The sequence below is a fragment of the Lissotriton vulgaris genome, chromosome 6 (assembly GCF_964263255.1).
Source record: "Lissotriton vulgaris chromosome 6, aLisVul1.2, whole genome shotgun sequence".
NCBI classification, from domain to species: Eukaryota; Metazoa; Chordata; class Amphibia; order Caudata; family Salamandridae; genus Lissotriton; species Lissotriton vulgaris.
The window spans coordinates 1449847716-1449991894 of NC_141694.1; positions in this window are offsets into that span (position 1 = coordinate 1449847716).

Consider the following 144179-nt stretch of genomic DNA (forward strand, 5'->3'; position numbering starts at 1 on the left):
TCCCCTCCGCTGACTACATCCTCCTGGGAGACCTCAACTTCCATCTGGAGAACAACAACGACCGCAACACCAGCACCCTGCTCGACAACCTCGCCAACCTGGGACTCAAGCAACTGGTGTCCACCCCCACCCACCTCGCCAGACACACACTCAACGCAGTCTTCTCTTCCAGCACAGACATCGACTTCAGCCACGCCACAGAGCTTCAATGGACGGACCACAGCTGCGTCCACTTCACCTTCAAGAGAACGACGACCCACCAACACCAGCAACAGGCCGCCCGCAGAAGCTGGAACAAGATCACAGCAGACCAGCTCGCCACCTCCCTGAGCCAGCACCCTCCTGCCAGCTCAGCGAACCCCAGCCAGGCCGCCGACAACCTCACGAAGTGGATCAGCAACTGCGCGGACGAACTCGCCCCACTGAGGACCCCGCCTGGCAGACCCGGCAGCAAGAAGGCCCCATGGTTCACCGACGAACTCAAGAGCTCCAAGAAGAACTGCCGAGCCCTCGAGAAAGTCTGGAGAAGGGAACCGACACCGGACAACAGGACCTCCTTCAAACTTGCCACCCGGAAACACCACCAGCTGATCCGCGCCGCCAAGAAAACAGCATTCAAGGACCGGTTGGACAACAACGCACACAACTGCAAGGAACTCTTCAACATCGTGAAAGAGCTTTCCAACCCCAGCGCAGGAAACAACGACATCACCCCATCGCAAGACCTCTGCAACTCCCTCGCTTCATACTTCCCCAACAAGATCGCGGACATACACAGCAGCTTCAACAACCAACCAACGCACACCATGACCGAACAACCACCCCCCACCACCACCCTCCACGCCTGGACCCCGATCAGCACCGAAGACACCATCCGCACGATGAATCCATCCACTCCGGATCACCAACCGACCCCTGCCCTCACCACGTCTTCAACAAGGCCGACGCTGTCATCGCACCCCACCTGCGAGACATCATCAACACATCCTTCGACACCACCATCTTCCCTGAGAGCTGGAAACACGCCGAACTCAGCGCTCTACTCAAGAAACCAACAGCGGACCCCACCGACCTCAAGAATTACCGCCCCATCTCGCTCCTCCCGTTTCCAGCCAAAGTCATCGAGAAGACCGTCAACAAGCAGATGGCCGCCTTCCTCGAGATGAACGGATCCCTCGACCCCTCACAGTCCGGCTTCCGAGCCAACCACAGCACCGAGACCGCCCTCATCGCCGCCACCGATGACATCCGAGCCCTGATGGACAATGGAGAAACAGCGGCCCTCATCCTCCTAGACCTCTCCGCGGCATTCGACATGGTCTGCCACCGCACCCTAGTACGGCGCCTCAGCAACATCGGAATCCAGGACAAGGCGCTGGAATGGATCATCTCCTTCCTCGACGGAAGAACACAGAGAGTCCGCCTACCACCGTACAAGTCAGAGGCCTCCGAAGTCATCTGCGGCGTCCCCCAAGGATCATCTCTGAGCCCCACCCTCTTCAACGTCTACATGAGCCCCCTCGCGGCCATCGTACGCAAACACAACCTCAGCATAATCTCCTACGCCGACGACACCCAGCTGATCCTCTCCCTGACCAACGACCCCGCCGCCGCCAGAGCCAACCTGCACGAAGGGATGAAAGAGGTAGCCGAGTGGATGACGACCAGCCGCCTGAAACTGAACTCGGACAAGACAGAGGTCCTCATCCTGGGCTCCTCACCCTCCGCCTGGGACGACTCCTGGTGGCCTCCCGCACTGGGCACCGCACCCAAACCGACAGACCATGCTCGCAACCTGGACTCCTCCCTCTCCATGACCAGGCAAGTCAACAACGTCTCCTCGGCGTGCTTCAACATCCTACCATGCTACGGAAGATCTTCTGGTGGATCCCCACCGAGACCAGGAAGACCATCACCCAGGCCCACGTCACCAGCCGACTGGACTACGGCAACGCCCTCTACGCCGGCACCACCGCCAAGCTCCAGAAGAGACTCCAGCGGATCCAGAACGCCTCAGCCAGACTCATCCTCGACATCCCACGAACCAGCCACATCTCCGGACATCTGAGAGACCTTCACTGGCTCCCCGTCAACAAAAGAATCACCTTCTGTCTCCTCACCCACGCACACAAAGCCCTACACGACCAAGGCCCGAGCTACCTCAACAGCCGAGTCAACTTCTACGCTCCCAAACGCCACCTCCGATCAGCCAACCACGCCCTCGCCGCCGTCCCCCGCATCCGAAAAGCGACTACAGGAGGAAGGTCCTTCTCCTACCTGGCCGCCAAGACCTGGAACTCCCTCCCGACCGACCTGCGCCTGACCCAAGACCACCTCTCCTTCAGGAAGAAGCTGAAGACCTGGCTGTTCGAGCAGTAGCGGCCCCCCCCAGCGCCTTGAGACCCTACGGGTATGTAGCACGCTTTATAAGTGTCACTGATTGATTGATTGACTAGTAATAGTTCCTAGCCCTGGTTGTAGCCCGCAGAGACGTTGCACTACACTAGAAATCCCCAAAAGGCCCACCGTGGAATCAGTGGAAGGCAGATATGAGGAGTTAGGTCCTGCAAGGTGAGCAGTGCTACACCTGGAAGAATATAGAGGTCTCTGTTATAAGCCCTTGGCAGAGCAGCCGATAGAGCTGGGAGCTTGTTTTACTGACTTGGAGTAACAGTAGCCCGGCAAGTTGACCCACTGACCCCAAGGCAGACCATGAAGCAGAGGTCAGACCCGGGACCAGGGTTCAATTCCCGACTCGGCAGGGTCTTGAGCCCAAAAATGTCCACGGACTCGATAATTCTCGCTTCGGTGCCTGCTCGAATCACGGGTTCACGCTCTGCAACTCCGGGCAATAGCTCGCTTAATCTCCACTATGGCCCCCCCGCGGCGGGAGGCCTGACTTTCACCTTGGGGGTGCCCAGTACGGGTTATCTCACAGGGAAAAACCAGGACGGGTTCCCAAAGCAAGCGCTTAGAGACTGTTGGTGATAATGCGCTATATAAATATAAATTACATTTACATTTACATGGTATGGACTCTCTTCCCCCCTTCTCTGTTGAAGACCCTTGGACTTGGGACAAACCTGTTTACTCGCAGCAATTTAGTAGCCAGAACATATGGGACAGAGTTGACGTCTCCCTGGCTCCAGGACAGCCACACAGACGACACTGGGAACATTTTCACGTTTGTGCACGACTAGTTATTTTCAGATTAACATGTTTCTTAGTTGTGCCACTGAGCACCTGTATTCTATACTATGCCTAAATGTAACACCCTGAAAAAAACTGCTACTGTAATGTTTTGGAGAGATGTATTCTTACACTAACTTGTTACATTTACTCAGTCTGACACCTCCTGAACTTGAACTGGCCATGTTTCTTTTTGTAAAACAACAAAAATTAAATAAAGAAAGTTTTTGAAAAACTCACTTGCCTCTTAATTCACTAATGACATTGCTTTCATGCTGGGGTATTGGAGGGACATAACCAGTGTTTATTTCATGTTTAAAAACGGCCTCTTTCAATAAAGGATCCTCTTCATGCACTGATATAATATGATGCACTAAGTTGAAACATTTTGCTACAGGTTTGTATTTTATTTTGAGTTTTTTACTATAATTGTGTATGGTGTTTGTTCCACAGCTTAAGATCCAAACATGTTCAGGGCTCGGCTCGGGCACGGGCTCTTAGGGCCAGCCAGACCCTCTGCCCTGCTCTGGCTCGGCTGTCCCTGTTAATTTGTTAGTTCGCCCACCTCTACTCGTTAGTAACATTTCCCATCCGAGTTGTGGCGTGAACAAAAAGAAAATTAAAGAATGCTATATGCCACTTGTATTTTGAATTATTTACCGTTTTTTTGTCTTTTTTACAGTACATAGCAGATAACACATGTCTGGACTGTCAGACTGTGCCATTCAAACCAGTAGATACACAATCCCGCATGAGCCTCCAGTTAAATATAAGGATGTCAAAGTAACGATAAAAACCCGCTGACTAAAAATGAAATAGTCCCTACTCTGTGCACCACTTTTATCACTAGATCCCAGAAGACTGCTTCTCAGCGGTAAAACTGTCGTTAACCAGTGAACATAGGGAAGGGAAACGACGGAGCGCGGGAAGGTTAACATTTGAATTTCACTTGAACTGCCGCGAACAAAAAAGGAAGTTAAAAACAGTCCCCTGTAACTCGCTAAAAAGAACAGCGGTGCCCGCGCCATTGTCAGCCGCAGCACTTTTAAGTTTGTCCTTAAGAGCGCTCAGTGGTGAGTGTCAATATTGCGCGCCATGGTAATCATATGGTTTGCCGGCACGGACGTGGGGTGGCTTTGTGATGTGAAATATCGTGTGTTGCCCTGCGAGCGCTGGAGCCAGTGGACGCAGGAGCCCATGTTGAGAGTGACAGCTACATTGTGCCACTGAATGGTGAAAGGGCAGAATCGAAGACTGGACTGGACCCAGACAGAAAGTCCTGACCCCGAAGCAAAAGGCCGATTTGATATGGTATTAGCCTCTCCCTTCATCTCCCACCACAATCCATTACACCTTTCTGGAGAGAAGTTTCTCATAGTCGAAGCCAGCTCGGGCTCGCCGTTCCCATAGCTGTGTCCCGTGCCGATCATTAACTCAGATGTACTGGGAAGATGGCTCCCTCCTAACCGGGAAGCCCCTCGGAGATCCTTTAAAGTGGTAGGCTCCATTCAATCGCGTGATTGATATCATACTCGGTGTCCTGGCAAAAAGGCGCCATCAAACTGTAACCATGTGAGCAACGTAGACCACTTTAGGCCATTGTCGATATGACATTTGCGCGCAAGTCGTGGACAGTGCACCTTAGAAAAAAAAAACACTTTGTCAGTCAAGGAAACCAAATTGATATTGACGCCACACTTGACTGAATATAAAGTAGTATTACCAGCTAATTTTAAATCTTAAATATTCATATAAACATCTCGTTTTCAAATAGCAAAATACTGTCTTTAAAATTGATCCTGTATGTTCTCTACATTTAGATCACCCACGTATAGATGCACCTAGCCTCAATGCTTACTACAGAGTGCTTTAAATGGGCCTGTACTGTCTAGTACTGAGTACCAGCACTTTTTTTTATCTTGAGAGGGAGAGTACCGGCACTTCTCAGGAGAAATGTAATACTTTTAATTGGAGAGTACCACCACTTCCCAAAAACAGTCAGGTACTCTGGTACAGAATACCTGCACCTCTATTTTTCCATTTGAAGCACTGATCAGACAGATACAGAAAGGCGAAGTCGATGACATCAAGACTGGAACTAAGAAGTGTGCAGATGATCCTGAGTAGTAGTAAACTGCTACCACCTTTTACATATCTATAAATGCTGCATGCGTTAATGTTCTCCGGAGACACCGGTTCTCATACAGTCCTGTTCCGGAAGGTTTATAATTCAGAGTAAAAAGGCTGTATCATTCATGAATGACCTTCCGGAACAGGACCAGATGGGAACACCTTTGAGGGAAAACTCGGTTTCCTTCTGCGGTAGCCACTTTCTAGTTATAGTTAGGATTCCCAGGTATAGGAATGCCTCAGAATTGCCTCAATGCTTACTACAGAGTGCTTTGAATTGGCCTATACTGTCTAGTACTGAGTACCAACACTTTTTTATTTTGAGAGGGAGACTACCGGCACTTCTCAGGAGAAATGTAATACTTTTAATTGGAAAGTACCGCCACTTCCCAAAAACAATCAGGTACTCTGGTACAGAATACCTGGTCCTCTATTTTTCCATTTCAAGCACTGATCAGACAGATACGGAAAGGGGAAGTCGATGACATCAAGACTGGAACCAAGAAGTGTGCAGATGATCCTTAGTAGAAGTAAACTGCTACCACCTTTTACATATCTATAAATGCTGCATGCGTTAACGTTCCCTGGAGACACCGGTTCTCATACAGTCCTGTTCTGGAAGGTTTATAATTCTGAGTAAAAAGGCTGTATCATTCATGAATGACCTTCCGGAACAGGACCGGATGGGAACACCTTTGAGGGAAAACTCAGTTTCCTTCTGCTGTAGCCACTTTCTAGTTATAGTTAGGATTCCCAGGTATAGGAATGTCTCAGAATTGTCTTCGTGAATAACTTTATAGATATATTTTTTCATTGGTGGAGGTGATTGGTCAAGGGGGTGCAAATGTGCGGTCCCAAAATCCATTTTTTCACCAATACATTTTCCATAGACTTTAGTATCACACATTGTTCAAAAACAGCACAACGGATTCCCATGAAATTTGTCATGATTATACATTATAGTGCACAGATAATCATTTTGGTTACTACAGGTAAGTAGAGTATTTATTTTTGAAGTTAAAAGGCATTCTAACATAGTAAATATTTGTTGTTGCAGTAGTTTCATTAAAGTTTGTGGTATATCACTGTATTTTGCAAAAATATTGCAGTACATAGTGATGACAATACATGATGTGACTGGCTAATGACTGCCTTTACAAAACTTAAAGGAAGCCATATTGTTTTCAGTACAGTTTGGCTGTGTTCTGCGCTATGCCCTTAGATATAGGTAAATATTAGGGTTGATGCTGTTTCCCTACATTTTACCTCTTTATTAAAGTGATAATAGGTAGGGAAAATTATTTATGTTTCTATACATTTAAAAAACATGTATTGAGTATTGCAATACATCCTAGGAAGTACTGCAGTACGTAAAATGCATTTTAAAAAGCATAAAATGTAAAAAAAAAAAATCAATATATCAAACTATATCTTACAAATATATTGTACTACAATGTATTTTCATTTTATGACATAATTCATTCTTTAAAAAAAGTCTACAGATTATCATGGCAATTTCCAAAATGTGCTGTGCTATTTATTTTCTTTTTTTTCTTCCTAAAGCGCAGTTCTCCATAAAGTGCTGTAAAATATATAGAAAAATATAAAACATTTTCCTACCTTTTACCACTTTCACTTTATGCCACTCCACTGTAAGCTACATCAGTGTACACCACTGCACTGTACCCTGTTCCTCTGTATTCCACTCTACTCTACGCCATTCCACTCTACGCCACTCCTCTACACGCCGCTCCACTATATGGCACTCCACTCTATATCACTACACTTTATGCCATTTCACTCAATGTTATTCCACTCTACACCACTTCAATGTTTGCTCTTCCAGTGTATGCCATTCCACTCTACGCAACTCCAGTCTACATCACTACCCTCTACGCTATTCACTCCATGCCACTCCAGTCTACGCCACTCCACTGTATGCTATTGCACTGTATTCCACTACAGTCTACCGCACTACTCTCCATCAATATCTTAGGCCCAACCCAGAATGCAGCAATAAGCAGAACACAGCAGAACTGTTCTGAAAACAACATGGCTGCCTTTTAAGTTTGGTAAACACAGCCATTAGCCAAGCACATGCTGCCTTCTACTCAACATGTACTGCGGTATATATAACCCGTATTTACTGAGGTATGCTGTGGCAAAATATATAATATATAATATTTTAACACTTATAATTTTAACACTACTTACACTATTTACACATACTTCCAACAGTTACCATTTTCACCTCATGATCAATATTCCTTTCACATTGCATCTACATTAGTTCACCCACTTTCACACTGTCTGTTTAAAATGCCACAGTCCACTCTTCACCACTCCACTTTATGCCACTCTACACTACGCCACTCCACTCTATGCTATGACAGTCTACGCCACTCCACTTTGTCACTCAACTATACACCACTCCCCTGTACACTAATCCACTGTGCGCCACTCCACTCCACTCAACTCCATTCTATGCAACTTCATTTTACACCACTCCACCGTATTCTATTACACTGAACGCTACTCAATTCTATGACACTTCAGTCTACGCCACTATACTGTACGCCCCACCCCTATACACCACTGCACCCTATGCAATTGCACTGTACGTCAATTCCAATCTAAAACTCTACATTCTATGCTCTTTCACTTTATGCCACTCCACTGTAAGCTTTTTCAGTGTACACCACTGTACTCTACTAATGCATTCTACTCTATGGCACTCCTCTACACACCGCTCCACTACATGGCACTCCACTCTATGTCACTACACTTTATGCCATTGCACTCAATGTTATTCCACTCTACACCCCTTCAATTTACTCTCTTCCACTGTATGCCACTCCACTTTACACAACTCCAATCTACACCACTACACTCTATGCTATTCCACTCTATACCACTCCAATCTACGCCACTCCACTGTATGCTATTACACTGTATGCCACTACCGTCTACCACACTACTCTCCATCCCACTGCACTCTCCCTCACTCAACTGTGCTCTATTAAACTCTATGCCTATCCACTCTGCCCCACTCCACTCTATGTCACTCCACTGTATGCCATGACACTCAATGTTATTCTAGTCTACACCACTCCAATGTACGCTCTTCCACTGCATGCCACTCCACTCTACCCAACTCCAGTCTACACCACTACACTCTACCCTATTCCACTCTATGCCACTCCATTGTACGCTGTTACACTGTATGCCACTACAGTCTACAGCACTACTCTCCATCCCCCTGCACTCTCCTCCACTCAACTGTTCACTCTTCAACTCTATGCCTATCCACTCTACCCCACTTCACTATACGTCACTCCACTACATGCTATTCCACTATACGCTACTCCACTATACCCATTCCACTCTACTGCATGTCAATGTATGCCACTCCACTCTACACCACTTCACTCCACACTATTGCAGTCTACACCACTCCACTCTATGCCACTCCAGTGTACGCCATTCCACTCTACTCTACTCCACTCTTTGCTATGTCAGCGTATGTTACTCTACTGTACACTATTCCACTGTATGCCACTCCACTTCACTCTACACCACGCCCCAATATGCCAATCCACTGTACGCTATTCCACTGTACAGCACTCCACTCTACCCACTTCAGTCTATTCCACTTCACTCTATTGCATTCTACTCTATGCCACTACCCTATCCAGCACTCCACTCTACGCTATTCCACTGTACACCGCTCCACAGTACCCACCCAACTCTAGGCCACTACAGCCTACAGCACTCCACTGCACACTATTCCACGGCACGGCACGCCACTCCACTCTACGTCACTCTAGTCAACGCCACTCCACTGTACACTACACCACTCTATGCCATTTTACTCTACGCTATTCCACTGTATGTGACTCCATTAGATCCCACTTGATCCAATTCCACTGTGTACCTCTCCACTCTGTGCCACTCCACTGTACACTATTGCACTGTATGCCATGCCACTTTACACCTCCCCACTGTACACTTATCCACTATATGAAATTCTATTCTATGTCACTCAACTTTACCCCACTACACTCAATGTTATTCCAGTCTACACCACTCCAATGTACGCTACTCCACTGTATGTCACTACACTCTAGACCACTCCACTCTACGCTATTCTGCTGCACACCACTCCAATCTACGCCACTCCTCTCTAATCTATTCCAGTCTATACCACTCTACGCCACTCCAGTGTATGCCACTTCACTCTACGGTACTCCACTCTACACAGCTTTACTGTACGCTATTCCACTCTGTGCTATTCAACTCTATGCCATTTTACTGTACGCCACTTAACTATACGTCACTAAATTCTATATCACTCTACTCTACCCCACTCCACGCCATTCCACTCTATGCATTTCCACTGTATGCTATTACACTGTACTCCACTACAGTCTGTCCCACGACTCTCTACCCAACGCCATTCCAGTCTACATCACTCCACTGTATGCTATTCCACTGTACACCACTACACTCTACGTCACTCCAGTCAGTTCCACTCCACTATACATCACACCCCTCTACGCCACCCTATTCCATGCTATTCCACCGTATGTAACTCCACTCTTTGCTATTCCATTTTATGCAAATACCCTGTATGCTTTTCCACTGTATACAACTTCAATGTACACCACTCCACTCTGTGCTATTCCACTCTGTTTCAGAACTGAAATTGAATGAGGCTTGAGCGCACTGCTTCCTTTTTAAATAAAATGTTCTTACTTTTGTTTGTGACTTTTATCTGTTTTTGCGTGCAGTCAAGGCGGCGACTCTTGCCTATGGGCGCCCAGTGAATAATCCAAACAGTCGTGCTTACCACTAACAAAGTAGAAGCATCCCCTGACGCACAGCTGCGAAATCCTACTGGGAATGACCCAGAGTTCCTCTAAAGTTCAACAGTACAAATTTTTAATGTTCATGTGTTTCTTTATTTCTCAAAGAAATATCGTTTTGATTAAGTTCATCAAATTTGTCATTTCGAATGCATTTTAATTGTACTCAAGTCCAATGCATTTCGGTCAATAAGACCTTCATCTGGGACCACATGAGCTGAAACAAGGTATAACAAATGCAGTGTCAAAAACATAATAATATTAAGGATGAATTAGTGCATGCTATTCATTTATGTAATGCTAATAGTAGTGACTTTCTGTGCAATACACCCAAGTGCACGACCAACTTCTGTGTTAACGTGACATAATATCGTAAAAACGCCCAAACGGGCACTCACATTTGTTGTGCTTGATAACGTCTGCGCGTTATACTATTGCTATATTGACGAAACTGTCAAGGTAAACGTGGGAATACATTTAGTATGGAGTCTCTTTTCGCAACTATTATCAGATGAAGGTCTTATTGACCGAAATGCATTGGACTTGAGTACAATTAAAATGCATTCGAAATGACAAATTTGATGAACTTAATCAAAACGATATTTCTTTGAGAAATAAAGAAACACATGAACATTAAAAATTTGTACTGTTGAACTTTAGAGGAACTCTGGGTCATCCCCAGTAGGATTTCGCAGCTGTGCGTCAGGGGATGCTTCTACTTTGTTAGTGGGAAGCACGACTGTTTGGATTATTCACTGGGCGCCCATAGGCAAGAGTCGCCGCCTTGACTGCACGCAAAAACAGATAAAAGTCACAAACAAAAGTAAGAACATTTTATTTAAAAAGGAAGCAGTGCGCTCAAGCCTCATTCAATTTCAGTTCTGAAACATTTCTTGCCACGTAGGCGAGCAGCACGCAAAGCAACCAATAATCAAGTATCTTTCAAAATGCAATATGAAGAGATTACAAAGAGTACAGAAGCAAGGGCAGACACTTTTGCGTTTCAAGAGGGGGAAGCCTCTAGAATTTATTCCTTAATTCAGGAAGAGATGACTCAAACACCTTCCAGTAGGACAAAGGCACAAAATTTAAAACAACTTATCTACATCTCCAAGCGCCATATCAACCAAAAAATGCATGCTAGCACACTTATCCGTTATCATAAAGCTCTACGCATACCCAGAGGTCTACGAATTGCCCTCAAGCCGTCCCTCTGTAAAAACTCTAAGACTTTCCAAGACAAATGGTATGCCATTTTGAACCGGTGTTCGTTGGATCTCATTCTACTAATCATAGAGGAGCTTTCACTTATCCTGATAGATTTGACAAAAGAAATGGAGGAACTTACAGAAGATCTGTCAAAAATGATGACCACGGAAGAACTAGACGCAGCCTTAAAGGATGCAAAAGAACAAATAGATCGTCACACTCAAGAAGTGAACGAGAGAAAAATCAGAAAATTCAAACGGGACACGCTTGATTACAAGCTAGGGGAGGTATACACATGGGCAGATGTGTATGCCCAAAGAAGAAGAAATCGCCCATATACCCCATATACTGATACTTCATCATCAGGAAGCGACAGCACTAACAAACCACCACCAAACAGAAACTATCCTCCTAAGAAAGTACCACAAAATGTACAATCCAACATAGAAACGACCACCAAAAAGGGAACGACAGGAACTGAAAAACCAACGACTTCAGCAGCGAGTGGTACCACTGATGAGCATTTTTTAGTCGAAGGCCCAGACCCACAAGGAGATCCTGGAGGAGAAAACGAACCTCCAAACACAAGGAGCGTGACGACAAAAATAAAGGAGAAAGAGAAAAAGAAGATAACGCCAAAACCCACTTAGTGATCAACATATCCAACTATAAGTTGACAGACCAAGAACTTGCAGTATTGGAAAAAGGTACTTCCTTTGTTCCTACCACCTTGACTAACTCACTGGAATTGGTGATCAGTTTTTTAAAACTCATGCGTAAACTAAGGTTGCGTTACTTCTTCGATCATGTAGTGGATAAACCCTTGGTAACAGAACAGGATCAGCTAAAAGGATTACGAGCCAGAAGTACTTTTATGGCACCTTCAAGTCACAAAACACTCGACTTATTTGAGACCATGGTCAAACAAGATTTGAACAAAATAAAGTTTGAAAAAAAACCACGCAGAAACCTGACCAATAAAGACTTAGATACTTTGAAAAAACTTGCTGGCAACAAAGAGATAGTATGCACCAAAGCAGATAAAGGCGGAGGCCTTGTCATAATGAATGCCACTATGTATCAACAAAAGATCAAAGAACATCTAGCTGATTCTAACACCTATGCGAAATTGAATTCAAATCCTACTAAAGAATACACCAAAAAGTTGACTGAACTAATTAATAGAGCGAGGGAAAATGGCACCATCAACGATAAAACCAAGAGATTCTTGCTGAAAGAAAATCCGAGTAGCCCGACGTTCTACATGATGCCGAAGGTTCATAAGAACTTATGGGACCCTCCATTACTTCCCATTGTATCCACGAAAAATAGCATACACGAAGCCACAGGTCAATTCATTGATAAATATATGCAACCTTCAGTACAAAACATGATGACATACATTAGAGACTCCACCGATTTTCTAACAAGGCTAAATCATTTGGAGATTGAAGATAATGAGGGACTGATACTGTGCACAGCTGATGTGAAGTCCTTATATACTTCGATACCCCATGGAACTGGCATCGAAGCAATGGAACAAGCCATTCTATCAACTGATTATGATAAATCTATGCAGATCTTTCTCATGGAACTGACAATTTTCACGCTATATCATAGCTACTTTAAGGCCAACGACGAATGGTACCAACAATTGGTTGGAACATCAATGGGCAATTGCGCAGCCCCTGTATATGCTAATCTATACATGAAGGCATATGAGGAGGAACACATACTGAACAACCCCACATGGACTGACAATTTGAAAATAATAGTACGGTATATAGATGACATATTCCTAATATGGAAGAACACGGAAGACACGTTACAGCAAGCACTAATGGAATTGAACCTGAAAAACAATAGAATTCAACTGACTTGGGAAACCTCCAAGTCCACGATAACGTTTTTGGATGTTCGGGTCAATCTACAGGAAGGAAAAATACAAACAGAAATGCACAGGAAATCGACCGACAGGAATTACACTGTTCATTTTCAAAGTTTTCATCAAGACTCACTGAAAAAGAATCTACCTGTATCACAGATGATGAGAGCGAAGAGAATTACCTCGGAGACAAGCAAAGTTGATCACACCTTGAGAGCCATGGGTGACAGATTTCTAAAGAGAGGTTATCCAAATATTCTTGTTGATCAATCCATTGAGAAGGTAAAGAATATACCTAGGACAGAACTGTTGAAGACACGTAGTAAGAACAAACAAGAAAGAATGACAGTTGTATCAAAATACTCAACCATGAGTCATAAGTTCAAAAGAATTATACGGACCCATTGGAGTATCCTACGAGCAGAAGTTGACTTCAAACCCAGCTTTGAACAACAACCTATCTTTGCCTTCACCCGGGGCAAAAATCTAGGAGAACTACTGAAACAAAAAAGATCGAAAGATGACATTTACCGAGGAACAAGACCTTGCTACAGTGTGGTCACTGTAATAACATCATAAGAGGAAATACGATCACACACCCCATGAAGGGGAATAACATAAAGCTACATGTCAATGCAACCTGTGATACGGCCAACGCCATCTACATGCTAAAATGTCCATGCGGAAAGGCGTATGTAGGAAAGACAATCAGAAAAATAAAAACACGACTAAACGAACATAAATCTAATATAAGAACGGCTAATGTGAAGTCCACAATAGCGTTGCATTTCAATGAAGCCCAGCATAATGTCTCACAACTTCAATTCACGATCCTGGAAGTAATCGAAAAAATAGAAGGTCGGGATAATAACAGGTTTCTCCTTCAGAGGGAGAACAGTTGGATGTATCTGTTGAATACTCATAAGCCCTTTGGACTCAATGACCGGGTAGAATTTATGTGCTATTTATGAACATGCATGATTGACAGAGAGAAGCACAGTTTGTGCTTTGCCTTACTCACTCTGGTGGATGTAGCAGTCATCTATCTGTATAATATTCTTATGTTGATTATGATGATTGTTTTTCAATTATTTCTATTTTCAATTATCTCTATTTTTATGTTTTATTTTACAATGTCACCCATGATAACAGCATCGAGCGATAGAATGCATCATTCATTGTTTTATCGTGTTTACGTTAGAAAGCCTTAAAACATCTATTCGTATTAGATACGCTCATGATTGGTAGATATCCCGATCACATGACCGGGGATCGTCCAATCAGAATGACTATGAGAACAACGTTTACCGCACTTAGAGCTATATGATGAATGATTGGACCGGCTTCTTGTGGATGCCGGGAGATTGCTGACCGCGTTTTCTAACCAAGAGCAGGAGAGAGGAGACGCTGTTTAATGCGTCGAGAAAGTGAGTTAATATCATGATAACGATGCACTGAAATTAGGTTTTCTTAATGATTATAGTTGCGAAAAGAGACTCCATACTAAATGTATTCCCACGTTTACCTTGACAGTTTCGTCAATATAGCAATAGTATAACGCGCAGACGTTATCAAGCACAACAAATGTGAGTGCCCGTTTGGGCGTTTTTACGATATTATGTCACGTTAACACAGAAGTTGGTCGTGCACTTGGGTGTATTGCACAGAAAGTCACTACTATTAGCATTACATAAATGAATAGCATGCACTAATTCATCCTTATTATTATTATGTTTTTGACACGGCATTTGTTATACCTTGTTTCAGCTCATGTGGTCCCAGATGAAGGTCTTATTGACCGAAATGCATTGGACTTGAGTACAATTAAAATGCATTCGAAATGACAAATTTGATGAACTTAATCAAAATGATATTTCTTTGAGAAATAAAGAAACACATGAACATTAAAAATTTGTACTGTTGAACTTTAGAGGAACTCTGGGTCATTCCCAGTAGGATTTCGCAGCTGTGCGTCAGGGGATGCTTCTACTTTGTTAGTGGGAAGCACGACTGTTTGGACTATTCCACTCTGTGCCATTCCATTGTACTCCACATTACAATAGGCTATCCCACTGTACACTACACTAAACATCTCTCCACTCTACACCACTCTACTCTACACCACTCCTCTCTACGTCCCTCCTCTCTAATCTATTCCAGTCTATACCACTCTACACCACTCCATTGTATGCCACTTCACTCTACGCTACTCCACTCTACACTGCTTTACTGTACGCTATTCCACTCTGCGCTATTCAACTCTATGCCATTTTACTGTATGCCACTTCTCTATACGTCACTAAACTCTACATCACTCTACTCTACCCCACTCCACTTGTCCCCACTCCACTGTATGCGACTCCACTTTACTCCATTCCAGCCTACATCACTCCATGCAACGCCACTCCAGTGTACGTCATTCCACTGTACGCTACTAAACTCAACACTGCTCTACTGTACGCTGTTCCACTCTACGGTATTCAACTCTGTCACTCCACTGTATGCCACTCTACTCTATGCTACTCCATTCTATCCTATTCCTCTGGATGCCACTACACTGTACCTCATTCCAATATATGCTGCTCCATTCTACGACACTCCCCTGTACGCTACTCCACTGTACTCTATTGCAGTCTACCATATGGGAGACATCCTTTACATCGCATGCGATACATCGCATGCCCTTACAATGCGGTCGTCACAACAACCGCGTTGTTACGTTGCAAACCATTACAACGCAAGTCGTTACAACGACTTGCTGTAGGGGGCCGAAAGTGTTGGATTTAAAATACAACTCCTCCCCTACTGTAGCACAGACTGGGGTTGGAATAGTAAATGATGCTATTCCAACATCCAGCGCCCCCTACAGCAAGTCATTGTAAAGACTTGCATTGTAATGGTATGCGATCTAAGAATGCGGTCATTGTAACGACCACGTTGTAATTGCATGCAGTGTATCGCATGTCTTGTAACATTGCATATTCCTACCATACTCCACTCTATGCCACTCTGCTGCACACTATTCTACTGTACGCCACTTCATTCTACAACACTCCACTGTATGCTATACCACCCTACGCCACACCACGCTACACCACTCTAGTATACCCCAATCCTCTATGCATCACTCCACTATATGCTATGCTATTCTACTGTACGCAACTACACTCTACCCCACTCAACTCTATACTATATGACTCTAAACCAGTCCACTCTCCCCCATTCCACTGTATGTCACTCCACTGTACGCTGTTCAAGTATATGCTACGAGAGCCAGCAAATTACTGCTCCCTGTCGACTCCATGGGAGCAGGGAGTGTATCCATGGTGTCTGTCCTACTCCCCAGTGACAGGGAAGGGGAAGGTACAACATAATGTGGGGAAGCACAGCAGTACTGACTGAGAAAAAGAGGGAGGTCCCAAAACATGTTCTCCATATGCAGTTTTCCATAGCAATAAAGCAAAACTGCTGCTGAATGGGGTTAGACCAAATTTGGCAAAAAGCTACAGCTTGGTCCAGAAAGCGTGCTTTTTGTGATTTGGTAGAAATCTGTTCAGTAATGTTTGAGAAATTAAGGATCAAGGTTTAGTTATAAACAGTGGGGCTGTTCAGTGGTAGTTCGGCAGAGTTGGGTGGGACTACAAATTCAAAACAAGCAATCTGACCGCAAACTTGGAGGCAAAGTTGAGGTCTCCATCATATGATGCAGGGACTCAGTCCCCATGTCATAGAAAAAATTCAAAATAAGGAGGCAGTGCGGGGTACCCTGTCCATCTTGCCCTTGTTGTTGGGGGAGTCTCAGAGGTATACGCCCTTGGGGTCAAATTGAATGAAAGTATTTGGGGGTGCTGTGGTACTACCAAGAGGTTCAGTCCAACCCAGTGTAACTTTGCAGTAGTGCAACAGTACAGCAGCACTGCAAAAAAGCATTAATGAGATCTTGCCCACACGTGGGAGGGTTGTGCACAGGTGTTGGCTGCAGGCCAGACACAGCAACCAACCACATGCTGTACACAGACAACGGCGGAGGGTTGGATTCCTCTGGTGGGTTGGGAAAGGCCAGGCCCAGCAGCATACCCAATGGTGTGGATGGCTGAAGGCTATGGGTGGCAGGGTTGGCTAGCAGCAGGAGGTGGGTGGGCTCGACTGCACCATGGCCAGGCATTGCATACTACCTCACAGATCATATCACTCACAACATGGTCTATGGCATCATTGATAACCTCAATTCTACATCTGAAATGACATAATTGATGACAACACCATGCGTGACAAGGGCACAATCTATAGTTACTACAATTAATTATAACTGGTGAATTTTCTTATTTTTTAGTTTAAAATGTAACATCTCAAACCACATTTTTGCCTAACTACAAACATCATTTTAAGCTTTGTTTTTTCAGTAAATATATAGATAGATAGATAGATAGATAGATAGATAGATAGATAGATAGATAGATAGATAGATCAATATATATATATATATATATATATATATATATATATATATATATATATATATATATATATATACAACCTACAGGCCAGTAGGTAGTTATAGTTAGGACCTAGTTACCATAGGAAAATCGCAAAATTCTAGTCCCAATAACTTTGCCGCCGATTGACGAAACTTCGTGAAATTTTCAAAACTTATGGCCCGTTTTGGTGCGCTCCTATCTTGAAAGTTATTCGGCAAGCGGGGGCTGAGAAAAAAGGGGGGTCCCAAAACGTATTATCTCCATGCAATTTTCCATAGAAAACTTTAGACACAGCTACTGCCCGAACTGCTGAACGGAATTACACCAAATTTGCCAAAAAGGCAGCCCTTGGTTCAGAAAGAGCCCTTTTTGTTAATGGAAAAAGAAATATATATATCTGGGCGGAGCCTAACCACACATCTCATCGTGAGATCTGATTGGCTGTCAGCACTTCATCCAAGAAGTGTTGGCAGCCATCTAGGGACCAATATACATGATAGCACCTCATTAAAAAGCATTGCAGTTAATAGAAGGTTTAAAGACTTTAGTTACATTATAAATCATTTGTTGATGGTACTGTTAACCTGGCACCATTGGCGTGGGTCTCCCTTCCATTTTTGCTGTTGCCTCATGTATTTTCTGCTGGTGTTAGATGCTTTGGGCACTGTGCCACTGCTGTCCAGTGCCACAGTGCGAGTGCTCCCTGTTGTAAATTGATGTATGGATTAGTGGTTCCATGTTTGGCTATTTGGTTTACTTGTCAGACCCTAGTCTAGTGTGCCCAGGGCTTGTAATCCAAATGCTGCTGGTGGGCTTGCAAACAAAACAGGTGATGGACAGAATGTGGATCAATGTCACACATTCACCCCAGTCCAAAGATCTGGGCCCAAATCCATCGTTTTTTTTTGTTTTTGTTTTTTTTTGCACTCCACACCACCCTGGGTTAGACAATGGCGATATGCAAATCAGCTCTGACCCTGTGCCCCATGGGAACAGTCCAGTCCGAACTACAAAAGACATGTCCTTCCCAGAACGGAATCAAGCATCCGAGGACCGGACCGGTTTCGAGGTAACACCTCTCATCAGCCCGGCTAGCTTGACTCCAGTGGTGTGGAGTGCCTGGGACCCACGTCTGAGCATCCCCAGCGCACTTATGGCGGCAATTGCAAACAAAACAGGTGATGGACAGAATGTGGATCAATGTCACACATTCACCCCAGTCCGAAGATCTGGGCCCAAATCCATCGTTTTTTTGCACTCCACCCCACCCTGGGTTAGACAATGGCGATATGCAAATCAGCTCTGACCCTGTGCCCCATGGGAACAGTCCAGTCCGAACTACAAAAGACATGTCCTTCCCAGAACGGAATCAAGCATCCGAGGACCGGACCGGTTTCGAGGTAACACCTCTCATCAGCCCGGCTAGCTTGACTCCAGTGGTGTGGAGTGCCTGGGACCCACGTCTACGCATCCCCAGCGCACTTATGGTGGCAACTGCAAACTGTGGGCTTGCAGCACTGGTTGTGCCACCCACAGAAGCAGCCTTGTAACATGTGTCTAAGGTCTGCCATTGCAGAGCCTGTGTGCAGTCTGGAACTGTCATGCTTACTGGGCAAGTGCACCCACTTGCCAGTCCCTAAACCTTCCCTTTTCTTCATATCAGTCACCCCTATGGTAGGCCAAAGGGCAGGGTGCATTGTAAGTATGTGGTAGGACAAGCCCTGATGTGTGTGGCATGTCCTAATAGTGAAGTACAGCCATTTTCGTTTTTCACTATTGCAAGGCTACCTGTTCTCCATAGGCCAGAATGGGCTGTTAGATTATTACATATTTATAATCCTAGCAGCCTTGCGTACTCCAAGATAAGTGGACCGGACCATTTGAGGTTGTGGAGCGCAAGAGTCCAGTCACCTACTTGGTGGACTTGCGGTCTCCTAGGAACCCCTTGAGGGTCCTGTATGTCAACCAGCTTAAGCCCCACTTGGAGAGGTCTGAAGTGGGCATGCTCTTGGCAACAGATGCTGGAATGGAGGAGGAGACTGAGCCTCTTCCTGACCTCCTGTCTGCAACAGAGCAAGATGGGTCAGTGGATGTTGTTAACCTCTGTTCCACCCTGACCCATGAGCAACAGAATGACTGCCACCCATTGCTGGTGGAAGTTTTCTGATCTGTTCTCACTGGTTCCTGGTGTCACAGAGTTGTGCGTCCATGATGTAGACACAGGAGACAGCTTACCTGTAAAGCACAAGTCTTACAGGGTAACTGAGAGGGTGAGGGCTTGCATCAAAGCGGAGGTCTCAAAGATGCTTGGGGTGTTTGAGTCCTCTAGCAGTCCTTGGGCCAGCCCAGTGGTGTGGGTCCCAAAGGCTGCAGCGCCGGGTGCCACACCCGAACGCGGGTTCTGTGTGGATTACAAAGGGCTCAATTCAGTCATGAAGACTGACGTGCACCCCATCCTCAGAGGTGATGAGCTCATTGATTGGCTAGGGGCTTCACGGTACCTCAGCATGTTCGATTTAACGTCTGGGTACTGGCAGATCGCCTTGACTGATGGGGCAAAGGAGAGGTCAGCATTCTCCACACCAGATGGGCATTTCCCATTCCGTGTTATGCCCTCTGGGATGAAGAATGCCCCTGCCACCTTTCAGAGGTTGGTCAACCAGGTGTTGGTTGGACTGGTGGAGTTCAGTGCCGCCTACCTGGATGACATCGCAGTGTTCAGTGCCAGTTGGGAGGAACATCTGCGCCACCTCTGGGAAGTGTTGATGGCGCTGCGGAAGGCAGACCTCACGATCAAGGCGAGTAAGTGCCAGATCGGGCAGGGTTCCATGCTGTACTTGGTTCACCAAGTTTGGAGCAGCCAGGTGGCGCCCCTACAACCCAAGATTGAAATCATCCTGGCTAGGGAACCGCCCAAAACCCAGACAGTTGTGAGAGCCTTCTTAGGTCTCACAGGGTATTATAGGAGGTTTGTCAAGGGGTATGGCAACATTGTTGCACCCTTGACAGAGCTGACTTCCAGGACGCAGCCCGTGATCTGGACTGACACCTGTCAGAAAGCTTTTGAGGCCTTGACAGCTGCCATATGCAAGGCGCCCATGCTCCGGGCACCCGACTTTTCAAGTGAGTTTATCGCTCAGACAGACGCTTCCGAGCATGGTGTGGGGGCTGTTCTGTCACAGGTGAATGAGGAAGGCCTAGATCAACCCGTAGCCTTTATCAGTAGAAGGTTACTTCCACGGGAACAGAGGTGGAGTGCTATTGAGCGTGATGCATTTGCTGTGGTCTGGGCACTGAAGAAGCTGAGACCATACCTGTTTGGGACTCACTTCCGAATTCAGACAGACCACAGGCCCCTCAGATGGTTGATGCAAATGAGGGGTGAGAATCCTAAGCTGTTGAGGTGGTCCATTTCCCTACAGGGTTTGGACTTTATGGTGGAACACTGCCCTGGTACAGAACACGCCATGCTGATGGTCTGTCCAGATTTTTCCACCTTAGTGATGAGAACTCCCAGGAGTTAGGGTAGTTCTCCCCACATTTCAGCTGGAGGGGACAGGTATTAGACCTGGCACCATTGGCGTGGGTCTCCCTTCCATTTTTGCTGTTGCTTCATGTATTTTTGCTGGTGTTAGATGCTTTGGGCACTGTGCCACTGCTGTCCAGTGCCACAGTGCGAATGCTCCCTGTTGTAAATTGATGTATGGATTAGTGGTTCCATGTTTGGCTATTGGTTTACTTGTCAGACCCTAGTCTAGTGTGCCCAAGGCTTGTATTCCAAATGCTGCTGGTGGGCTTGCAGCACTGGTTGTGCCACCCACAGAAGCAGCCTTGTAAAATATGTCTAAGGTCTGACATTTCAGAGCCTTCGTGCAGTCTGGTACTGTCATGCTGACTGGGCAAGTGCACCTACTTGCCAGTCCCTAAACCTTCCCTTTTCTTCATATCGGTCACCCCTATGGTATGCCCAAGGGCAGGGTGCATTGTAATTATACGGTAGTACAAGCCATGATGTGTGTGGCATGTCCTAATAGTAAATTACAGCCATTTTAGTTTTTCACTATTGAAAGGCTACCTTTTCTCCATAGGCCAGAATGGGCTGTTAGATTATTACATATTTATAATCCTAACAGACTCAGCGAACATGGTAGAAATTCGAGTTTAGTGTACCCGAACTCAGAATGATAAAATACATCTTTTAGTGAAGTTGGTTTTAACATTTTGTGTTTGCAAATACCACTTTTAGAAAGTAGGTATTTGCTTGTCTAACCTTTCAAGCCTGCCTCTGCTAGGTTGTGTATTCCTTTGTCTGGTTTTGTGAGTGACAGGGCTGGGGGATTCCAAGAGACAGGACGAGTCAGCCCAGTGGTGAATAGAGAGATCTGCATCTAGATGGGAGGGAGGAGTTCCACCTGAACCTTGAATAGGGCTGTGCCTGCCTTCCACAATGCTGGCTCCACCCCCTGGAGTGCATTTGATGTCTCTGCCCTGCACACTGAAAGAAGAGAAGGAGTCCTGTAATAAAAGTGCTCCAGGACTGTACTTGCCTTCCACAATGCTGGCTCCACCTCCTGTGGGGTGTCTGATGTTTCTGTCCTGCACTGTGAAAGGAAAGGAGAAGTCTGGTAAACAGAGTGCTTCAGAACTGGTTTGGACTGGGCAATGGCCCCTCTCCCCTGAGAGAACAAAGGATTTTGGAATATAAATATTTGGACCCTGATCCCATGAAATTAGATCACTTTTGGACTACAAAAAGAAACCTTTACTGAGGAGAGGAACCTGAAGAAACTGAGGAAAGACTATTCCCAAGCTGAAGTTCTGCTTGGGAGATTGGACTGCAGTGGCTCTCTTACTGCCAAAGGAAGGAGAAAGGAGGTTTGTGTACTTTGCTTTCAACTTGTGAAGGATCTCCAAGGGCTTGGAAAAAAGCTTGCCTCCTGCTGAAGTCTCAGGGACAACAGACTTCAACCCCCAGCTCCCCAGAGTTCTTTGAAAGTGCTTGCTGCTGTTTTGGGCCTTCTGAGGGACTCCGTGTCACAAGGAGCTGGAGGCGCGATTCATCGAACAAGACGCGTGTCGCAAGGAGCTGTGCCTGCCATCGCAACTCCGAAGGAGGGTGTCACCGCTGGAACTGTCGCACTGCACCCCATTGAGTGAAGCGTGCCGCAACGAAGAGGAAGCGTGTCACCGTCACTGCCATTGCAACTCCGAAGGAGGGTGTCGCCTCTGTGGCTGTCGCAATGCACCGTATCGAGAGAAGAGTATCGCAACGAGGTCGGAGCGTGTCGCCATCGCTGTGCCTGACGTCGTAACTACGAAGGAATGTGTCGCCGCTGGAACTGTCGCACTGCACCACATCAAAGAAAATCACCTTGCATCCCCGAGAAGCGCGCTGCCGTTGGAGCTGCTGCTGTCGCATCGTAGATGTCGCCGCTGTAGTTGTCGCATCGTGCGGAAGCTTCACGCATCGTGGGAGCAGAGTACCGCCGCTGGAGCTGCTGCCGTCGCATCGCGGAACAAGGGTGTCCTTGCAGCAGTCCACGCATCAAACCGAGAACTTCTCGCATCCCCGAGAAGCATGCCCCATCTGGAAGATCTTCAAGTCTTTATTTCTTTGCACCTGAACTTTGCCGCATGTCTCTAGCAGTGACATTGCATGTCGTGGAAGCGTCACCCAACCTAAGGTACATTGACGCAAAGTGTTGCATCTTAAGAACTGAACTGAACTAAGCAAAATCTACCATCTTAAAGTAACAGTTTTGTGTATTTTTGTTGTTTATGGTCTTGTGGTAAATCTATATAACGTCTACTTATTTTTTATATAAAACCTTGTGTGGTGTCCATCTATAGTGTTGTCATTGAGTTACTGTATGTGGTCACAAATGCTTAACACACTGCCTCTTAGATAAGCCTGTCTGCTCGTGCCAAGCTACCAAGGGGGAGAGCATGGGATATTTTAGAAGTGTAATCCCCCTATCCTGACTAGAGGCACGGGTCCATATCTGTCACAAGTACCTACCTGTGCCAACTAGAGACCCCCAAATCTTACAGGTACCATACTCATTTTAGGAATTGTGCTATGTTCTAAGGTGATTTTACCATGTGAAAAAGCCTTCTGCTGGGATATCATGAATCATGTTAGAGAGAAAACTAGTTTCTCATGCTTTTCCCACAGAGGTTTGGAAGGTGATCTATAAGCTAAACTGAGAGCACATTTTCTGTAATTTTACATTATATTTCTCTGTCATGTGAGAATGAAGTCTGACATTCTCAGTAAAACATCTGCATCCAACAAGGGCAGAGACAGTCAGTTGATTCCTTTGTGTTCTACTGCAGCTTCCCAGAGTGTTCTAAAGAACAATTAGAGCGCTAACAGTCCTACTTATGACAAACGTATCGCACTTCTGAAGCCATCTTGATTGGAATAAAGTGGTAACTCTTAAAACATTTAATTTAAAAAGGAACACAAGGAGGGGGGGTTTATTTTGCCATAGAAAGTATGATTAGTGCTGCAGAAAGAACAATTAGGGCACATTTTGAGTGACTTCTCAAATCCTCTTCTATTTCGTTAAAAGAATCTGACATGCAGACTGAAACATGCACTTTCAATACATAATGTAAATGTACAGGAATTTATATAGCGCAAATCACCAACCGGTTTCTAAGCGCTTGCTTAGGGAACCCGTCCTGGTATTCCCCTGTGAGATAACCCCAGCAGGGTATCCGCAAGGTGAAAGCCAGGCATCCCGCCGCGAGAGGCCGTTGTGGAGATTAAGCAAGCTATTGCCCAGAGTCGCAGAGTGTGAACCCGTGAATCGAGTAGGCACCGGAGCGAGAATTGTCGAGTCCATGGACATTTTAGGACTCAAGACCCCGCCGAGCCGGGAATTGAACCCTGGTCCCGGGCTGACCTCTGCTTCCAGGTCTGCCTCCTCTAACCAGTGAGCCACACTTCTCCAGCCACAGAATACCAGCAGCAGACTACCCTGATGAGCAGTAGCTTTACTACAGTGATCTAATAGGCAACTAGAGTGCTAACATTCAGAATTTATGGCAAATGAGTGACATATCTGAATGCCTTCTTGATGGAATCAATGTAAAAAACAAAGTATTTCCTACTGAGGAGACTGTAGTAAATGAAGAAATTAGGAAACTTCATAACCAATAAGTCTCCTAAGATGGCCACCAGAGACAAAAGAGCCCAAGTGTAGCAAACATATCACCCAGATGTAGCCAAGTATAGCCCAATGACAGAATGTCCCAGAGTGTTCTAAAGAACAACTAGAGCGCTAACAGTCTTACTTATGACAAAAGTATGGCACTCCTGAAGACATCTTGATTGGAATAAAGTAGTAACACTTAAAAGATCTAATTTAAAAAGGAACAACACAAGGGGGTTCATTTTGCCATAGAAATTGTGATTAGTGCTGAAGAAAGAAAAATTAAGGCACATTTTGAGTGATTTCTCAAATCCTCTTCTAGTTCATTAAAAAATTAATTCTGACATGCAGACAGAAACATGCACTTTCAATACAAGCTTGATAAAGAGGGGGGTTTTACCCAAGAAAATCCACATTGGACCTGGGTGCTATATAGTATACAGAATAAGGGTCCCTGTGAATTGTGTAAATATTATTTACATTTATTTAAAGCAATAATAACAAAACAATGGACACACTGTAAATTAATCACAATGAGCAAAAGCTACAATTTATAAGTTGTAATAACAGTGCCCCAAAGGAAAGAAAGTGAGGTAGCGTGATGCTGTTAGAAGAGAAGGAATAGATAAAGAATGATAGTAATCATGACAAATAAATATGTCAAATACTTGAAATTTATACACAATAAATCGGCTTCAGGTCCCTGAGCCAAAAGCAGGATTCTTGAAATATCCCATTATTTCTCAAGAAATGTCTCTATTGACACTGGTATATAAGATATCCAAGGACTGCGGGCGGTGTCAACTGAGGAAGAAAGGAGGTAGCCGCCGACGTTTCGACCCCACGCTACAACAGTAGGCGTACTTGTGGCCTTACAACGGGGTCTTCATCAGGACAAGAGTGTAAACGGGGTGCACTATCAATTCATGGTACGTAGAGGTATTTTCATACGATAAGTTGAGGAAATACACTTGTTAATTCATTAGATTCTGAAGGTAGATCACAAAAGGCGTAGCGTATTTATGAAGAATGAGAAAGCCCAGACCTAATCAGGGCGGATGGATGTATCGGAATTAAGTCAGTTCGCTCGCATCAAGGTTCCTAATGTCTGCGTTTGGTATTCCCAAAGTGCTCTCTGTGATGGGAGGAGTGAACTCTACTCAATACAAGCAGCAGACTTCCCTGGTGAGCAGTAGCTTTACTACAGTGATCTAATGAGCAACTAAAGTGCTAACATTCAGAATTTATGGCAAATGTGTGACATATCTGAATACGTTCTTGATGGAATCAAAGTAAAAAACGGAAAGCATTTCCTACTAAGGAGACTGCAGTAAATGAGGAAATTAAGAAACTTCATAACAAATAAATTTCCCAAGATGGACACCAGAGACAAAAGAGCCCAAATGTAGCACAAATATCACCCAGATGTAGCCCACATGTAGCCCATTGACAGAAGTGTGCAAAACACTTTTTATTTTTTGTGTTTTTTGCTGTTTTTATAGTGCAGACTATTCAGGTATTGGAGTGCTTTACATGAGCATTGGTTACATCTACACAAGAACAAATTCATTTTGGTTTTAGACATGGGGCGATTAAGTGATTTGACCAGAATCACAGAATGTCGAGCTGAAGCAGAAACTCCAACCTGGATCCCCAGTTGCAAAGTCTGCAGCTCTGGAAGCAACGCCACATCATCTCCCCTAAGTGCAACATTTAATCAAGTGGTCAACTGGATGAAAAAACATAAAGAGAACAAATCATTTAAAAGTGCTTTGTCGCTATTTGAAAACTCAGAAAATATGTCCTCATTTTAGTTTTTTAGAGCACTAACCATCATTTTGATGCAAATACTACCCTCTCATATATGTAATTTCTTAAGGAAAGGCTCTAGGTATTACAGTTTTGATTACATCAAGATGATGTCAGGCGTTCCACACTTTTGTAAAAAAAAAATAGAATGTTAGCAATCTAGTTGTTCTTAAGGATACTGTTGAGAGGCAGAGGCCAGGGGCATGGATTCTGAAAATTGTAGGCAGACGCAGGAGGGTGCAGAGGCAAACATTTGACCATACTGGGCAGGCAGGAAGGGCAGTGGAAGCACAACAGACTATGGAGGGCAATGGAAAGGGGGCAGGGGCAACAAACCAACAATACAGGACTGGCAAGAGAGGCTGTGGCAATATAATAGAACATTGTGGGCAGAAGGAAGAGGCAGTGGTAGTACAACCATAAATGCCAACAGACCCGATTAAGCCAGGAAACGTCCAATGTTTTTAAGCCCAAATGGGCTTTATTTGCCCTGTCTCCTGTCTACAATCTCCTCTTTTTCAATGTAAGTCAAAGGGGAAAATCAATACCCCAGTTATTTTTCAAAATCTCCCTCTTACCAAGTTCAAAATGTTAGCAAGTATGGAACATTGGATCATGTAAGGCAGGAGGAATTGGGGTAGGGACATGGACTCGGATAACAGAGGACAGGAGGGACATGGAGAGGTGCACCAAACTGATCCTACAGGTCAGGCATCAGGGTTTGCAGCAGCACAATACACCACACAGAGCATGCAGAACAGGAGTGCAGCACAACAATCCATAGATAGCAATAGGGAGGGGACAGGACCATGTACATGGACAAGAGAGAACAGAGGGGAAAGAGGCAATGGTAGCTAGCTGACCTTAATGGACAGACAAGAGAGAAAGTTGCAGCATAACGGACCATAAAGGGCAGGACGGACGGATCAGGGGCATTACAATGGAACAGACAATCTAGGAGGGAGGAAATAGGGGTCTGCACATGGAAACAGAGGGCTGGGGGGAAAGGGGTAGGGCAGGAGCAGCAAGATGACCATGGAGGTCAGGCAGGATGGGTACTAGAGGCAAGGCACACCATGGAGAGCAACAGTGAGACAAAAATGGCATAGACAGAGACCATGGAGGAAAGGTGTGAGGGGGTCAGGGGCATCTAGCTGACCACACCGGGAAGGTGGGAGGGGCCCTGGCAGCACAGAAGACCATGCATGGCAAGCGAGAGGGTTAGTGGCAGCACAATGACAACGATGGGAAAGAAGGAGGGTGCAGGGGCATGCATAAAGGACCATGGGGGATAGAAGGGAGGGTCAGGACCTGGGCACAGACAAGAGAGTTTACATGAAGGGGCCTCACAACAGACCATGCGGGGCAGGCAGGAGGAGCAGTTGCAGCACAACAGACCAGGGAGGGCAGAAGGGTGTGGCAGTAAAATGGACCATGGGGGCAGGAGGAAGGAGATAGGGGCATGGAATGTGGACAGGCAGGGTGGAGGTGGCAGGGACAGGTTACAGTCATCTGACAATGCTAGGCAGGTGGGAGGGGAGTGGCAGCTCAACAGAACACTCAGAGTAGATAGGAGTGGCGGGTCCATGGAACATGGTGGGCAAAAAGGATGGAGCAGGGGCATGCACACAGACATCGGAAGGCAGGGGGAAGGAGAATAGGGTCAGCAAACTAAGCATAGAGGCTAAGCAGGAGGTCAATGATGGGGCATAGAACTGGGTAATGGAGGACAGGAGGAGTGGACTGGTACATCATGCTAAGTGGAGGGCAGTGGCAGCAAATCAGACCATGCATGGCAGGAGGAAGGAGGCTAGTCCATGGATTCAGACAACAGATGATAGGATGGAGGTGGATGGGGCAGCAAGCTAACTGTTCAGAGAAGGCAAGAAGGCCAGTGGCAGAACAACGGCCACACAGGGCTGTGATAAGGGAGCAGGGACATGGACTTGGACAATGGATGGCTAGGAGGAGGGAAGGCAGGAACAGTACGCTTGGGTGGGGGCAGCACAATGCCAGACCCTGCTTCTAACGCCCCACCATCCAGCTGGGCAAGTGAGAACTTGAAGTCGTTCAAAACTATAAATATCTTAGGATAATTTTTGACCAGAACGGGTCATATGACCAACAAAAAGAGGTGATTCAGAGAAGAGGAACCCTCCTAGCGATCACTTTGAAAAACCTTAAAAGCAAAATAGCAGGACCAAACCTGCTTCCGCTGCTTGAAGTGTTCCACGCAAAGCTAATTCTAACGCTCACATACAGCAGTGAGGCCATGCGAGGGATGGATGAAGAAACCCTAAACAAAACGGTAGCTAAAGCTTTAAGAATAATTTTCAAGCTTCCCAAATACACCTCCCAAGCCCAATTAAGACTCGAATTTGGAGTAGCAAATCAGAAAAAAAGCAGGAAGGCGGCGTACGTAAAAATCTGGTACAAAATAAAGTGCGCAGAGGTGGGCTCACTTAACTCATCCCTATGGAAGGAATTAACAAGGAATATTACCTCTCCGGCCAAAGCCTACCTTGAATCAGGGATCGGCATGTTAGCCCTGGAGAACATTTGGGAGATCGGACTTCCATTCAACAACGTCAAAGACCTGGTAAATAAGTCAACAAGGCTTGTATCTATTGAAAACGGCACAGAATGTCTAAATAAGAGGGCACACAGCTGGTTTGTGATACAAAGCTACCTAAAATGCTCACCACAATCGTATCTCGGCACAAGTTTTTCAGGATCGTTAAAAGAAGGATTTTTGGCACTGCGGATGGGGATTTTATCCGCCAAACCTCACATGCCCCCGTGGAAGCGCACATTTGCATCTACACTATGCAGACTATGCGGCGAAACTAAAGAAGACATGCTGCATCTCCTATGCATATGCAAGTTCCTAGAGCGGGAGAGGCGAGAGCTGCTAAAACCACATATAAACGAAATGCATATAAGGTATTGTCGACAGGCAGTAAAGGCCTGTTTCAGCGGGACCAACGTTAAATTAATCTGCAGCTTCGTCCGCTTCATGAAAACTGCCGAAATAAAGCTTTCCGCCGCAGTCTAAACCTAACTGCCACCGTCCAAGCCACCTTGTCCGGTAACTCTCCTCGACCCCCTTCATGCCCTGACCCTAACTTCAGTTGTTAAGACTATATAATAGACTGTCAGAACTATGGACACTGGGGCTGCCACCAGATTGGGCGCTATCCCTATTTACTCCTATCGTAAATAAACTGTATGTATTTCACTTAGTAATCATTCGATTTTAAAACATGTGCACCACGCTTTTAAGGAAATATGAAATCAAGGCATACATGTATTTTATTTATAAATTTTATATTGATGTGTGGACTGCCAAGATTTTAATTAATCGATGCAATACACTAAACTTTCAAACTTTCCATTGCGATATGCATCTTACTTAACAATAAAAAAAAATTGAAATTTGCTGAAAAAAACAAAGATTACAGGGACGGTATAGTTATACTCAGATTTCACTCATGCACAACCAGTGAAATTCAGCAGTTATAGTTACCTGAGCTAACTATAACTTATGCCCCGCAATGTACTGCTAATGACCTCAGACATTACATCATTCATGACATGGTCAGTTACATCACTCATGACATCTCAAATGAGCTGTGAATGGAATGGAACTATAATCGCTAGAACTGTATTTCGGGATAGTAATTGTATATTAACACCCCTTTTTTTTCTTTTCTTTCGTGTAAGAACCATTATAATACACAACGTGCCCAGATTAATATGGCCGATAGGCTTTCACTTTATAGTAATGTGTAGTCCATTGTTTATGTTGATGTTTGCAATTCTAAGTATGTTTATTATGAATAAGTCACGTTGACGAACATACAGATATGGCGGACACGATATGCTGAAATGACATTGTGTGCATATTAACACTTGTTTTCTTTTCTTTATTGTATCAATTCCTGAATTTTCACATCGTGACCAGGCCAATATGGCTGCCAGATGTTTGGATTTAAAGTAATATGTAGTCCTTTGTTAATGTTGCCAACTTTAGGCATTTGTATATCTAAATAAGGATGCTACAATGACGTCTTGTATCGTTTTCAAGGTTCGGACGAGCCTAAACGCATGGATTACATCCTTTGCAGATTAGATACTTCCAAACTACAACCTGAGTGCTGATTCCTTCCTTGTAAGAGTGAGAGGAGATTAAATATATATATATATATATAACATTCACTGAAAAAAACACAAGTTTCAGGGACATTATAGTTAGAAATTAGCATTTAAAAAACCTCAGAAATTCACTGAAAAAAACAGGTTTCATGGACGTCATAGTTAGTTGGACATTTCACTCGTACAAAACAAGAGAAATTCGGCTGTTATAGTTAGTTGTGCTAACTATAACTCGTGCCCCCTCAATGCACCGCTGATGATGTCACATATTACATCACTCATGACATGGTCAGTGACATCACTGATGACATCTCAAATGACATCACTGATGACATCATCCACGTGATCATCTGATGCACCTCCTCACACCCCAAAATACAGACTACCATTCTCGAAACCATAGACACACCAATACTAGTACAGTTACAATATTCTGGTGCACCATGCATGCAGACCTCTAACCAGCTACATACTATTGATACGTTCTTCTAAATACCCAGTTAGTACCTATGCAGTCTAGGAATCCTTCTGTCTATCCCTTCATTGCACTTCGCCATTCACCCATCCAGCACTATCTACGTATCCTATCACTCCACCAATACCTAGGCACTTATAAATTCAGCACGCACTTTCTTTGCAACACTGAAATCACTCCAGTTATTAGTCGTATACTTAAGGAATGGCGTAGTCACTAATACAAGTGCAGGTACAATATTTTGTACACTATGCATGCACACCTCTAACCAGCTACAAACTATTGATACGCTCTTCTAAATACCCAGTTAGTACCTATGCAGTGTAGGAATCCTCCTGTCTGTCCCATGCATTTCTCCAACCACCCATCCAGAACTATCTACTTATCCTATTACTCCACCAATACCTATCCACTTATAAATTCACTATAGACTCTGTTTGTCTGTGTCTGGCGCAGGCCAGCCCAATTTGGCGAACTTTCCTCCCATTGAGCCTCAAACCTCACTGGAGCTCTTATCTAAAATGAGATCTGGCTCCCCACTTGATCCCTGTCCCGCCAAGTTTCTAGCTAAAATGGCAGATGTCATCAACCCCATTATCAACCCGATTTTAAATTGTTCATTGGAGACAGGGGTAGTGCCACTAGCATGGAAACAGGCGCTGGTCCTTCCTCTTCTAAAAAAGCCGCCTCTGGACCCTAGTATCCACGCCAATTATCAGCCTATCTCATTGCTCCCGGTCCTGGCTAAAGTGGCTGAAAAGCATGTGCAGGGCGTTTTGTCGGACTTCGCAGAGTCACAAGGGGTTCTGCATTACACCCAGTCCGGCTTTCGGGCAAACAGAAGTACGAAATCGGAACTTCTGGAGGTGTCAGAGGCCATCAAGGAAGTCCAGGACAATGGAGGGAAAGCGCTGTTGGTGTTATTAGATCTTTCGGCGGCGTTTGACACCGTTCCCCATGATCGCCTTCTGGCAAGACTCTTGGAGATTGGCGTCCGGGGAACGGTGTTCAAATGGTTTGAGTCGTTTCTTTCCAACCGACAACAAACAGTCTGGGCCCCTCCGTACTCTGCCGTGCTGCCGCCTTTGGAGGTGGGGGTCCTGCAAGGGTCGATTTTAAGCCCCACTCTTTTTAACATCTATATGGCCCTTCTGGCGGCACGGGCAGAGTCATTTGGCGCCCAGATTGTCTCTCACGCCGTGACACCCAGCTCCTCTTCGCCTGCGGCGGGAACTCGGTTTTTGATGGGGAGAGCATCAAGAGCTGTCTGGGTGAGGTTTTTGCCTGGATCCAACTGAACCAGCTGAAATGCAACTCAGACAAATCTGAGGCCCTCTTCTTTGGCTGCCCTCCGGATCCCAGTTGGAAGGCATGGTGGCCAGCGGGGATGTATCCACCATCTGCTGATACCACAGCGGCTATGAACCTCAGAGTCAAGATGTACAACTGTCTCTCCCTTAAACAACAGATTCTGGGCCTGGCTGGACAGTGCTTTGGGATTCTTAAAATGCTCAGGAAATTCCTTCCCCTCCCCTCCTATCTATTGCCCATAGGAGAACCACGGTGCAGGCTTTGGTTGGGTCAAGGTTGGACTATGCCAACGTGCTCTACCTTGGCCTGCCGAAGTACCTTTTGTCGCGCCTGCAGGTAGTGCAGAACGCGGCTGCACAGGCAATCTTTGGCCTTGGCTGTGGCTCCCATGCCGCTGGACTTTTGAAATCTCTTCATTGGCTACCAATTCGGAAGCGCATCATGTTTAAGGCACTCCATGGTACCGGTGCAATCTATCTGAGGAAGAGAATTGGTTTTCACCATCCGGCCAGATCCTTACGCTCGACATCACTGTCTCTGGCATCGGTCCCAAAAATTAGGCGTGCCCGGATCCGGGGTCGCTCTTTTAAATATCTTGCGCCTCGGGCATGGAATGTCCTGCCGCTGTTCTTAAGAAAGAGTGGTCATTTAGTGTCTTTTAGGAAAGAGCTCAAAACGTGGCTATTCTGTCAATAATTCTCCCTTACAGCCAGGGTTGTGTTGTTTTAGGTCTGATAGCGCCGGGACACTCTGCCTGAGTAGCTGAGCGCTCAATAAAACTACAGATAACATAACATAACATAACATTTGTAATACTGTAATTATTCTAGATACTAGGCATGAACTTATGGAATGGCCTACCTACTAACACAAGTACAGCTATAATATTTTGTGCACCATCCAAGCAGACCTCTAACTTGCTACATACTATTTATACACTCTTCTAAATACCCAGTTAGTACTCATGCAGTGTAGGAATCTTCCAGTCTGTCCCATGCACTTCTTTAATCACGTATCTACCACTATCTACTTATCCTATCACTCCACCAATACGTAAGCACTTATAAATTAAGTGTTTACTCTGTTTGCAGCACTGTCATCATTCCAGTTACTAGTGGCATACTTATAAAATGACCTAGGCACCAACACAAGTACACATAAAATATGCTGTGCATAATCCCTACAAATCTCTAAGCAGATACATACTATTGGTCCACTCCATTAAATACTGAAGTAGTACCCATGAGCATAGGATACCTCCTGTCAGTCTCATGCAATTCTTCAATCACCCATCCAGCACTATGTTCTTATTGTATCAGTCTGCCAATACCTAAGCACTTATAGGGCAGATTTACAAGCACCCTGCGCCACCAGTACATCACTTTTTGTAACGTAGTGATGGCGCCAGTCACTCCTTAATATTTACAAGGAGAGGGTTTTTCCTCTCCTTGTAAATACGACCCCTTCATGCACAGAACTTTGCGTTGAAGGGGCATTCCATAGGTGGTGCTGTGGGTGTTCCCACGCAACACCCATAGAACAAGACACATCTCCAGATTTATGAGAAATCGTAAATCTGGAGCTGTGTGTGAATGCTGCGCCATCCTAGAGTTGGTGTAGCAAGGCGCAACGAGGAGAATTGTTTTCATTTCTACTAATTTTTTCTTCTTTAAATGCATGCTACATTCCACAGCATACATTGAAAGAGGAAAATGCCTTTACTGATTGTTTTTGTGCAGGAAGGAGTCCCTTCCTGCACAAAAAAAATCTCTGCACGACACAGACATCCTTGCACCATGGTGCAAGGGTGCCTGTGTTACCACATGGCTGCAGTTTCTGAAGCAGTGCAGAGGGAAGCACAGAGTTGCAACATATTCATGTACATATGTCACATCCCTGTGCTTTGAAGTGCCGCAGTGCAGCCAAAGAGCTTGCAGTGTCACGCTGCAGTACTTCATCATAAATCTACACCTATAAATTCACCATACACTACTAATGCATTCTTTCAGTCAATCATGCTGTATACATATATTCAACCAAACTTTCAAACATTACCCTACAATTATAGTTCTTTTTCTTTAACCAGATAAGGTAGTTCTGATAAGAACTTTTTTTTCTTCTTTTTTTGTATTTTTTAACTTTTTTAAAACAAATGTAGTATTTTTTGGTGTTTTTTTAATAAAATGAACAAAAAAAAGAACGTATAAAACAGGAAACTTATCATTTCAAAAACAAACAAAAAAAATTAACAACGATGGTTGCGTTGCGCAGCACAATCTACAACCACCGACAGCTCACCGAAGCATATAACTTTCTTACACTTCATGCAGTGCTGCTTGAGAATGGCGAATTCTGGCCTAATGTCCATTGCAGGTGTTCCTGAGGACGCTCCAGACGTACTTGCCACCGCAGGTGAGGGGTTCAAAGCAGCTCGCCTCATTTCCTCCCGAGCAAGATTGCGAGGATGTGTGTTCCCGAGATGCTTGTACACAGAAGCAGTGCCAGAAGAGTATTTTTTTCACTGCCTATTGACAGGACGCAGTCCCAAATTTTGCACGACACTTTTCTCGCAATTACTTTTTTCTCCACAGGTGGAAAAGTGAAGAACTTCTAATCGACGGATTCCGGCCTCTGTGGACGTGGTGCCTCCTGCTAGAATTCTTCTTCAGAAGATACTTCCTCCTGCTGCTGCTATGCAGATGCCATTTTATTTGCTATTTTTTGGAAAAAACACAAAAAAACAAGCAAAAAGGGTTCTTGTAGGAAAAGAGATGTCCTCTAAAGAGGCTCCAACAAGAATCTTTTAAAAGGGTGGGTTCCTTCAATAGTTACAGTGGGAAATGTTATGAACCAATAAAATCTTTTTTTGAGGTCACATGGGATCCGGGCAACCTGCGCTCACGAAGCACACACCAGACGCAACTTCACGAAAATATATTTAAAAATAAGATGTTTATTATAAGTACAAATATATTATTTTCATGAATATCTTTGATAATCTCTTGCCCTAATATGTATATTAAAGACACATACATATCATTTTAGAACAACTGAAAAACATGCAGCTGTCGCACACCGTACACGGATCCTTCACGACTTTTCCAAAATGGGGGCTAGAATCCGCACACCCACCGTGATGTGTATGCATTGGGTGCGCGACTCACCAAAAAAATTGGGAAAATAATATAAGTATATTAAAATAATTTTTTTTTTTAAAAAGTAACAATATTTCAGTTTGAATTTTGAAAAAAAAAATGGTCAGTTTTCAGAAAAATATATAATGTTATTTAATTAATAAAATAATTATAAATAAACAGTAAAAAAACTGTAGAAAATCAGTACAAAAAATAGGTATAACTACTATTACACTTAAAAATTAGCATTTAAATAACCTTTGAAATTCACTGTAAAACCCATAGGTTTCAGAGACGTTATAGTTAGAAATTAGCACTTAAAAAAGCTATGAAATTTACTGAAAAAACATAGGTTTCTGTGACATTATAGTTAGAAATTAGCATTTAAAAAAACCTTAGAAATTCACAGAAAAAAACATAGGTTTCAGGGGTGTTATAGTTAGCTGGACATTTCACCCGCAATGCAATACTGATGATGTCACATATTACATCACTGTTGACATCTCAAATGACATCACTGATGACATCATCCACATGACAATCTGATACACCTTATCATATACTAATATAACCTTTCATTACTCCCTATAAAATACAGTGCACCATATTTGAAACCATTGACACACCAATACCAGTTACTACATTCCCACTCACTGATTCCTACGTCTACACGCACACAACTACCCATTCAGCAACAGAATCACTTATATATGCAGTCACCAATAGAACAGTATCAAATGCACTTATACACATATATAGACATTTATACATCAGCAGTCATCTTAGTCGGTTATGCAGTCATGCTACTCGCTCATGAAAAAAATGTATCACACTTACATATACTCACTTACACAATTATACACACAACACCTAATTTATTCAAACACATAGTGCTCCATTAGGATGGCGGGCGGATCGCCCCTGCCGGGCCAGCGGTAGTCATCGCCGCCCGGCGTGGGCGATCCGCCCACCATCCATGCGGCAAAGACCCCCTGCCATATTACGATGGCCTAGGGGTCCACGGCAGACGCCACTTTTCCGCTCGTTCGACAAGTCGACCGGGCGGCAAAGGATTCTATATGGTGGCGGTGTCTGTTAGACACAACCAGCCATATTACAATGGGGGCGGTAACATGCCTTTCCGTGGCAGCATTGCCGCCACGGAAAGGCATGCAGAGTTTACTTGCGGGGCCCGTTGTGGGCCCCAAGGCACTCTGGGGGGTGCACATGGGGGTACCTATGGTACCCCCTGCATTTCAATGTACAACGTGGCAGGCACCATGTTGTGCATTGAAAGGCGCAAACTGTCTTTGTGGCATTGCGGCGGGTGGTGCTTTCAGCACCGCCAGCCTCAATATTTCAAATACGCGATGCGCCCACCAGTGTGGCTGGTGTATCCTGATAGTGGGTACGGGACCACCACTACCATTGCGGGTGGCCCTGATTCCTGGGGGAATGGCAGGCAGACTTTGTCTGCCCGCCACACTAATGACCCTTTCTGTAACTCATAGTTAATATGTTAAAAAATCACCATTACAATTATACACTCATTCATATAGTTACTCTAACAATCACTGACTCTTACATATATATATATTTATATACACCAACTCTCACATACAATGCCTTTTATTTTTTTACTTTGTTGAAGATGTACAACTAAAACTTATATTCGCTCGCCAACACACAAATAAATACACTCAGTCACCCACTGTTTCCACATGCACTCTTAAACCTATACACCTAGTCAATCAACCATTCACACTCTATGCATAGAGTTACACACACCCCATCCAACCACACACAAACTCAGTGTCCCATACAAATACTCACCCAACTAATCAATAACTAATATACACACTCATGTAGTTAGTGACCAACTGTTGCAGCATGTTATACAACAACAGAGACAGTGATGCACACATTCATATAGTTTAGTTACTAATCCATGTATTCAGTGAGATACTTTAAATTACTCACTTAAACAGACAGTCAGACAGCTACTAAATCCTCCATCCAGGCAGTTATATATCTACTCAATCTTCAATACAGGTTGGTATATGTAAAATACATATTTAAATTTCAAACTAAATCACATTCACTGGATGATGTCATAAGTGATGTCATCAGTGATGTCATTTGAGATGTCATCAGTGATTTAATCAGTCACTGACCATGTCATGAATGATGTAATATGTGACATCATAAGCAGTGCGTTGCGGGTACGCGAGTTATAGTTAGCAGAACTAACTATAACGGAGGAATTTCTGTGGTTTTGTATGAGTGAAATGTCCAGCTAACTATAACACCCCTGAAACCTATGGTTTTTTTGTATGAATATATAATATATATTACCTACTGGCGGTCACCAGTAGGTAGTTATAGTTAGGGCCTATTTTCCATAGGAAATCCGCAACATTCTATTTCCAATAACTTTGACGCCGGTCGACAAATCTTCGTTTAATTTTCAAAACTTATGGCCTGCTCCTGTCCGATTCTATCCTGAAAGTTTCGGGGTGATTTGGCAAGCGGGGCAGAGAAAAAAGGGGGTCCCAAAACGTGTTTTTCACATGCAATTTTCCATAGGAAACTTTATCCGCGGCTAGAGCCCGAACTGCTGAACGGAATTACTCCAAATTTGCCAAAGAGGTAGCCCTTGGTTCAGAATGGTGCCTTTTTGTTAAATGGTGTAAATCTGTTCAGTAGTTGCTGAGAAAATCAAAAGTAAACACACATATATATCTATGACCGCGGTGGATCCGCGCACCCTGTGCGCACTCTGCGCGCACCCTCACGATCACGAGCTGCATGCTAATTGGCTGTCAACACTCCAAAACAGGAAGTGTTGGCAGCCATTTTGTGCCTCGGTAGAACCTAGGCACAAAAAATCATTGCAACAAGTGTGCAAACATAAAAAGGGGGCAGGGTAGAAACACCCTGAACCCCATGGCCAGCTCAGGGGGTCCCACAAGGCCCCCAGGGCCAAAATAAAAAATGTTGTTTTTAAAAAACGGCAAAATCTGTGCAGGGTGCATGGATCCTGCCGTGAAAAAAATGAAACCGAAGCACGGGTTCCCACGCTTCTTTATTAGTTAGCTCCGGGGGGGGGGCAACTCCTGGGCTTTTATCAGATATGTGCAGGGGGCTTACAGCCCCCCTGCCCTGGGGACTGCTACCCCATGGGGCTACAAAATACATTGGCGGGGGAGGTCAAAGGCCCCCCAAGCCGCGGGGACAGCCACCCCCCGGGGATTGATAACAATATATGCAGGGGCTCAGGGCCCCCACAGCCCCAGGACCCCCCCCGGGGCTTTGTAAATTATTGTGAGGAGGCCGCGTGACCCCCTCCTCGAGCCGTCAAAATTTGCGGATTTTTTTTTTGTGTTCGCGCGGGTTTCTGCCAGTTCGCGAGGGTTTTGTACAATTTCGCAAACGCGAACTTACCTGTCGGGTCGCAAGTTTTGCGAACTTGTTGTTTCTACGTGTCCAGCCTGTTTGGGACACTCTTCTTCATCACTGCCACTCTCTGTCACCACTGCCACTCTCTGACTACTCATGCCACCCTCTGGCCCACCCATGCCACCCTCTGTTACATCACAGCACCCTCTGGTTGTCCAGTGTACATTATTGTGGCAAAGCAAAGCACACCTTCCCTGCCTCAAGTGACCTGAATTAATTTGGGGCTGATTAATGTGTCACAGAATATTTTTTTAGCTGGCACCTGCTTCCTTAGTGCTTCCTGATTAGTGATCTTTTGCAATTGCTAAGTGCTTTCATTGTTGCAAAATTAGTTACAACACCTGCCCTGCCTTAACTGACAATAATGAATTAGGGTCTCAATAATGTGTCACTGGATTTGAACTTCCAGCCTGGCTCCTGCTTGTCTGCCTTAGCTGTAATTCAGGACCTTTGTGTAACTATTCTGAGGGTCAGAGCAGGGTCACATAATAGTTGCAAGTAGGCAACTGAACTCTGGAGGGGCCCCTCAGGAAGCACTACAGGAAATGGCTACTAATGATGAGCTTGAACTTTTGAACATGGTAAGTAGTTTCAGTTTTGCTAAGATCGTATTTGTGCAATGTAGCGCTTATTCGCGGGGCGCGAAGTTGAACTGGGAAGCCGCGAACTCACGCGAACAGTGCGAGCAAGCCATAAAATCCGCTGCTCGCGGATTTGCGGATTTTGCGGGAAATTCGCGAATCTCACGGATTGCGAATTTACCGAAAATCCGCAAAATCCGTGAGCGAAACGGATTTTCCGCCCATGCTTAATGGCCACCCCCCAGGGCTGGCTCCTGCAGTGTCTCAGGGTGCCCACCCCCGGGACGCTGCTGTTTGCTATGGCAGGGCAGGAACCACGCAGCTCCCACCCTGCCAAAGCAAACTTGGTTTGCATTTTGAAAGAGAGAGCAGGGAAACCTGCTCTCTCTTTCAAAATGCAAACCCGATTGCTTTTCCACACAGGGAGCTGCATTTTAGCAGCTCCCCATGTGGAAAAGCAATGCCGGCTCCCGAAGGTTGCAGGGAGCCGGCGGAACCGAGGGGGCATTCGAGCTGCCCCGACGGTCCCCTACGTTGTATATAGGCCCCGGGAGTTGGGGTCCCCGGGAAGAATATAAGTTAGTGATAGAAGCTAAAAATTATTTTCCTGTAAAATTAGGAGACGTGCAGCCAGCGCGGCACTCAGCGCAGCCCCTTGGGGTGCACGCACTGGGTGCACGACTCCCAGCGCGGCCCCCAGGTGTGAACGCATTGGGTGCACGGCTCCAAAACGCACTGGGTGCGCAACTCCAAGCTAAAAAGAAAGTCATATTTTTTAAATATACATCAAGCTTATGTGTTTAGCACTTGGGTGGCTCTAAAAAGAGCCCTTTTGTTTCTTGGGAGATTTTGGTACCTACAAGTAAGTACCAATGCAGAGTCTAAAGTTGTTGAGGAAGACTCTGTTACCCTCATCTGTGAAATGTACACCATCTCTCCCGTAGATGCCATCCATATTTAAACGCAGATTGTTGTTGTAAATGGACTCATCCTATAATCTCCGAGATAAGCAGAAACAGCATCATTGACATGTTTCCTAGCTTTCTCAATCTGTGGACAAAATGTATTGGACCAGTTCCATTTCTGTCTTTGGCATATGTTTGAATAGACAAAGGCAGTTTGGAGGAAAAGTGACATAAATTCTCCAAAGGTGTCCTTCATAAGCATTTTCAGACCTACCCCAGTCAAAGTGCCTAGGTCATTGCCACCATACTGCACATTTATGAAGTCAGGGTGTTGGAGATTGAAAAATGATTTAACCAATGGCATCCATTGGTGCCACTTTAATCGTCTCTGTCCAATCCTTAATGTCTGCATTTGGCAAAGCTAGGTCTTTGTCAACACCTCTGTTTTCTGCATACCTTTGGCTCCAGAAAATATAGCTCTGTCCCACAATCCACACTCTAAGGCCTAGATGTATCAAGCCTTTTGCGATTCGTTAAGGCCAAAATTAGCAGAATTTCGGCCTTAAGGAATCGCAAACGGACATTTAGCATCTTTTGGGATGTATCAGAAATTAGCAAAATAAGGAATCGCAAAAAATTGCGATTCCTTATTTTGCTTATGCATTTAAGGAATCGCAATTTTGCGATTCCTTAAATGGCATGTATGAAACTTTTTTAAATTGCGAATTCGGGTTAAGGAAACGCAAATTAACACCAATTTGAGGTTCGTGTTAATTTGCGAAATCCTTTTAAAAAACAAAATATGACTATTTTGAAGGTGGCATGTGACACACATACATGTCCATAGGGCATGTATGTGTGTCATATGCACACATATGTAAGTTTCAGGGGTGCAGCAGGGTGTCCATGAGACACCCCTGCACCCTTGAAATAATTCTCAAATTGCGATTAGCAAATTGCGAATTCGCAATTTGAGAATTACTGCACAATCATTCCTATGGGCTTCCTGGCCCATAGAAATGAATGGGAAATTATTCCTTAATTGCGAATAGCAATTTGCTAATCGCAATTAAGGAATTTTAAGGAATCGCTAAAAAATAGCGAAATTCTACATACATACCATTTTGCACTTCTCAAATAGCGATTCCTTAACAATCGCTATTTGAGAAGTGCAAAATGATTTGTTGATACATCTGCCCCTAAGCATCTTGAAGGGAGGTCTGGATGCACTCAGAAGGTGTCTATATGTGAAATGGGCAGTTTGAAAACTAAGATTTTTACAAAATGGTTGCTAAGATGCATTTAAAAAAAAAGAGAAATCATTGGCTGTTTGAGAACATTATAGATTGAAAAATAGGGTGCATGTTTCTGTGTTTTAAAAGCATGTTTCTTATTGGTTAATGAAAACTGTTTGAAATGAACATTACATAGGATAAGCTGATATTTTGAAAAGTCAAGCACACTTGCTGTTTGGATTTGCAACATTGTGTGCTGAACTTGTGACCTGTGTGTTCAGTTGAGTGTTCCATGAACGGTTACTATGGAACAGGCACTAAGCAGAGTGGGGGTAGGGTTCAAAGTTATCTCAATTGGAAAAGGTTGAAATGTATAACCAATAGAAATATGTGTTAGCTTTTAAATTAAAGTGGGAAGCAATGTGATTTGATATTTACATGTATATGTGTACAGAATGAGAGGGAAAATTTGCAATTTTTTGGTTTTGCTAAGAGCAGCGTACTACAGACATTCTCTATAAGAAAATATGGTGTGTGATTCGGATTCTTCTTAATCTACTAATCAGTTTGAAAGGTGAGGTATTAATTTGTGAGGTGTATGTGGTGCCTTTGTTTTTAATTAGAGTGGTGCTGTGCTTCTTCTGTTAAAGTCCAGGGAATAGTCTTGATTGTCTAGAATCACACTGTGTGTCTTTGTCCATTTCTGCAACCATTGTGACAGAAGCATGTGATTACTTCATGTCTTTTCACACACATAAGTGCTTAAAAAGCTGTTCTGTTGTCAAAATTCTATAGTATTTGAACACTGATTATTTATGCATTCGCAGAATGAGTCAGGCATAAGTATGGGCGAATTATGCGGATCTGCAGTCTGTGAATTCGTGCGAAATCGCCAAAAAGTTTGCAAATTCGCGGATTTTCCTGCAAAATCGCAGATTTTTTTGTGATTTCCATCTACTCAACTGGAGTACTTTCTACTGGCTAATCAGTAAGTGCTACCTCGTTGGGTAAATGTATAGTGCTTTTCCTACACTGCAGCTGCGTAAAGGGCCAAAAGATTTGTCTCCACTGACCATGTGTGCCTATAACTTTGCCACCACGCGAAAAGGCACATAGGTCCCTTGAGTGAGCTGTCCATCATAGCTGGGAAAGGGAGGTAAGACTTTTGATACCGCTGGTGTGTGGTGCGGGGCTTCTATGCGTGTCAACATGCCTCTTGTGTATAAAGGGTCAGAGAGCGAGCAGGGCAGCAGGTGAGGAGAAAGCAGCCTCCTGGTCACAGGAACTACACGGGGATAGCGCTCGAGAAACTCATGGATTTAAAGACCTCCCTTGAGTATTACAGCTAATTTTCAACGGCAGATATGGGGTTAAAGCACACTTGCCTAGACTCGGCCGTGCTCAGTAATGCTTTTAGCCTGATTAAAACGTTACTGAATTTGAGCTTCAACTCGGGCGCCTGCTTTATTTATATCTGTAAGTGCTTCCTGTTGAGGTTTAATTTTTGTGACAGGAGCCTCGTGCAAGAATGAATCCTGCCCTGCATAGTTATCCACGAAGATGCCACCGTTTTGTGCAATACCTCTACTCAACTGGAGTACTTTTACTGGCTAATCCAGTAAGTGCTACCTCGTTGGGTAAATGATAGTGCTTTTCCTACACTGCAGCTGCGTAAGGCCAGAAGATTTGTCTCCACTGACCATGTGTGCCTGTAACTTTGCCACCGCGCCAAAAGGCGCCGAGGTCCCTTGAGTGAGCTGTCCATAATAGTTGGGAAAGGGCAGGAAGACGTTTGATACCGCTAGTGTGTGTTGCGGGGCTCCTATGCGTGTCAACATGCCTCGTGTATAAAGGGTCATAGAGCGAGCAGGGCAGCAAGTGAGGAGAAAGCAGCCTCCTGGTCACAGGAACGGGGATTGTGCTCAAGAAACTCAGGGATGCAAAGACCCCCCTCGGGTATTACAGATAATTTTCGACAGCAAATATGGGGTTAAAGCACACTTGCCCGGGCTCGACCGTGCTCACTCATGTTTTGGGCTGATTAACACGTTACTGAATTTGAGCTTCAACTCGGGCACCTGCTTTATTTATATCTGTAAGTGCTTCCTGTTGAGGTTTAATTTTTGTGACAGGAGCCTCGTTCCAGAATGAATCCTGCCCTGCATAGTTATCCACGAAGATGCCACCGTTTTGTGCAATACCTCTACTCAACTGGAGTACTTGTACTGGCTAATCCAGTAAGTGATACCTCGTCGAGTAAATGATAGTGCTTTTTCTACACTGCAGCTGCATAGGGCCAGAAGATTTGTTCCACTGACCATGTGTGCCTGTAACTTTGCCACCGCGCCAAAAGGCGCCGAGGTCCCTTGAGTGAGCTGTCCATCATAGTTGGGAAAGGACGGGAAGACGTTTGATACTGCTAGTGTGTGGTGCAGGGCTTCTATGCGTGTCAACATGCCTCGTGTATAAAGAAAGGGTCAGAGAGTGAGCAGGGCAGCAGGTGAGGAGAAAGCAGCCTCCTGGTCACAGGAACAGGGATTGCGCTCGCGAAACTCAGGGATGCAAAGACCTCCCTCGGGTATTACAGATAATTTTCGACTGCAGATATTGGGTTAAAGCACATTCGCCCAGCCTCGACTGTGCTCACTAATGTTTTGGGCTAATTAAAACGTTACTGAATTTGAGCTTCAACTCGGGCACCTGCTTTATTTATATCTGTAAGTGCTTCCTGTTGAGGTTTAATTTTTGGCCCACAGGAAGCACTTACAGAGTTAAGGCAGGTGCCCGAGTTGAAGCTAACTTTGTAGCCATTTTAGAATGGCGCCAGCAAGCACTCTGGCAGCTTGCCGGCGCCATTCTAAAATGGTTACAAAGTTAGCTTCAACTCGAGCACCTGCCTTAACTGTGCTTCCTGTGAGCCCAAAAAAAAAATTCGCCCGCTCGCAAATGCGCGAATTTTTTGGCAATTTTGTGAGATTCGTGGATCGCGAAATTGCCGAAAATACGCAAATTTCGCGAGCAGAGCGGATTTTGCGCCCATACTTAGTCAGGCATTCACACTAGAGTGCTGTGGTGAAATGTGTAGAATGTATGCGGTCACCTTACCCCTTCCAGACTAGTGTGTTTCTCCTGTTAAAGTCCAGGGAATAGTTTTGCTTGTCTAGAATCACACTGTGAGTCTGAGTCCACTTCTGCAACCATTGTGACAGAAGCATGTGGTTATTTTATCTCTTTCCTGACACATAACTGCTTAATAATCTACTGCCCTTGTGCTCCTTAGTGAACTATTCAGCACCATGTACTAATCCATTCATTCTGCCAAAACCCAACCACTTATAAATTCACCCAGGCATTCTCTTTGCAGTACTCCAATTATTCAGTCAGTACCCAAGTACTCATGCAATGACTCATGGACTGCTTCAAACCCCTATCCACTATGCTTGCAGTCCTCTAACCACCTACACATTTGTCGTTCACACCTTCAATTCCTCAGTCAGTGTCCACAGACTCCAGAAAATACCCTGCCACTCCCTTTGCACTCCTCTAGTGACCACCATTCAGCACCATGTACTAATCCATTCATTGTGCCAAACACAACCACTTATAAGTTCACCCAGGCACTCTCCTTGCAGTACTCTAATCATTCAGTTAGTACTGAAGTACTCATGCAGTAAGCCAGGCCTTCGCAGATGGACTGCTTAAACCCTCTATCCACTATGCATTCAGTCCTCTAACCACCTACACATTTGTCTTTCCCACCTTGAATTCCCCAGTCAGTGTCCATAGACTCCAGGAAACATCCTGACACTCCCTTTGCACTCCTCTAGTGACCAATTCAGCACCAAGTACTAATCCATTCACTGCACCATAACTCAACCACTTATAAATTCACCCAGGCACTCTCCTTGCAGTACTCTAATCATTCAGTTAGTACTGAAGTACTCATGCAGTAAGCCAGGCCTTCGCAGATGGACTGCTTCAACCCTCTTTCCACTATGCATTCAGTCCTCTGACCACCTACACATTTGTCTTTCACACCTTGAATTCCCCAGTCAGTGTCCGTAGGTTCCAGGAAAGATCCTGCCACTCCCTTTGCACACCTCTAGTGACCCATTCAGCACCATGTACTAATGCATTCACTCCGCCATAACCCAACCACTTATAAATTTTACCCAAGCAGTTTCCTTACAGTATTCTAATCATTCAGCCAGTATCCAAGTACTCATGCAGTGACCCAGGCCTTGGCACATAGACTGCTTAAAACACCTACCCACTATACATGCAGTCCTCTAACCACCTACACATTTGTCTTTCACAACCTCAATTCCCCAGTCAGTGTCCATAGTCTCCAGCAAACACCCTGCCACTCCCTTTGCACTTCTCTAGTTACTCATTCAGCACCATGTACTAATCCATTCACTGCGCCAAAACTCAACCACTTATAAATTCACCCAGGTAGTTTCCTTGCAGTATTCTAATCATTCAGTCAGTACCCAAGTACTCATGCAATGACTCAGGCCTTACCACATAGACTGCTTCAAACACCTATCCACTATGCATGCAGTCCTCTAACCACCTATACATTTGTCTTTCACACCTTCGATTCCCCAGTCAGTGTCCATACACTCCAGCAAACATCCTGCCACTCCCTTAGCACTGCTCTAGTGACCCATTCAGCACCATGTACTAATCTATTCACTGCGCCAAAACCCAACCACTTATAAATTCACACGGGCACTGTCCTTGTAGTACACTAATCATTCAGTCAGTACCCAAGTACTCATCCAGTGACCCAGGCCTTAGCACATGGTCTGCTTCAAACGCCTATCCACTATGCATGCAGTCTTCTAACCACCTACACACTTGTCTTTCACACCTTCAATTCTCCCGTCTGTATCCATATACTTCCAGCAAACACCCTGTCACTCCCCTTGCACTCCTCTAATGACCCATTCAGCACCATGTACTAATCCTTTCACTGCGCCAAAACCCAACCACTTATAAATTCACCCAGGCACTCTCCTTGCAGTACTCTAATTATTCAGTCAGTACACAAGTACTCATCCAGTGACCCAGGCCTTAGCACATGGTCTGCTTCAAACGCCTATCCACTATGCATGCAGTCTTCTAACCACCTACACACTTGTCTTTCACACCTTCAATTCTCCCGTCTGTATCCATATACTTCCAGCAAACACCCTGTCACTCCCCTTGCACTCCTCTAATGACCCATTCAGCACCATGTACTAATCCTTTCACTGCGCCAAAACCCAACCACTTATAAATTCACCCAGGCACTCTCCTTGCAGTACTCTAATTATTCAGTCAGTACACAAGTACTCATCCAGTGACCCAGGCCTTAGCACATGGTCTGCTTCAAACGCCTATCCACTATGCATGCAGTCTTCTAACCACCTCCACACTTGTCTTTCACACCTTTAATTCTCCAGTCAGTATCCATACACTTCCAGCAAACACCCTATCACTCCCCTTGCACTCCTGTAGCGACCCATTCAGCACCATGTACTAATCCATTCACTGCGCCAAAACCCAACTGCTTATAAATTCACACAGGCACTCTCCTTGCAGTACTCTAATCATTCAGTCAGTACCCAAGTACTCATGCACTGAGCCAGTCCTCCATGGACTGCTTCAAACCCCTACCCACTATGTATGCCGTCCTCTAACCACCTACACACTTGTCTTTCACACCTTCAATTCCCCAGTCAGTATCCATACACTTCCAGCAAAGACCCTGTCACTCTCCGTATACTCTTCAAGTGATCCATTCAGCCCCATGTACTACTCCATTCACTGTGCCAAAACTGAACCACTTATAAATTCACCCAGGCACTCTCCTTGTAGTACTCTAATCATTGTTTTGATACTCAACTACTCATATAGTAAGCTAAGCCTTAACACATGCACTCGTACACACTCCTGTCCACTACGCATGTAGTCGTCTAACCACCTACACACTTGTGTTTCACATCTTTGATTACTCAAGCAGTACCTATACACTGCAGCAAACACACTGTCACTTCCTATGCACTCCTCCAGTCAGCCATCCAGCACCATGTATTAATCGAAACACTGCACAAAAACCCTAACACTTATACATTCACCCAGGCACTCTCCTTGCAGTACTCTAATCATTCAGTCAGTACCTTAGTACTCATATAATGTCCCAGGGCTTAACACAAACACTGGTACAAACACTTGTCCATTACATATGCAGACCTCTAACCACCTACACACTTATCTGTACACCTTCAATTACAATTTCAATTAGTGATTACAAAAGAAAGTGGTTAAATGATTTTTATAAAAAATGTGTTTGTAGATTGATAGAAAAGTATAATTTATAAATGTATTAAAATAAATGTATTTATATTTATTTTTTACAGGTATTGTTTATCATCATTAAAATAAACTTATCATGCCTGAAAAATCAAGAAAGAGAAAAGGACAGAAAAAAGGACAACTATTTGTAGAAAATTCAACAACAAATATTGGATGACCAACATCATGTGGGTAAAAAGAAAAAGTCTTCCGGTAAGACAACGAAAGAATTCATTAAAAAAACTTTCAAAGCATAGAAACAGTGTGCAGATTGTGCAAAGTAGAAAGAAGGCTTCAACCAGAAAAAAGAATATGAATAAAAACAAAGGAAAAAATTGAAAATGATATTCAAAAGACACAATGTATGGTAAAAGAAGGCAAAATCAGTATAAAGAAATCAGAAAAAATATTTTTTAGAACAGAATTGTTTTTAACTTGCTAAAAGATGTGAAAAAATCTTTAAAAAAGAGCACTATTTTATAAAAAAAGAAGAAGCATATTGAATCCATTGTTCAAAAAGCTTTTGAAATAAAAAGGAAATTATTTATTTCAGTTTTAAACAGAATCCGATCACTAGATAAACCAATCCATTTTATGAAGGCCAAAAGTAAAAAGAAAAGAGTAATTAACAGAACTAATTTTTGTGATTTTCTTTGGGTGAATAGAAACAGTTCAAGTTCAGAGTCTTTCTTTAATGAATAGAGTTATTTTCAGACCAATAATCTATTGCATGCAGTTGATACCAGTGGTCGAGCTTATGAGGTTAGAAGTGGTTGTCCAATTGAGAAAGAGAAGATGGTTCCCAGAAATGCAGAACAAGTGATAGGTGATGAAGTTCTAGGGAGATGTCCTAAAGCCTCAGTCTACACCTGGGATTGCAGTAGTATTTGTGGTATATGACAGGGATCTATTGATATTTTACGCAATTTGTTACGACATTATAGTAAAAAACGTGTTAAACAAAAGATTAAGATGTTGCAAGGACTGGATCCTTGCAAAGTGAGAAAAAAATACTGGTTTGCAAGGTCATTCTCTGACTTGTCTTTTTAGAAAAGTACGTCAAAGTGTTTTTCATCATTTCAGGATGTTAGCAGTACATCATTTTCAAATGCGGAAGTTAGTCAGAATATTGTATTACGCAAAAAGTCCACATTCATGTTAAATTAGTTGAACAGTGCTCTTTTGCGTGGATCAGTATTAGATGCGAAGAAGGTTTGTGATGAAGTTGAGTTTTGTTGCTTTGCTCCTGGACAGGAGAGTGCAGAAAGTGACCCATTAATAGAGGAAAATGTTGAGGAGAATGTGCAACATACTACTTCAAAAAAGTTTGAAGAACCAATTACAAAGTTTAAGGTGATTTCAGGTGAAAGGCCAAATTATTCTTGTATTTGTTGCCAGTGAATTCACTATAAAAATCAGACTAGGACTGTTGATCTGTATTTAAAAAAGTGAAAAAGAAAATGATGATAAGTGGAAGGAATTTGCAACTTATTTGTTGGTAGAGAATTGTTTTGATTTGGGTTCTGACTAGCGTATTTGCAAATATTAATGTAACAAATGAGATGAGTATAAAATGCCCGCTAGATCTGTCCATAATAATCTAGAGTTGGTAACTATTCCCCCAGAATTTATAGATTTAAACACGTATGAGTCTATTCTGGTTCAATGTGTGCACCCATTTCAGGCTATTGTTCGTATGGAGCCTAAAACAGGTAAATTTGCCTCCTACAGATTTACAGAGAGGTTAAAAGGAAGAGTTGTATATTGACCCCTAGATTTAAATAAAATATTGAAACTATTGGTGAAGAGAATGTAGAAAGTGAACAACTAGTTATTCTAGTTAATGGTGTTCCTACTAAGGGGCCGATTCTGATCTGGGTCTTAAAACACTCCAACCGAGCCGGATCCGGGCTGTTTTCTAACCAATCCGGACTCATGCAGTCCGACCGAGCGAGTTCGATGCGGCCGTATGCCATCCGACTCGGTTCGGTCAGACTCCCATAAAAGTCAATGGGAGCCATTCGTACGACGCGTACATGGGCTCCCATTGACTGAATGGGTATGTTGCGGTCAAGTGCGCCCCCTACAGTGGGTACATGTCAGTGCCATCACACCGTACTTGCCTTTGTTGGGGAGACCCATGGGTCTCCCACTGTGTCCGAGTCGTAAGGCTGCGGGTAACAGGGGGTCTCACGCGAACCCCCGAAGTCTGATTCTGGGAGCTATTGTGAGCCGAACGCTCCGACTTGATCCGGCTGTCCGAATCGAGCATTGTACTAGCTCGGTCATGAAACTTCTCCATTGCGTGACACGGTTTGCTTGCGACCGAGTCGTACGGAGTGGTTCAGACCCGGAAACGATTCAGACGGAGATTTTGTGCTTGTTCGCATCGTACTTCGACTTCCGGACCCATGTACTGCTCAGACGGAAATCCAGCCTCTGAATCGTATACGCTAATGCCGAACCCGATTCAGTGCCCTTCCGACTGAGATCGGAATCGGCCCCTAAGGGTAAGAAAATCTGGCAAGAGTTAGTGGATGTTAGGAAAGTGCAAAAGGCAACATTATATCTCATAAAAAAACAATGAGTACTATGAAAAAGTGTATGTGGAAGAAGAAGAAATACTTTTAGGAGATGAAACTGAAACGTCAAGTGGTCAAATTGAAAAAGTGGACATGTCCAAAAGTGAAGATATCTATGTACATTATAGTGTACATACACTTCATTCAAAAGAAGTGATGGGGAATGCTATTGAATTATTCCACATAAAAAAAGCAAAGGGAAGTCCCATGAGTGTATGGGAAAAAAGTTTGGAAGCTCGTTGATTTCCGCAGCTCTTCCCAACAGGAAAAGGTGGAAGATATGATCAGCGACCTGTGCAGATTCCTGCATCTCAATATCGGACAACAAGATTGTATGCAGAAGATCCAAGATTTCGACAATGCATCCCATATATATTTCATCTTTTGTTTGAGAGTGACTTGTCTGGTCTTTCATATGCAATTAACCACATATTGAAAACAGGAGTACATCTTCAAAATGTTTCTGCAAAGGAATTTATGGATAAAGTACATCAAAGAGACGATCATTTAGAATCCCAGCTGATTCATTTGATGGCATGTCAGCGTGGTACTAATGAGTATTGGTACCGTTGTCATGGAGAACTTAAATGTATGCTAAGGAACTTAGGAACTCCTACGTGGTTTCTTACCCTAGCTGAATTCACTTGGGATGATTTACTTGATTTTCTTCAAGAGGCAAATTCTAATATAAAAAACAAGTCTAAGGAAACATTTTATACCAAATGTCGTTTTGGATTTCCACGTCCTGTAATATCAAAAGGAAGAGTAAACAGTTTAATGTCAGCTGTGAGACATACCATCACTAGGAAATCTCTAAAAAATACATACAATTTGAGAAGATGTGAAGAATCAAAATATAGCAATGATTATAATTCAGTTATTCTCTTAATGTGGAATGCTAATATGGACATTCGGTATATTGCGGATCATTCTATTGCTGTTACCCGGTATGTGACATCCTATATTACAAAATCAAAAAGTCATCATCTTGAGAACATATGTCTCTATGAAGTGCTGCAGTACTACACTTTGAAACAGAATACTACAGAAAACATAAATTATGGAAAATATGCAGTGATTGGTTCCGAAGGATGTTTGGTGAAACAAAGGAAAGGAAAGGAAAGGAAATTTGATTAATCACAGAAAACTGAGTTGTGATACTCAAGACAAAAGGGAATGTTACTATTTAGCACTTTTGTAACTCTTCAAACCATGGCCTACAAAATTGGAATTACCTGGAGGTTTTCAGAGCTTTGAAGATTCCTTCAATGCTTGTAAAGATACTATAGAATGTACAGTTTTTGCCAAATTATCTAAACATGTTCAATGATGAAATTGATCAAGAAGCTACTATTGCAGCTGAGATTGCTAGACACAGTTCTCAATACAGTCAAGGTTCTGCTCCACTGAGTCAAGATCCACTAGGACATCCAATTCTTGAAAATGAAGCGGCAATTGCCATGAATGAAGTGGAAACAGCAATGCATCAAGCTCAAGAAAATATTATGGACTTAGGAAACTTGGAAGAACAACTAAATGTTGAACAGAAAGAAATATATCAGCAAGTGAGACAACAGATTGACCATGGATTTCTTCATGAAAAGAAAGAATGCACACGCACATCATTTCAACCTATCCGAATGTATGTCAGTGGTCAAGCTGGAACAGGAAAAAGTTTTGACCACTTATCTACAGAAAACAACTAATTCACATTTGTCTTGTGTTGTAACTGCTCCAACTGGGTTGGCAGCACACAACATTAAAGGAAATACATTGCATCATTTACTTATGCTACCTGTAGAGCATGAAAACAAATTGGAATATCACAAGCTATCTGGAAAAGCTTGTTATGAAGTTTCAAGAGTGCTAAAGAAAACGAAACTTCTAATTAATGATGAGGTCAGCATGGTCTCAAACGTAATGCTTGCTTTTGTGCATTTAAGGGTGCAGCAAATTCTTAAAACAGAGTACAATATCTTATTTGGAGGAAAACATGTCATAGTTTTTGGAGATCTACTGCAACCTACTCCTGTAAAAGGACAACCAGTATTTAAAACCCTTGTGCATGAAGACACAAGAAGGTCTTTGGGAAGTGTTGGAAACGTTAATATTTGGTCATATTTTGAATACAAAGAATTCATTACGAATATGAGACAGGCAAATGATGTTGATTATGGAACTATTCTGCAAGGTATAAGAATTGTAGTACTGACAGAACATGGCAAACAAGCTTTCCAAAGTCGACTACTTACGAATTTGTTTCCAAATGAAAATATACTTCCTGAAAAGATATATATGAAAATTGCAGAAAGTAAATCTATAATCTGCTTTAATGCCAATACTGCGAGTGTGTTCTATATTCAATGAACAACTTTTGAAGCTAGAAAATGAAGAAATAATAAAAATGGAAGCCATTGATAAAATCGAGCATGAAGGAATCACTACTATTTTGATGGAAAAATTGAAAACAAAATTGATTCTTTAGAAAAATCAATATCTAAAACTGCTGGTTTAGAAAATAATCTATTTGTATGTATACACTGTCGGGTAATTGTAAGGAGTAATTTGGATGTAGAAAAAGGTTTAGTAAATGGAGCAATAGGCAAAGTTGTTAATTTTGTTAATTATCAAAATGGAGATGGAATTGAATTTTCAATAATAAAATGTGATCAAATTTGGTCGTTGTTCAGTTCATTTTTTGCTTGTTATAGATGTATATGTCTGTATAAAACAGTTTCCACTTTCTCTGGCATACGCAGTGACTATTCATAAATCTCAAGGATTAAGTGTAGACAGTGCTTTGATGAACATTGGAAGTACCGTGTTTAAAGAGGGTATGGCATATGTTGCTTTGTCCCGAGTCAGAACTTTACCTGGATTGTTTTTGATTGATTTTGATGAGAGAAAGATTATTGCAGATGCCAACTATGTAAAAGAGTATAATAGGTTAAGAAGAGCGTATGCTTCTAATTTAGGTGAATATCCTGTGTTTCCAAAGTGTGTAGTTGGTCGAAAAAGAAGATAGGAGAATATCTGCAGTGAAGTTATAGAGAAGGAAAAAAATCAAGATAATGTTGAGATTGCAAGCAAAAATGAAAAGGACACTATTGAAGAGATTGTTGGTTATCAGTTACAAAATAGTTCAGGTATCAACTGCTATGATAATGTAGTGGTCAATGTTGTTTTTTTTCTTGAAAGTTTGCAACAGCAAATTATGGAAAATCGTGGAAAAAGATTTTGTTTCCTTGTTGCGTTGTGTTTATGAAAAATTGAGAACTGATAAAAATACAATGCAAAGCGTTCATGATATTCGTAATCTTTTGGATATATGTTCTGGTTCTACACAATTTACGCAGAATATCCAACAAGATGCTCAGGAATTTCTAATGTATATGCTTTCCTTATTGGAAAATGGAGGAATAGAAATTGAAAATCTTTTTGGCCTTTGTTATAAATGGGAACATAAATGTGAAAATGGTATGTTTACAAGTAGCACTAACATAGATACTGAAATAGTTGTATATGTGACTTTAATTACCAGACGGTAAAACAGTGTCTTTCAACAAACTAGTTAAAGCAGCAAATCAATGCAAATCAGAAATGTTATCAACATTATTTATACGAAGATATGGGCAATATATAATTTTAATGATACAACATTGTACAGCTGATGGAAGAAAATTGGAAACTTTAATTAAACATTTTGTAGCAAGTCAAGTATCAATATCAGGAAGAACTTTTGTAGCAGTAGCAATTATTTTTCATTATGGTCCTTCCACAACATGTGGACATTACACTGTCTATTTAAAGTATGGACATGTTGTAATGATACTCAATTGTTTTTTAAACAACGTTTGCCTTTGCGAATTACCAAATTCGTATCTAATATTTTTAAAGCCAAAGTTTTAAGAAGATAATTCAGCTTATAAGGAATTCGTAAAAAAGTATTAATACAATTACTATTGTACAATTTCAGTATTAAGAACATCATTTAAAGTATTTGAAAATTACAAAGAATTGTTCATTCAATCATTAATTCAGTCCTTTGAAATTGAAGAAAGAACATTTTCTTAGAAGAAAGCATTTAATATATATGAGATTTGTTTTATATGGTATGTTATTGAGGATGTTATTTTTATGGAATTTTGAGAAATAGTATATTTTAAATATTTTTTACATACATTTTTTTTTAAACAATCTTATTTATTGGTTTTTTTTGCCCGCTGGTATGTGATGAGCAACATTGAAATCACTGCTTGTAGTGAAATTCAATATATTCTGACAACAGCAAAAGAGGCAAATAAAATATTGTATATAATGTTTAAGTTATGTTGTGTTGTAAATAATGTAATATTATATATTAAAACTGATTTTTTTCTTTTCTTTTACAGATCCTAATTCTTAAATAGGACATTTTCAAAAATGTAAATTTGAAAAATATCTGAAAAAAATGTTTACCATTTTTTCAAATTGACTACTCTCCAGGTCAGATTAACTATGTATTAAAACACACAATGGTCTGTTTTTGCACACTGATGAAGAAAGTGGGGAAGGACTGAGTTGATATGTGTGCTAACATGCTCTGTGGGCGTTTTAAGTTAGGGGATACAGTCCCCTTGCATTCTAAGAGTCCCTGGGGGTGAACTATCCCACCAGATATGTGCAAGAAGTACCAGAAAGTTGCATTGCAAAGAGGTGTAAAGTGGGGCATGGCCTTGAACCGCCTCACTGCAACACAGTTCTATGATGTTTAATAGAGGGACATCGTGGGTAGTAGGATCCAGGGAGGATTAGAGAAGACTTAATTCCTCAACTTAAAACATGCCACAGGGTGTCTTTGCACATGTCACATCAGGCCCCATTCCCTTCCTTCACCACTGTGTAAACACGCCATATAGCCTTTTTATGTTGGGAGATTATTCAACTTGAATCCTAAGAGTTCTAAGACTCCAACTAGCTCACTACATACGTCCAGTAAACATAGAGATGTAAAAAGGGGCACAGTCTAGACCACCTCTCTGCAATACAGCGCAGTGGTGCTTACTAAAAGCATGTATTCTATTAACAACAATAATAATATTTAATTAACTAGTCAAATATCAAAGGAATGGCTTAAACAGAAAAACTAGTACAATATTCTTTGCAGTGTGTATGCAAACTTCTAATCACTTATATAGAGTTAATACACTCTTTTAAATACTTAGTAACTAAGAAGTGTAGGAAACTTTCTATCAGTCTCAACCACTTGTCCATTAATCCATCCAGTACTATGTATGTATCCTATCGCTTTACCAAAACCTAAGTGGTTATACATTCATTTTGGACTCTCTTTGCAGTACTGAAAATACTCTACTTAAAATACATATACTTAAGGATCGGCCTAGCCACTAACACTAGTACAAGTCAATTTCTTTATATACTATGCAAGCAAACCTGCATGAAGCTACAAAGTATTAATACACTCTTCAAAATACCCAGTTAATACCTATGCAGAGTTGGAATCCCTCTGTCATAGGATCCCATGTGACCTGAAAAAATAGAGATTTGATTGGTTCATAACATTTCCCATTGTACCAATTGAAGGACTACAAGCATTTCAATCGTTCTTCTTTGAGCATCTTTGGAGAGATATCTCTGTGCTTACCTCCTGTCACTCTCATGCAATTTTTTTAATCAATCAACTAGCAATATGTTCTATTTGTAACAGTCTGCCAATACCTAAGCACTTATGGGGCAGATTTACAAGCATCCTGTACCAACAATAGCGTCAGGCACTCTTTCATATTTACAAGGAGAGGAAAAGGCACTCTGTGTAGCTTTTCTTCTCCATGTAAATACGACCTCATCATACGCACCACTTTGCGTTGATGGGGCGTTCCATAGGTGTTGCTGTGGGTGTTTGCACACAACACTCATAGAACAAGACACATCTCCAGATTTATCAGAAATCATAAATCTGGAGATGTGTGTGAATAGTGCACCATCCTCCAGTTGGTGTAGCAAGGCACAACAACTGGAATTGTTTTCATTTCTCCTAATTGTTTTCTCTTTCAATATATGCTGCATTGCACAGCATACATTGAAGAAGAAAAATGCCTTCACTGATTGTTTTTGTTTTTGCACACGACACAGATATCCTTGCACCATGGTGCAAGGATCCCTGTGTCACCGCATGGCTGCAGTTTGTGCAGCAATGCAGAGATAAGCACAGACTTGCAACATATTTATGTACATATGATGCATCCCTGTGTTTTGGAAGTACCACAGCACACTGCAGCTAAAGAGCTTACTGTGCCATGCTGCAGCACCCGCAGCACTTCCTTATAGTTCTGCACTTATAAATTCACCATACACTACTAATGCATTCTTTCAGTCAATTATGCACTACGCATACATTCAACCAAACTTTCACATACTATCATACAAATATAGCTCTTTCTTTACCCAGAGAAGTTAGTTCTGAAAAGAACTTTTTTTGTTGTTTTTTCGTTTTATAATTTTTTTGTAGTTTTTTTGAACAATTTTTTTTTGTTTTTTCAAAAGATAAAAGGGTGAAAAAAACAGTCAACTTCAGGAATTAACAGCCATTCCCAGAAAAAAAGGGCTAACAGCAATAATTCTGTTGCGCTGTACAGACTAGGTCCACAGACTGCTCTCCATAGCAGAGAAGCTGGTTGCACTTGATGCAGTGCATCTTGAGTTGAGCAAATTGTGGACGTATGTCCAGACGTACTGGTGATGAGAAAGTGCCAGAAGTACTAGGCACTGCAGGTGGAGGATTGTCTTGTAGTCTCCTGCACTCCTCTCGAGCCAGATTCACAGGGTAAAGAGTCTTGAGGTGTTTGTACATACTGGAAGTACCGCAGGAATACTTCTTATCTGCACTGCCTCTGGATAGAACCCTTTCACAAATTTTACAGGTGACTTTCATGGCATTCACCTTTTTTGGGCCTTCTGGGAATGTTAAAAAACTTCCACACCACTGATGTAGGTCTCTGAGGACGTGGAAGTTCAGCAACAAATTCTTCCTCTGAAGAATGGTCAGAATCAGTTCTTCTCAGCTGAGAGATGTGTCTCGAAAAAAGCTCTAAGAAGAAGGATTGAAATGTGTGGGGTCCTTCAATAGTTACAATAGGAAATGTTATGAACCAACCAAATCTTTTTTTGGGGGGTCACATGGGGTCTGCGCACCCTGCGCACAGGCAGCACGCACCCAGCACGACTTCGCGAAATTGCATTTAAAAGTAATATAAGTTTATTAAAAGTAAAAATATATTATTTTTATGATTAGCTTAGATAATGTCTTGCCCTAATATGTATAATAAATACATATATATATTCCTGGCTAGAGGGTATACGCCGGGTCAGATTGACAATGCTATATCTAAAGCCAATGCTTTACCTCGCAATCAGACCCTGGAACGTAAAGTAAAACCTAAAGCTTCAGCTACTCAAGATCAATCTGGCAGACTGATTTGGGCCTGCAATAGGCAACATAGCGCGCTTAGAAAGATCATAACCAAGCATTGGAACTTATTATAATGTGACCCCATTATAGGTGATAAAATTCCGGCTAAACCGTCAATCACCTTTAGGAAAGCTTATTCAATGCAGGATGCCCTTGTTAAGTCTAGTTCTGAGGTGGTGCCCCATAAAAACTGGCTGGATAAAAGCAAAGGCTTCAGGAAATGTGCTAACTGTAAGGCCTGTCTTCATGGGGTTAACAAATCGGAATACACAGTTCCCTTTGCTGCTACTGCTTGCAAGATCAATAAACAACTGACTTGCAAAAGTGAATACGTGGTGTATGTGCTGGAGTGTCCTTGTGGCCTGCGGTATATTGGTAGTACCAAACTGCAGGTTCGTAAAAGGATACTCCAGCACATACGGGCCATCAACACCAATGATTCCGCGTATCCAGTAGCACGCCATTTCAAAGAGTGCCATGACAACAACAGTGCTCTATTGAAATACTATGCCATAGATTGTGTAGGTCCCCTGAGAAGAGGAGGTGATAGGGAGGGGACATTGAGAAAACTAGAGGCAAGGTATATTTTAGAGAAGGACAGCAGATCTCCGGGAAGTCTTAACTCCACAGAGGATTTCTATACCTGCCTCTGAACATCTCTAGATCCGATTGATCCCCTTGATCCCCTTGATCAGTGGTTACATCTGAGCTATGATTCAAGAGCTTGCTGCTTCTCTGTGTTACAAAGATTTTAAATGTCCTGAATACCTATGGGGCTATATATTGCTCTAAAAATCACAAGCCCCAGTACTGATGTGCATTGTGGACAATGTAGCTGGTTAGCATAGCCTAGGCTTAGGCTATGCGGTACAAATAAATGAATGACTGATCAATATAAAAAAAGAAAAAAGAAAAATAGAGAAAACATATTGAGATTCACGCATCACTTGTTCACTATCACTAGTGTTGCAACATCACATACCCTATGGGTAGAGTAATCGAGTACATTCTACCATAGTATTCAGGGGGGAGGCTGCGATAATGTATTCAAACAGATATTAGCTCCTCCCCGTTATTGTTAACAATAGGAATAATAGACCTTTATCAATGTGCAAAATATTTATTTGTATATATCAGTTAGTGATTTTCTACTGTTTTACTAATTGCATTTATGCAGATATAATTGTTGTAAACAACTCTTTTTATCCAGTCTGTATATAGTGATATGTAATTACTGTAAATATATTTATTGTTGATTGTATTATATATTTTTTTTGTAAATGAAATTTAAATCTTTGGTTGAAGAATGTATATATTATTGAATGTAAATACAGTAGTATGTCTGGATGAAATTGGTTGCACCCTGTTATTTGCACATGTACAGCTATTTAAATGGGGATTACCCCGCGATTTACGAAGTAGCTGAGCAAGATTTTGTCTATGTTTATTATTCCTTGTAAATAGCATGTGACTGCTTGCAACCAATCACAATTTAAATTTAATTGCACTTGCACTTTAAATTCTGCCTTTCCTCTTCATGCGTCATGTGACCAAGGCCTCTGTGCAGGCCGAAACGTTATGCCGAGGTGTGCCTTCCACTTGAGTGAATAAATCACTGCTCACCTGCACTTGGGTCTCCTTCTCTTCTTCTGCGCCGCTGGTACCCAGAAATTGGGCTCCTGGCGAGAGAAAGCTGAGATCGTGTTCATATATATATATATATATATATATATATATATATATATATATATATATATATATATATATGTATGTATATATATATATATATGTATATATATATATATATATATATATATATATATATATATATATATATATATATATTACCTACTGGCGGTCGCCAGTAGGTATATATAGTTAGGATTTTTTCTCTATGGGATTTTTGAAAATTCTATGTCTAATAACTTTGGCGTTTGTGGACGGGATTGGCTGAAATTTCAGGAAAATGGCACCTTTTGTTTCTGAGCAGCTCCTGAAAATTTGGGGGGGTTCGTCAAGGGGGGGGCCGAGAAAAAAGGGGGTCCCAAAATGCGTTTTTCCCATGTTAATTTCCATAGGGCGGTTGGCCTCACTTTTAGCTCGAACGGCTGAATGGATTTGCACGAAACTTGGCAAAATTGTAGGGACTGTTAGCCCGATGTGCCTTTGCTAGGTCTCAATATATGTGCTCCAGTGGATTTTGATAAATTAACGTTCAAAAAAATATATATATCTGTAACAGCGTCCCGGGTAGCGCTCCGGTTCGCGTACTTTTCGCGTAACAGAACTTTGCGAAGCGAAGCTGATTGGCTCTTCGGTGTCTGTCAACATTCTAAACAGTCCGGAGCGGCCGCCATCTTGTCTCGCGGTAGGATCGAGAGACAAGAGGAGGCCAAAACGAAGGGGGAAATGACCATAAGGGGGCATAGTAGATCCTCCCTGACCCCCTAGGTTTGATGTGGAGGCTTTAAAAGGGCCCCGCGGGGCAAAAAAAAAAAATTGTTTTTTTGCGTTATCAATAGTGTTGTCCGTATTCCCAGTCAGTACTCTTCCCCGCCCGCCATGTGCACAAAGACCGCATACATCCCCCATAACGTCAAGGCTAAGTAACTAGAACGTCATAAGGAGTTGCAAGTCGCTCCCATACTGGCGCCATTTTGGTCGAGGTCAGGCAGGTTCAGAGTATAGTTCAATGTCTCCAATAAGTAGCGGCAGGACCAGAATCCCTTTCGGCAGTTTTGGCTTCGTCATTACGAGCACTAGAAAACAAGACATTCTGGCCAGTATCACCCTTGACGCAACCCTTTATTGAACAAGATGGTGTCTTTCAAAAGCCAGGGGTATAGGAGTATGTAACAAGCGAGCAATTTAATTGAAAAAACTAAACGTGACAAACAGTTGTAGGATCAGTGAAGGTTGATTTTTTAATTGAAAGTATAACAGGATCAGTTACAATAAAATCCTTCATACGCACACCATGGGCGAGTATCATGGGGAACATTACTTCGAAGCTTTATTAATACAATAATCAATAATGAAAAATCGACATCAATAGGGTTGTCCGTATTCCCAGTCAGTACCCTTCCCCGCCCGCCATGTGCACAAAGACCGCATACATCCCCCATAACGTCAAGGCTAAGTAACTAGAACGTCATAAGGAGTTGTAGTCGCTCCCATACTGGCGCCATTTTGGTCGAGGCCAGGCAGGTTCAGAGTATAGTTCAATGTCTCCAGTAAGTAGCGGCAGGACCAGAATCCTTTTCGGCAGTTCTGGCTTCGTCATTACGAGCACTAGAAAACAAGACATTCTGGGCAATACCACCCTTGACGCAGCCCTTTATTGTACAAGATGGTGTCTTTCAAAAGCCAGGGGTATAGGAGTATGTAACAAGCGAGCCATTTAATTGAAAAAACTAAACGTGACAAACGGTTGTAGGATCAGTGAAGGTTGATTTTTTAATTGAAAGTATAACAGGATCAGTTACAATAAAATCGTCTATACGCACACCATGGGCGAGTATCATGGGTAACATTACTTCGAAGCTTTATTAATACAATAATCAATAATGAAAAATCGACATCAATAGGGTTGTCCGTATTCCCAGTCAGTACCCTTCCCCGCCTGCCATGTGCACAAAGACCGCATACATCCCCCATAACGTCATGGCTAAGTAACTAGAACGTCATAAGGAGTTGCAAGTCGCTCCCATACTGGCGCCATTTTGGTCGAGGCCAGGCAGGTCCAGAGTATAGTTCAATGTCTCCAGTAAGTAGCGGCAGGACCAGAATCCTTTTCGGCAGTTCTGGCTTCGTCATTATGAGCACTAGAAAACAAGACATTCTGGGCAATACCACCCTTGACACAGCCTTTTATGCTACAAGATGGTGTCTTCCATTCAGAAAATATTGTTGGCAGCATTTTGAAAGGAAAGATAAACGGCTGTTCTCCTAGTGAGTCTCACATTGTTACATTTATGAAGAATGTTGAAGAGTAGTATGTTGAAAATCTGAAGCCATCGTTCTACAAACTCTCAACCAGCCTTGGATGGAAAAATCCTGAAGAATGTACAAACTGAAAACCAGTTTTTGTTTGCATAGCATCAGCAGCAACACTTGAGTCAGCTTTGTGTGAAGCCGCCATCTTGATCCAATCAATACCGTCCCCTTGCACACATTCAGGGACCAGGCCGCAGGACGTGTCTTCAGGTCAAACGGATTGTGGGACAAGGTCAAGAATGGAAGAGTCACCAAAAGGCAAAAAGTTCCGCCGGACCCCGGGAGCCGGCCGCCTATGTTGGGGGCGATCTCAGGCCACACGAGGGCAACAAGACTTGGGGAGGGGGCAGGAGCCAAGCGCCCCCTCCCAGTCCGCGCCACCACACCGCCTCTGGGGGGCCTCCGTCAAGCGGTTCAGGGAGGCACCGCAGGCAGCCGTTCTTCAGATCAGTGGCTCTCACCGGCAAGGCTCCCCTCCTTTAGCAGCGATCGTTGGCGCTGTGGTTGCGGCCGGAGGCTCCTGCTTAGTCAATGCCCCAGCCTCTCCATGTCGTAGGCCGCATCACATTGCTTTCCAATGCAGTCTGGCCTCAAACAGCCCCCACTTACACTCACCTATGAAAATCTTACTATTCATGCTTGACTGAGACCAAGGAGATCAGAGTGCATGTCTGTGTAAGGTGATGTACCTCTGGGGAGACAAGGTCCAGAATGGAAGAGTCGCTGTATCACAAGAGTGGGTGAAATTTAGCCGGATGGCGGGTGAGACGCTGTAATAGCAAGAGCAGGCGCAACTCAGCTGGCCGAGAGAGACTTGGGGAGGGGGCAGGAGCCAAGCGCCCCATCCCAGTCCGCGCCACCACACCGCCCCTGGGGGGCCTCCGTCAAGCGGTTCAGGGAGGCACCGCAGGCAGCCGTTCTTCAGATCAGTGGTTCTCACCGGCAAGGCTCCCCTCCTTTAGCAGCGATCGTTGGTGCTGTGGTTGCGGCCGGAGGCTCCTGCTTAGTCAACGCCCCGGCCTCTCCATGTCGTAGGCCGCAAGAGTAATCGCAACTCAGCTGTGCGAGAGAGACTTGGGGAGGAGGCAGGAGCTAAGCGCCCCCTCCCAGTCAGCGCCACCACACCACCCCTGGGGGGCCTCCGTCAAGCGGTTCAGGGAGGCACCGCAGGCAGCCGTTCTTCAGATCAGTGGCTCACACCGGCAAGGCTCCCTTCCTTTAGCAGCGATCGTTGGCGCTGTGGTTGCGGCTGGAGGCCCCGCCTAGTCAACACCCCGGCCTCTCCATGTCGTAGGCCGCAAGAGTGGACGCAACTCTACTGGCCGAGCGAGAAATACCGTCCCCCTGCACACATTCAGGGACCAGGCCGCATTGCGAGGGCACCGCAGGATGTGTCTTCAGGTCAAATGGATTGTGGGACAAGGTCCAGAATGGAAGAGTCGCTGTATCGCAAGAGTGGGTGAAATTTAGCCGGATGGTGGGTGAGATGCTGTAATAGCAAGAGCAGGTGCAACTCAGCTGGCCGAGAGAGACTTGGGGAGGGGGCAGGAGCTAAGTGCCCCCTCCCAGTCCGAACCAATGAAAAGTGTTATTTTTAGGTCACATGACCTAGACTTACATCATTAGGAACCCAAAAGTGAAATGAACCAATGAAAAGTTTTATTAACAAGTCACATGATCTGTTATGCTTACGTTACGCGCTCCGCGCCGTGCCCCGGATCGCTTCCGGGTAGCTGCTTTTCGCGCCTCGCGCACCGGAGCACTTCCGGGTGCGCTAACGCGGCGCGTCATATGACAGAAGGGACAGGCAACAAGAACCATCAGTCAAAGAGGGGAGGGCAAGTTCTTCTCTACCGGGTCACGTTGGGGCTCCACCGGAACTGATCGAATTGGTAGTCTACAGTGTTTCTGGATGTTTCAGACTGAAGCTGGCGTCAGCATGAGAGCACCATGATCTTGTGACTCCGTCGTGGCCATTCGGCAAGCAATCATGGCAGTCGCTCCCCACCGTAAGTCTGCGGGAGTCGGGGGCCCCGGTGACTCTTGTAGAATCTTCAAGGCTGAGGGGACACTTTTGGGAATGGGGCCCATGCCCTAGCAGTCAAGCGTCCGAGTTCCAGGGTTGCCCAGAGCCATCCTTGCAGGCCAGGCCCAAGTCTGTGGAGTCGACCGCCATTTCCTGAGCTCCGTGGCAGCTGCCTCTCGCTGTACTGCAAGAGTGGGTGCAATTCATCCGGATGGCGGGTGAGACGCTGAATAACAAGAGCAGGCGCAATTCAGCTGGCCGAGCGAGGCCCTGTGCCGCAGGAGCGGGCGCAACTCAGGTGCCGAGTGAAGCGCTGGGGTGTAGCTGATAAACCTCCACCTGGGGAGGTGGGGGAGGCTCGTCCGCGCCGCCTCTCCCTTTCAGTGCACCCCACGCCGTCAAGCGTCCGAGTTCAAGGGTTGCCCAGAGCCATCCTTGCAGGCCAGGCCCAAGTCTGTGAAGCCGACCGCCATTTCCTGAGCTCCGTGGCAGCCGCCTGTCGCTGTACTGCATGAGTGGGTGTAATTCATCCGGATGGCGGGTGAGACGCTGCAATAACAAGAGCAGGCGCAATTCAGCTGGCCGAGCGAGGCCCTGTGCCGCAGGAGCGGGCGCAACTCAGGTGGCCGAGTGAAGTGCTGGGGTGTAGCTGAGAAACCTCCACCTGGGGAGGTGGGGGAGGCTCGTTCGCGCCGCCTCTCCCTTTCAGTGCACCCCACGCCGTGTCCTGGCGCAGGTATATGTGATGGTTGGACCAGGGCACCGCAGGACGTGTCTTCAGGTCAAACGGATTGTGGGACAAGGTCCAGAATGGAACAGTCACCAAAAGGCAACAAGTTCCGCCTGACCCCGGGAGCCGACCGCCTATGTCGGGGGCGATCTCAGGCCACACCATGGCAACAAGACTTGGGGAGGGGGCAGGAGTCAAGCGCCCCCTCCAAGTCTGCGCCACCACACCGCCCCTCGGGGGCCTCCGTCAAGCGGCTCAGGGAAGTATCGCAGGCAGCGGTTCTTCAGATCAGTGGCTGTTAGCAGTGATCGTTGGCGCTGTGGTTGCGGACGGAGGCCCCGCTTAGTCAACGCCCCAGCCTCTCCATCTCGTAGGCCGCAGAGTAGTGGGGGAGAAATCCCAGGAACGGCGGCATGCATTTGGATCGATGTTGCAGCAGGCTGCCATGTAAATAGTTGTTTAATAAAACATTTTACCCTGTTACTTTGGTGGTGTGTTGTATATATTTATAATATTTGCATAGTGTTTGTCGTTGTTTTGGGCGGGGTGGGCGGCGGAGCCGAGCTGTCTTGCAGCCATCATGGCGTCGAGCTCAGTTCCTCTCACTAGTTTCATATTTCTCATGAGGGGTTGTTCCTAATGTTTCTATTTTAGCGAGGTCAAAAAGAGATCCCATTAGTGGCCTACTGATTTTGCTTAATTCCTTTTGTTGTTTCTAACGATTTTTCACTATCTGCAAAGACTAAACAGAGTATTGCGACTCTGTGCTTGTTTGTAAATAGAGAATGAACCAAAGAGAACCAATTCTAAAACAGTAAATGCTTGGATAACAATAAATCAAATGGAGAGGGAAGCAGGCACGACGGATTACAACGGGGGCAAAGGCCTGCGTTACCTACCCTTCACTATCTGCAAAGAGAGAATACTCCTAAAAGAAAAGAGGGGGGAGGGAGGGGGGGCAGCGTTCAAAGCACATCAGCGTGCATAGACACGAGAATGTTTTTACCTACCACGTACTTGACATTTTCAAGCTTTTGATATTTGCTATTAAAAAAACATTGAAATTCACTGAAAAAACCATAGGTTATAGACCATATATAGTTAGGAATTAGCATTTACAAAACCTTGAAAATTCATTGAAAAAACCATAGGTTATAGACCATATATAGTTAGGAATTAGCATTTACAAAACCTTATTTTACTCACACAAAACCATTGAAATTCGCATATATAGTTAGTTGCACTAACTATATATCGCGCACCCGCAATCCACTGCTGATGATGTCACATATTACATCATTCATGACATGGTCAGTGACATCACTGATGACATCACTGATGACAACTCAAATGACATCACTGATGACATTATCCAATGACTGTATGTTTCTGTAAAGTTAAAATATGTCTTACATATTGAAGAATGAGTGGATGTATAAGTGTCTGGATGAAGAATTTAGTAGGTGCATGACTGACTGTATGAGTGAGTGATTAAATGTGTCTCACTGAGTGCATGGGTTAGTGACTAAACTGTCTTAATTTGTGCATCATTATGTCTGTTGTTCTGTAAACTGCTGAATGTGTTAATCAGTAGCTATATGAGTAACTATATGGGATATTCATTGGTTGCCCAAGTATTTGTATGGGAGTCTAAGTATGTGTGTGAGTGGCTGGGAGGTGTATGACTCTGTGCATAGATGTGTGAGCAGTTGATTCACTAGATGTATGGGTTCAAAAGTGCATGTGGAAACAGCTGCATGGGCGGTTGACTGTGTGCATGAGTTTATTGGTGAGTGATTAGATATCTCAGTGCAACATGTCAAAGTAAGTACATATGTAAAACACTGTACATGTGAGAGTTGACATATATAACCGTGCATAAGAGCCAGTGAATGTGCGCGTGGCTGTATGGATCATTGTAAACTTGTATCAGTGATTGTATAAGAGAGTAAATATGTGTTAGAATATGTTTGAATAAGTAAGGTGTGTATAACTGTATAGTTGAGGAAATGGAGGTGTGATTGATTCTTTGCATGACTGACTAGGTGTATGAGTAACTCCATGGATGAGTGACAGTCTGTGAGTGTCTGTTTACACTGAGTGTATCTAAGGTTATATTAGAGTCTGAAGAGGTTTATCGTATTATCACATGAATGATGTCATCAGTGATGTTATCAGTGATGTCATTTGAGTTGTCATCAGTGATGTCATCAGTGATGTCACTGACCATGTCATGAATGATGTAATATGTGACATCATCAGCAGTGGATTGCGGGTGCGCGATATATAGTTAGTGCAACTAACTATATATGCGAATTTCAATGGTTTTGTGTGAGTAAAATAAGGTTTTGTAAATGCTAATTCCTAACTATATATGGTCTATAACCTATGGTTTTTTCAGTGAATTTACAAGGTTTTGTAAATGCTAATTCCTAACTATATATGGTCTATAACCTATGGTTTTTTCAGTGAATATATATATATATACATATATATATATATATATATATATATATATATATATATATATATATATATATATATATATATATATATATATATATATATATATATATATATATATATATATATATATATATATATATATATATATATACAATCCACAAGGTTGCCCTCTCGGAATTACCACACTCGAAGGGATTAACACACAAACCACAGCAGGTAGTGAAGTTCCCAGCACACAGCAAGCTTTCCATGCGCCACACGCGTTTCGAGCACTTTGGTGCTCTTGTTCACTGGCAAAATGACGGAGCACACAGGTATCACGGAGCAACTTATTTATTCATAATTGGTCCCGCCCCAGTGGGCGTCGGTAGCACGGGCATTCTGGTTGTAGTAGTCCCTTTAATATTCTACCTGACTTGAAAGACTCGTCAAAGCAAGTGCACTGCTTCCTCCATCATTTGTTAAAAGATAGTATATATGTATATATAATTTTAGACATTAAAACATTTTGGGAGTCGGGCACCCACCGCATCGAACACGCATATGACGTCACGCAGAAGCGCGCAAGCGTCCCATAAAGTAATGCGCATGTGTCACGAATGCACCTGGAGTCTCGTACTGGTCGCATTGCGATCATGCATGAAAATATGCACTTGTTGCACACCCTATGCGGATCCTTCTCAACACTCCTAAAACGCCAGCTAGGTTTCGCGCAGTGATCGAGAAAGGTACGCCTTCGGTGCGTGACTCCCCAAAAAAATTTGAAACAAGAAAATAATATAAATATGTTACAATTAAAAAATATTTTTAAAAAACAATTACAGTTTCAATATTTTAAAAAACATTTTTTTCCATTTATATTAAAAATATATAATGTATTTTAGAAAATAAAATATGTAAAAATAACTTGTTTAAAAAAATGTAGAAAATCAGTGTAAAAAAATACATATAACTATTGTTACATATAAAAATTATCATTTAAAAAACCTTTGAAATTCACTGAAAAACCCATAGGTTTCAGACATGTTATAGTTAGAAATTAGCATTTAAAAAACCTTAGAAATTCACTGAAAAAAACATAATTTTCAGGGCTGTTATAGTTAGCTGGATATTTCACTCGTACAAAACCATTGAAATTCCTTTGTTATAGTTAGTTCTACCAACTATAACTTGCGCGCCCGCAATCCACTGCTTATGATGTCACATATTACATCATTCATGACATGGTCAGTGACATCACTGATGACATCACTGATGACTTCTCAAATTACATCACTGAAAGTGGTGGTTGTCCCAGGGCTGCAGAGCTATTGCGTGGTTCCCCTGCATTTCAATATGTCTAGCCTGGGGAGGTGGCGGTCCCTGAGACTGGGGGGGTGCGTGGCCCCCCTACATTATTATTTACACTTGCCTATAGTAAACAAAGCACGGGAGCCTGGTCTTTGTTTTTTTTTTTAAATGTTTCCACAGAATCACGGATTCACCCGTGAAACAGTGGTATTTCTACCCTGCCACCTTTTCTTTTTATAAAACTTTTTTTCTGGGAATTGTCTGCGAGATGCATCCCAAGATGGCTACCAACACTTCCTGGTTGAAGTGTTGACAGCCAATCAAATTTTAGTAGGATTTGTGTGTCCACTGCAAGGACTCGCGTCCCCATATATCTATATTTTTTAAAGAAAGATATCTCAAAAACTACTAATCACAAACAGTACACTTCTGTACCAACATCTACCTTTCTGCCTAAAGTGGTGTAATTCCGTTCAGCAGTCCGGGCTGTAGTTGTGTTCTCAATATACTCCTGTAGTGGGTGGGGGTGGGGGAGCAATAGGTGGGATGTTTAGTGACTAAAATTGATTGTCTGTTAAGTTCTGATGATTTTACATGTTTGTACCATGCTATGTTATACCATAACGTGCAATAAAAAGAGTTTAAAAAAAAAATCTCCATAGACTTAACATGAGGAAAACATGTTTTGGGACCTCCCCTGACAAGTGCTAGATATCTATTGAAGAATCAAATAAGGCCAGTTAAAGAGAAGGGGTAATGTGGACCAATAGTGCTAACGATTGATTTATCATTTGTAATACATTAGACCAAAATTGGTGTTGATCACAACAATTTAAAAAAATATGATTCCAATACCCTATCTCTAGATCCTAGCATCTAAAACAGTACTCTGAGGAAGCTGGGAACATCTTGTGCAGTCTTTTCGGCGTATAGTAGGTTAGCCAACCTGACAAAAAGGTCATTCTTTTATAGCTGGCAGTTCGAAGCGCTCTATGCCCTATTTCACATATGGTCTGCCATTTTTTTTCCGCTGACAATGCAGCCAGTTTCTTTTGATAGTTTAGAAAAAAAGGTACCCATCACTTCCTGTTCCCCCAACTGCGATAACCCCAACTGCGATAACCAAGACTACCAATTGCTGACTCCAGTTCGGCCCTGAGCATACAGTTGGTTTAAGATCCTAGAAGCTAAATTATTGGTCATTGCAAAATTTGTTTTTAAAAAGCTTGAAATTTGATTAAAGACAAACGAAAGTGCTAAAAACCTAGGGTCCAGCTGCTGCGACAGAGACTCGCTAGTGATCAAATTTGATAGATTGAAAAAATCCCACAAGCATTCAAAGCCCACCTCATTGCATAGTTGCAGTGGCCCCTGAAAGAGCTGTAAGCCGGAAACCAGGCAATCAACAATTTTTAAATATGAATGATATCTAGGAATCTTATGTAGTTTTAAAAATACTTGTATGCTATAAACTAGATCTGATATTGGCTTATATAGAGATTTGTTTGGCAATTTTGGGGATTGAAGAAAAACAGTTAATTTAGTTGCATTCTCAACCAACATCGTTTTTAGCATAACATTTTCAATTTAGATGAAATGATTGTGAGTTGAACCACATATTTCAATAATGCTGCATGATAATACAGCTCAAAATTTGGGATGGCAAGCCCCTCCCTCTGAGTTGGATCTAATTGTAAAATTGCTAACGAAGTTCTAGCAAATAAATTTCAGAATTAATGATAGGATTTAGGTATTTTAATTGGAAGGTGAATAAAATAAAAATAATGGTAACATTTAAATTTTAACCAAGGATACACGACCTATTACAGTTAAAGGAAGAAAAGACCGTCTGTCTAATAATCTCTTTGCTTTTTTAAGTGCGCTTCCATAGTTTAAAATAAATAATTGATCATGATAGTTAGTCACAAATAAGCCTAAATATCTATAAGGTTTAGAGACTGCCTATTGAGGAAGAAAAGGAAGCGATACAGAGGGAGCATTAAACCAGAGTACCTCAGTCTTTGCTTGATTTAGCCCATACCCACCTATTTGTGTGAAAGCTGTTATTTCATCAAATGCATTAAAAATATTAGATGACTCTGCTGATAAGTAAGAATAATATAATCTGTGAATAATAACATTTTTGGCATGGCCGCTAAAGGAGGCACTATCTGGAGTTTATTACAAATTTTTACTGCCAGAGGTTCTATAAAAAGCGAGAATAGAAGAGGAGACAGCTTTCGGTATTCACAGAAGGCATTTAGGAGTCCAAAAGTTAGGAGTCCTAACTTTACTACTCCTAAACCGAGAAAAAAACTAACTTTAAAACATTCGGTATTCACAGAAGGCATTTAGGAGTTCTAAAGTTAGGACTCCTAACTACTGTGAATACCGAAATTAGGGGCCTATTAGGATGGCGGACGGACCTGCGTCCGTCCGCCACCCCAGAGGAGGAGGGACCGTCTGCAGGGGTTGCGGCGGTCCCTCCGTGCTAATTAGGATGTGACCGCCCCCCTGGCGGTCACATCCTGTATTTTTAACATTGCGGTGGGTGCTGTTTGAAGCAGCACACGCCGCAATATTTAAAAAATGCATGTTTACCTTTGCATGCACGAATCTGCAGGCACCACGTGGTGCCTGCCGCTTCGTGCATGCAAAGGCAGGGGGGTACCATAGGTACCCACCATGTGCACCCCCCACCCCCCCTTCACCCCTGGGGGCCCACAACGGGCCCCCGAAGACAACACTGTATGCCTTTCCATGGCGGAAATGCCGCCGTGGAAAGGCATATGACCTCAGCTATCCTAATATGGCTGGCGGTGTCTGATAGACACCGCCAGCCATGTTAGAGGAAAAGCGGTGGACGGAAAATAGATCCCCCAGCCATCCTAATCTGGCGGGGGTCTTTTTCCAGTCCGCAGCAGATAATCCGCATCCTCCGGGCCCGCGGTGGCTTCCGCCGGCCCGGAGGATGCGGATTATCCGCAATCATAATTGGCCCCTGAGTTAGTGCCTTCTGTGAATACCAAAATGAGTAAGTGCCTTCTGTGAATACCAAAATGGTAGTAAGTTTAGGATTTTGTCTTAAGTTAGTCCTGTGAATCGGGCCCTACGTCCTTAACCCTTAGGGGGGTGCCTATCACCACCAGCAGTGCCAATCTACATGAGGTGGATGCCTATCACTATCAGCATACTCTACCTGCATGGGGGTGAGTGCCTATCACTACCAGCAGTCTCCAGCACATAGGGGGTGGATGCCCAGTCCTTAACCCTTAGGGGGGATGCTTATCACCACCAGCAGTCCCAATCTACATGGGGTGGATGCCTATCACTATCAGCATACTCCACCTGCATGGGGGTGAGTGCCTATCACTACCAGCAATCTCCAGCACATAGGGGGTGGATGCCCAGTCCTTAACCCCTTAGGGGGGATAGATATCACCTCCAGCAATCCCACCCATATGTCTTCTAGGCCAAACACCCCTCACCATACCATCATGCCAAGATTGTGTATTGTGTGTGAAGTCCCTGAAACAGTGACACCAAAAGGGAACACATTCTGTAACTCACATCACATCTGTGAGCAAAAGGTGGATGTGGGGTCAAAGACACCACCAAACGTGGTACATCTTGCCAATGGGGCTTGATCCCTCCCACTCTAAGGTGACCAAAAGCTGATTCAGGCATTCTACATCCATGCATATTATGAACTTAGCATCAATGGTGCAAAATCCCACCCACCTCAGGCATCCAAATGTAAGTGCCTGTCCAAAATTGACAGCCAATGCACCACTGCATGTCAGATTCATGGTTGTAACACCACAAGCAATGTAGTGGCTAAGTTGTGGGTTTGTTGCAAGCAAACACAGATCTGTGGAGTGGAAGTGACCTGCATCGACTAACATCCCACTGACTTGTGCAGAGTAGCAGTGCACATGGGGACTGACAATGCCTCCAATGTACAATTACACAAAGTAGTGCCCACCAGAATGCATAGACACATACCAAGGACACACATAGCAAGGAATCCTGTGTAGATTGCAGCCATCAGGTGATCAAGACCCATTCCATGGCAGCAATGGAACATAATCATAAAGAATGCGCCGAATGATGAGGTAGGAGTCCCAGGGAAAGTACGGCAATACCCACACCCGACTTGCAGACAAGGTCCAGTAAAGCCATACCAATGCATGAGTGCAGGTGCACAAACACAACCAGCCAGCCGCACAATGCAAAATGAACACCACATATATGTGTGTCTCAGTGTACCCAGGCTAGTACGACACACATCCTGTGGTGTTTAACCCAAAATAGATATATGTGTACACACTGCCATCCAGAAGTCACACAGGAACATGCGACCTCCATGTGTGCAATCAGCCATTGTGACATTAGTGGTCACACAACACAGTCATGTGTCATAAGCTTGGCTACACAGCAACAAACAACAAGAGACAGACCCACTCCATCAATACCCACAAGGAGCCCACAGTGTTGCGACAGTAGCCTGTAGCCTGTATGATGAGCCCTCTGCGTTTACAAATTTGGATGTACACCCTACTGTTGAGCACAGTCACATGTGCGCACTGTGGCATGTAGTGACAGCCAAATTGCCATCACACTCACTCAGAAAACTAAATGGCCATGGGCTGTGATGTCAGCCCTCTATGTATGTAAGTTCCTAGACATGAGACTCACATATGCCCACTCCAAATGCCACACACCTTGATCTGCACCAATGAGCAGCAGCCAATCCCACATGAACTGCTGACCTTGCACATGCACCGATAACAATCCCAGGGGTGGTGGGGGATCTAAGGTGTACAAACACATTGCATATAGCCAGGCAACATCCCTTGCGCATGACTCACACACCATATATTATGAGGTACATGTGCATGACGTGACACTTATCTGACACATTGGGATACCCACAAATAACACATTTCACTGCACCAGACATTGAAGGCTAGGTTCTGATGAGTGTAAGCACTCATACACACATACAAGTTTCCCAGTCACATGAAGCCACCAGGGGAAACGGCCATTACAACGCGGCTGTTACTACCCATGCTATTACGTTGCACGTGTTAGAACGCATGCAACGTAACAACGCATACACATTACGGCGCAGGCCATTACATCGCATGCACTTTTAAAACGCATGTGATGTAATGGCGTCGGAGCACAGACAGCAACGCTGGAACCGGGAGCAGAGACAGCGACGCTGGAAACGGGACCGGAACACATGAAACCGGAGCAGAGACGACCACGAGGAGAGAGAGGTAAGGGAGATCAGGGTTTAGGGTAGTCTCAGGTGGTAGTATTGTAGGCATTAGGGCTTAGGGTAGTCTCAGGGGGTTGTAGTGTATGCTAGTGTTTTAGGCTTTAGGGCTTAGGGTAGTGTCAGGGGGTTGCAGCGTATGCAAGTATTTTAGGCTTTAGGGCTTAGGGTAGTGTCAGGGGGTTGTAGTGTAAGCAGGTCCGGTATGGTAGTGCTTCATGTAAAGGGGACAGACTGTGAGTAGGGGTAGGGTTGTGTTTGGAGTACCGTTTTAGGGTACTTTACTGTTTTGTACGGTAGGGTATTGCTGTGGACTGTGTGTAGGGTAGTGTGTTAGTGTTTGGGGGATATTTTCCGTTGTAAATACATGCGGGAAAATTGAGTCTGTAAAGGCATTTAGTATGCATTTCAAAGGAAATGCAAACATATGCCATCCGTTGTAAAATCATGCGTTGTGATGGTACATGCGATCTAAAAACCACGTAGTTTTAGTTCGCAATGTATTGTCATACATCCAGCCACCACAATGTGAAAACAACCTGATCTTTGAAACACCAAAGTGCAGGGCTGAATCACGATTATGTCCCATGTGAGTTTGCACACATACCAGGGCCATTACATCACACACACACACCGATGACTCCCATATGACCAGTATTTACTATGCACCCACCCCCCAGGAAACCTCGTCCTAACACCTATGGCAAACACAGGGCAACTCAGCAAGCATCACAGTCAGGAACAACTGCAGGGAATGCAGACTGTGTTGAAAAAAACACGGCATCCCACTGAGACATGCCCACAGAACACAACACATGGGCCTAGTCAATGACACAGGATTACACACTGCCATGAGGTGACTCCACTCATGTGTAACCTCAGCTGTGCCAACAGTCGTCTGTGCAGGGCCAAGTCATGTCAGAGTAGGAGTCTGCCAGTGAGCTACCTATTAATACTGCCTGAAGGTTCTGGTCACATCAGCCTGTGTTCTGCAGTGTTCCTTAAGTCACCAGCACATACTCCGAACATAGTTTTTTCCAAGTTGCCCTGATGACAAAGATGACTTGTTCATCACCCATGCATTGAAATGCATGTCCGTGCTGACAGGCCGAGTCAGTAAGAAGTAAGATGTGCACACATGTCAGCGCAAAACCTGTGCAACAGTGGAAAACAAAGATGTGACGTACTTCAAAGGCTGTCCCAAACCCTGTGCAAAAGCAGTTGTGATCATAAGAATCTGAATTGACACCCAATGATGATTTGGAGCCATACTGCAAAATGACTAATGTAGCATGGCACACATGAGACACATCACAACATTATATCACACATTGACAAATGACAGTAGCACAACAACAACTTAATTACACTCCGTACCAATATCGGGTACATGAGATGCAAATCAAAGCAATAACAAAGCATGAGTTTATTCAGCGACGTAAAGGGGAAATGTCCAGCCCCAAATGAAACAGGCCAATGGCTGGTCCATGAAATTAGTCCATGACAAGGGACAACTGATAACATGCCAGCCATAGCTTGCCTGGACTGACACACAGTAGTAGACATCACTCTTTGGCAGGGCATCTATGGTGGCAGGACAGGCACTGCAGGGACAGGATCAGGGTGCAGAAGATTGGGGCAGGGGAGTGGTGGTGGGTACAGGGGTCACAGGAGCAACTGCAGTGGATGGGTCAGGTTCAGTGTGTGGGGTCTCTACTGCAGTGAGCATGTCCAATAGAGTGTTCTGGGCAGTTGGGGGACACAGGCTCCACTGCAGTTACTGGAACAGGCTGAGGGCAGGGTGTTGTGTAAGTATCTGTGGAAGGGGGGAGGGCCTAATGACTTTGGGATGTGCCACCGGTTAGTGGGTGAACCTGGGGCAGGGTGTGGTGGGAGAACACAGGGAGTGGTGGCATGGGAGCTTGAGGACGGAGAGTGTGTGGTGGGAGTGTGTGAATGTCGTGGGGTCTTCCTAGTTCTTAGTAATTTCCTGGTGGGGCCTAAGTGTCCCCGCTCTTAGGTGAGGGTGTGTGGGGTTTGAGGGTTACCCACCTGGCAAGGTGATCCTCTTCCCCTTGCGAGTTGGCACAGGTGTATCTGAGGGGAAGAGGCCAAGCCCACAGAGGAAGAGCTTCTGGGAAGAGGGCTTTGCAGGAGAGTCACGGGAAGAGGTCTTGGTGGGTGAGGTGTCTGAGGACTGTGGGGTTGTTGTGGATGGTTGGCTGTGTGTCTATACCCTATCCCCTGTGTATGTGCCTTCAGTCCCGTGGTGCGACTTAGATTTCCCTGTGTGTGTGCTGCTCCGGTCTGTTGTTGTGCGTGTTGGTGCAGGTGTGAGTGTGGTAGGTTCAGGGAGGGTAGTGGTCGCTGTGGATGGGGCCAAGGTAGGTGGGGTGAGGGACTGCTGGAGGAGGGATACTGCTGCCGTCAGTGAGGAGGCCATGGACTGACTGATCCACTGTTAGGCAGACATGCTTGCTTACATGCCTTCCACAAATGACACCAATTGTGTCAAGAGATTAGTGTGAGCATGGGGGCACTCATCATTGATGTCTGCCCCACAGGGATCTGCTTCTGCAGGTCCACAGACTCAATTCTCATGGCAGCAGGGGAGACAGATGCAGGGGGTGTGGTGCCTGGACTGAAGGAGACTCTTGCCCTAACACGGGGCTCCACAGAAATCTGGGATGGGAGCAACTGGGAGGGTGGAGATGGTGGAGGTGGAGGTGGCGGGGACTGACTCGCTGTCAGAGTTCTCTGGTGTTGAAACACCCGCACCCTCTTGGGAATCATCACTTGAGCCTTCGTCATCCACAGCAGATGTAGTGGCTGCTGACTCACCCTCAGTGTGGCTTCCCTCACCCTCCGTGCCGCTTGCTCCCTCAGACTCCTCCACAGCGGATCCAGTCTGGCTGTGGCCCCCCTCACGGTCCGTGGAGCTGTCCTCTCCAGTGTCTGCCGATGATGCTGATGAACAAGGAGAAACAGATTCACATCAGTCACCTGTATTTACTGGACAAATTACCTTAAATGCAACACATCACTGAGCAAGCCCTGGCATCATTTAAAAAATAAATCACAATCTAACACACATAGGTGAACCTGGCACCAATGAGCCTGCCAGGGAACCATGCCCTCAGTACCCATAATGACAATGGACCCATCAGCCCATAGTATGTATGCATTACCACACTACCCAGTTCTCTGATCTGCTCTGAACTTAACTGTCATGTGTTCTAACACACATGTCACATTCCTGGCCACTGACTCAGGTTTTGGAAAAGCATTTGTGATGGCATGACCCCATTGTTCATTTGATGAACATACTTCCATTACCAGACACCATTACGGCCCATTAATTGAAATGTAAAGCAAGCACACTATGGCTGCAGTACAAGACACACATCACAATACGGCATGCCCTAGATATTAGTGTGTAACATGATGCTACAGACCGGTCTGGCCTATCAGTCAGTACTGACTACTGTCACAGGCTCATTGCATGGCGAGTCCACACTCAGCAACGTGTCACACCAATGTTTGCACTGTGAATGTAACTCCGGGAGTGGCATGTATACATGGTCACCACATGCTACACACATTTGATAGAATATGATATAACCACAGAAGCAACATGACACATCACAGTTTGTGGGTCTACAGCTCTGTATACCTGATCATAGAGGATATCTCAAGTACATAGTAAAGCAGATGACACAAATCTGTTGAATACATCAAAATGCACATTATAGTGACTATACACATTTGTATTGCCCTGTGTGTAGAACCAATAGTCACATGTCAGATGTCTGTCCATGTCAAACACATAACAAACCTCTGAATTACAAAAAGCTGTGGCAGGCCAGCTTGACACAGAGTCAAACACATGTTAATAAACATTCACAATGGTCGAAGTGCTGGCTGACACAGAAGAATAGGAGGCCATAGTGTCTCATGGGACCGGAGAGGCAGACCTGTCCATGGGCCATGTGCTATATGGGATTATCAGGAGTACAATGCAGGTGACCATGCATTTGCTGGAAGTCATAGACAATGTCTGAGGTGTCACGATTGTGCATGCCTGCTGCATGGGTGTGTGGTAAATACCTCACACTCCTATGCTGACCCACAACAGCAATTGTGCACAGATATTGATCACACACAGAGCACATGTTATTAATTTATAAACGATCTGACACAAATCCCAGATTAGCCTCACCCATTTAGCTCAAGTCAATGAACACTTTGCTGATGTTGGTGTCAATATTCCCTTGGACAACAGTAAATACACACAACCAAGTGACACATGTGAAAGAATGGAAAGGACACACCTGGGCATCAGATGTGAATGGGGCATCACCACATATAGCCACATGGGACTTGTCTGAGCTGACAGACTAACTGTGTGAGTGTAACTTGGCTGAAGGAGTGCAAAAAGCAGGTTAAAACAAATACACCTACAAGGCATGGACTTACCCTCTCCTTGCTGCTGTCTGGCCTTCAACTGCCCATCCAGATCTGGAAAGACCACCACCAGGATCCATAACATGTAGGGGGTCAGGCTCCACCCCTCCTGCGAGGAGGCAACAGCTTCAGCTGAACCCCTGCTATCTTCCAGGTCCAGCCACGAAGGTCCTGCCACCTCTTCTGGCAGTTGCAGATGCGGCGTCTGTAGATCCCCACCAACCTAAATGCCCGGGCGATGGTCAGCCAAATTTCATTCCTCTCATGGACAGTGACCTGTGAGGATGACAATGTGAGACAGCATCACTAAACATGCACCATGTTACCAAACACACAGTTGTACACACGTTTAACTTTGCAGTGCATATCATGCGTACAGGTATTGCAACTATGGTATTCGCCAGTTGTCCAGTGTGCAAGCCCAAATCAACGACATGGCAGTGCCGGCAGACCGATGGCTCAGTGGACACCCACTCACTGCTCAGACCGGACACTGTAAGGCACTGAGCGGCATATTATCAAGGGGGCTTATCTCCGCTTTTTTGGCTTTAAAAGCCAAGAAAGCGGAGATAAAATGATCTCCCTATTACCTAGCTGTCGCTAACACCAGTTAGTGACAGCTAGTAGGAGATAGCGACCATCCTGGGCCCCACTTTGCATGTCAGTGTTATTTATCACTAATGATATGCAAAGTGGGCGTGCCAAGATGTTAGCGACTGAAAACAGTCGCTAACATCGCTATCTCCTATTACCAACTTTTGGAGATATTCGCGCTAAGCGCGAATATCTCCAAAAGCTAACACCTGCCCTGAGCAGTTCTTAGCCATGTTATCCAATGGGAGGTGGATAACATGGCTAAGAGCATTAGCTCAGTAATGCATGAATATTGCTGACTTTTCAGCGATATTCATGCATTGCGGTGATTTTTATCGCATTTGCGATAAACCTTGGTAATACCAAGGTTTATTTGCGGTACAAATCGCCGCAGCTCAGCGGTAAATTTTTGTCTCTAACCAAGCAATAGCGATAATTATCGCTATTGCTTGGTAATATGCCCCTGAGTTGCACAGGATGTGTACCTGCACGGGTAGACCAATCACATGACCCACTCCACTTATACCCCCGCACCAGCCTCTCCCTAGATTGCATGAGCCACATTGATTAGTGATCACTGCCAACAACAACATATCAATTGAGTCAGCATATTTGCTGTCGGGGTATAGGGTTACAGATGTTAGCTTAACTTTAGCAGCCAAACATACTGCTCTGTATCTGCAACACAACTGATGAGGAAATCTGGGGTCTAGGGTCTGCAGCTGTGGTGCAACTCTCCACCAACTATCTCACTGCAATAAATTGGCAATTTCTCCTTCCCAAACCACCATGAGGCTCTCCTGCAGATTGCTACCCTTACATGTCTGGTGTATTGCAGCAGTTCTTAGTTGCCCTCACAGCTATTGGTTGCTGAGATGGCTGGAATGGCAGACATTGTCAAATTCCCCTCTTCATCAGTGCTAGCTTTTGCATGTCAGGAAGTATCACTGTTAGTCAATTGTATGTCACACATCAACACATTTGAATAAGGGGAAAAGGACAGTAAGTCAATCAGAAACATTGCCAGCTGTGTACATACATCACCACACTCTGAAACTTAAACTTACTCAGTGTGCATACTTGCCCTTTGTGAGCACAATGCTAGTAGTGCCAGTCTCACTACATGTACAAATGCCAAGGCAGTACTGTGGGAGGAGACTGTCCAGCAGGGCCTGCTTCTCCTCCTCGGTGAATGTCTGGGCCCTCTCTACAGTATGTGCCACTGCAGGGTGCAGAGACAGCAGCAGTGATATGATGTGATCCAGTCCTGTGGCATGTAGTGTAAGCAAGTGCAGTCTCTGGGGAACACACAGCCTTAAATCAGTGCTACAGAGGCAGTATCTGTTCGATGCGGCCCAAGAGATAGGTCAGACTCATTCGCATTTTCGGAATTAGCCCAATCCATGTCTTGGAATGCATTGGACACGCCTTCAGCATCGTTCAAAATGTCTGCATCATGACACCATTGAATTTGCAACATTGTTGTATTGGCCCAACTGAATCTGACAGCACACGAGTCGTACAAGTAGCAAAACACAAGGCTCGTCTCCATGACAGCCAATAGCCAAAGGGTGGGTATGCCTTGGATACTAGGCATCCGCCGCGCCATTCAGAATTGCACCAGCAGATAGTGCCAGTACAGTCTATGTCCAAGGCGTGCGTACGCCTTGGTCCCTGAGTGTCCGACGCGTCTCCTCAAATCGCACCAGCATATAGAGTCATTACAGTCTATGTCCAAGGCGTGCGTACGCCTTGGTCCCTAGGTGTCCAACGCATTTCATCAAATTGCACCCGCATATAGAGCCATGTGTCCGACACATCTTTCAGAATCGCACACACCAGTGTGACAATTGCATTCTATGGTCAGAGGCTGCCAACCAAAATGGTTTCACATGGACTGAGAGGCTGGACAACACAGTGACAGCCTGTCACACAGTACAGGCATTCAGTATTCATGCTTCATTACATGTGTGTATATATGTGTACCCATGTCATGTTTGATGTGCACAATGTGGTGCGCACTAGCAGGATGTGCCATGTCACATGGTCACAATAAGGCATTGTGTCTGATGCACCTCCCTACTGTGCTTGAGGACTTTGCTGGTCACACGTGGCCTGTACACAGTTACTGGGGCATATTGTGTATTGCCCTGTCACATGAACCCTACATAGCATATGATTTGTAATGTGTGTCCCTGGGCTTGCTGTGTGTGTTACATCATGAGTATTTGCGTATCATGCTAAGGACATGGACATATTTATATCTGGGAGTTGTTAATCCCACCCCAATCTCCATCAGGTTTGGTCCTGTGCTTTGTTGTTGTGCCTGTGTGTCACAAACATACACGTTTGCCATGCAGACAAGCCTTTTTGCACATCCTGTGTGTGTAATGCTTGTGTTGGGACGTGTACATCAGACATTATATTGTGACTGTGTCCATGTCGCAAAATATGTTCCCCGTGTGTGTGACTACCAGTCCCCTGTCATTTTGACAACAAACTATCCTCACTAGTCATTGAGGTGTGTATTTGTTATGTGGCATATGTTCAGATGTTATGTGACAGGGCCCCCAGTTTGCCGACAGCAGAGCATGGCACTTTATGTGTCTCCATGTGGAGGTGACAAGTTATGTGAGGGGCACATGGTTGGCATATGTATCCATGCTGAATTGCACACACCTGACTCTATTGTGTCCTGGTGTGATGTAGCATGTGGTATTTGGCCTGGTCATAGCCACAGATGTGGGGGAACTGAAATACTTTCTTTGATTCCCTATGTACTGCAGGAGACCTAATGTCCACAGACCCTTCTCAGACCTTACAACCATGGTTGGGAGGTAAATCCTTCCGTTTTTTGGCCACTAAATATTGGAACGCCCTTCCACTTCCACTTCGGATGGAACCTTCCGAAACACTATTTAGGGCCAAATTGAAAACTTTTCTATTCCCTAAATAATTGCTGTCTTTACTTCCTCAGGTTTCACCTCCCTCAGATATGATTTGTAAGCAGTTAGCGCGGGGACACACAGTTTTGTGCAGCCAGGCGCTTTATAAATGTTTTTATTTTTATTATTATTATTTTTTGTATGTGACTGCATCCGAAGGTACCACTTCCCAAGCTAGCTAATAGAGGATTTGGAGGAGCAGTTGTCCCCACATTTACAACCTGGACGTGTGTATCCAACTGCGCTGACCCCCAAGGTGAAGGTGATAGCAGTCCTATATTTCTTTGCCTCCGGAACATTCCAATATACAGTGACTGATGCTGGTGGGATGTCACAGACTATGTTCAGTCCTGTTCTCTGTGATGTTTTGGAGGAAATGTTGTTGTATCTGGACCGATTCATCCGATTTCCATCCCAACAACAAATGCCAGGCACAAAGGGAGATTTCTATGCCTTGGGAGGGATGCCAAATGTCATTGGATCAATGGATGAGACACGTGTGGCTTTGGTACCACTACAGGCACAGGAGCAAGTTTACAGTAAACGTAAAAATGTTCACTCTAATAATGCCATAGTGGTGTGTCTTGCTGACATGTCAATTTCATATCTCTGTGTCCATTTCCCTGGTTTAGAACACGACGCCTACATCATGTGGAATAGCAGGATACCACATTTGATGTTACAGCTGCAGAACCAGCGCGCCTGGCTTGTCGGTGAGTAATTATTATTATTATTATTATTATTATTATTATTATTATTATTATTATTATTATTATTATTATTATTATTAAAAAAGATTTGGTACCGCGCACATTCACCAATTGGTTTCTTGGCGCTCAAGACCAGGCGGGAGAAGAACATTCAGGGTCAGAGCAGCTAACCGTGCGCCAGACGGAACAGGTGGGTTTTCAGAGAACTGCGAAAACAGCAATAGTCAGTGGACAAACGAATAACAAGAGGGAGGGAATTCCAGGTAGTTGGAGCAAGAAAAGAGAAACAGGCGCCCCCATGTTTTTTACGGTTGAACCTGGGAATAATCAGCAGGTTGTGAGCCGACGATCTGAGGTGACGGGGCGGAACATAGGCATGCAAACAAGAAGAAATGAAAGCAGGGGCACAGGTAAACAGGGATTTAAAAATGGTACAGGCCATTTTAAAAACACACCGTTGCGCAACTGGGAGCCAGTGTAGAGTCTTCAGCAGAGGGGTGACATGCTGATGTTTAGGTTGCTGATAGATCAACCTGGCTGCCTGATTCTGAACCAGTTGGAGTCGGGAAAGGTGACAGGCAGGAACCCCCACGTATAGACAGTTGGCATAGTCTAGACGTGAGGTAATGAGGGCGAGGATTACCTTACGGTCTTGCATATCTTTGGATTACACGCTCATTCCTGATCCATGACATGTTTGGCTCTTTGTGTGCAGGTGACTCTGGCAACCCCAACATGCTTTGGCTGCTGTCACCTCTTAGGAACCCTGTCCCACCTGCGCAGATATGTTTCAATGAGGCACATAGGCTGACCAGGCAAGAGATAGAGCGGACATTTGGACTCCTGAAATGCCAATTCCGCTGCATGTACCGGACAGGCGGGCCCTCCAACATGCACCTGAAAAGGTGTGCAAGATATTTATTGTGTGTTGCATGCTACACAACATGGCAATGAGGGAGAAGGTGCCTCTTATCGAAGATTATGACGGACAGCAACCGCCACTATGGGAGGATCTGGGACATGTTGCGAGTGATGATGAGGGTGAGGGGGATGTCCGGACTCAGTTCATCAACAACGTGTTCTCCTAATTGTGAGTATACAGTGATGTGTTGTCAAGAACTCTTGCTTCACCTGATATGTGTCTATGTTGAGCACTGTGTGAGCATATGTGTTTCTGCATGCTACATGTCATGATTGTTGCATTTATGTTTCCCTTGAGTTACTATGTCCACCCACTCAATCTTGCCATGATTCTTCAGATCTTTTCACAACTCTTTGAAATTGTGCATGTAATGTGTATTGTAGATGTATGCAGTGATTTAGTGATTTCAATACTATTGTATGTCTGTCATTCACTGGGTCCATTGGCTGTTGTCTGGTGACATGTAACCTCTGAAATGCACAATACAGTCACAGGGTGCAACCTTTCATGGTTCCGGAAGTATCATCTCACACACCCCAGTGCTGGCATGTCTGCCATTTTTGGTGAATTTGTGGTCACTGTTATGTGGGGGTACCTTGCATCTGATGTTCAGTTTACTTGTTGTGTATGTGTAATAAAGGTGTGCACCAGTTTGTGGTATACTTCCTCTGTGTCCACACATCAGAAAATCTTTGGCATGTTGTACCTGTGGGCTGATTGGCTCAGATTCAGCATTTGTGTGTACTTGTGTGTACTTGCAGTTCACGATGTCTGAGGCAAGAAATGTGATGGATATGGTGGTTTTGTGTTGTGTTGACCTAGGAGTGTGTACCTCTCATATGTATTACATAACCATGAATCTAATTTCAGGGTTTAGATTGTTCTAGTGGTTCTTCTGCCCAGTCTTACTTTAGCATTTCATCACCTATATGTGTCAAACCCTGTCAAATTTATCACAGAGGCTACAATTGTGATTTTCAAGTGTTTATTTACATACATGTGTGTGGATGATATGGATGACATGAATCGCTGTACAGTGCAATGAGTTTACACAATTCACAGGGGAGTTGGTAGGGTTGGTAGATGAAATTAGCAGAGTAAAATCCACAGTCATTAGATCCATTGGTCAAAATCAAACCCTCCATCACATGTGGGAGAATTGGGGACAGTCGACATGGTGAAGGGTTTGCACCCAATGGTAGACATCAGGAACAAGTGTTCACTTCCTGGGGGATATTCAGGGCTAGCTGCCTCTCACTTGTCCTTCTTTGGACGACCCTGCGTCTTCTTCGGAGGGGAGTCCCTCAGGTGCAGGCTGTGGCGATGCGCTGGAGACTACGTCAGAGTCCACCTCCCTACCTGGGGAACTTGCAGTTGTTGTGGCAACTGATGTAGTGGGCACACAGGGAGGTGGGGCCATGTTGTTTGCAATCTGATGTAGGCATCCAGGGATGTCTCTGTGCACCGCCGTAACATCATTCAACATGTCCATCTTGGACTCCATGCGGGCCATGTGTCTCCACCCACAACATGTGTGCGTCCAATCTGGCATGATGTTCAGCCTGCTATTCTTTAATGTCCCTGAGGTGCCCCACAACCTGGCCAAAGTCTCTGGTGCATTACTGGTACGCATTTATGAAGTGTCCCAATTGGGGATCAGCTTGGGGTGCAGCACCATGGCCAGGAGGAGGCCTCAGCCTGCCCCTACTCCCACCACTCCTACCCCCACGAGCAGACAACACTAGGCCTCCTCTGGTGATGGCACAGGTGGAATTGGCAACCTTCCCCAGGATTCCCTGTGTTGCTGTGCCCTCGGTGTTGGGTTGGCTTGGTCTGTCAATCTTAATAGGGGCCATCTGGATGTTGTAAGATGGAGCAGGAATGGTGGCAATGAGTTCAGATGTTACTGTTGCTGCACGCTGATCCATGCCGGAGGGGGCAGGTTGTTCATGGTCATCGTCAGAGGAGTGAGAGGCATCCACGCCAGCCAGCTCTGTGTCAACCAGAGTCTGGGAGTGGGAATCTTCCTTGTCTGTTCTTGCAGTTTCCCCAGCTGCACCTGTGGGTGGAAGAGACGCACAATGTATGTTGTGGTTCAGCACACATAAGCATATCACACTCATGCAAATCTGCACAATGCTTCTTGATGAGTGTGTGTGCATAGCATTGTTATCACAGGCAGATGCCAATGTAGGTTAGGAAATATTTCCTGATGCGTTTTATGTGCACGTAGAGCTGTGTGCATGGACAGCTCATGCATAGTACAAGTGACTTACATGTACATTGCAAAACGTGCACTTACCTGCCTCACACAGGTGTGTTGTCTGTTGTTGGGAGGGGTCTGTGTGACAGGGCCTGCTGGGAGATGTAGTCTGAGGTTGCACTCCTCCCCCATGGAACAGATCGGACCCCATGGGTCATGCTTCCATGGCAGTGAGTCTGAGTACATGTTCAAGTTGCCTGACAGTGGTGTCCTGGTGTTTGTTGGTGCCCAAGTCCCAGCAAGGCCTTGTGCTCCCCACACCAGAGGCCAGTGTCTGCAATCTTGCCTGTACTTTGACACTCCCTGTGAGGTGAGCATGGTGCATAGGGCTATTCCTGGAACGTGTGGGATGGGGACTATGGGCTGGGACTCCAACTCCCATTATGCATTTTACTCCACCCCCATTCTCTCCAAACCCATGCTTCCTTCCTGCGACTTAGCTTTCCTGGTATAGGATGTATGCAGACAAGATGGCTGCTGCATATGACTGGTGTTTGAATTCCATTGGCTTGCTGTAAGTTTGTTTTCAGTTTAGTGACTTTTGTGAATGGGGATCTGTCCAGTGACATTGCAGGTATTTTTGTAGTTACAATCTGCATTGGCACACAAATACCACCATGGATTGCAGATCCTCCCTCCAGGGCCCAGTGTCAGACATCTTGGAAGTCAATTTACCTTGAGTCTCAGGTTGTGTTTTGTCCCAGGTGTGCTGTTTGTTGTTGGTGGAAGGGGTGTGTGTGACAGGGCCTGCTGGGAGATGTAGTCTGAGGTTGCACTCCTTCTCTCCCATGGACCAGATAGGACCCCATGGGCCATGCTTCCATGGAAGTGAGTCTGAGTACATGTTCAAATTGCCTGAAAGTGGTGTCCTGGTGTTTGTTGGTGTGCAAGTCCCAGCAAGGCCTTGTGCTCCCCACACCAGAGCCCAGTGTCTGCAATCTTGCCTGAACTTTGACACTCCCTGTGAGGTGAGCATGGTGCATGGGGCTAATCCTAGGTTGTGTGGGATGGGGACTATGGCCTGGGACTACAAATTTCACCCTGCTTTCAGCTACACCCACCTAACCGGCACACCAAACCTTCCTTCCTATGGCTCTGCTTCCCTGGGAGTGTGTGCAACTGTGGTTGCTTGATGGCTGACGGTGTTTGGTGGTGTATGGGGCCAAATCCCTGGGGTATTTTTCAGTGGGTTTGTACATGTATTGCCCTAGGTACATGTTACTGGGACATTGCAGGTATTGTGTTTCTCTAGGTGGCATACACATGAGAGGATAGTTATGTTTAGGTTACTGCGGCTTTATGACTGTGAATGTTTTCTCTGTCCCCCTAACATTATTGTCTGTGGGTGCAGATTGCTATTATATTACAGTTTGGAATAGTTGTTTGTGTACTCACCAGGCTCTGGTATTCCAGGCAATCCATGGAGGCCAAATGGTGGGAAAATGGCCTGCCCCTTCTCCTCCCAGGAAGTGAAATGCACCAGTTTTGCAGGAGGACCACCATCAGTGTGCTGGGTCAGGGCATGGTCTTTGCTGATGAGTTTCTTGACTTTCCTGCGTGTCGTACCACCGGTTCCTGATGTCGTCCATTGTGCGCATGTTAGGTGCTAGTGCATTCACCTTGTCGACAATGTTATGTTATGTTAAATTAACTTTTTGAGCGCAACTAACACCATTAGGTTTCTTGGCGCTTTGATGAGGGAGCCGGAAGTGAATACAGAAAGAGAAGCAGCTAATTATAAGACTCAGTGAAAAGAAAAGTTTTAAGGGAGGATCTAAACTTGGGGTAGGGGGAAGACAACCTAAGAGGGAGGGGTAGGGAATTCCAAAAAGACGGAGCTAAAAAAGAAAACCTAAGGCCACCGTGTTTCTTCCTCTTGAATCTGGGGACTGATAACAGAGCCATCTGGGATGATCGGAGGGTGCGGGAGGGGCATAAGGGTGGAGCAGGGAGGAGATGAAGAGAGGGCTGTGACCGGCTAGAGATTTGGAAATAATGCAGCCGAGCTTGAATTTGCATCGAGCCGCTATTGGGAGCCAGTGGAGACTTTTTAAAAGGGGGCGAACATGTTGATCTTTGGGTTGACAGTAAATCAGGCGGGCAGCCTGATTTTGGATCAACTGGAGTCTCCTTAGTTGATAAGCAGGAATGCCTACATATAGTGCATTTGCGTAGTCAAGCCTAGACATGACTAACGCTAGCAGAGCCAAGATAAGGGCATCAGTGGTGAGTAGGCGGGAGATTTTTCGTATTTTCCTGAGTTGGAGATGGCTGGATGATACTACGGCGCTAATCTGGGGTGTCATCAAAAGGTCACAGCTAATGACAACTCCCAGACTTTTGGCAGAATTAGCAGGGCATGGGGGGCTGCCAAGGCTTGCAGGCCAGAAGGAGGGATGCCAAGGATTGGAAGGTCCCCCGACAAGAACCAGCTCGGTCTTGTCGGGGTTGAGCTTCAGGTGGTTTAAGCCCATCCAATTGCTGATGAAACAGAGGGTGTTTTGAAAGGTAGAAATAGATTCATCAGAGGAGTCAATGGTGAAGATCAATTGAATGTCATCCGCGTAATTGAACGCGGAGACATTAAAGCTACGAAGGGAACGAATTAGTGGGGCCATGTACAAATTAAAAAGGAGAGGGGATAAAGAAGAACCCTGTGGAACGCCGCGGGTCAGCTCGACATGGGTGGCAGAGAACTGGGACAGCCTGACTGCTTGATGGCGTTGAGTCAAGAAAGACCGAACCCAGTCCAGGGCCGTGCCCTGGATGCCAGCCTCTCTGACACGGTCGACCAAGATGTCATGGTCGACCGTGTCAAAGGCGGCTGACAGATCCAAAAGGACCAGGGCTTGACAGGTGTTAGAGTCGGCCCCCCTGCGCAGTTCGTCCATCACAGAAAGGATAACTGCTTCTGTGGAATGCGCAGGTCTGAACCCAGCCTGCTGAGGGTCTAAAAAACACGAGTCTTCCACAAAGGAACTAAGAATTTGGGTGGCGTGCGACTCCAGAACTTTACTGAGGAAAGGGAGGAGGGAAATTGGGCGGTAGTTGCTCATGATGGAGGGGTCTGCCGAAGGTTTTTTCAAAATGGCGACCACCTCGGCCCTTTTGAAGGATCCAGGAACCTCTCCGATAGTCAGAGAGTTGTTTAAGAGGGCTAGGGGGGGATCAGGACAGGAGATGAAAGCTTCCCGAAGGGCCGAGGGGGGGCAACAATCGCAAGGGGAGCCAGAGGAAACTTTATGCAGAAGTGTGAGAAAATTAACCTTTGAGATAAGGGGGATCTGGGTCAGGGTGTGGGTATTAAGGTGGAGGGGGACATTGAACGAGGGGGGGACCGGTAAGGCTGAGGGAGAAATGATGGTTTTAATCTTGGTGATCTTATCCACAAAGAATTGGTTCAAGGAGTCGCGCAAGGACTGGGAAGGGAGGGGAGCAATGGTGACTCTCGCCGGGTTTGACAATTCCTCAATAATTGAAAATATGTCCTTGGACTTATTTGAGGAGTCCAAGATTTTGCTGGAGAAGTAGCGAGACTTGGCCAGAGTTATTGCCGACTTATACTCTCTCATCTGAGAGGAGAAAAGCTCTTTAGCCTCGGGGGAATATCCCCGACGCCAACGCCTTTCTGCCTGGCGGAGACTGAGTTTCAGTGATCTAAGATCCTCGGTAAACCACCGTTGGGCGTCATGTCTGCGCCTCGTCTTAACTAATTTTAAAGGAGCCACCGAGTCGGCGGCAAAGATAAGCCAGTGGGTAAGGTTCTCTGACTGGGAATCAATGGAAGTGGTGGACTCCGTAGTGAGTGAGGCAGATGTACTGAGAAGGGAAGTGAATTTGTTAAGATCAGCCTTGTTCCAATTGCGTGCCCGAAAATTGGATTCCCGGGCCGTAGTGACAGGGGAGGGTCTGGCTAAAGTAAAGGTAATTAAAAAGTGATCTGACCAGAGGCAGGGAAGAATGAGGGGTGCAGAGATATCCAAGGAGGAGGTCCAAACCTGGTCCAGAATATGGCCTTTGACATGCGTAGGTACATGAATGTGTTGGATACAATTAAGACCCAGCATAAGATCTGAGAACGCCAGTGAGTCAGGGGTTTCATGGGTGTCTGATGGCCAATAATTAAAATCACCCAGGACCAGGACATTAGCGTTGTTGATGGTGAGGTGGGATATAAGGTCACCAAAACGGACAGAGAAACTAGGCATGGATTGGGGGGGGCGGTAGGTTAAGACACATACGAGTGAAGACCCAGGTTGCTCCAATCTGAGTGCGAGGCAGTCAGTCATAGGGATGCTGGTAATAGGTACTGGGGAAAAACGGATGGAATGCCTGATGATGGCTGCAACCCCTCCGCCAGTTTTACCAGAAAGGCGGTTGGCTTGTAGTATGTAGTATCCCGGAAGGATAGCTGCCAGGATGTCCGGGGAGGAATCGTCTGTGAGCCAGGTCTCGGTCAGAAACAAGATGTCAGGCTGTTCTGAGCCTAGTAGATAGAAAATGTCAGACTGGTGGCTGACCAGAGACCGGGTGTTAAGATACATCACAGATAAAGGGGGGTTAAAAGCCGTGACCCGAGAAGGGATACAGGTCCTAAAACCTGGGGCAGAAGGCTTGGCGGTGGGTAATAAGGAAGAAATCTCAGGAAAAGTTGTCCTGGCCGTGTACAGGCCAAATAGTGCAAGCCTGAAAAAGACTGAGGAGGGGAGAATGCAGGGTCGTGTAGTGAGATGAGGGAGGAGCGGGAGTAAGAAAGGAAAGAGGCAGAGTGACGTGCCCCATGCCCCAGCCGGCCGCGGACGGGCGCAGACGGGCTTAACTCAGGCACAACTCCGGCGCGCCTACGACGCGCCCGCTGTGCTGACACATAGTGGCCGTTTAAATAGGGGCGGAACGAGGGTGGAGTGTCAGGGCTACACTGTAGTGAGGGTAAGCCCAAGCAAAGAACAGTCAGCCCCCAGTCAGCAGCTCACCTCTGGAAGTGAAAATAGCAGTTAATTGCCTGCATAACAAAAGGTACAGTCAGATTATAAATTAAAAACAATGCGAAGCATAAAACGCCGCCGCTCGCAATCAGCGGGGCGAGGTGCAGGTAATCCTCGCCCACATCTTGTTTTTCTGGGATAGGGGGGTCTGTTGGACCAAGGAGCCAAATAACTGTGGCTCTACTTTGATGATTTCATCTACCATGACTTCCAACTGTCTGTGAACTTTGGGTTCTTCTTTGGTGGCATGGTGATGGGTGGTGGTGGAGATGGATGGGTGGGTGTGTGTCGTAGTAAGGGTTGGTGAGTTTGTGTATGGCTGGGTGTCTGTGAGTGTGCCTATTGTGTGGTGCAAGTGTTGTGTAGTGTGTAGGTAGTGGCTGTATGTATCAGTGTGGTAGTGTTGTCTGTTTGCAGGTCTGTGAGATTTGCTATGGATCACACTGACATTGTGCAATGTTGCATGTTTCACGTACGCGCTTGTCGCGACAGGCTCTTTTTCTTGCCAATCTCTCTGGTCCATGCGAATCGGTTGTACGGCTTGGGCTCCGCGTGACTCTCTTTTGTCCACGACGCATTGCATCCTACTTGGGTGGTTGTACGGTGCGTGTTCATGTTGGTCGTAACTGTAGCCGTACCGTGTCGGTAGGAAGGTTTTGGTTCCGTTTCCAAGCAGGGGCGCTGTTTTCCATACGTTTCAGTCGGTCCAGATTGATTCCGTGTGAGTCGGTTGGATTTCGACCGGGACGCATTGTCCTTGTAAGGTGGGACGGCGCCTGTACGAGTCGGTCGGACTTTAGTCCGGGTCCTTGTCAGTTGGAACTCTTTTCAACCCAGATCGGAATCAGGCCCTAAGTTGGATTTCACTTTGGAACTAAAAGTCATATGGCTGAGATACCCGCCACCCCCTCTCAACACAATCCCCAAAAGGAGGGAAACCGGAAACAGTTCTTAAAGTTTTTGGATGTGGGATGGAGTGACCATCCCGGCCGTATTTATTAAAACAAAAAATTAAAACATTAAACGTTTTCATGTTATGTACAATTTCATTATCACATTACGAGTTTGGCTAACCTTAACATAATCTCTAATACAGAGGTTCTCCTAGCCGAACTAGCATCCTACAAAAAACATTCTCTAAGAACACTGAAATTGTACATCCTAACGTTTAAGGGCCAACGGCAAGGTCATAACCGGTGTCAAGATCCCTAACCAGACTTACCCCTCCCACTTGGGAGGGGCGACAGCACAGAGGCTTACCTCAAGTGCAACTACTAACAATTTCCCTTGTCTTGACGGGGGCACTTAAGACTCGACGCCATTTAAAGGTCGTTCGAACACTTGTGTGTGGTATCTAGAAGGTATCGTTGACCTCTCCCCACCCCACACAACTTACCGCATCTGCCGTCGCAGATGACACTGGCCCCGGGAAATTCCCCAGGAGGGGGCTGTAACCCCTCCTACAAAGGAAGGGGCCTTGACCGCCTTTCCTTTACTTCCGGCGTCCCGCCCTTAGACGGGACCGCCTCCCCACTGAGGGGCCAATGGCCACCTCTCCCGAGCGCTCCCATCCGTGTTGGGTGACGCCCACTCATAGGGATCTACCAATTAGTGCTCACCGATCATGACCTTACCGCCTACCAAAAATAAATACGACAATTCTTACTCAAACCTATGAAGACATTGGTCGCTACGACCGAAAGAACATGCTAGAAATGTAACACTACATCAAATCATTTTAATCGCAACAACCTAGACGATATTCACCATACTTTATTATGATTAACCACAAACTGATACTGTCACAGCCTGTAAACGAGATGGAAAAACAAACTTATAAATTCACTTTATTGCACAACAACTTGCTGTCCTCAGGGGCTGGTGGGTGGGTCAAAATTGGCTCTTCGTTCCGTCCCGAGCTCACGTGTAGCGAGGAGGTGCAGCTTCGGAGCACAAGAACAAGAGGACGTCTTCCGGTCTTGCGCCTTCTTTTATCCGTCTTCAGGGCGGGCGAAAACCCGCCCCTGCCTGCCCCGAGGGCGTGGCTGGCTGCGTCGGTGTCTAGGCCAGCCCACTCTAGGGCGGGAAAAAGCGCGCCCCGGCTACGCCGCTTCGGGCATACCAGCCGAGACGCGCCTCCCGCCCAAAAATGGCTTCCCGGGGGGATCGAGGCACTCATCCATACGTTCGGGGGGACCGAGTGGTCGCCCCTTTCCATATGGCTGAGATACCCGCCACCCCCTCTCAACACAATCCCCAAAAGGAGGGAAACCGGAAACAGTTCTTAAAGTTTTTGGATGTGGGATGGAGTGACCATCCCGGCCGTATTTATTAAAACAAAAAATTAAAACATTAAACGTTTTCATGTTATGTACAATTTCATTATCACATTACGAGTTTGGCTAACCTTAACATAATCTCTAATACAGAGGTTCTCCTAGCCGAACTAGCATCCTACAAAAAACATTCTCTAAGAACACTGAAATTGTACATCCTAACGTTTAAGGGCCAACGGCAAGGTCATAACCGGTGTCAAGATCCCTAACCAGACTTACCCCTCCCACTTGGGAGGGGCGACAGCACAGAGGCTTACCTCAAGTGCAACTACTAACAATTTCCCTTGTCTTGACGGGGGCACTTAAGACTCGACGCCATTTAAAGGTCGTTCGAACACTTGTGTGTGGTATCTAGAAGGTATCGTTGACCTCTCCCCACCCCACACAACTTACCGCATCTGCCGTCGCAGATGACACTGGCCCCGGGAAATTCCCCAGGAGGGGGCTGTAACCCCTCCTACAAAGGAAGGGGCCTTGACCGCCTTTCCTTTACTTCCGGCGTCCCGCCCTTAGACGGGACCGCCTCCCCACTGAGGGGCCAATGGCCACCTCTCCCGAGCGCTCCCATCCGTGTTGGGTGACGCCCACTCATAGGGATCTACCAATTAGTGCTCACCGATCATGACCTTACCGCCACAGGTCCGGATAGTTGACCGGCTATCCGGACCCCCCACAAAACTCCTACCTAAAGGTCATGTTTTAAAGATTTTAACCAGGCTAGGAAGTCTCCTATGAGTAACTCATTCCCCGCCCTCGACAAATGCACACCATCCCCCAGATACATACTGTCATCATTAATACAATTATGCGAGATCGAATGCAATGTCTTGGAACGGAACAACCTACTCACTTTGTTATTCAATTTTTTAACAGAATGATTCAAAGCAGGGATCGAGATAGCCCCCCGCCACACTTTTCGTGGGATCATATGAGACCACGCAATCAGGCACCCCGGAACTCTCCTCGCTAACCAACTTACCGTGGAAAGCATAGCCTCCAGGAGAAGTCGTCTACCGGTGGTGACCAAATCATTGCCCCCTAAATGCACTATGACTATGGACGGCGGTGACCTCATCCGCTCTAACAAGCCCTCAAAAAATTCCTGAAACTGGTCAATACAGAGACCGCCCCTTCCGTAGAAGGACACTCTGTACCCGTATTCCCCAGGTACGTGAAACATGTCACCTGCTTTGAATACGTCTGCGGCCCGTCTCACGTATGAGTGGCCCACGACCCACACCTCCTTCCTCACAGCCGGTGACGTGCGACCGCTGGCCTGGTGTTGGGTCGACTGCTCAGTCTGCCCTGCCGCGTAGGCTTGCGCAACTGAAAACAAACAAAAGACAAGAGGCGTGAGTACATGATTACAGCTTCACAACATGTGCAATCGCACGTACCTCTTATAACAATTGGAGGACCAGCGCCCCACACGTTTCACTTGTTCTACATTAAGACCCCTGGCTGTAGCTTCAGTGGCAGCCCCTATACGAAAGGAGTGGGTCCCAAATTCGCCCGGGTCCAAGCCCGCTGCGGCAATGGCCATTGCAAGCACCCGTTGAAACTGAAACCTCGTCAGCGGGGTGGCGTCTGCATGCCTCAACAATGTCCCCCCCCATGATGCCACTCTCTGTGCTAGGTAATCTTCTAAGCACTGTACCGGACACATGGATGACTCGGGGTCCCTGCGAATGATCGTGCAGTCCCCTTTCCCATCTTGGTCAGTCTTAGACCTGAGAAAGGAGACAATCATCGCATCCCCCCTGATCTGAACATGTTCCCTGCACAAGCCCCCCGTCACATCCTGTTTGTTCCTTGCAACCAGCTCACTAACTCTCATAGCCCCGTGAAACGCCAGCGTAAATGCAGTCCGGAACAAACAGGTCTCAAAAGGGGACGAGCATGTGTTAGGGAGTGTGTCCAGTAACTGGGACAACCTGTCTAGACCTATCGGTCGTCTCACGTCTACTCTGCGACCCTCTAGGCGTTGCCACCCACGCAGCGCTTTCTGTACTGTGAAAGACGCTGTTGGGTCCAGGATGCCATGGGCCCTGGCAACAAAGGAAATGGCGGCACGATGCCTTTGGGCCGTAGCCACCGATTTCCCAGCCCTATGTAAAGACATCAGAAAGAGTACTACCCACTCTTCCTGACCCCACAGACCCCCTCTCTCTGCCCCTAAAAAGGCTAAATAGGCCTGGAACGCCCCTTCATATGCCTTCCTTGTCCTGGGTGCTAGACTCTCTCCCACGAGGTGACGAAGTTCGGGGCACCGAGAGACCAGAGAGCTTCGGGGAAGGGTGCCGGCTCCGGGTCCGCTGAAGGAAGGAAACCCGAGAAAGCCTGCATGTGAAAACGAGACAGTGCGTCAGCAGCCTGATTCATCACCCCTGGGACATGTTTTGCTCTGAATACCACGTTCAGTTGCATACATAGTAGGACAATTTCTTTGAGCAGCCTCAAAATCAACTTACAATGGGCTGACTGACTATTGATGCATTCTACCACGGTCATGTTGTCGGACCAAAAAATGACAGAATGATCTCTGAAACCTTCTGGCCAGGTTCTCAGGGCCACGAGAATGGGAAATAATTCAAGGAAAGCAATATTACTCGTTAGCCCCTTCTCGTGCCACCATAGGGGCCATCTTTGAGCAGACCAGTTCGTGCCGAAGATGGCGCCAAAACCTATGCTTCCTGCTGAATCTGTCCATAGCCCAAGCTCTTCTGAGGACACGGCTGGCTTGTTCCAGACGACTCGGCCATTGAAGTCCGCCAAGAATGCTAACCATATCCGCATGTCCTGGCGGACCTCAGCCGATAACCTCGTGCGATGATGACCCTCCTTCAGGCCAACCATCGCTTGGGCAATGGAGCGGGAAAAGGGGCGAGCCATTGGGATTACCCTCAAGGCAAAGTTCAACTTTCCCACTAATTGTTGCAACTGATGCAGTGTAACCTTAGGTGTATTCAAACATACTCGGAGGGCTGTCCTGAATTTCAACACTTTGCTAGCTGGTAAACGGAAACACCCCTCCCTTGAGTCCAACTCGATCCCCAAAAACTCGAGGCAAGTCGTGGGACCCATAGTTTTACCCGGTGCCAACGGCACGCCAAATTGACCCATCAACACACAGAATTCATCTAAGGCCTGGGCACATTCGGGATTTCGGGCGGGACCAAGGAACAAAAAATCGTCAAGGTAGTGCATTACATTTCGAAAACCCGTTTTCTTAGTGAACACCCATTGCAGGAAAGTACTGAATTGCTCAAAATAAGCACATGATATAGAGCATCCCATTGGCATACACCTATCCATGTAAAATGATCCCTGGAACCCGAATCCCAAAAGACGCTGATCGTCTGGGTGTACCGGGAGCAACCGGAACGCTGACTCGATATCAGATTTCGCCATCAACGTCCCGGGCCCCAGGCGATTCAAGATGGCTACTGCCTCATCAAAAGATGCGTATCGCACCGAACAAACTTCTGGATCAATTGCGTCGTTCACCGAAAGACCATGTGGAGCAGACAGATTATGAATCAATCGAAACTCACCTGGGTCCTTCTTGGGGACCACCCCTAACGGAGAACAAACAAAATCCGGTACCGGGGGTATACTAAACGGGCCGGCGACCCGTCCCCGGCTAACCTCTTTCTGAATTTTCTCTTGCACTACAGATGTATGTTGTAGAACGGAAAGTTGATTTTTGCACATCCCTACACCCTGAAAGTCCCCCACCGGGATGCGGAAACCATGTGTAAAACCGTTCCGCAGCACCCCGGCAGAAGTCCGATCCGGGTATTCGCTGAGCCAGGGAATCATTGCCAAGGTATCAATCGGAGTTGGTAAAGGCGCCCCTCGGCCTAGATTAGACCTGTTTGGCGCCTCCCTTACCCCCATTCTCACTCGTTCTGGCTCTGCACGATGACTCAGGATGGGATGACCCACACGTACTACATTCGTGTCTAAATTTACATGATCCCGGAGGCCTGGTACATTTCCCTCTGTTGAAGTTATAACAGAAACCCTTTCTCCCTGTATTGCCTGCGGGCCTCGACTGGTCGTCGGTGCTCGTACTTGGTCGAAAGGGCGACCCCACATTTTGGCGGGAGAAATCAACAACATTGCTCCCCACCAATGGCATTCTTAACATTCCCGATTCTTTCATTTTATCCCATGTTAAAGAATCGTAACAATCCCAAGTCAAACTCTTGTTATGTTCTTTTTCTTTCCTGAACAGATTATCATAACAAAACCAATGGTTACCTTGATACGCTGTCGAGTAACCCATAATTCTTGATTGGTAAACGGGAAACTCAGGAAGCAACTCGGGCCTACGTTCCCCCAAAATCGATGTAAAAATACCCCACGCATTGCCCCAGTTACCAATATTCTCATTTACCTTAAAGGCGGCCATTTTTGCGCGCCAAACACTCGGATGCATTAGGTCCTTCTGACTTTTTACATGCTCCACATCATAATGATCAACAAGCAAGGAAAAAATATTCACGTATTCCCCTGCCCAGATCTTTTCCTTTATCGCTAAGGGCACATGTTGTCCCAATCTCTCTCTACGAGAGGGTGCTGACTCGTCCCGTGCAATCGGCAATGGCCGCTTACCTGAACCGGACGCAGCTTCTGCCGCTTGCGGCTTGTCTATCCCCGCCAACGGTGCAGCCACTCTAGCTGCCTCTTTCTTCTCACGAAGCCCTTTTATCAGCGCCTGTGCCTCGGCAGCCGTGGCGCCATCACTGCTATCCCCCAACCATGCTGCTAGCTGTGCTGCCAGCTCGGGGGGCATGTCTTCCTTGGGTGTCGGGGTGACGACAACGGGGATTGGATTCCCCTCGACCGGTACTGGGGTCGGCGCCTCGAGCGGGGCAGAGGGAACCGGGGCGTCTCCACCGGCTGGAACCCTTCTCGGCCTCTTAGGTCTCCCTCCAGCCGGCGCAGGGCCCGAACCCTCCTCCCCATCTCGCTCCGCCAACCGTTTCTTTATGTCGGACACCTCTTTGCAAAGGGCCCGCACCATCTGGTCGGTCGTCATTCTCTTTGCGCCTTTCTTGGGCATCTCTCCGAGGAAGTATCTGGAAGACAAAGAAAAGGATCAAAACGCTCAAAATTGGCTCTTCGTTCCGTCCCGAGCTCACGTGTAGCGAGGAGGTGCAGCTTCGGAGCACAAGAACAAGAGGACGTCTTCCGGTCTTGCGCCTTCTTTTATCCGTCTTCAGGGCGGGCGAAAACCCGCCCCTGCCTGCCCCGAGGGCGTGGCTGGCTGCGTCGGTGTCTAGGCCAGCCCACTCTAGGGCGGGAAAAAGCGCGCCCCGGCTACGCCGCTTCGGGCATACCAGCCGAGACGCGCCTCCCGCCCAAAAATGGCTTCCCGGGGGGATCGAGGCACTCATCCATACGTTCGGGGGGACCGAGTGGTCGCCCCTTTCCACTCTAGCCCCACCATTTCTCCAACAATTAATCACTACTCTGTACCATGTGAAGATCTGTAATATCTGCACAACAGCTCAATAAAAAGGACATGTTCAAGTAAATATTCTAATCAAAGATGGTAATGAATTCTCGAGTAAAGGGCACAGACAACGAACTACAAGTAATAACATCCCAACATTCCCCCTCACATTGGAATTATATCCAACATTCTCCCCCATTTTGGAAGTAAACATTTTAGCAAGGGTGTTCATAAAATTAGATGGGGCCATCGTTGGAGGAGAAAAGTCTGGTGCATGCAGTTCATTTTCTCCTTGTGGGTTTAGCAGTAACTCCAAGGAAGTCCCTAGAGGCAGTTAACGGAGAAGTAGTCCTGTTCTCTCCTTAGTGAAGACTCCCTCCACCTTTAACATCGTTAGAATTGGGGTAGAACTCGGGGCAGAATTCAGAGCAGAATTCAGGTCAAAACATATTTTTTACTGATTCTGTGGTGTATTTTCCTCCTTGCAGTCCGCTGCCCGTTCGTACCCTTCTTCTTCTTGCTTTCCTCCTCTAAGGGTAGTGGTAATGCTGTGACCTCCTTACTTTGGAAAATAGAAGAGAGTGTTTTTTCTTTTCTCTCAATTGCGGGGAAGGAGGTCGAAGGCAGATGCAGAGTTGGCCCATCCCATGGCTAAAAATGCTTCTGTATAGAGTAAGACTGATCGTTCTCGGCTAGGTTCTGACTCTCCTTGTCTTTTGTCCTAAATTGAAGTGGGTCAGCCTGTGTGCCTGAGTTCTTACAATGGAAGTTAGAAATGACTTCCCCCCTATGGTGCTTACATTTGGAGGACTGGGTTGGTGAGCCTTGGTCACAGACTTCCTCTTGGATTCACAAGATACAGCCAAAGGAGAAGTGGCCTTTTCCACCAAACTTCTTTTTTCCAAAATCAATCATTTTGTTAAAGAAAAGAGCGAGTCCAAAATGCTATCAGATTTATCCACTGATTTCTCCATTAGGGCCAAAATCACTGACTTAACTCTTTCTAGGCAAAATAGTGAGTCAGACGACCATACATTGCTCCCAGGGGGAATACTAGAAGGATGGAGGCTCAAACCTAGTTCTGGAGAATAGGACACCTTAAGTTAGTTAGAAATGTTCCACTAGGTGTACTGCTGGAAAGCTACATCCTAGGCGAGGGACCCAAGGGGTACCCATCGTGTTTTTCCATTGTTTGCTTGGATTGAAGGGGTCCAAAGATACTCCAAGGGAATGGTCAGACTATGACCAATGTCAATATCAATATTGGGAGTGTAAAATCCTCAGTAGAGGGTATTTTTCCCCAAATTGGCGAAGTTGACTGAGCCATATGCATTTCAAAGATGTTGTCCACTGAGGATTTATTAATCCTAGTGGGTGATTAGGCTTCTATAAAAGATTCTAGGTTTGTTTCAAAATGTATGTTTGTCAAAGCCAATTTATTGGAACTGGCCTCTCTTTTGGAGAAGAAGGTAGAGATTGTGTTAAAGCCTTTCAGGGCATTAGCTTGAAAGGTCTTATTTCTCAAAGGGTTGGATATAGTTTTTTTGCAAGCTCTTGAGAAGGCCAGCCTCCCAGAGCGAAATTTCTTGGTTGTCATGGCTTGCCCACTATCCAAGGAGGATTTCTGTCCGAGAGCTTTCTTGTCCGAGACTGTCAAAATCCAAGATGGCCAAAAGGAACAGTTATGTTCACTGCAAGGAAGGTCACTAGCTATGCCCGGACTGCCAGCCTATTTGCCCAACAACTAAGTCTACGTGCTTCGACCAGATGATCAGTCTAGTCTCAACCTGGTAGACTGGATGGCAATTTTCTGGTAGCCGAGAGTCGGGAGCCTGGAGCTTCTAGCCACAACTTTGCACCCTTGTACTGTCAGCACATGTGCGTTCACTCTCAAACTGTTGATCTGGCAAGTAGTTTAAGTAAATATGGTAGGAAGTATGATAAGGGGTGGTGAGCTGCGCAGTCCAAGCAATCCAAAAAACAAAGAGCAAATTACCCTGGTCCATACAGGGCAATTGAGATAATAATGGGTCTTTCTAGACCCTTTAATTGTGAGCTGTGCAGTTGAAATAAGGGCCCGAGAAGTACCTGTATAGCACTAAGTCTGCAGGTCAGCAATCTGGGGGTTAAACAAAACAGGCAGCGGAGCAGGTAGCAGAACAGCTGGGCTGGCAGGCAAGTGCTGATAAATGTAAATGTAAATGTAGGTATACTTATATAGCGCAACCTGTCACCACAAAGGGCATCCTGGCGCTTGCCTAGGGAACCCGTCCTGGTATTCCCCTGTGAGAGGCCCCAGCAGGGTATCCACAAGGTGAAAGCCAGGCATCCCGCCGCGAGGGGCCGTTGTGGAGATTAAGCAAGCTATTGCCCAGAGTCGCAGAGCGTGAACCCGTGAGTCGAGAAGGCACCGGAGCGAGAATTATCGAGACCGTGGAATTTTTAGCCCAAGACCCGCCGAGGCTGGGAATTGAACCCTGGTCCAGGGCCGATCTCAGCTTCCGGGTCTGCCGCCTCTAACCCCTGAGCCACACTTCTCCACTAGGGGTCGATGATACTCAATGATGTTCAAAAAGTAGGTTTGGGGGCGTGGTGGCTCCTCTGCAAGGCACAAGTCTCACCAGCCTACAGCCAGCCACATCAGCACCTCACAAAGAGCCCGCAGCCTAATGTTTGCCCACACGCTGTCCCCCAGGTACCTTCGGAGCTCACTGCTATTATGCACTGGTCACTGCCCTCCTGGTTGGCTCCGGTCCATGGTCCCCTCTTGTCTTCAAGCCGCAGCTACTGGAGATGGGCCAGAGCAAAATAGGTGGGTATAGGCGAGTTGGGTGGTGTAATTATGGAGTAAAAGTTGAGTCTGATGCCAGGACCGAGAAAGACTGCGATGACCTTTGTGTCCAGCAGCCTCAATGGCAAGAGCCCAGTATGCCTCGGCACCCTGAACGTACACCTGCCCTCCACTCTCCTCAGTGCTCCTTGAGAGTGCCTCACCCTACCACTTCAGTTCCGTCAGATCTGTCATCTCAAGTAATCAATTCCCGGAGCTGTCTTTAAAATTCCCCTCCTCAGATTTTTACAGAATTTAGTTTATTGTTATTTTAATCAAATCAAGGAGTGTAATACATTTTTGCAAGATAGACCATGAGTGTGTTGCTCTACAAATTGGGCAACATGTCACAAAGGAGTGAGGAATCCGATGTGAGCTCTTCTTTCATTTAAATCCAGTAGATATTGATGCAATTAAATGTTGCCTGCGGGGTGCACAATTCTAAAATTTATGAAGAAGAAATTCTGTGCTGTTAGTAGGGGAAACTACCCAAGCAAACACACTGTATGAAAAATGTACAAATTTCAAAAGTGAGTTTTGCCTCTGCATGTCCTGAATGGCTTCCACACTATTCTAGATTTGTTGGTTGTGGAGCAATAGGCTGGAAGTGCAAGAACAGTTCACAGAGGAAATGCAATTTTCCTGTGCTTGTAAAATATAATAGCTATCTGTCAGTCATATCCGCATGCTCAGCACTCATACCCACAGATGATTGTTAAATGTCAGCACACTGTCTGTTGTACATCCTGCCATTCTTACTTGCACTTGCACTTATACCACAATCTATTAATCGGACTTTCATTTTATCTCCATTGAATAATATGTGATCACTGTTCAACTATTGATGACAAAAACACTGACCTACAAAAATATTGCAGAAAAAATATCGTAAACACAAATATCGACACCCTATATTTAAATAAGAATTTACACAAATATCGATAAAAAAATATTGCTTAATTAAATATTGATTACAAAATTATCGGCAGCAAAAATATAGATAACAAAAATATCAATAACATTAAATCATAATGAAAGACAACAAAAATATCGAGAACACTAATATCGACTACACAAATATCGCTAAAATACATATATAAATAATATTGAAAATGCCATTTAACATTGAATAAACAATGTATACAATTGTTTCATTATTTAACATATCCCAAATAATTGTAATAAATTATATCAACATATTTAAAAATTATTCAATTATTTTAAAATTACAATATAGTTATACTAACCCAAATAAATGAATACATTCACAATATAACATTAAATTACTTACCAACAATACTAAAATTACATGTATATAATATATAGCAACAACAAATGTTATAAATTACATTTATTAACAAATATTTTGTAATAACAACAACCAATAACATAAATATAAACATTAAATAAACATGACATATATTTACCAAATTAAAAGGTAAAGAAATTCAAAGAACGTATCTCAACCAATGAATTTAAACTAAAAACACACAAACCAATAAAAAATATTAACTAATTAACTAAACACTATGAAAACAAGCAAATAATTAACACAATTTTACAGTTTATCTGCCAAACACGGAGGGAGAGCATTACTTTGCAAAAGAGAGACCAGAAAAGAAAGAAAATCTATACAAACTACTATATTAAATACTACAACACACGTGAGAACAAAACTTTTTTTACAAAATATAAATACCTCGACCTCCTTAACATAAATAACTAAAATAATGAAATGTTCCCCTTTTTAAATCAAAACTAAAGTGCAATACAACCATGCCAATAAAATACAACACAAATATGTTATTAGGGGCCAGATGTAGGTAGCCCTTTACCGGTCGGAAACGGCCAAAAATACCGATTTTCGGCCGTTTCCGACCGGTAAAGGGCTATGGAGATGTAGGGTCTTTAAAAACATACATTTTCAGTAATTTTACCGAATCTGTAATTTTACAGAATCGGTAAAATTACAGAATCGGTAAATTTACCGATTCTGTACATTTTACCGAATCGGTAAATTTACCATTCAGTAAAAATACAGAAAATGTATTTTATGATGTAGGTAGCACTTCTAACAGTGCTACAGGGCCTTTAGAATTCGGTATTTACCATGCAATACAATTGCATGGTAAATTACGAATTCCTGTGTACATGCACATCTGTGCATGTACACCTGTGCCATGTGGCACACAGACATGGCCTAAGGGCATGTCTGTGTGCCACATGGCGCAAAAGCCAGTTACAGGGGTGCAACGGGTGTCAAAGTGACACCCTGTCCCCCTTAGCAATTCGGTATTTGTACCGATTCGGTAAATACCGAATCGGTATTTGCTATGGAATCCTATGGGCTTCAAGGCCCATAGGATTCAATAGCAAATACCGATTCGGTATTTACTGAATCGGTAAATACCGAATCTTACCGATTCGGTAAATAATACCGGATTTTTACCTACATCTCATTTACAGATTCATAAATACTGAATCGGTAAAATTCGGTATTTATGAATCAGTAAATGAGATTTACCTACATCTGGCCCTAGGTGCCTTATTTAGCTCAACATAATAAAGAATATGAATAATTATATGTACAACTTAACCTATAAAGAAAGTAAATAACTGATTTTGTAAACGTATAAAAAGTACAAAACATAACTAATAAACGCGTTTTTCTTTACAGCTTTTACAAACTGCACCTACAGAAAACATCGCCGAAATTAAATTCATCAACTACAAGAAGTATTATATGTTTCAGTGCTAAATAAAAAACCATACAAATGAATTAAAAACACATCTCGCATTTAATTAATATAAACATTTTTCTTTCGCACCAACAAAAAATAAAACTGCGAAAAAACAGCAAGCATCAAATAATCCCAACAACAAAAAGTCAAAGAACACTAATATAAGTATTTTTTCTATATTATTAATAATACTAGCATTTTTATAATTCACAATAGCATATTTACTAAACACATATTTATATATCTTCACAGATATATCTCAAATATGGCAGAAGGAGCAAAGTTTATTACGTATCAAAAGGGGAAACTAATGCTTTGCTATATGGGTTACACTTACACTCAAGAAAAAGGTATAGAAAATAAAACTCATTGGAAATGTAGCAAATATTATTCCAATGCCTGTTACAGGAGAGCTACTACAATAGATTTATATGTTGTGAATGTTAGAGAGCACCACCATCCCCCAAATGTGGCTGAAGTGGAAGTAAGAGATGCCCTAGAGACAATGAGAGAAGTAAGCAAAAGTTCCCAGCAGACAAGTACTCAAATTCTAAAAAATGTTTTAACCACAGTACCAGATCATGTCACAGGACAACTTCCTTCCATCCCCAACTTAAACAGATTAATATCAAAAACTCCACCTACCCCCCAAACGTTTGGAGAAATCCAAATACTCGCAGAATATACCATCACCCACAAAGAAGACAGATTCTTGTTCTATGACAACAAAAGTCACGAAAAAATAATTATTATATTTGCACCTAATACTAATTTGCAAAAACTTAAAAGCTACGAAACGTGGATGATGGACAGAACCTTTAAAGTTTGTCCCAAACCATTTTATCAGCTTTATACAATTCATGGAGAATTCGAAGAGACAAATATCTCATTCATTTAAGCATTGCTGCCTAATAAACATAACACCACTTATATAGATGTACTAACTACAATAAAACAATTCCCAGAAAAGTAATACTCCCAAAGAATAATAATAGATTTTCAACAGGCAATGATTTAAGCAATACTCAAACTATTTCCACACACTGCAATATCAGGGTGCTACTACAATTTTAACCAAAGCATATGGAGGCACCTACAGAAATCCGCTTTAAGCTTAGAATATTCAACTAACAGCAACTTTGCCTACCAAATTAAGAAATTAATTGCCCTGGATTACGTACCAACTACTGAAGTAGGTAATCACTACAACTTACTAATAGAAAGTCTTTTCTATCAAGCCAATGAAACAAAATTAAGTTCCTTACTTGACTACTTCAAAGACACCTGGGTGGGAAGGTTATATAGGTCAGGGCATCGCAGACAACCTAAATTTCTTTTTTTTTTTTTTTTTTTTAATGTTTTTATTCAAAAAAAAATTTACAACTTTTTTTCCCTTAACTCCTCCCCCCCCCCCCCCCTGCACAGGACATGAAAAATAGCGAAAGAATACAATCAAGTTTCGTTTTTTTCCATGTCATTACTATATCTCAAGTTTCAATTTACAATAATTCAGACTGGCAAATTATACTGGGTAAGCTAGAGCATTATTAAAAACAACTGGTAGAAACCCCTTAAAGGGCGAATAACCAAACATAACCCCATGCATACAGCTAGAATAATATTCCTGATTGCATTATACACCCGCCCTGAGGCCCTATGGAAGTTCTAAGTTTCCTGCCACCCTATTCTTCCAATCTGTTATTGGTTTCCAGATCTGCAGACCTAGGGATCTAGCATTCTTCCCTTTTCTGGCGTATAGCGCTTTTTCCATGTTGTATATATACAAAAGCCTGGCCAACCATTGCTGCATAGTGGGGGGGAGCTTGTCTCGCCATGCTGAAGCTATGCATAGACGAAATACTGCCATAGCTACGAACAGAAAGTTCTCCAACTGTGGTTGTTCTCCAGTCCCGTCCAATCCCATTAATATTACTTGGGGTGTCATTGTTAACTTACAATTCAGTGATCTATCTAAAAACCCTTCGATTTCTTTTATCAGAGGAACTAGGTTGGGGCATTCGCCAAACATGTGAGCTATGTCTGCCTCCTGGCTGTCGCATCTTGGGCATGTTATGCCTTGTGTGCCCCCCCACTGTGCAATTCTGGCTGGAGTGTAGTATAGCTTGTACAAGGTCTTATAGTGCTGGGTTTGCAATGAAGAAGAGCGGAGAACCTCCTGTCCCATCCGCAATGACTGCTCAAAGATCCCCTCCCGAATCCCTAGCGCATCCATCCATTTTGCTTCAAATTTACCCAAGTCATCTCCCCTGTGTGCTATAAGTTCGGCATAGAACCTTTTTATCGTGCAGCTGTGTCCCGCTTCTATTATTTGTAATATTGTATTGTCCCCAAATCCTAGAGGTCCTCCTCTCTTTCCAGCCAATAAGCTTCTTGTCTGCAAATACTTAAAAAACGTCCTTGTACTGACCCCAAATTTTCTCTGTATCTCTGAGAATTGGCGCACTCCTAGCGGGCCTATCAAATCCCCCATTCTTTTCACTCCTAACCGTCCCCATTCCTTGAAAACAGTATCAGCAAAGATCTCTGGGGGTAATGTGGGATCATTCCCTAACCTAGTGTATGCATGGTATCTACCCAGTCCAAAGCTCTTTTTAAATGCCTTCCACACCTTATAGGCTGCCTCCAGGGTCTTGAATCTGGTTCTCTTGAAGTAACTCGGTTCACTATATCTCAGGAACACATTCTGTGCCTCCTCGCCTAAAATCAAACCGAAGATCTCTAACGAGCCGGTATAGAATTCTTCTTCCATCTCGGCCCCGCCAATAAGGCCCGTTAGAGCAGACAACCTAAATTTCAAATCCCCCGGTGGAATGTGTATTCCAGCACTTTGGCTCAAAAAGCCAAAACAAACAACGCAGTGGAAGGATGGCGCAATGCCTTCTAAGCCACGATAGGAAGAGGACAACAAACATTACATAAACTTATTGAAGCTAATAAAAAAGAACAAAGCTAGCAAGAGCTCAGACTAGAGCAATCTCTCATTAAAATAGGACCTAAAACTAAGCAAGCATATTAAAACTATGCATGAATACCTCCAACATAAAACTAGTATGTATCCAATACTCAAGGTCTAGAATATCTAGACATAATTGCAAAATCAATTCTTTAAAATAAACCAAATAGCAAACCTTTTATACATAGAAAACATAAAAACAAAGAATTTCTTTTTTCAATTAATAAATATAATTTTCATAAAATGTTAAATACAACACAAAATTATATGACATAATATAAATATTTAAAACAAGAGATGAAGAAAATTAACATTTCCCACCCACAGCAATGAAAAAATAATTACTTACATTTATGTAGCTGTGGAATATTCTCAAAAACAATAAAATCCACACCAAACCAAGCAAAAATGCATCCTTTAAATAAGGAAACCCCCCAAAAAATGTTAAAATACAACTGTAGAAAAGGTAAATCCAATGCTGCAATCCTCTGAATAACAAAACCCTGAAAAACCCTAAAATAGTTTATAAAAAAATGCTCTAACAACCCAAGATAAAAAAGGAAATGTATATTACCTTGTTTTCAAAAAAGAAAAGACATTGGCCTTTATTTAAAAGGAAAAAACGTGTGAACAGCTCCATCCGAGCACCAAAGCCAGTACCTGTAAAATAAAAAAGTAAACAAAACCCACCCACAACAAAGATACAAACCCACAAGAACAAATATCAACATAAAATACACAAAAACACATGTAATGAAAACATAATGAAAACTACATAACATTCTAATTTTATCCGACAGTAAGGGGTCGATTCCGATTCCATTTGAAAATCGAACCGACCGACATGGACCGGAAACAGAGTCCGACCGACATTTAGAGGCGACGTAGGACCCGTGTAGTACGATGCAACACCTGTGACATACAACCGACCCGTACGAAATACTAGCCGTACGACCGAGCCATACAGAAACCAGTGATTCAACCGGAAACCGGACGTGATTCGCACCGACCGACACGTACCAGGAATGATCCCGACCGACACGTACCCGTGATGACCGAACAGCGCAGTACAATGCAATGCGTGTGAAACCAGACCAACACGCACGGAGCGCAAGCCGCATGACCGACACACACAAAAAACAGGTACCTGAAGCAATAGAGATCTCCGCGACTGACGCATATGAAACACAGAAGAAAGTCAGTGTGAAAGACTCGGAGAAGCCCGCACGAGCCAACATCAGCATCCGGCTTGGTCAGAAGAACATCTCCTTCATGCCTAAAAAACACAAAGGAAAAAAAACACACAAAAGGACCAAACAAGCAATGACAAAGTCAATAAATATTTTTAAAAAACTGCGAACAAAGACACACATACAACTCCACCTATATAAAGGCCAGAAATTACTACCATGATCCTTTGTAAATTCAACAGATCAGCCAGCAGAAAACACCATCAGACAGTGACCACAGACACACTCACAACTCACACATCACACAACCTTTACACCATTAGCACCTCTCCAAAAGCACTAACACATACACCCAGGAAAACTGACACTCACCCACCCTCACTTGCCCCCTCACACCCATCACTTCCCACCACCACCCATCACAATGCCCCCAAAGAAGAATCCAAAGTTCACAGATAGTGAGTTAGAAGTCCTGGTAGATGAAATCCTACAGAGTAGAGACGCATTTGTTTGGTACATTGGTCCAAAGGACCCCCATGTCACAGAAAACAAAGATGTGGGGGAGGATTGTGGACAAGATGAACGCACAAACACCTACATTGCGCACAAAGCATGACATACAGAACAGGTGGTATGATGTTTGCAGGAGGGTCAAGAAGCTCCTCAAGAAGGATCACACCTTGAGTCAGTGCACTGCTCGTGGCCCTCCTGCCAAACCAGTATACTTCAGGTCTGGGAGGAGAAGGTGCGGGACATCCTACCACCAGAGAGAATCCATGGTCTAGCAGACATACCAGAGCCTGGTGAGTACACAACCAATATACTCAATATTGTGTAGCAATACACACACATCACTGTTAAGGGGACAGTGAAACCATGCACCGTTAGCAAAGCCACAGTAACCAAACGATAATCATCCCAAGATGTGTATGTTAGTCAGACAAACACAATATCTGCCATCTCATAGTGATTTGTAACTGTGTCATGACATGTACAAACCTACCAACAAATAGAGCAAGGCAGTGGCAGAGATCTAAATAAACACTTTCAGACATTTTGTCACCACAAACACACTACATCACAGTGAAGCTGACTTACAGGAAGGAATACTGGGTATGCTGGTGAAGTGAGACTACAAAGCATGATGGGCTTTGTAGTCACAGATAATGCTCCCCATCCCAAGTGGCTCATCAAGACCTCTCTGCAACATGCTGACATCACAGGGTGTGGAAAATAACTGACAAGATGGCTGACACTGGGTTCTGCTGTAGGGAGCACAAAGCCCTGGTAGGGGTTGTGCTCAAATCAGAAGCAGGACACCACTGCCTGACATCCTGAAAGCCAACTCGCACGCCCTGTAATGGAAGCACGTTTCATGGGGGATGTCTGGCTTGGTGTGAAGAAGGTCTGACAGCTCTGACCATACTTAGCAGCATGTTTCGTCACACACACCCCTCAACACAAACACCACACAACTCACCAGGGATAATGCATTACCTCACACTTGATTGAAATATCACCCAAAGATCCACCACACTGGGTTCTGCTGTGTGAAGCACAGGGGCTCTATTTGGACTTGTAGCCAAACAAACACCAGGACAGCACTGTCAGCCATCTTGTCAGCACAGGCACACTCCCTCACAGGGAAGCAGAGTCAAAAAAAGAAAGTATGAGCATGCTGGGAAGGGAGGTGTAGCCAAGAGCATGATGGGAGTTGCAGTCATAGACAGTACTCACCCACCTACATGGCCCAGCAAGCTCACAATGAACCATGCTCACCTCACAGGGAGTGGAAATGGACTGACAAGATGTCTGATACTGGGCTCAGTTGTGGGGAGCACAAGTCCATGCTGGGGACTGTGTACCAACAACCAACAGGACAGCACTGTCAGCCATCTTGTCAGCACATGTACACTCCCTCTCAGGGAAGCAGGGTCAAAAGCAAGGAAGTATGGTCATGCTGAGAAGGGGTGTGTAGCTAAGAGCACAATGGGAGTTGTCGTCACAGACAATACTCACCCACCTAGATGGCCAAGCAAGCTCACACTGAACCATGCTCCCCTCACAGGGAGTGGAAATGGACTGACAAGATGTCTGACACTGTTGTGGGGAGCACAAGGCCCTGCTGGGAACTGTGCACCAACAAACAACAGGACAGCACTGACTGACATCCTGAAAGATAACCTACACCCACTGCAATGGTGACACGCTTCATGATGGGATAACTGGCCTCGGTGATAAGGAGGTCCTGATTTAAAACAAATACCACCGATGCTGGCCATACACACACCTTCTGTGCTAAAACACGTTGCACACGTGGTACCAGTCACTCACAATTAAATGCCCGGGCAAGATGGCTGACACATGGGCCTGATAAATGATGTGGCTGCAAATCACACATATGCACTGGCCAACCCAAAACCGTTCCCACTCGCAACCATTCATTTGAAATCACTGTCTGGGGATGCACTGTCCAGGAGTGTGTGGAAATCCATATATAGTACATAGCACAAAACACACAGGAACTCACATATACATCATTGACAGGGGACACCTGACAGTGAATGGAATGGACACACCCATATAGCTTACAATGTAGCATGGCCTCATTCACACTAGGTGCTGTTGTGAGCTGCATTCCACTCCTACATCATTCTGCAACATATGCATCCTTCAAAAAACACACCACTCACTGTCATAGACACTGTAGACACAAGGTTTAACGTGTACTGCATTGGAGGAGACATGCTACTCACAGCAGCACAATCGCAACACACACAACACTGGCTATCACTGTCATGGGCATGGAAAAGCCCGAGAGCTGCCGTGCTCAATCCATTCCACCATGGAGAACATTGAGAAGAGAAATCACTTTTGCACGTACAAAACTCAGCATCATTAGTTACAGTAACATCCTCACTTCCATGAAATGAGATGGCAACTAGGACCCAGAAAAAGAAAACAGATTCTCCTCAGAGATCTGAGGCATACCGGACTGTGACCATGTTGTACTGACACACCAATGTGATGCACAAAGACTAGCAAAAACTGCTACCACACATGCCCCAATCGTGCAATATATCCTAAGTGGAATTGCATGTATGTCCTCGTGAAAGGTCAAATGTGAACTGGGATCACACACCTGTGTCAGCCTCGTGATGGCCCTTGTATAGCAATGGCCATGTACAGTCAAATCTATACATGAGCTGTTCATGCACACACTTCGACATGCACATTGAAATGCTTCATGTTAGCTGGACAATGTGCCACAACAATATCAATCTCTGTCCGCGACAACTTAGGACAATGCAGTGTACAGGCACGCATCCTGACGTACAGTTGCAAATGTCATATATGTGAACCATAGATGCCTGTAGAAACATAACTTACATTGTGTGTCTCTTCCAAACACAGGTGGTGCTGTGTACACAGCAGCAAACGAAGAGGAGTCCCTGTCCCAGACTCCGGTGGACCTTGAGCTTTCTGGTGTGGATCAGTCTCTGTCCTCTTCGGATGACGAAGAACAATCTGGCACCTCCGGTGTGAGTCATCATGCAGCACCAGCAGTATAAACATCTGCACCCCCTGCACCCATGCCTCCAACATCTGGCAACAGACAGAGCAACCCCGACAACACGGACAGACCAAGGACACAGAATTCCAACAGCACAGGGCCACCGGCCACCAGGGGGGCCCAGGGTCACCTGTGCGTGCCACCGCAGGTCCTGCCTGTGTGGCTAGGGGTGGTGCGAGGGGTGGTAGACAGAGGTCACGGCTTGCTGAGGGGTCTGGACTGCATGATGACCGCCAACTGCTATGCATCATAGATGTGTACCAGGAGAGCACCAGAGGATTCGGCCAGGTAGTGGGGATCCTCAAGGACATTCAACAGAAGCAGGCTGCTTATCATGCTCATATGGAGTCCAAGTGGGATGGACCTACTGCGGTGCATAGGGACATACTGACATGCCTCCACCAGATCAGCACCAACATGTCCACACCTCCCTGTGTGCCTACAACATCTGTTGCTGCAAGAACTGCAAATGCCACAGGGAGGGAGGATGACTCTGGTGGAGAGTCCTCTGCACCGCAGATGCTTGCACCTGAGGATCCCCCCCAGAAGAAGAGGGGTCGTCCAAAGAAGGACAAGTGAGACACAGATGGCCATGCACATCCCCAAGGAACACAAAACCTGCTCTGGAAATTGTTCTTTGTGTGCAAACAATTTACCTTGTTGTATATAACCCAACTCGCCAACATGACATGGAGGGTTCATGTTGGTCTAATGTAGCAGATGACTGTGGACTTTACTCTGGATATTTCAGCTACTAAGACTTCCAACTCATCTGTGAACTTTGGATTCCAAACCTAATGTACACCGCCCACAATCTTGTGCACTATCTTCACACATGTATGTAAATAAAATCACTATTACAATATACTTGCCTCTGATGTGATTCCAACTTGGTATGTGTCATGGAGATGATGATCAGCTAAAGAACACAGTACAAGCTAACTATTACAGCAATGTGATTATCATTATGTGAGTCATGGTGATGTGACGCATATGAGGGGGACACACCACTAGGGCACCACAACACATACTCACCATGGCCATGTAACTCATCGCCTACAAAGATGTTGACCAGAAATACAGTGGAATGCACAGACACCACACCTATCCACAGTCAGTGGTAACAAGCCCACAGGTGATATAATCAAATGTCAGACAGATGTGTGAAGACAGACAACACACATAACAAAGTGAAGCACAGGTTCATTACACATCAGCAACATGTTTATTCCACATCAGTTGCAAGGTATTTCCATGTGACAGTGGGCACACGGTCACCAAGTGTTGAATAATTGAGGTTCAGGGGTGTGTGGTACATCACTTGATGAGAATCGACAACTTCCACCCTGGAATTGGATTCTGGGTGTTGGGGGTCAGAGTTGACCACACAACAGGAAAAGTACCCTGGGAAGAACAGACATAAGACACAGTCAAAAGCACAGCAGAACAGGATAGAAATGCAATACACATGCACAAAACATGTCACAAGAAACCTACACAGCAACAAGTTAGCATGTCGACAATATTGTGGAGTACAGACTATCTGAAAGGACACATCACTGCACGCCTCCAGTCAAGTAGCACACAGACATACTCCAACAGCAACTGAGCAGCACCAACACATTTCAGGCTAACTCAATACATTGTAAGTGGCCTTAACCCAAAATGGTGGTAGGGACTACAACCTGCACTACAAAATCAAATTTAAACACTTTACAAATTATTAATTTTCTTCATTACATACATTTATTTCATTGCATGTTTCTTCAAACTTGTCTTTACCCAATTTTTTTTTACATAAACGCATCACATTTTAGATCAAAACATAATGATATTCAACAAATTCATGTTCACCCAATGCATTTCGGGACACTCTGGTCCCTTCGTCAGGGGTTCCTATTAGAGGTAACAAGAAGAAAAGAAAAGACAAAGGAAACAATTAATGCAATGCCATGAAACAACTCGTCTACAATTCAAAAATTTCTCGTTAGAACAACTACCTTTTCGAATCAAAAACCAAACTTAAGTCCTATTCTCAATCAAAGACACATCATGTCTGTATTTATAAGATAACTGCATCATGATTATTTGGGACCATCAAAATCCCAGCTGCATCAATTTCAATAATAAAAAGTCTCACCAGGGAATCAACTCTTAATGAGATCTGTCGAATAGTCTTTTAAAATCCAGTTCTTACAGAACCTAAACATAACAGAGAATTCTTTTCACATTATGCCCTTGTCATTGATTACTAGAAGTTTATGGAGCTTAAACTTGTTTAATCGAGCTTACCATAATACGAGCAACTTTGGTCGAAACGATGTCACCTAATAAAAGAATTATGGGGTCAAAGTGAACCACTACAAACGTATTCGCGCTGTCTTATATTCAAATTATTTCACCAAGTTGCAACCCACCTCTTCCTAGCCAACCTGCAGCGTATGTGTTGATGTCTTTATATGCCCGGGAGGAAAAAAGACGAAATCTAAAAAGTAATGTCAACACATTACTACCACTGTTCACTCTAACAATCTGAAAACCAGCTATAACATTGAATCAGGAAACACGCGTTTGCTCACCTCAACACGCTTTCGTATTTTTCATTAAGACCGGCGGGACCTGTACGAGCTTCCTCTGCAATACATAATAAGCACACATCAGCTCCCATTCCAAAAAACGGCTTCTGCCTCACAATTCGAACACCCAATATTAAAGCCAAAATGCTTTGCAACATCTTACCGGAATCACCGCCTGCTTAGACCTTCCTTCAACTCAACCCGACGGACGGGACAAGAATACTTCCGGGTCTGCAAAACGCCCTCCACATAGCGCATCCGCGAGATAACATAAACGACGGACTAACCCAATATGCGTAGTTTTTCAAAACTCCTGAGACTGCAACTTTATTACACTGCGTTGAATGCAACAAACTCACATCCGTATCTAGTTGCCTTTTCATTTGTGTAGCACACATTTTGCTTTTGAATACAGATAAGATCAGAAAAAGAATAGCAAAAAAGAAAGATATGAATACCCCATATTTACAAACATATTCGGACATCATTACTAAGCCTCTATAAACATAAGCACCTTGACATTGACAAATAGTGATAAACACTATGGTGTTACATTATATAGACCCCCTGTTTACATGAAACCATATTATTGTTAAAACATTTTAAAAATACAGTGTACCTAATTTATTTCTTGTGTATGTGAGTATCCTTCAACTGTGATACCTGTTTTGTTATCAATATAATGAAATTACGTGGCGATTAAACCAGTGTGCCTCAGAGCCAGCGATTCTACTTCTGTACTTTACAGAAAACAACTCATCTCGAACTTATCAATGAGCCCGAGGGGCGTCAATGTTTGTAACTTTTTGATCCAGAAGGCTTCCTTTTGTAGGAGGATTTTAGAGTTGTCCAAACCTTCCACTTTCTGAACATGTTCAATAATTTGAAATTTAATCTGCGCTATAGAATGGCGCTCCTCAGTCCAATGTTGCTCTAGCGGTGATGTGATGTTCTTGTTTCTGACCCGACTTTTATGCTCTCATAGCCGAATCTTTATCTTCCTTTCAATTTTTCCTACATAGAGGAGTCCGCACGGACATTTGATGATATAAATCAGGTGTTCAGAATCACAATTCGTAGTATGTTGTAGTCGTATACTTTTGCTTGTGCGCGGATGGCTTAGAATATTGCCTAGAATCACATTATTGCAGTTCTTACAGTTCCAGCACTTCATAGTGCCACGAGGCGGTGTATCTCCGGTATGGAATTGTGTTCTCATTTGTTTAGTCAGCAGTTCTTTCAGATTCTGTGCCCTTGTGTAGGCAAACAGGGGTTTATCTTTATACAAATTCCCAAAATCAGGTTCAACTTCCAACAGTTCCCATCTCCTGTTGATTATTTTTTTAATGTCTCTAGACGCTGATGAATATTTAGAGACAAACACCATCCTATTGGTTGTTTTTTCTGTTTTTTTGCCAATAGTTGTGATCTAGGTAGCTCTTTCAATTTTTCAATTTGTTCATCCAGGTGCTCTTCTGGGTACCCTCTTTCTATGTATTGTTTCCTTTGTTCATTCAAAGATGTCACACATTCATTCTCTTTAGATGAAATTCTCTTAATGCGCATGAACTGAGATCTGGGTAAATTTTCGATGAGATTTTTTGGGTGAAAGCTTTGGAACAGTAATGCATTATTTTTGTCTGTAGGTTTTTTATATAGACTTGTATTTAATTGGTTGTCTTTGATTTTTACCAACACTTCCAGAAATGAAATTTCCACTATGTTTATATGATGTGTAAATTGTATACGTGGGTCCACAAGCTTCAAACTCTTAATGTTATCAATCAGAGCTTTCTCAGTATTCCTCCATTAATTAATTAATTAATTGTGGGTTTATATAGCGCTAGGATAGACTCCCGGAGGAGTATCTCCGCGCTTCGACCGCTGCGAAACCCTTCCTGGCTTCCCTGAGAGATGGTCCCTTAATGGGTATCTCCAGGGTGAGACCAGGCATCCCCGGCAGTCTGGTGGGGCCGTTAGTGCAGATGAGGCAAGCTTATGCCCAGAGTTGCCGAGTGTGATCGCTGATCAGAGTGGGCACCGAGGCGAGAGAATTATCGAGTCCGCTGACCCTGGTCCAGAAACCTGCCGCGTCGGGAATCGAACCCTGGTCCCGGGCCGTCCTCTGCTCTCGGGTCTGCCGCCTCTAACCAGTGAGCCACACTACTACACTATTACTACTATTACTCCTTTTTCACTAATATATGTCCAAAAGTGGGTGAAGAAGACTTTGTTCCTAAATTTAGACCTAAGAGTACTTTTCAAGCTCCAGTGTCACATAAGACACTAGACAACTTCGAAATTTTGGTAAAGACTGATTTGCATAATCTGCAGTATAAACGGAAGATAAGGAATTTAACATGAGCAGAATTCAGCGCACTACGACAATTGGCAAAAGATGAATCAGGGACTTTTCAGAAGGCGGACAAAGGAGGAGGATTGGTGATAATGGACTCAGAGTTCTACATCAGGAAAGGTTCAGAACATGTCATGGATACTAACACGTATGGGCAACTTGAGAATGATCCAACCATGGATATATCGAAGGAACTAAGCAAATTACTTGAAAAAGCGGAAGAATTAGAGTGGATTGATTCTAAAACTAAACAGTACCTATTTCAAATGCATCCTAGGAGACCTAAAATATACTTCTTACCCAAGATTCATAAAAATGTGGAAGATCCTCCATTCAGACCAATAGTTTTCGGGTGCGGATCAATCTGTGAACACTTAGGATTATTTATTGATCATTATTTGAAACCTTTTGTGCAACGTTGGTCTACTTATATTGAAGATACTTCTGATTTTTTACGAAGTCTAACAGAGATACCATGTGAAGTGTCAGATAATTGGATTTTATGCACGATTGATGTCGTCACTTTGTACACTTCAATCCCGCATGGTTTGGGATTGGAGGCAGCTGAATGGGCACTTTTACAGGAAGAGACACCAGAATCAATTAAGTGCATGACGTTACAGTTACTGGAGTTCTGTTTAACCAACAGCTATTTCAAGTGGGAAAATAGATTTTTTATTTCGCTTAACGGAACCTCCATGGGTTTTCCAGGTGCTCCAATGTATGCTAATACATTTATGGCTAAATTCAAACACGATTTCATCTTGGAAGACCAGACGTGGAAAGATGGCCTGATCTTTTTTCATCGATATATAGACGATATATTCCTGATATGGGGGAACACTGAGAAAGCTCTGATTGATAACATTAAGAGTTTGAAGCTTGTGGACCCACGTATACAATTTACACATCATATAAAAAAAGTGGAAATTTCATTTCTGGATGTGTTGGTAAAAATCAAATACAACCAATTAAATACAAGTCTATATAAAAAACCTACAGACAAAAAGAATGCATTACTGTTCCAAAGCTTTCACCCAAAAAATCTCATCGGAAATTTACCCAGATCTCAGTTCATGCGCATTAAGAGAATTTCATCTAAAGAGAATGAATGTGTGACATCTTTGAATGAACAAAGGAAACAATACATAGAAAGAGGGTACCCGAAAGAGCACCTGGATGAACAAATTGAAAAAGTGAAAGAGCTACCTAGATCACAACTATTGGCAAAAAAGCAGAAAAAACCAACCAATAGGATGTTGTTTTTTCTAAATATTCATCAGTGTCTAGAGACATAAAAAAAAATTCAACAGGAGATGGGAACTGTTGGAAGTTGAACCTGATTTTGGGAATTTGTATAAAGATAAACCCCTGTTTGCCGACACAAGGGCACAGAATCTGAAAGAACTGCTGACTAAACAAATGAGAACGCCATTCCATACCAGAGATACACCGCCTCGTGGCACTATGAAATGCTGGAACTGTGATAACTGCAATAATGTGATTCTAGGCAATATTCTAAGCCATCCGCGTACAGGCGAAAGTATACGACTACAACATAATACGAATTGTGATTCTGAACACTTGATTTATATGATCAAATGTCCGTGCGGACTCCTCTATGTAGGAAAAACTGAAAGGAAGATAAAGATTCGGCTATCAGAGCATAAAAGTCGGATCAGAAACAAAAACATCACATTACCGCTAGCGCAACATTGGACTGAGCAGTGCCATTCTATAGCGCAGATTAAATTTCAAATTATTGAACATGTTCAGAAAGTGGAAGGTTCTGACAACTCTAAAATCCACCTACAAAAGGACGCCTTCTGAATCAAAAAGTTACAAACATTGACGCCCCTCGGGCTCAATGATAAGTTTGAGATGAGTTGTTTTCTGTAAAGTACAGAAGTGGAATCGCTGGCTCTGAGGCACACTGGTTTAATCGCCACGTAATTTCAATATATTGATAACAAAACAGGTATCACAGTTGAAAGATACTCACATACACAAGAAATAAATTAGGTACACTGTATCTTTAAAAAGTTTTAACAATAATAGGGTTTCATGTAAACAGGGAGTCTATATAATGTAACACCATAGTGTTTATCACTATTTGTCAATGTCAAGGTGCTCATGTTTATAGATGCTTAGTAATGATGTCCGAATATGTTTGTAAATATGGGGTATTCATATCTTTCTTTTTTGCTATTCTTTTTCTGATCTTATCTGTGTTTAAAAGCAAAATGTGTGCTACACAAATGAAAAGGCAACTAGATTCGGATGTGAGTTTGTTGCATTCAACGCAGTGTAATAAAATTGCAGTCTCTGGAGTTTTGAAAAACTAGGCAAATTGGGTAAGTCCGTCGTTTATGTTATCTCGCGGATGCGCTATGTAGAGGGCGTTTTTCAGACCCGGAAGTATTCTTGTCCCGTCCGTCGGGTTGAATTGAAGGAAGGTCTAAGCAGGCGGTGATTCCGGTAAGATGTTGCGAAGCATTTCGGCTTTAATATTGGGTGTTCGAATTGTGAGGCAGAAGCCGTTTTTTAGAATGGGAGCTGATGTGTGCTTATTATGTATTGCAGAGGACGCTCATACAGGTCCCGCTGGTCTTAATGAAAAATACGAAAGCGTGTTGAGGTGAGCAAATGCGTGTTTCCTGATTCAATGTTATAGCTGGTTTTCAGATTATTAGAGTGAACAATGGTAGTAATGTGTTGACATTACTTTTTAGATTTCTTCTTTTTTCTCCCCTGGGCATATAAAGACTTCAACACATACGCTGTCGGTTGGCTAGCAAGAGGTGGGTTGCAACTTGGTGAAATAATTTGAATATAAGACAGCACGAATACGTTTGTAGTGGTTCACTGTGACCCCATAATTCTTTTATTAGGTGACATCGTTTCGACCAAAGTTGCTCGTATTATGGTAAGCTCGATTAAACAAGTTTAAGCTCCATAAACTTCTAGTAATCAATGGCAATGGCATAATGTGAAAAGAATTCTCTGTTATGTTTAGGTTCTGTAAGATCTGGATTTTAAAAGACTATTCGACAGATCTCATAAAGAGTTGATTCCCTGGTGAGACTTTTTATTATTGAAATTGATGCAGATGGGATTTTGATGGTCCCAAATAATCATGATGCAGTTATCTTATAAATACAGACATGATGTGTCTTTGATTGAGAATAGGACTAAAGTTTGGTTTTTGATTAGAAAAGGTAGTTGTTCTAACGAGAAATTTTTGAATTGCAGACGAGTTGTTTCATGGCATCGCATTAATTGTTTCCTTTGTCTTTTCTTTTCTTTTCTTTTCTTCTTGTTACCTCTAACAGCAACCCCTGATGAAGGGACCAGAGTGTCCCGAAATGCATTGGGTGGACATGAATTTGTTGAATATCATTATGTTTTGATCTAAAATGTGATGCGTTTATGTAAAAAAAAATTGGGTAAAGACAAGTTTGAAGTAACATGCAATGAAATAAATGTATGTAATGAAGAAAATGAATAATTTCTAAAGTGTTTAAATTTGATTAAGTAGTGCAGGTTGTAGTCCCTACCACCATTTTGGGGTAAGGCCACTTACATTGTATTTAATCAATGCTTAGCAGGCATTAATACAACTGTGCACACATAGCGAGGTACACTGATTTACTTGGGGTACAGAGTGCAACACCCACCCACACCATTTTTAACTCAATACATTGACATAACAAGCCTGTAAACTCACAATCAGGTGAAGCAGTTGTTGATGAGCTGTGTGCAGACGTTACCCTCATCATCATCATCGCTGGCATCGTGGCCCAGGCCAGGATCCTCCACAGGTGACCGATGTAGGTCATTATCATCCTGGATGAGAGGCAGCTTCTTCCGCAGTGCCATGTTGTGTAGCATGCAGCATACTATAAAAATTTGCACACCTTTGCAGGGTCAATAGGGAGGGCCCCTCCGGTCCTGTCCAGGCAGCGGAATCGGCTTTTCAGGAGACCAAATGTCCGCTCGATCACTCTCCTGGTCCGACCATGTGCCTCATTGTAGTGCATCTCGACTGCTGTCACAGGGCTCCTGAGGGGTGTCAGCAACCACAGCATGTTGGGGTATCCGGAGTCACCTACATACAAACAATTGCACATTCACTGAGTTTTGAAAGAGGGTGGAATACAACATTGCCAAACACACACAATGGTAAACAGTCAGTAGACACCGACAAGCAGGCACACTGGTTTGGCATTTGTGACATCATCGCAATGCGATTACTCCACATGATGTAGGCATCGTGCGCAGAACCGGGGAAACGTATACACACATGTGTGATACACATGTCTGCTAGACATACCACAAGAGCATTGATGGAGTGGAAATGTTTCCTGTTCCGGTATGTCTGCTCATGTGCACGTGGTGGTATCAGGGCCACATGTGTACCATCAATAGATCCAATGACGTTCGGCATCCTCCCCAGTGTATAAAAAGCATCCTTTATGTCAGTGAGTTGACCTGGGCTAGGAAACTTGATGTACAGGTCAAAGAAATGCAACATCCCCTCCAAGACATCACGAAGCACATGACTGAATATAGTTTGCGACATACCACCAGCAGTAGCCACAGTGTACTGGAAAGTACCGGTAGCAAAGAAGTGCAGAGATGCCATCACCTTCACCTTTGGGGTCAGTGCTATATGGTATGTCCGGCCAGGTAGCAGATGTGGTGCCAACTGCTCCGCCAACTCCTCAATCAGTGGCCTGGTGAAGCGGTACCGTCGGATGCAGTTGCGTTCCACCATGGTTTCAAGGCCTAGGTATGGTCTATGGACAGCTGGTGCCCTGCAGCTCAGAGATGGGCAAAGGAAGTTTGTACATTTATCCACCAATGTGGCTACGACCAAGCAAAATATCACATGATACATCATGACAATACACAATGAACTGAGGTGTGTGGTGTTGGGTATGGACACATATGTCACCTTCATGCCCATCATCTCACATCACAAGTCAATGTGTGTACATAAGTTCCATGTAGTGCAATGGCAAATCATTAGGCTGTGTCACAGTACCTATGTACTGCTGTCACGTTCCAAACACACACCGCAGTGACAAGGGGGGACAGATGTCTTCCAGGCATCACAGCTCTTTGACAGGCAGATACCCAGGGTCCCTGTATTGCCACATGGACACTGGCATGACATGGCGTATCATGTTCACGCCACAAAACAATCATGAGTCCCACAGGTAGTGTCCCCTGTTTTCTCTGCAGGCCATATGAGGATGTCTCTGAGACACACACACAACATCAATGTTGATGCACTAACCACATGGATGTGGAGACTGTCTCCAATTGGGCACATAGAATCAGAGACATCTGAGACACAACATGCACACAGACTATGGGTGTACATCAGAATTGTGGCTATGGGTCTCGCTGTGACGTACATACCATCCCACCCAGGACTCTGGGTGTGTATGACATGTCATACACATATCCAACCTGCAACTGTGTCCATGACTCATGCCCATAACTGAACAGTTGCACATCACAGTGGTAATGTGCACAACACACAAAGGATTCTATCCCCATGAACCAATGCCCAGCCTGGGAGTGGCTGCACCAAAGTGCCACACAACAAACCAAATGTTGCCACCATACACACACAGGTAATGCAGCCTTACATGCCATGGGATACAGTGTGGCACATGCTGTGGTGTTGTAGGTGTGCACCTGAGTCCCAGGCAAGTAATCGTGTGTGGAATCCGTTAACAAGTCACACCAAAGTTAACCGACGCAGGTGACTTCTAAAGAGACGCATCGCACAGTTGTGGACCGAGCCGTGCGCACGCCTTGCCCATTGCCTGCAATGTTAACCGACGCGGGTGACTTTAATGCAAACGCGTCGCGCAGGCATGGACTGAGCAGTGCACACGCCTTGCCCATTGCCTGCAATGTAAACCGACACGGGTGATTTTAATGCATACGCTTCGCGCAGGTATAGACCGAGCCAGGCGCACGCCTTGCCCGTTGCCTGCAATGTTAACCAACGAGGGTGACTTTAATGCATACGCGTCGCGCAGGCATGAACCGAGCCGTGCGCACGCCTTGCCCGTTGCCTGCAATGTGAACCAACGCTGGTGACTTTAATGCAAACGTGTCGCCCAGGCAAGGACCAAGCCGTGCGCACCCCTTGGCCGTTGCCTGCAATGTTAACCGACGCGGGTGACTTTTAAACATACGCGTCACGCAGGCATGGACCGAGCTGTGCGCACGCCTTGCCCTTTGCCTGCAATGTTAATCGACGCGGGTGACTTTAATGCATACGCGTCGCGCAGGCATGGACCAAGCCGTGCGCACACCTTGGCCATTGACTGCAATGTTAACCAACACGGGTGACTTTAATGCATATGCGTCATGCAGGCATGGACCAAGCCACGTGTGCACGCCTTGGCCATTGCCTGCAATGTTAACCGATGCGGGTGACTTTAATGCATAAGCCTCGCGCAGGCATGGACCAAGCCTTGCGCACGCCTTGCCCGTTGCCTACATTGTTAACCGACGTGGGTGTCTTTAATGCATACGCGTCGCGCAGGCATGGACCAAGCCGTGCGCACTCCTTGGCTACGGACTGTCATGGAGACGGTTGCAGATTCAAAACTTGTACGAGTCGTGCACTGGAAATTCAGTTGGCTGCCTATAAGGTTGCAAATCCTAGGGTGTCATGAAGGTGAAATTTTGAACGATGTAGAAGATGTGTACGAGTCTTACAATTCCATGGATTGGCCAGATTCATAGGATGCAACCGTGTTGGACCTATCACTTAGGATGCATGGCACAGATTCTGCCTCTGCAGGACAGATATAAGGCTGGCTAGCCCCTAGAGAGCTCACTTGCCTGAACTACATGCTACAGGACCACATCTCTGCTACCACTGCTGCTGTCTCTGCATCCTCTGGCTACTGCTATACACGTATATTTGGAGAGAGCCCCAGCCTTCACAGAGGAGGAGAACCAGGCCCTGCTTAAAGGGCTCCTTCCTCAGTACTGCAAGCTGTATGGGAAACCAGGGGAGCAGGTGAGTGTGCAGTCCACTGCCTTCCTAATTGTGCATGTTGTCTGACTACATGTACTAGCAGTGTGTACACCAGTGGAAAGCATATGCACTGAGTTCTTTCAACCCCCAAAGTGTGAAGGTACATGTGATGAACAGGTGTCCTGCTGAAAATGTGCATTTGTGCAAGCTTTCACTTCCCAGGCAATGTTACCATGTCAGACATGCAGGACAATTGTCCATTTCCATGGGTGCACAACCTGTGTACCTCCTTTACCTTTGTGACGACTACATGTATATCCAACTGTGTGCAGCACAAATATGTGGCATGTGTGGTAATGGCCTTTTCACTTTGTCATCCTCGCGGGTTAATGTCCACCAGAAGCAGGAGATCTAGCTGGCCATTGCTCGAGCAGTTAGATCAGTGGGGGTCTACAAGCGCCAGATCCGCAACTGCCAGAAGAGGTGGCAGGACCTTCGGGGCTGGACCGCAAGGGTCCAGCTAAAGCTGTTGCCTCCTCTCAGGAGGGGCGGACACCGGACCCTGACCCCCCACATGCTCAGGATTCCGGCGGTGGGCTTCTCGTACCTGGATGAGCAGCTGAAGGCCAGGCAGCAGCAAAGAGGGGGTAAGTCCATGCCTAATCTGTGAACTATGTCTGACATGTTATTTGCAGTCTTTTGGCCTGGTTACACTTCCACATTACGTTGGTCCTGCAGTCCAGGACTCATGTCCCTCAATTGTATAATGCACCCTCCTCATCTGATCTACAGGTGTGGCCCCTAAAGTCTCTGACTTGTTTCACTTGGGCACTGTGTCCCTGCAGTCAGCTATGCTTAAGGTTCTGGACAGCATATGTAACCAGGACTCTGTTGTGTGCTTCATGGGTGGGTCAATTGTTTACACACTGCCTGATATCTGACATGTGATGATCTGTGTGTGCCTTTGATATGTGTTCCAATTGCTGATCTGACTCGCCACATGTGCCTGAGCTATTTAAAACACACCCATGCAGCAGGTGAGTCCAATTTTGGGGCCTCAGGAGCAATGTTCCCTCTAATTATTTTCCTCTGTGTGTAGCAGAGTAAGGTCTGTGTGCGCTGCAGCCATGGCTATGTCCGGCAAGAACCTGACCGATTGTGTAGACCGGGGCTTTGAGTGGGATGAAAATACTCGGTGATATTTCAAAAGGGCGTAACTGATGCAATTAAGGGTGTGGCTTAATTACACTAAAAATATGTGCATCGCATAGTGTGCCACCCTACTGATATTTTGCTGCTTCTGTCATTGCATCCAGATATATACGACAAGTAACATTACACCTACAAGAAGCCAAGACTATTGGCTTTGTCAATGGTTGTTTTTGCATTAAGTTTTATATAATATTGAAAATGCTTCCGCTCTTGTGGTTGGGGTTGTGGCTAATGCTCGAGCAATCGATTTAGGAGATGGGTTTTTAGTCTTGGGTCAGCCTAACATCCTGTGATTCTGGGCAAATCAATTTGTCTCCGCATGCATAAAAAAATATATATAATAATAAATAATGTAAAGCGCTCCAATACTTTTGGGTTGAGTTCGCACCTGCTGCATTCCTTTTCTAAATGCGGGGTAGAAACCATTACAGTTGGAGAAAGAATCAGGAAAATAGAGGGAAAGAGAAAGGGAGGGCAGAAAGGATATTGAAGAAAGTAGGCCAGATCCAGAAACATCTCAACTTAGGCAAACTGCAGCTCCCTCCTTCTTATCGAAAAGCCACAGAGGAGCTCAGTTTGGAAGAGCAAATCAGCAACCCCTTGCTAAAACAATCTACATGGAATTTGTAAAATTAGCTCTTTCTCCATCCTCCTCACTTCAGTGTCTGGATCTCCACCCTTCAGTCTCAGGAATGCAGGCAATACACTACCATTATCTAGAGTATCTATCTTCATCCTCCATCTTGTGCTATTCTAAACTGGTGGTATCCAAAATAGATTCCACTGGCTTCAATATTTACTCATTCTCACATAGACCTTCTACTGCACATGTACCAGAGGCACAGGCAATGAACATGCATACATGATGTCAGCGCAAGGTTTTGGGTATTGACATAACAGCTGAATTTTCTCAATCTCTCTCAATCTCATCTCTTTATTTCACCTCTAAATTCTTCTCTCATCTCTACCTTTTTTCACCTGCTACCTTCCTCACCACTCAGCCACATTGTTCCTTTCCTTGCATCTTACTAACTACTTCAGCTTATTCTTCTCCACCTCTCACTACATCATCTCTGTTTGTCTGACCGTTTCTTTCTATCCCATCTCTCTTCCTTTCTTCTCTATCTATCTCTATTCCTATCAATCATTACTTGTTCTCGCTCTCTTCTCTCTCTTTCTGTGCCTCCTTCTCTATTTCAGTCCACTTGTGATATTCGTGTTAATTGCAGTGCATGATGGCTGCTGTGATTAACAGGAATCCTTTCACAATGGCCCACAATCAGCACCCAGCTGCGCTCTATTTAGAAAAGAAATAAAGCAAGTCTGAAAGCACAATGTGTAAAGTACACGTCGGGCTTTTGGACTTGCTACATGTATTTTCTCAATTGCGAGAGGCTGTGGGCTGATTGTGGGCATTTGTGAAAGCATTTTTGTTATTGCAGCGCATGACGGGCGCTCTGATTAACAGGAATACTTTCACAAAGGCCTCAGGCAACCAGTAAATTGCCGTTTTTCGCCGCTCGCTTATTAAAAGCGGGAAGCGGCGAGAACTTGTGCGCGCTTCACAGGGGACACTGAGCGCTTGGTGCCTTAAAGGTGCGCGGGCGCGCATCCGCGCAGGTTAGCGGGAACACTGCTCAGGAGTATGTATATGAAGTGTGTCACACTTGTTTAGCCACCAGCCTACTGTCCAGGGCTATACACTGTTTCACGTTGACCTGGCCAGTCATGCCTACTCCAGGGCATTAAAACACTCTGTACTGACACTCCTGTGTATCAACTTACAGATTGTGCTTAGTGAAATGTGCCCTCAGGTGTCTGCCTCTGTGTCATTGTGGTGTGGTTTCCTTTTGGGACAACTGGGTGTTCATAAGTTTGAGGGTCAGCAGTACATCTGAGATGTGACAATAGGAGACAAGACCTGTGTGACATATACGTGTGTGATCACTTGACTGTGCACAATGGTGTTTGCAACTGTGAAGTTCAAGTAGTTATGTTTCATTCACAGCAGACTGTGAGGTGCTCATGTTCAGGGAGTTGTGTTTGCAGTCACTCATTTGTCTGATTTGTATGATGTGGGGTCATCAGAGTCCAGAATATGTTGTTTGCAGGGGATGGGCAGGTGCACTTGTCAGCTGCAGAGTTTGATTTACCCATGGCCTATGATTGTGACACAGTGTAGACTGTTGTCAGGATGCCCTACCCCTGTGACAGGAGACAGTGATGACTGACTTTCCAGGCATGCCTGTGCCATGGCATTGAACTTGCTAGGAGGGATTCTGCAGTGGAGTCAAATGTGTTCCATGCACCCCATTGTGGCATTGACTATCAGTACATGAGGACATCATTGTGTGTGGTGCTGGTATGCATCACAGGCATGTGAAATGAGACTCTGGCCATCCCTTCATCCTGACACCTATACTGAATCAGTGGAAAAAGATGTGATGTGTGTATAGTAACAAACTTCTACATGTTCACTTGCATGTCCAACAACTGTGTAGGTTGTGCATGTGTGCACATTAGAGTATTAGCAGCCAATATGCAACAGACATATGGGTGCACGTCCAGGAGGGATATGAGTGTCATGGTTGATGGTCAGACTGACAATTGGCTTATTCAAAACAGTGTGAGCACTTTGGGCAATCATCAGCTGATGATGCCAGAGCTTGCCCTGTGATGTGCTGTACTCAATGTGGTATGTATGGTCAGTGCAGGTGACTAATGTTGGTCTTGTTTTCCTAATTCTATCCAGATACATCCTTGGGCACAGGAGGGGACAGCGCCACGGACCAGGAGGTGCTTCAGAGCCAGACTGGGACAGCAACCGAGGAGTTGGAGGGACCCAATGGCACGGAGGGCGAGGGGAGCCACACCGAGGAGTCCTCAGCACAATCCACCTCATCTGAGGACCACAGCAGCTCGTAGAATAACTCCCTTGTGGAGGCGGATGTCAGCAGGCACCAAACCTCAGCTAGTGAGGTTGTTCACGCCACCACCACCACCACCACCATCACCACCCTTCCATCGGCTCCCATCCCAAAGGTCAGTGGAGGCTCTCATGTTCTGGAGCATGTCTCCTCAATGTCAGGCACCGCACCCCCTGCCCCTGTGTCCCCTGCTGCCCTGAGTGTGGAGTCTGTGGACTTGCTTCAACAGATCAATGTAGGGCAGACATTAATGTTGAGTATCCTCCATGCACACACCAGTCTGTTGACACAACTGGTGTCGTTTATGGAGGGCATGACATCGGGCATGTCTGCCATACAGAGGACTAATCAGTCCATGGCCTCCTCCCTGATGGCTGCAGTGTCCCTCCTCCAACAGTCCCTCCCCCATCCTACCTCTTCCCCATCCATAATTCCTAGCATCCTACCTGTCCCAAGCACACACACACCAGCACATTCACCCAAACCCACAGACATGAGCAGCACACAAACACACAAACCAATGTCTAAACGTGCACACAAGCAACCTCAGGGGACTGATACCACACTCCCAGGGGATGGTTTGCAAACACACACACTGGCATCCACAACCACTTCGCAGTCCTTCGATACCTCTCCACCCAAGAGCACTTCCCTTGCCTCAAATGCAACCCCATCTCCCAGGAAGCTCTTCCTCTGTGACCTTGTCCTCTTCCCCATTGATAAGCAGATCCAGCGTACAAGGATAAGAGGAAGTCCCCAAACACAGAGGGGAGTGCCCCTCATACCCTGACATCCTCCCCAAGGCGGAGGCAGACTGAGGCCCCCACCTGCAAGTCCCCCCGGACGTGGAAGAGCAAGACCCCACCCCCACCCCGCAGCTCCACAACACAGTCTCCATCCTCCATCCCCCAGGCTACCACTCCACAGGTACCCCCGGCACACCCTGCACTAGGTTCCTCCGCCCACAGATGCACCATTCCCAAAATGCTCAGACCCCCTCCCCCTACAACTTGCTCTTCCACCCCCACCCCCGGTCAGCCTGTTTGTGCCATTGGTGTGGGGAAAGTGGCCTCCCTGTGTCCTGCCGACCTCACCTGAACCGCATTCCGCTCCCAAGGAGTTAGGCACTGCAGTGGAGTGCACGACCACCCAGTCTGACTTGGGCAGTGCAGTAGTGACCCTGTAAACCCCATCTGACCTGTCCACTGCAGTTGTGCCGGCACCCACCCCATCAGACTTGTGCCCCACAGTTGTGACGGCACCCACTATGTCAGACACCTCCACTGTAGTTGCCAGTGACTCTCCTGCACCACTCCTTCACTGCCTCCTTCTGCTGAGCCCTGATCCTGTCCCTGTGGTTCCTGGCCTGCACCCACGTATGCCCCTCCAAGTGGAAGTCCCCTGTCCTTAGCAGTGCAGGCAAGCAACGGGTGACAGTTGTCACTCACACCCTATTAGGACTTTAGCTATGGACTGGACATTGGCCTTTGTTTCTTCTGGACTTTTCATTTGATTTTCCAATCTGATGAATAAAGCATTTGTTGTTATCCTTGTGAATTTGATTTAGCTGTACATTATGTGGATGATGTTTACCCTGACCTTGCTGTTATAAACCTGGATTTTCAATGTTGAATACTGAGGTGTTGATGTGATGTACCCCGTGTGGTCCATGAGATATGTATCCTATTCTGGTCGGTATGCATTTCATCCTTTGCAGCAAACTGGGTGTGTCATGATTAAGTAATTTTGCACAGGGATGTCAACCTTTCATTTGCATGGTCACATCTGTGGTTTGCACCCATGCACATATGATGTGCTTCCCATTGTCAAATTTGTCTATTTGCCTGACCGTGGGCCCATCTCCATTGGAGATGCAGGTGTGGGCATCATTGGTGTATGAGTCAACTGTGTCCTCTGTGCAACTTGCTAGACATATGTATTGAGTATGTGCTGAATGACTTAAGGGACACTCCCATACCCAGGCTGATGTGCCCAGAGCCTTCATTGGGTGGTAACTGATGACTGACTGAACAAGTATTCTGCTGACATGACTGAGACCTGCTGAAACTATGTTTGGCACAGCTGAGCTTCCACAGGAGTTGAGTCTCCTCAAGTAAGTGTGTTGTTCCATGACATTGCCTGGGCCCATGGTGTGTGTTGTGTGGGCATGTCTGTGTGTTTTCCCAACCCTTTTCTACACAGGCTGTGTTCCCTTAATATGTTTGTGATGGTGATGCTTGCTGAGATGTCCTGTGTTCATCCAACATCTTTGTCCTGGGCTTTCAGATATGTGGTTGCATGACACACTACTGCTCATTTGTGTGTCATCATTGGGATTTGTCAGTTTTGAGTGGTGATGATGTGGTCAGATGCAGATGGGACACAGTCAGGTCTCCCCAAGGCACTTTTTTGTTCGCAATATCATGTAGTTGTCCATAAGTGGTACCTTTTAGTGATTGAGACATGTGTGTGTGACTGCTCCCACTCATCAGGTCCAGAGGTGCAATGTTGGCAGGTGTCAGCATGTGTGCCTTGTGGTTCTCCTTGGCTTCTGCATTGTCCTGGGACTGTGGAAGGAATTCCAAAGATTAAAGGAGCCTTGACGTCATGGCCTTGTACTGCATACTGTGTAGTATGTCTGTTATTCATCGTGGTTGTAGACTGTCCTTGTGTGATGAGTCTGTGCACCTTAGATCCTTCCAACATTACTGTTTGTTATGGGGGCCTGTGCGATGTCACCAGTCCATGTGTGCTTCACTGATGCACATTGGTTCAGTACAGGGTGTATGGTTTTAAGGGTGGACAGATGTGAATGTTTGCATGGCTCGGCCCCTACCTCTCTTTTGTCCCTGGTTGACGGGCCATACTGAGTGATTTGTGTTTGTGTAGGTACGTTTGTGGCACATGTCACATGTCTGAATTTCCCAGTTTGAACATCTACCTTTGTCATCACAGTGGACGTATCATGCAAGCTTGTGTCACCCCAATGTATGGTCCCTGGGGGCAGTGCTGTTGTGAGTCTGTCTCTTGCTGTTTTAGTTGCTGTTCATTCCAGCTTGTGTCACATGTGTCTGTTGGGATCCCTCTCATCTTACAATGCCTGATTACCCATTAAGGGGTGCCCAATTCATGGGTTACTTTTGTATGGCACTGTGTCCACATCTGTGTCAATGTGGTTCCGCCCCCCTCATGTGTTGTGCAGTTGCCTGGGGATACTGAGACACACACAAACACATGTTGTGTCAGATGTGCAGTGTGAGGTTGCCTGCTTGTAGTTGTGCATCTGTACCAGTGCATTGGTATTGCTGTTGTGGACCATTGGCTGGATGTTGTTTGGGTGATTTTCTTTGCTGTCCCTGTGAGTCATATCTCGTTGTTCTGCACATTCATCCTGGTTGTTAGGTCCTATTGCTGCCATGGAATGGGAGCTTGTGACCAGACACCTACAGTCTACACATGATGTATTGATCTGTGTGTCTATTTTCAAGATGTGTGTATGCATTATGATGGTCACTTCTGCTTTTGTGTCATTGTACACTGTATGCAATGTCAGCCTCCATGGGTGGTGCTTGTCTGCACATGGCCTAGAGTATGTTTTATTTTCACAGCACTGTTTGCCTCGCCACATCTCTGTGGGTAAGTGACACAATCACTACTTTGCCACAAAAGGGTTTCATGTGTTGGGACCAGGAATCATAAATGCTGTTTGGCATTTGCAGCTTTTACCATGATGATACTTACCTTTTGGTCACCTTGATGATGGGGGGTTAGACGCCATTACCACAATGCTCAACATTTGCTGCAGTTTGGAATCCCCCACTCTTAACTTTTGTTCTACACAGTGATGGGGGGGTTAGAGCACATTGACACAGTGCTATTGTGATGCTTGGCTTGTGTAGCCCACACTCAGTTTTTGGTCAACCATGTGATGGTAGTTACATTGTTTGTTTGAAGTCATATTCAATCAATCATCGTATTTATATAGCGCACTACTTACCCAGAGGGTCTCAAGGCGCTGGGGGGGGGGGGGGGGGAGGGGGGGGGATCTGCTACTGCTCGAACAACCAGGTCTTGAGTTGCTTCCTGAAGGCGAGGTGGTCCTGGGTCAGGCGGAGGTGGGTGGGGAGGGAGTTCCATGTCTTGGCGGTGAGGTTCACTGTTGTGGGCATTTGTCACAGACTACACACTGTTTTCATGATGTTAGGGGGGATGTATTTTGCTGACATACCTAATGTTGGTGTATGATGGATGTGTGGAGCATCACCCATCCTATGAGTGTGGGTGTTGATAGTGAGAGTCACACAGCACCCTATGAGTGGGGGTGGCAGTAGTGATGGGCAACATACCCCCTATGAGTGGGGGTGGAAGTAGTGATGGGCAACATACCACTATGAGTGGGGGTGGCAGTAGTGATGAGCAACATACCCCCTATGAGTGGGGGTGGCAGTAGTGATGGGCAACATACCCCCTATGAGTGGGGTTGGCAGTAGTGACGGGCAACATCCCCCTATGAGTGGGGGTGGCAGTACTGACGGGCAACATACCCCCTATGAGTGGGGATGGCAGTAGTGACGGGGAACATACCCCCTATGAGTGGGGGTGGCAGTAGTGATAGGCAACATACTCCCTATGAGTGGGGGTGGCAGTAGTGATAGGCAACATACCCCCTATGAGTGGGGGTGGCAGTAGTAACAGTCATGCAACCCCTATAGTGGCCTGTTGCTAGTGGACAGGATATGAACCATCTGGATGTGGGTGACATTTGGCGGGTATGTGTTGTTTGTTTGTGTGGTGGGTGTCTGACTTACAGTCTGCACCGTTCGCATCTGTTCCTGATCTGGTCATAAATGTACAGTACTGGAATGACCTGCGCAATGGGATTCATGATGTGTTCATCTCGTACACGCTGCTTGTTGTGTGTGTTTGTATTTATATAGCGCACTTCTACCCTGAGCTCTCGTGGCGCTATATTCATACCGCTGTGGAACCCTTCCTGGCTTTCCTGTGAAATGTCCACTCCTGGGCACCCCCAAGGTGAAGCCAGGCATTCAAGCGCTGCTGAGGCCGTTGTGGAGATTAAGCAAGCTATTGCCCAGAGTCACAGAGTGGGACCCATGATTAGACTAGGCACCGAGCCGAGAATTATCAGGTCCAGGGAGATTGAGTCCAAGAGCCGCCGAGGCGGGAAATGAACCATGGCCCCGGGCCAGACCTCTGCATCAGGGTCTGATGCTCTAACCATTGAGCCACACTTCTCCATCTCGTACCCATTGCTAGCTGGTCCGTCTCGGATCCGTGTATTGTGTTCTGGCGCAAATCGTACTTGATATGCTCTTTCCCGGATGCTGTGACGTGCTGTACGTGGCGACCCGTTCGGCGCGTAGGAAGTACGTATCGTACTTGACCGCCCGTTAAATGCTGTGTAAATAGTCCTGTTCGACTCGATTTGGCGTTTACTGATCCGGCTCATACGGAAATTGTGGATGGAGTCGGAGCGTACGTGTCGGTCGGGAATTTGGCACTTTTTCGTATCATACTTCTTCGCCCGGACGGTCCGGCTCCTGGAACGATTCGGGCGTAAGGTAAGGCTACTGACAGCTCTCAGTGAGCTGTCCGACCGAGATCGGAATCAACCCCTAAGTCAAACACTAAACTGCCAAAACAACACCTAACTATCAAATAACGCCCGAAGAAATATATTTACACTACTACTAACTTAACCCTACCTTAAAAAAAACTTGAAAGTATATAAAACTAAACTTACCCAGACGGACGAAAAGCAGCTCCTAACTGCGAGGTTCCATCTTGCAAAACGACCGAAAAATGAAAGAGATAGATACAAAATTGAGAAAAAGTAAGCAAAATGGCTGCGTAATAAAAATGAAAAAATACTAACTCCCCATAGACAACATGGGAAAATATTTTTACAAAAAATTCAAAATGTATGTATAACTTTATATATGACAATGTTTTTTCCCAGAGTTTATAATAAACAGAAAATGTTTAAATATACATTAACTATTATATTATCCAAAAAAACTATAAAATAATATTTAATGTATATTAAAATATTTTTTTATTCCATAGACTGTTAATGTAAAAATATTATACAAACATAACAAATGTATTGCTCACAAAATGTATGTAACAATAATGTAAATTATTTTACATATTAAATATTATTATTTTTAATAAAAATCAATATAATAAATAATAATATATAATCTAGTAAAATGTTAAATATATGTTTTCAAAATAATTAAATTGATACAAAAAATGTAAACACTGTACCAAACAAATATTTCTGTAATAATATATGATTTGTTTGACATTTATGAATAATAAATAAATGTTACAAATATGTTAAACGCTTTAATAAAATGTGAATAACATCTATTTTATAGTTTATTGTTTTAAATGATAAAATAAATGTTCTAACCACACAAATATTAAAAATAAAACTAATATACATATCTTCACTTATAATTTACAAATACTCTTACAAAATGCTGATTAAAAAAATAATAATTTACAACTACAGGCCCAATTCCATGTAAATGCAGGGAAAGTGCTGGATAGTAAACATAATAATTTACTATTCTAACTCCAAATCCGATTAAACGCAGGGAAAGTTCTGTAGAGTAAAACATAATAATTTACTATTCTAACTCCAAATCCAACGAAACTCAGGGAATGTGCTGGATAGTAAACCATAATAATTTACTAATCTAACTCAAAATCCAACTAAATGCAGGGAAAATGCTGGATAGTAAAACTTAATAATTTCCTATTCTAACTTCAGATCCAACTAAACGCAGGAAAAGTGCTGGATAAGAAACCATAATAATTTACTATTCTAACTCCAAATCAAACTAAACGCAGGGAAAGTGCTGGATATTAAAACATAATAATTTACTATTCTAACTCCAAATCCAACTAAAAGCAGGGAAAGCGCTGGATAGTAAACCATAATAATTTATTATTCTAACTCCAAATCCAACTAATTTCAGGGAAAGTGCTGGATAATAAAACATAATATTGTACTATTCTATCTCCCAATCCAACTAAACTCAGAGAAAGTGCTGGATAGTAAAACATAATAATTTACTATTCTAGCTCCAAATCCAACTAAACGCAGGCAAAGTGCTGTATAGTAAACCATAATAATTTATTATTCTAACTCTAAATTCAACTAAACTCAGGGAAAGTGCTGGATAGTAAAAAATAATAATGTACTATTCTAACTCCAAATGCAATTAAACGCAGGTAAAGGGCTGGATAGTAAACATAATAATTTACTATTCTAACTTCAAATCCAACTAAATGCAGGGAAAGTGCTGGATAGTAAACCATAATAATTTACAATTCTAACTCCAAATCCAACTAAAATCAGTGAAAATGCTGGAGAGTAAACCATAATAATTTACTATTGTAACTCCAAATCCAAATAAACTCAGGAAAGTGTTGGATGGTAAACCATAATAATTTACTATTGTAACTCCAAATCCTACTAAATGCAGGAAAAAGTGCTGGATAGTTAACCATAATTATTTAGTATTCCAACTCCTAATAAAAATAAACTCTAAATAAAAAAAGAAATACCCCCCATTTTGATCTTTAAGATTGATAAATAATATTAGTTAAATATAAAAGACATTATTAAATGTAATGTATCTTTCACAAATTATTTAAAATTTGTAAAATGTATGGAAAATAATCTTTAAATATAATTAATAATCCTTCACACAATTTTCAAAAACATATTAATAAATGTGTATATGATTTGTTTTTGAACAATTTTTATGTAACATATTATGATTATTAAAAATAATTTATACCATTTATAAAAGTCTAATTACAAACATTTACTTTTCTAAATGTACATTAATAATTTTGCCACAAATGTAATTTCTAATTTTTTATATATATATTTTAATTATAGCAACAAAAAAATATATAATTAATAATCCTTAACACAATTTTCAAAAAAGCATTCATATAATTTTGTACAATTAAATAATTGTAACTTTCTTTTTTAAACATTTAAATGTATAAATATTTTTAAAATGTTGTAACATCTATGAAATTATTAATAATTTTCATTTAACTAAATTTACAATAATAATTTCACTAAAAATTACATTTGAAATGTTTAGCATTTTTATTTTTAAAACAAAATATGTAAATATTCAAAAAATACTTTTTTAATCTTCTTTTACACATTCTTCAACAACTCAAAAACTAAATACCATAAAAATCCAATATACCACAGCAAAAATGTATTAAATATTTCTAAATATAATTAATACCCACAATATTTCTAATTTATTACCTACCTTTATCCTCTATAAACCCAACATCCCACTCCTAAAATATATACAAATTATTAAAACATATAACATTTTAAACAACATTTTTAAGTTATTCCCCACCCTTATGCCCTATAAACCCAACATCCCACTCCTAAAATAAATATGAAAACCAATAAAAATTAATTATTTAAACAAAATATTTTTATTCAAACATTATAAATTTACAAAAACTAACATAAAATAAAAAATTGAATACTAAAAGAAATACAAATACAATCGATATTATTTACATCGATGTATTTAACATTGATATTTTTTACGTCGATATTTTAAAATTCGATATTACTACAAAACAAGAAATTTGATGTTTTTAACATCAATATTACTTACCTCAATATTTAACACCAACGATATTCTTACCTCAATATTCATGAATGATTATATATCCACGTTGATATTCTGTCCCTGCACCAATAATATGTTGGCTCAGTTCAGATAACAGTTACCTGTTATCATCATGGCACCTTAAGATGGATGATTAATGAACAACATTGTACGTTTTAGTGGTTTTGTCGGTCTACCCACTGCCCTCCACAGTAAAGCATAGGTAGCAGTTCTTAACTTTTTGACTTCTGTGGATCCCCACTGAATCATTAATGAAAGCTCTGGATCCCTACATCAACATTTGCTATGATGTTAACCTAAAAAAAAAGTAAGCAAAACGCCAGAACCAATTGTAAATTAAACAAATTATGAAATATTTTAATAAATGCAAAAAAAATATCAAAATATCAAATTAAATTTTAATGGGAAGGTTATGGTTTTTCAAAATGGGATTCTATTTCTAAAAGACAAAGCAATGTGCTAGAAACTAGCATATTACTTTGGGCCAGATGTACGACCATGTCATTTAGCGACTCCCAAATTGCGCTCAATTGCGAGTCGCAAAATGTCATGTACAACAGTGTCTGAGACACTGTTAGCGATTCCTAATAGGATTGCAAATTGCATGATTCATGCATATCAATGAGGCACTTGCAATTTGTGACCCCATTAGGAATGGCTGGCCCTCCCAGGTATGGTTGCCTGCTGGCCTCAGCAGACATCCATGTCTGGGATTGCTTTTAAATAAAGCAGTTTTTTTTTAATGCAGCCCGTTTTCCTTAAAGGAAAACAGGATGCATTTAAAAAAAGAAAAATTAAATGCTTTCGTTCCATGTTTTAAAGGCAGGTAGTGGTCCATGGGACCACTGCCTGCCCCTAAAAATATTTTCCCCTGCATTCGCAAATTGCGGTCGCACAACATTCTTACATAGGCCTCTGACTCGCTATTAGGAAGAGACGCCCTTGGAATGCCCCTTCCTAATAGCGACTCGTAATTTCTATTTAGCGAGTCGCAAAAAAATGGTGACTCGCTAAATAGGAATTGTACATGGCCCTATTAGATTTCGCATGCTCAAACGGGCCGCAAACCCGTTTGCGCATGCAAAATAGGGTCGTACATCTGGCCCTAAATCTTTTACGCTCCTATTGCATCCTCTCTTTTTTGTCAGCGCATATTAGTGCTTCAATTGAGGCCACAAATCATCTTCACTACTGTTTGCTGTAGGTCCTCTGCTCCAACAATTCAAGTTAAGGTTACTAACTTAATAGCTAGCCTCCATTTGAAATCCGTTCACATTTACTGAGCGTTTTCAATGTTTTCAGTTTTACATTTTCTTTTGTTATGTGTATATACTTTAATTTTCTAAACAGTTCTGGACCTGCTGAGTAGGTAGACCACAAGTTAAGAACACAGAACATATGTCTCCTCATTTGTTTTGGTAAGGGACCTTCATCTTTGTCTCGCATTACACGCCATCTGAGAGGCGCTTCGAAGAAATTGCAAACTATTACAACAATAATGGTAAAAAAGAAAGTCAATTACTTAGGTAAGGAAACAGCCAAGGTTTGGGGTATCCAACACTGCAGGAAATTCCCCATTTGTATTATAATTGTTATGTTATGTCAATGTGTGTTACATTAGATTCGTTTTCAAAAGCACACATGCACCCATCGGTTTCTTGTCGCTATTAAGGAACTAAATATGAAAATGTCTGATTAAAAAAAAAAGAATCTTAAGTTTCACATAAAAGAACTATCAGAATTGTCCTGGCGATTTCAGTGTTCTTCTGTTGTCCTCTCGTATTTGCATTAACAACAGAGAAATTGAGCAATTTCCGCACCAATAAAAAGCAGCAAGACTTTTTTTGTATTTTTTAATTACACGCAAATGTTTAAGACGTTAGCAGAGACATTTTTTTAAACTCTGAAATTGACAGAGGCAAATAATTTTCCAGCTCGGGCCTCCTGTCAGCACCCCCTCACGCCCTTCCGCCTGCCTCCATCTTGGGCCTGCCCCGTATCGCCGTCCTACAAGAGGCAAGAATTCTCCAACTCAATTAGCATGCTGAAGAATTGGGTTCATCTTTGTGCTGCTCAAAAGTCAGCTAAATTGATGCGCTGCTTGTCTTTATTCCGAGAAATAAAAGCTAGACAATTAAAGCCCGTGTCTCTTTGCTCAGCTTTTGATTCCTTACAAAGATTTCCCACTTGCCGCCTTTGGACGCAGTGCTGGCCGAGTCTGTCAGCACCAAGCGCCGCCTTAACAGGCATGGCGGTGGGCCTTGTTTTTGCTCAATCAGTCTGTGTTTAAACTATCAGTTTGATTTATTTGTCCGTACTGACCCTCATTCACCGTTTAATTATCCCCGCAGAATGTTTCGAGAGCCTCCTCACACAAGGAGAAAGACAATTGCCAGCGTTTTGTGGAACAACTGCTGACCTGATGGCGAAAGTGATGGCTGGGGGTCAAAGGGCGCTTGACTTTTTTCAAGCACAGACTCCTTTCTTGAGGGCTTTGGCTGGAGACACTGGTCTGAGGTCCTGTTGACAGACTGGTCAATCTGCTAGCCAATACCTTAAATATGACCGTCAAGCCAGGACAACGGCTCAGTGAACTCATTTGAATTTCCAGCTTGTGGCGCCATTTTGTTTTTTCCTGCAGTCCTGGTTGCTTCCTCCTGCTTTCATTATTGGACAAAGCAATATACCAAAAACAGCAAGCAACAGGTCGATCGTCATTTGTTCATTCAATAATGGATGCATTTTTTTATTTGTGCGACGCCGGTATGTGTCTTGCAACACATTTGAGTACACAGGACAAGAGCTGGATGTGATAATGAGAGCAACAATTAAATGGTCTAGTTGATCTAATTAATGGTAAAATTTAGGGACGACATGCTGAATCACTGGGCAAAAGTTTGTTGCTAACCTTTTCATAATAGAAAAGAAATTCCCCTAGTCCCTTTTTATTTAAACGAATTTCTTTCATCCCTTTCAATTGCACCTTGCAGCTCCCACGTATAAGGCAATGCAAAGTTCATGCAGTCATTTGCATGTCCTTTTTTAGCGGCTCATAATAAATTCTGAAATATTTATGAGATGAAATCTGCCAAGCAGCATGGATAAGAAAATCGTATTATCTAACGGAACAAAGGGAAAACAAAATATAAAAAAATGTAATAAAAAATAAAGTCGGCCCCCTTGGAGGAAATAGAGACCAAATGAGGAATGCTCGAAATCTGGCTTGAAAGGAAAATGCCAAGAGGGTAATTTATGTCTGCTGTAGCAGAATATGCTCCAAAAAGTGGGGCGAGGACTCCTCATAAAGTTATCCACCTACTGCGTGATGTTAGGACAAAGAAAGATGAAAGAGAAGCTAGATCATTTTTCCCCACAGCAGACAAGAAGGTTCTTAAAGAACATGCTGGATATCAAAGCCAGCTTCCTGCTGTCTCCAGTTACCTGGGAGTTTGAGGCCTACGGTTTGAGTTATGTTGGCCTTACAATGGGGGTGACAGCAGAAGTGTGGGGAGACTGATGAGCCACCCTGCGGTCTCCGCCTTTGTGGCTGGGGCTCATTCGTTATGCCAGTGGCGGGGCTTGTGAAGCAGATACAAAATGACCGCCGCTCTCTGCTCAAGTGGTTCGGGGAGTCTCCTGAAGGTTGAACAGGTCTCTGCGAGCAATGGCACGTTGTGAACTTTACTGAGGTTTGGGACTTTATCTAGATAACCAATTACAAGAGTTGCAGACAAATGGAAAAACATTATTTTGTCATATTCAGGAATTGCAACCACATTGAAACTCAAGCCTCCATTGGTGGAGTAACTCCATTCAATACACGTCAAAGGAAGTGATAGACAATTCTTGAGAAGAAAGAAAGGTTTAAAGGGCTCTGTTAATAATTCATTGGAGTGGTTACCAATAACATAAAGCATCAGTGCTTGCGACCTCAGCTTGAGCTTCGTTCCCATAAGATGCATAGGCGTCCTTCCTGGTGCAGGGACTACACTATAGCAACACAATGTGATTTGATGCATTTCATGCACTGTTTATTGATATTTCAAGCACTGTTTATTGCTATGCGGAATGGTAAGTTTTCAGGGAGGGGTGTGAGTCCACTGTTTGCCACTGGTGGAAATTCTGGAAGAGCATATTGTGGCTGCAAGTTGATTCTGTCAACAATTTGAAACAGTCCAACCATTCACTGTGCTGCCTTATCCTAGAGTTTTCCTGCTCTTTTGCTGTGCTCTTTTGATCGACTGTGTGGAGGAATCGAGGGACAGTCCAAAGAAATAATTTGAGGACAAAAAATTAGGGGTATGTGTCGCTAGTTTTTCTTCTTCATTCCATGTCCGACCATCATCTTTACTCTACAGTGTGGCTCAGCTCTACCAGAAGGCATATGAGTTGTAAAGTTTCTAGATAGAAATTGGAAGGTTGGTCCGTGGCATTTGTTGTCCCAATTTCTACCAAAATATATTATTTTTCTTTTTTGCCTCCTACCTTCCTACTTTACAGGTGATGTGGAGTCGCTGGAAACCTTACTCTTGAAAAAAATTCCTCTCCTGTTTTCCCACACCGTCAGTTTTATTCCCCTAAACTGGACAGAGCTGTAGGTTCTCTCTGTTTTCACAGCCCACCTCTGCACCAAAGACTATAATTTGAACTTTAACTTCTTCAGGGGTGAAAGCAGAGAGATGCTCTAACTGACCCAAATTCCTACCCTGGCTTACTGCAAAAGTTCTCCTCTGCTCTCAGGTTGCCATCATTCCCAGTCTCAACATTTATGCTTCTTTACTGAGTGATGCAAATCTAGTACAATAGCAGCTGATGACTAAAGCAGATCAAGAAGGGCTGGATGCAGGCCAGATTTTCTGGAAACCCAAGTAAAATAAATATCCAAACAACAGATTTAAAAATAACTCAGTTTTAAAGGCAGTGTCTATCCCTAATGTCTGACATTCTGCTACTATGATCCCCTGAATATCCCTTTCTAGAATCTTCTCTTCTTACCCCTCCTTGCATCATCTAAAACCTCTTTTACTAATTAGGTCTCCCAAATAAGCCTTTCTAAACCCTTACTTCTGACTCTGCCACCCTACAGCTCCACTTTACTCATCTCAAACCTCCTCCTGCTGCTATGATCCCAGAAACAACACTTTCTAGACCCTTTCCTCTTCTATCCCTCCACTATCCTTTTCAATCCAATTAACAGACTCACATGACAACCACTCAATTTCCTATTTCCCTATGCTAATGCCCTACTAAACTTGTTTGGGTTCTGGAGAAGTGTGCTACCCGCCAGAAAGCTATTCGACACCTCATCAGGGGTAGCAAGCACTATATAAATTTAAACTCTTCCCTCTTCTATCACTCCACTATCCTTTTCAATCCAAATAACAAACTCGAATGTCCACCACTCAAATTAATTTCATATCTCCATATACTAACTCACCACTAATCATTTTTGGGTTCCAAAGTAGCGTGCTACTCGCCAAAAAGCACTTCAACACCTCATCAGGGGTAGTAAGCCCTATATAAATGCAACAGCAATTACAATAACAATTGGGCCTTTATTTTTATTCTGATCCTTCATTCAATTGTTTGTATCACAGTTCCATGATGGCTTTCAATAGGAATGCTGCAGTTACTTACTGGTGTGCTTAATGACACATATGGGTACTCTTCTGTTTCCTGGTACTTGTGTGAATTGATTCTGAAAAGGGTTTTAGGGTAGCAGGAAAGTGGCGCTCATACAGGTAACCTTGTCCTATATGGACGTGTGGGGAATAGGAGTATATGGTGCAGCCAGATCAGAGGTAAACCCAAAACCTCTGAAACAGGAGAAAGAGCTGAAAAACTCTTAATACAGTATACATTAACACAGTACTGGGCACACATGTATGATCATGAGTTGATACATATGTAGATAATGAAGTCGTCAACACCGGTGGCCGCTCCGTCACCAGCTCCGTCATCAGCGCCGGTTGCGCTGTGCTTATGACGGAGCGGTTCCATCATGGCCCCGCCCGCTCAATAGAACGCTCAGCGCAGGCGCGGAATTCGCGCCACGCAGGAGCGTCGGGCGGGCCATGACGGAACCGGTCCGTCATCAGCACAGCGCCACCGCAGCTGATGACGGAGCGGTTCCGTCATGTGCAGGGGAGGGGTTAAACTATCCGTAAAAGCGCTTCAAGCCCTGAAGAGTCACAGGCACTGACCTGTTGACGAAACACATGTCGGCTGGCGTTGTTGTATTTTTTCACATGAAAATCCTTATAAAAACTATCCATAAAGAAAACCACCAGTGTTGACGACTTAATTATCTACATATGTATCAACTCACGATCATACATGTTTGCCCAGTACTGTGTTAACTTGTGTGAATTGAGTCCGCTCCCTGAGATTGGCACTGTTATCGTACATAGGATCACAGCACATTGCCTCTCCAGGTGTAGCCCAGCAGCACACGTCCAACAGAATTGGGTGCCTGAAGAGTACAGGAATGGCGACGAGGCAGAGGACTCAAAATAAGAAACACTGCTGGTAATTATGACTATTCTTCATCCGCATCTGTATATTAACGAGGACACCCTCCAGCTGTCCAGATGCACAGAACATTTTTTGGAAGCAGAGTTGTGCAGACTTCCAATTCCACCATTAGGAAGTTTAGAATGTTGCCAAGTATTTTTCTGCTTAGGCTCAAGTAAAGCATTTTGACTACATCACCGCCATTTTTGTGGATAATATCTCCTGCAAATTAAGTTGTGGATGAAAATTTGACACACATCTATTGTTGCCGAAAATGCAATAATTCACTTGTTTCTTAGCCCTAGGTAAGCATTTGGCTTACCACCTTTTATTCGAAAATATTGATTATGAAAGTAAATTATTGTAAACTATAGGCTATTCCTTGATTTGGAAAGTACCATCTAGGGAGATGTGCAGAAAACATCATAAAAAGGAGCATGCACTTTTCCAACAGTATACCCCTTCGGTTTCTGGGTCTGCCTCGTGCCTGGGCATTCGTGAATAGTCCCTCAAAAAGAGCAGAAGATCCTAAGTAACTGGAATCCATCCTTTGATCTGCAGTCTTCCTCTCCTGTTGTCAGAATGTGATGAATTCTAATATATTTTGTTTATGTTGGTAATTTATGCACATGGTGGCATGAAGTGAAGGGATCTAGCCTCACAATAAAGGAGAGAGATACATTATATGCTCATTTTATTTTATTTTTGTG